Source organism: Tenrec ecaudatus, chromosome X (genome assembly GCF_050624435.1).
Source record: "Tenrec ecaudatus isolate mTenEca1 chromosome X, mTenEca1.hap1, whole genome shotgun sequence".
In the NCBI taxonomy this organism is placed as follows: domain Eukaryota; kingdom Metazoa; phylum Chordata; class Mammalia; order Afrosoricida; family Tenrecidae; genus Tenrec; species Tenrec ecaudatus.
Genome location: NC_134548.1, coordinates 55044487 through 55186074, shown reverse-complemented (window position 1 = coordinate 55186074; position 141588 = coordinate 55044487). Strand labels below are relative to the sequence as shown.

Here is a 141588-nt window from a genome sequence, read left to right as displayed (position 1 = left end):
ACAGGAGTATATACATAGAAGGCAAATGCAAATCCAGAGTAGTGTCTATCCCAGTAAGAAAAAAAAGATACCCTCTCCATAATGGAAGTTCACTAATGTAATCAAATTGCCACCATGCTGCCGGATGATCATCCCTATGAATGGTGCCATATCAGAAATTCTGGGTTGGTCTCTGGAAACTTGGTCACTTGGCAGTGACTGTAGCTAAGTCAACCTTCATGAGTGGAAGTCTACTGTGTTAGTCTGGGTAGACTAGAGAAACAAATTCATAGACACTAATGTGTATAGGAAAGAACTCTATATAAAAGATTATTGTATATTAAGATAACATCCCAGCCCAGTCCAGATCAAATCCATAAGCCCAAGTCCATTAGCCCATATGATCAATACTCGTCCATAAATTCCTCTTTTTTTTAACTTTGCAAGGTTTTGTTTTAGATGGCAGGTATGGGGGAGGGGTCCCCAGTGACCTGGTGTCCGGAGCCGCAGGCCAGTGAAGGGGCACAAAGCCCGTCGGTCGGGAGCCCCCAGACAGGAGCAACGGACACCGGATTCGAGGCTTTGTGCTCACTTCCCCCTCGGGCCCTTCTCGATGGGAGTCCCGATGCCCTTGCCCCGCAACTTGAGGCCAATGGCCCGCTCAATCTTGCCCAGAACCTGGTTGTTGGGGATGGCCCGCCTGCTCTCGTAGTCCGCGATGACTTGGGGCTTCTCGTTGATTTTGGTAGCCAGGTCCTTCTGCGTGAGCCCCTGCTCTGCCGGCCCTGCTGGATGACCTTGCCCACTTCCAGGGTCACACGGTCGTGGTGCAGCTCCTCAGTCTCTCGGTCCAACTTGGCAGTGTTCTTGGTGCTGGAGGGCTCTGGCTCCATCAGTGCATCTCCATGTGGCTTGTCAAAAGGAATGTTTCACAGGGAGTGTATCTCCATGTGGCTTGTCAAAAGGAATGTTTCACAGGGAGTGTATCTGTGCCCCGCCTCCAGTGAGCTATTTATCTCCTTAGTGCCTCCAAATGAGGTCATCAAGCTGCAACCTGATTGACAGGCTAAACTCCACCCACCCCTTCATGCTTAATAGTCTCAAATTGGCACCAGATTATTACCACATCCATATTGCTGAACCCATGCATAACTTCTATCCTTGCCTTGATGGTCACTTTGGTCATGAGTTCATTGGGCAATGACAAGAATGGCTGGGGAAAGAGCTTGATTGGTTTCCACAGAATATGTCGTATTATTCTCTTGATTTTGAAAAAATCCTCCTCTGCCAAGGTAACCCTTTGGTGAGCACTCACATGAGATAAAAATATCTTCATTTCTTTGATCCATTCAGAAAGGTCTATTCATATGCTTCTTGCCCATACCTCTGTATCACTAATTTTGCAATCACGTTTTTTCCAAATCCTTGATCATGCACATAATTGACCACAATCCATAAATCAATAAATCATTGTATACAACGGATCTGACCACCCTTCCTTGCAAGTACAATGGACAACCATATCCTCTACTCAAAGTTCTGTCCATTGGGAGAATTTTCCTTCACCAATATCCTTCAAGAAGGTCCCAGAAAGGGTGCTGCTACTGTCCACTTCAGAGAGATGCCTGTATATTGTGCAGAACCATTTATAAGCCAAGCATGCATTTTATCTTCCTCAGTCAACTAATCATAAAGAACTCCCGATGAACTCATAGGTGCAGGCTGGGAGAGGGGATATGAGAGAGGAATGTAAGAGATGAATGGAGACAAAGAGCACCGGTTTGCAGAAGGCCATGGATGATGGTGAAAGCCCCACATCCATTTGCAGGGTCCCCACGTGAATTAAACCTCTGGTAAATCCTCTCTAACCCTTGACCTTGTTGTTGATAGAGTGTATAGGAAAGTGGACTAAGGCAGATTTAGTTAGGTTAAAATTTAGCATCCTTTGTTCTCCTTTTTGACCCATTTTACATTTGTTCCAGTTTGTATTATTTTCTGCTTTCTTTTAGATTGAGGTTTTTCTGTTTTGTTTGATATTGTGGGGCTTTTTTTTTACTCTGTATATTTTTCTTCATACCAGACAATGACTGGGTTAGTTGCTTGGGGCTGTGGCAAGAGAAGGTTGGGGAATTGGGGAACTAATAATAATGAGTACAAAGAAGGAGAAAATGTCCTAAAATTGATTGTGGTGATGATCACACCACTTGCTTTAATCTGTTTAAACAACTGGATTATATGCTATGTGAATTATATCTGAACCAAACTTTTTTTAATGGAGTCAGGGTATTTGGGTCACTCCATTATGTAACTTACTTATGACTTCAGGTCCTACTAGCACTCAGTTTTGCACATAAAAGTTTTATTTAATGATGGACTTCTGCTGTGCATGGCCAGCTGAGGTTCAGACCACACCCAGCTCATGATGGGCAGCTCAGGCTTCACAGTGACTTGGTGGGCCATGGATAGGCATTCAGCCTCTCCTAAGGCCAAGTCATAGGCAAAAAGCTGTTTCTCCAAAGGAGGGTAGCTATCTGCAAAAGAGGACAGCGCTTTGCTTCAAAACTCTGAGGGTCTGTGTTGTAATGCACCAATAAGGGCCTGCCAAAGACCCCAAATGACCCCTGCCACCGACACGTCAGGCGCCACTGGCTCAGCTAGATCACACATCCCAAGCAGCACAAGCAGCTTGCATAACGAACTGAGCCTGTTGCAGGGCCTTCTCTTCTTCTGACCTCCAACTCAAAATCAGCAGCTTTTCGAGTCACTTGATAGATAGACCAGTGTAGCACACCCAAGTGAGGACTGTGTTGACCCCAAAAGACCCACGAAGCACTGTGCCACCTTTCCAGATGTAGGCGAGTCCATATGTAACAACTTCACCTTCACTTTAGAAGGAATGTTTAGCTATATCCTGTAACACTGGACTCCCAGAAATTTTACTGAGGTGGAAGTTGAATTGTTTTCTGGTTAATGTCCCACCCTCTAGCACACAAATGCCTCACCAATGAATCATTGATACTTCCTCCTTACTAGGTCCAATCAGCGTATTGTCATTGGTGTAACAGACCAGTATGCCATCTTGTGGAAGGAAAAATTATCAAAGTGGACTAAATTATGACGTATGGCTGAAGAATTGAAATATGTTTGAGGTAATACGGTGAAGGTGTGTTGTTGCCCTTAGCAACTGAAGGCAAGTTGCTTCAAAACAGGCATGGGATTGTCTTGTATCTATTAAATCATGATTGTGTAAATATGGTATTAGGGCTCAAATTCTGAGCACTAGGTTTGTGGAAGGCTGGGTCACAGTGGGAGCTCTCAATTCATTTTTTGACTCCACATAGATTCAGTCTCGACTACATTCTTTCTGAATATTAGGCAGGTATGTGAACAACTTTGCCCTCAGGCAGTGTTAGAGAGTGGATTACAACACTTCCCTAGCCAGTCCAGAAAGGGGCACCCTGGTCCCTAGGGACTTGTCCGTATGTACCCTTGATGGAATCTGGGGTACTAGGGTTCACACGGTCATGAGTCATACCCTGTCAACCTTGACTGAAAGGCTGAGCAAGTCTTGTAAGCTTTTCTATCTACAATACTGTGCATACCCCAGTCATGTGCTTGGGCAACTGCTTCTGTAGGCAGCTGCAATTTATTGATCTGCCACCAATTATGCTTTTGTGAAAATTTCCTTGTATTCTCTTGTCTTATTTATGTGGCCATGTTTATATAAATCCTTGGACACCATGAGGGTCTCATGCTGATGGCGTGTCTTTGTCCTATTTAAGACTTAATAAATATGTCTCCATATACTATATTTGAATTTAGGGTCTCTATTTTCTACAACAATATCAACCAATCATAATTTTCTTCTGGCAAGTTACTACATCCTTTGCATTTAAGCTCTGTGAAAATTTCCTTTTGCAGCAGTGTTTTATTGAGTCCTGATAAGGTGGTGCCTGATCCAAAACTTGCTTTGGTCATTCAACACACTGTTTAAAACAAAACAGACAGGGAAAAAAATGCATTGGCCAGATCAATACCTGTATACCAGGTACCAGGATATGTATTAATGTGCTTAAGCAATGAAACACACATGGAACAGCATCTGAAACTTGGTTTACCACCTGGTTAAGCTTATGACAATCCATTGTCATTCTCCAAGATCCATCTTTTCCTGTACAGGCCCAGTAGGCAAGTTCAGAGGGGATGTGGTGGGAATCAGCACCCTTCAAGACCTTGATAGTGGCACCAATCTCGGCAGTCCTTCCAGGAATGAGATATTACTTTTGGATCACAACTTGTTTGGTAGGGGTAGTTCTAATGACTTCCACATGGTTTTCCTTACTGGACTAGTCCTTTTCATGCGGAGTATGTGTTATTTCCGTTACGCGTTCTGGGCCTGAGGAAAGCAGTGCAGGTTGAGTTTGGAGACATACTAGACCTGCTGAGCTAAGATCCCATTAATAACCTGACCCCCATATACCTCTATGCTGACCGGTGGGCTCCAGTGACATTTAGGGTCTTCTGGAATCAGTGTCAGTTCAGAGCCAGTGTCCAATAGTCCCTAAAATGCTTGATTATTTCATTTTTCCCCAATGAAAAGGAACTCTTGTAAAAGGTTATAAATCCCTTTGGGGAAAAGGAAAGCAGTATAAATTTTTGACTGCAGAGTGGGGTCTTTTCTCAAGTGGCCCTGGTCTCCCCTTCATCGAAGAGCTGTGTAAACTGGCTCAAGTCTGGTAATTGCTTGCGGACACTTGACTCTGCATTTTGGTGATTCCCATTCGACTGTTCTGCACTTGACCTAGAATTCTTCAGCTTATACAGACCAAGTAAAATTTTAGTATATCTCTCATCTATTTCACTCTTGGGGAAACCATGATTAAGTCACCTCGGCCTTACTGTCTCGAGCCAGATTATTCTGATTACTACTTTGATTGTGTTGTCAATTACAGTAATCACAGTAACTTTGTCTTTGTCAATTAAGTGCTGCTATTAGCCTTCTATCACCGCAGGGTCCAATCAGCCCCTATTGTAGTTATTTGACTTAATTCAGTGTGGGCAGTTCTGACTGTCAAATCTGTTTTGCATCAAATAGCAATCATGTAATTTCGCAAGGAGGCTGGTACTTCCTTGACAAATGTGTTCCTCAGTGTTGTGCTAAAAGTTGTCTTCTCTGGGCATTCCAAGGCTGAGTCTGTGGGTCCAACCTGATAAATCTACTCTAACCTGCCAATTTCCCTAAGCCTTTGGATGCCCTCTTCTACAACATACCAAGAGATGCCTGGCATTTCAGCTTTATCTAATGTAGACCACAGCTTAAATCCATGCTTCAATGAACCAACTGCAAAAGAGTTCCCTGAGCAGGTGCAAGATGAGCTCAATTTTGTTTAGACCCCTCAAAATAAGAGGCATTCCAATGGAACTCACAGTAATGGGTTAATCAGAGAAGATAAGCAAAAGGAGATACATAACTGCAATTGGACTCTCTCGCCCGTCTTTGCTTCCAAGATGACACACCAAAAAAGGCATAAAAACTGTCATGCCAAAACAAGTCGCAGCCACATGCAGCCTATTTGCAGCACGAACTGCATCTGGTGCGTGCCCCAAAACAAGGCCATTAAGAAGTTCATAATAAGAAACAGCTGTCAGAGACATTTCCAAAGCAAGTGTCTTCAGTGCCCTCCGTGCTTCCCAGGCTGTACATGAAGCCACGTTATCATGTGAGTTGTGTCATTCACAGCAAGATGGCCCAGAACTGGTCACGTGAAGCCCAGAAAGCTCGAACCCCCACCCCCCTCAATTTAGGCCTGCAAGTGCTGCCCCACCACCTGCTTCAAAGCTTATATATATGTAAGAGTAGAAGCTGATGAAAAACGAACTTGAAAGGAAACAAAGGAAAAGTATTCCTTTTTAAAGGGGGAAGGGGGGAGAGAAAGAGAAAGAACTACAATTGCTCTCAGAAAGAATGCTTTTGCAACGGCTGCCCCTATCCTCGAAAGAAAAATCGTTTTTCCAAAATGTTTGTATAGGCTAGCTCGAGCGAAGGCGGTCTATGCTGTTCTGTTGTTAGATGGCATCCAGCCCAACGGAAGGAAACACGGCCAGTCCTGCGCCATCCCCACAACTGTCCCAGTGATGCAGCCACTGGGTCAGTCCATCTCCTCAAGGGTCTTCCTCTTTGGCGCTGCCCCTCCTCTTTACCAAGCATGATGTCCTTCTCCGGGGACTGCTTTCTTCCTTACAAAACGACCAAAGTACATGAAACAAACCCTCGCCGCCCTTACCTCTAAAGAGCATCCGGGCCATCCTTCTTCAGACAGATATGTTGGTTCGGTTGACAGTTCATGGTATGTTCAGCACTCTTCACCAGCACCGCCATTCAAATGCATCTGTTGTTCCATCTTCCTTCCCCAACGTCCAACTTCCACATGCATCGGAGACAATGAAAGATACCATGGTATGGGTAAAGCACACCTTGCTCCTTACGTAACACCCCGCACACCCCACTTTTCAACACTCTAAAGAGGTCTTGTGCAGCAGGTTTACCCAATGCAATGTGTCATTTGATTTCTTGACTGCTGCTTCTGTCAGCCTTGATTGTGGATCCAAGCAAGACAAAATCCTTGACACCTTCAATCTTTTCTCTACGTATTATGTTGTTACCTATTGGTTCAGTTGTGAGGATTTGGGTCTTCTTTACACTGAATTGTAATCCATACTGAAAGATTAGTATGCAATCCTTGATCTTTATCAGTGAGTGCTTCCAGTCCTCCTCATGTTCAGCAGGCAAGATTGTGTCTTCTGAATACTGTAGGTTGTTAATAAGTCTTTCTCCAACCCTGATGCAGCCTTCTTCTTCATATAATACAGCGTCTCTGATGATTTGCTCAGCATATAGATCTAATGTGGATGGTGAGAGGATACAATCCTGACCCACACCTTTCCTGACACTAAACCATGCAGCGTGCCCTTGTTCTGTCCCCACAGCTGCCTCTTGATCCATCTCTAGAGAGGAGCAGATATATGATATCTAGTTACTGTCTCAGGCTGGGTTCTCTAGAAGCAAATGCTGTGAAGCTTAACTGCAGAATCAGAATTTGATAGCAAGGAAATTGCTCCCACAGTTGTAGAAGTGGTTAAGTTCCAAGTCAGAGGGTCAGATGTCAGGCCAAAGGTTTCCCCTGCCTCACATAGCTGTAGGGGCTGATGGATTCAAGACTGGTAGGCCAAAAGACAAGCTTCTAGCCGCAGCGGCAAATTCATCCAGGGTTGGCAGGTAAGATGGCAGCCTACTGTTGACTCCCAGGATCCACAGACAATAGAGCAAATTGCTGATTCAAGCCTCAAGAACCAGAGATCAGTAAGTCAGGGATCCAAGTCCAGCAGAAAGCAAGCAGACATTTCTACAGTGCCCACTTATATTGGAAGCAGACCACACCCTTTAAAAATCATTTTGTTGGGGGGCTCTTATAAATCTTATAACAATCCATCACAGACCGCACCCTTGAGGAGGTCTCCTCAAAAGGATTAGTAGGCCTTACCTCTTGAACCATTGAGAATTCTAGCCCCGTCAAGCCAATACAAAACATTAATTCTCAGTGTTAGTAATATACGACTAATGATTACTGCTTCCTGAACTTCTAGATAAAAGCCCTTCTCATTTCTTATACTTTGGAGCCATTTATAATTTTGTAGTTGCAATATTCCTTCAATCTTGCTGCCATCAAGTCAATGCTGACTCAAAGTGTGCCCTGTGGTTTTCCAAGACTGTAGCTCTTTATGGGAGTAGAAAGGCTTTCTCCCACAGAGCTGCTGGTGGTTTTGAATTGTCCACCATGTGGATCACAGCCCCACATGTAACCACTTCAGCACCAGAGCTCCTCATTCCTTCAGGGAATCTCTTTTTATCGCAAGAGAGATGTTTCCTTGCCTTTTGACATTTATGGTGTCAGATACATGGATTTTGAAGGAACGTTGTCTTCGGTGGCTCCTGGAACATTGAGGATGCAGAAATTTTGGTGCCAGCAATCAGACCCTTGAGCACCTTGTGTCTCCATAGATTCTCAAGAGACATCTCAGGGATAAACAAGCAAGCCCCCTACCATCGACTCAATGCCGACTCACAGCAACCCTATTGGACAGGGTGGACCTGCCCCCGTGAGTTTCTGCTACTGCCATTCTATCATAGAGTGGTTGGTGGACCACAAGGGCTCAATTGTTTGTGGGCCTTGAGTTCCCAGGTATGGCCTCTCAAATTGCACTGCCCTTCCTTGCATTGACCCTTTTCAAGATTTTTTGTTGGATGATTTTCTCTCATTTTTAGTTTTCCTTAAAGTGCAAAATTTACATTTCAGAAACTATTCAGGTTCCAGTGCACATGGAGATTTTAATATTCCACATATTTTTGGTAAAATGGGATACACGACCTCTAAGTACTCAGCAGGGCTGTCTTTAGGTACCCTGGCCTATCTATCTATCTATCTATTTATTTATTCATTTATTTTTACCCTGGCTTCTAATATGAACAAACACTTCTATCCTTGTTCCTGTTGATTTTTGGAACACTGGCATGTCTTTAGTAAAGACTATCTAGAAAATATGTAGCTATTTTAGTGTTCTTTCAAATTCTAAGTTAGTATAAGTTACTTAGTATAAGTAACTTATACTAACTTAGAATTTGAAAGTATAAGATACTTAGTATCTTGAAAGTATAAGTATCTTGAAAGTATTTGAAAGTATAAGTATAAGATAGTATCTTGAAAGTATTTGAAAGTATAAGTATAAGATAGTATCTTGAAAGTATTTGAAAGTATAAGTATAAGATACTTAGTATCTTAACTTTTCTGTACTATAAGTTTGAAAGGGCTTCCAAATTAAACAAGGCCAATATAATGATTATTTTAATTGGTATTTTAAAATTTATAAAAGATATTATGATAATCTGTCAATAAAGTAGATGTGTGAAGTTTCCTCTAGCTCTTAAATGCTTCCTTCCCTGCCCCTGACCCCCCACTATCATGATCCCAATTCTACCTTACAAACCTGGCTGGACCAGAGGATGTACACTGATGCAGATAGGAACTGGAAACACAGAGAATCCAGGACAGATGAAACCCTCAGGACCAGTGGGGAGAGTGGCAATACCGGGAGGGTGGAGAGAAGGTGAGGTAGAAAGGGGAAACCGATTACAAGGATCTACATATAACCTCTTCCCTGGGGGATGGACAGCAGAAAAGTAGGTGAAGGGAGACGTCAGGCAATGTGAGATATGATAAAATAACAATAATTTATAAATTATCAAGGGTTATGAGGGAGGGGGGAAAGGTGAGGGAGAGAAAAAAAATGAGGAGCTGATACCAAGGGCTCAAGTGGAAATCAAATGTTTTGAGAATGATGAGGGCAACAAATGTACAAATATGCTTGACACAATGGATGCATATATGGATTATGATAAGATTTGTATGAGTCCCCAGCAAAATGATTTTAAATTTTTGAAAAGTAGATGTGTGGATAAAAACGCAGGGTGAATATGGTGTGGGAGGGGTGTGGGAGGATACCCATGCATTAGGTTTGACAGAGGATATTTGTAGATCATTATATGTAATTTAACTTTTGTATAGATCAATCTACTTGGCAAGTGTATTGAAAGAGATCAATTGTTTCTCTATCAAAACCTTTAAAAGGGGACAAATTATCCTAAATTGTTTCTCAAAAAAACAAATCCTCTTTAAAAAGACAACTCAAAAAACTCACTGGCATTGAGTTAATTCCAACTCACAAGACCCCTAGGGCAGAATCAATCTGCCCCTCCAGGACCAGTAAAATGAGGTTTTTCAGATGGGAGTAGAAAGCTACATCTTTCTCCTGTGGAGCAGCTGGTGGTCTCAAACTGCTGACCTTGATATTAGCAGCTCAATGAGTGTAACTTGCTACCCCACTAGAGCTCCTTTTAAAAAAGGATTAAAATATAATAATTTTAAAATGATAATCTATAAATTATCAAGAGTTCATGAGGGAGGGCGAGTGGGGGAGGGAGGGGGAAGAAATGCATATCAGGGGCTCAAGTGGGAAGGGAATGCTTTGAAAATGATGATGGGGACATATGTGCAAATGTGCTTGACACACTGGAGGAATGTATGGATTGTGATAAGAGATGTAAGAGCCCCAAATAAAAGTTTTTAATTTAAAAAAGTGAAAAAAATGAAATATGATAATTTATATATGTATATAATTTTACCTCCAGATGATATTATTAGATTATAATATTTCTTTAAGGATCCTGTTCTGGTTGGATTTAATGACAGGTGAGTGTTTAGGAATTAGATAGTCTTGGTATTGTGGAGAACTCATTTTTACAGAAGTTTTTGTGTTTATAACAATCTTCAAAGCAAAATCTTGGCAGGGAACTTAAGTTAAACATTACAGAATGTTTTTCATCTACGGAGAAAGCTAATTTTGAAAAGAAAACTAATCGTTCCACAATGAAAACGTGAGTGACTTTTTAAAGGCAAAGAAAAAAGGAGACAAGATGAGAAAGAAAAGAAGATTTAGATTTATATAGAAAGTCACAGAAGGTTAGAGTAAGGCATAGGAGGCTAAAGGAAAATGAAATAGAATGATAAAAAGAGAAAGTTATTGTTTTAAGAGGGAAAACTAAAGGAGTTTTGTCTTAAGAGGGAATGTCTGGGTATGCCAGAACATGAAAACCAAATTTCAAGGTCATTCACTAGACAAAATAGGGGTAGAGTCTCTGTGGGGGAAAAAAAATCTAATTATAGGTAAAAGTAGTGAAAGCAGTGCGGAACATGTCTGTTAGAAGCCATTAGTATTGACCTGAGCACAAATCATGCTGTATGAGAGCTGGCTTGATGTATTCTTTAGCATCCCTCTCGCCTCATCTGCTCAGGCGCCCTAGTGGCATAGTGGTTATGCCATGGACTTTGATCTGAAAAGATGGGGCTATCTACATCCATAAAGAGTTACAGTCTCAGAAATCCACAGGGCAATGCTATGTTGTCCTTATAGACATGCTATGAATTGGCAGCAACTCGATGGCAGTGGGTATGAGTGTGAGTGAGCCCCTGTCTGAGAGGTCCATCAAGGGCCAGTCTTAGTACAGAGTGTAAACTTAAAGTTCACCGAACCTGGTGACCCGAAGTAGACAACTGTACAAGAAGAAGGCAGTTCACTACATAATCATGGAACATAACCACAAAAAGAGACATAAAAGAATTAGACTTTGTGTGATGTTTTTTTATTATATTACTATTTCGTTTCTTTAAAGTTAGTGGACTTATAATCATCCTTGGGTAGGTGAGAGTTATTACTTTATTATTCATGCTTGGGCATTAGTGTTTCTGACTGGTTTTGAAATGATAAGCCATTTAGGTGATTCGCCTAATCTAGGTTATTCCTTTTTAAGAGCTTTCCTTTCCTTGGCATGGAGATGGTAATTTAGGACACACTATTAAAAATGTATCTGCCATGGGGAATACACTGGAAGGCTTGCAAGAGTTAAAGGTAACAGAGGAAAATACGGTTGCATTTGGGTGTAAGAGGGCGACTGGAAGTATATCCACAAATATATATATAGGTCTGACAGGCAATATTTGCACTGTGTGTTTAGCTTCACTGAAAATATCCCTGAGTGTTGGAGAGCACACAGAGGGCAAAGTTGTGAAAACTTATTACACAGAACCAAACATCTGGAATGAGTAGCTGGGCCTGGTCGATCCGGACCATACTCTCAGGGCACACCAAGGTCAATTGGCAGAACATAGTTCACAAAGACAGTGCTCCACATCCTAATTTGGGGAATAGCGATCAGAGCCATATAAGGTGCAAATATTGACCTCTATTGATCTGGCAGAAAGAAGAGTGATGAATATCAAAGGACACATAAAAACAATTAGGCCAATGGACAAATGGACCATGCAAACATGTCTCCACAACCCTGATAACAGAAGTCCTAGAATCTGGACGTTACCCAGCTACCACTGCCAACTGCTCTGAAAAGAAGCCCATTAGAAGGTCCTGGATGATCCCAGATAGAGTGGCAGAAAGACGTAGAACAGAATCCAAGATCTCATAAGAGACCAAGCCTTTTGGTCTGCTAGGGACTGGTGTGAATTCCAAGATTATAGCCCTTAGTCACCCTTTAGGTTTGGAACTGAACCCACCACAAGTTAGAAAAGGCAGCCATTGAAGTTCAAAAGGGCAGCATCTACCCAAGGACAGAAGGTGAGGAAAGAAGGAGGAATGGAAACAGGAAACACAGGGAGGAAGAGGGATAAGTGATGGGACACTGAGGGGATCAAAATGGATGAGGTGACCTCACATGTGTCTCAATTGTTCAATGAAAGCCTGGTGATTGGTCTCTGCAAGTGGATTTGGGGCATTGACCGTCATCCATGGCCTTCTGCAAACAGGGTGCTCAGAACGTAAGCTTTACAACCATCCAGAGAATATCATTTTACTATACCTAGAGCAAATGACTGCCAAAGCCACGCAGCAGTCACGACTTATCATGATGTTTGCATTTTCCTTAACATCAAATAAAAAGTCTCTCTTTCCCCCACCAAAAAGAAAAATGAAAAACTGATGATCTACTCTGTAAACCCTCACCTAAATCAATCAAAATGTTTGTTGTTGTTGTTGTTGTTAATGGGGTAAGAGAAATAGCAAGCCAAATTAAGTTTGTCTAGGAGCGGAGGAAGCTCAGAAGAGACAAGGACCTTTTCCAGATGTCAACAGCTTTGAACACAGACTTCTCATCTCCTAAAATAAATGTTTGTTTGTGATTAAAAAATGTATCTGCCACAATGGAAAGAATAACTGATGACAATACTTAGCATTATCATCATTATAATTAGAACAATTCACTGTTGTATAAAAATCACTCCCAATGCTTTCATCCAGAATACTACCAAACTACAAATAAAGTGGCTCATAGATATTAACGATGCTTATTCCATCAATGGATTTGAACCCTTGTATTAAAGGCTCCCCAGTTACATAACAGGAGCCCTGGTGGCGCAGTAGGTTGCGGGTTGGGTTGCCAACTGCAGGGTTAGCAGTTTTAAACCACCAGCTGCTCTTCGGTAGAGAACTGCAGCTTTCTACTCCTGCAAGGATTCGCCGTCTAAGAAACCCAGAGGCAGTTCTACTCCGACCTACAAGGTCACTCTAAGTTGCACTCGACATGATGGTCATATGAAACAAGTACCGTATATACTCGTGTATACGTCGAGTTTTTCAGCACAAAAAAAAAAAAATGTGCTGAAAAACTGGGGTTCGGCTTATACACGGGTCAGTGGTACCCCAGCAAGGTGTAACATCTCCAGGGGGATTGCCGTTCCTCCGCTGTTCATTCAAAGCCCCGCTGACACTGCAGGGCTTTGGATGTTTGTTTACTCACATCTAACCAATCAGAGCCATCCTATGACGTGGACGGCTCCGATTCGCAGAACCACCCGTAGTGATTCACAGCTTAACTGGTAAGGTGTCTGTGGCTGAGCTCCGTCTCTCCCCTCTGGTCTCTGTGTTAATTCATATCCTGCATTTCCCACCCTAGGCTTATACTCGAGTCAGTTTTTCTGGTTTCCCAGGTAATAATTAGGGACCTCGGCTTATACTCGGGTCGGCTTATATTTGAGTATTTACGGTAGTTCCCCTAATGTGACCCTACTCCTTATTATTCCTAAAGGGATCACTGAAGATTAGGAATTGCAGGGAGGCATTGTGAAGAAATTAGATAGTTAGCTCCTGGCTATCACAAAGGATAGTGGCTGGATTCTTAAAGGCTTGTCCTAAAATAACCAGCCATCTAAAGGGACTGTCAATCAGGTTATGCAGAAGAAAGCACACCAATCTAAGTGTGATCAGAAGATTTTCAATAAAATCCATAGTCAAGGAGAGAGAAAATCTATCAAAGTCTAAATTCAGAGACACTTGGCAGTGGTGGAGTGAGGGGTGGAGAAGATTTTAAAGTGGCACCTTACCTTCCTTTCAGGGACTTTAGGGACATTGACTTTTCAAGACTGGCTTTTCTAACAATAGTACCCCAGGTTGCCCTCCCCCCTTTCCCTTCCCCTGGAAGACAGCCACAACATTTCATCACTCTAAATAAATTAGTGAAGCAGTTGATGCCATTCAATTAATGAGAGCCTCAGTAGCTATAACAAAGGTGAACGATACTCTGTGTTCTACAGAGGAATGCACACTATTCTTCAAAAGACTTCCCCAATGCTCCTGAGATAAAAGAAGCAACTGTAACTCTTGGAGAAAGAACAAAGAGTCAAGAAGTTTACTGATTCCAGAGATGGGACATTCGCCAGTAATCACTAGAAACTGAGGCACCTGGAGTGGACCCCATAGGGCTGAACCCAAACTTTCTTTGTCTTCCATTCCTTTTCCTCTTCTGCCACCCGAATATGCACACCCCCTTGAGTAAATCGGGCTTATGTAAGCCTAAGGTAAAAATGTTTTGCTCTGATAAAGAATGTCTGTAACTGATGTTTGACAAAGTTAGAGTTTGTGGTTAAATAAATGTGTTCCAAGAAGAGAATAAGAAGGTTCCTTTTAAAAGGGTGTTATAAGAGATATAAGAGCCCCCAGTGAAATAATTTTAAAGCATTTGTGTATGCAGTTTACTTGGGCAGAAAGGCTGTAATGAAAAATAGATTAACTTGTGATTTATATGTAGCCCCTAGCCCTCCTGTATAAATATCTCTCTCCCCTTTTCAGTCTTTTGAACCCCTTGTCATGTTAGAGTGTTACCTCCACGTTGGCAATTACAAATCCAACAATCAAATTGTGCGCTCTGCTCCTCATCTCCATGTGTCTTTATAGTTTGTCACAGCCGACAACAGACCCAGAACCTGACAGGTAACATCCTCCGAGATCTGTTGTGAGGATGAAAATGTGTTCATAAAGATACAATGCCTGATTGGAGAGCAAATGCTTTGAGAATGATTGGGGCAGGGAATGTATGGATGTGCTTTATACAATTGATGTATGTATATGTATGGATTGTGATAAGAGTTGTATGAGTCCCTAATAAAATGTAAAAAAAGAAAAGAGGAGAAAAAATGATTAGGGCAAAGAATGTACAGATGTGCTTTATACAATTGATGTATGTATATGTATGAACTGTGATACGAGTTGTATGAGCCCCTAATAAATTGTTTTTAAAAAAAGATACAATGCCTGAGAAACAACAAAGCACACCAGCCTGTGCATAAGCAAATGTGGTGAAGAAAGGTGATCGTGCCTGGCTATCAAAAGATATAGAGTCTGGGGTCTTAAAGTCTTGAAGATAAACAAGTGGCCATCTAACTGAGAAACAACAAAGCCCACATGGGAGAAACACACCAGCCTCTGTGATCACAAGGCGTCAAAAGGATCAGGTATCAGGCATCAAAGACCAAAAAAATCATATCATTGTGAATGATGGGGAGTGCAGATTGGGGACCCAGGGCCCATCTGTGGGCAATTGGACAGCCTCATGCAGAAGGGTCGCGGGGAGGAGACAAGCCAGTCAGGGTGCAGGGCAGCAACAATGAAACATAAACTTTCCTCTAGTTCTTTCCACTATCATGATCCCAATTCTACCTTACAAATCCAGCTGAACCAGAGGATGTACACTGTTACAGATAGAAACTGGAAACACAGGGAATCCAGGACAGATGAACCCCTCAGGACCAGTGCTGAGAGTGACAATATCAGGAGGGTGGAGGGAAGGTAAGGGAGAAAGGGGGAACAGATTACAAGGATCTACATATAACCTCCTCCCTGGGGGATGGACAGCGGAGAAGTGGGTGAGGGGAGACGTTGGACGGTGTAAGGCATGACAAAATAATAATAATTTATAAATTATCAAGGGTTCGTGGGGGAAGGGAGTAGGGAAAGGGGGAAAATGAGGATCAAATTCCAGGGGCTCAAGCAGAAAGCAAATGTTTGGAGAATGATGAGGGAAACAAGTGTACACAAGTGCTTGACACAATGAATGTATGTGTGGATTGTGATAAAAGTTGTACAAGCCCCCAACAAAATGATTTAATTAAAAAAATTAGCCTGGTCCTAGGTAAAAAAATTAATGCATTTAATTGATCTAATTGAGACAGTCATCAATCAAACACCAATTTCAAGGAAAGTTTTATTCAATTGGAAAATCTTTTTTTTATAGATTCAATAAAAATTATCTATATATTTTTTAAAAAGATAAAACACCAGGAATACATAGCCAATAGTGAATGAATCTTGTTAAAGTTGTTGTTTGTTCTCTGTGGGAGGTGGGGTGAGGTTGTGTTTTCTTTGAGAAGGCCTTCCAATACCCAGAGTCATTTTTAACTTAAAACAAATTCTAAAAAATTATTATTTTACTTTTAGGTCTCTAACCAGTATGAAATAAATTTTTCTGACTTGTGGAATTTAGGGCTGCAATCCCATCAAAAAAGACAATAACTTAGTCTCAAAGCATTTTATTCTCTCTAATAATTTGAAGTGTCATTTTTATCATTTATTAATTTGCATAAAAATCCAAGTCAATTTTTGGAGTTGGTTTTCTGTCGCATTGACATTGTTTTAATTACTAGAGTTTCATAATATTTTTTCATTTGGTAAGATAATGCTGTCTTCTTTCTCATTCTTTTTAAAATGTCCTCCTTAGATATTTAAGATGCTATCGAATTTTAAATTTAATTTTTGATGCAAATATACACAACAAAACATACCCCTGTTCAAAAGCTTTCACACGTGTGGTTCATTTACAATGGTTACAGTCTTCACATTCTGTCACTGTTCCTCCTGTCTATGCCCATATGGGCCCCAACTAACTTAGACTCGAAAGTTCTTGTCCGTGTTTTCCAGTTTTGTTGTCCATTTAATCTCATATGGATAATTCTTTTAAAAGGCACACTGCTCAAGATAAAAATTCTTTGCTAAAAGAACCACCTCATGTATGGATGTGCTTTATACAATTGATGTATGTATATGTATGGATTGTGGTAAGAGTTGTATGAGTCCCTAATAAAATGTAAAAGAAGAAAAGAGAAAAAAATGATTAGGGCAAAGACTGTACAGATGTGCTTTATACAATTGATGTATGTATATGTATGAACTGTGAAAAGAATTGTATGAGCCCCAATAAATTGTTAAAATTAAAAAAAAAAAAAAAACCACCTCAAAACCCCAAATCCAAACTCACAGCCACCGAGTCAAGGCTGACTCATAGTGACCCCCTGTGGTTTTCAGAGATTGAAACTGTTCACTGGTGGTTTTGAACAGCCGACCATGCAGATCACAGACTGAGGTGTTACCACTACACCACCAGGGTCAAATGGTTTTGTATACAGATGACTTCATGTGATAGTTTTGGTTCAAGGCTTAAAAGTTCTTTCCAGACATTAGGTTCGGGGTTCCTCCGGTGTCCATGAACCCACTAAGTCTCATTTCCAACAAGAATTTGAAATTCTGTCTCATATTTTCCCCTTTATTGAATGAATTCTATTATGTCCTTGATCAAAACATCCCAGAAACCACCATGAGAATTTTAGCATCAGATATCTAAGTTCCACTTTGGAATTTATAGGAGCCACACTGGGCGGTTAAATTGGCAGTTCAAAACTGCCAGCCACTCTGTGGGAGAAAAATGTGGCTTCCTACTCTCATAAACTGCAACCAATCTACTCTGTTCTACAGGCTCGCTACGAGTCAGCATCGACTCAATGGCAGTGAGTTTGATTGGGATATTTGATTTTTTAGAAACACTAATTTGTGGGAGAACTATCATTTTTATTACTGGAGACTCACACTTTCCAAGACACTGTTGTGTCTGAGTGTGTGTTGAGTGTTTACCAAGCTGATTGACCAAACTCTAAAACCAAACTCACTGCCATCAAGTTGATGCTGGCTCATAGTGACCCTATAGAACAGGGTAGAACTGCCTCTGTGAGTTTCCCAGACTGTAACTTTTTTAAAAAATCATTTTATTGGGGGCTCATACAGCACTTATCACACTCCATCCATCCATCCATACATTGTGTCAAGCACATTTGTACATATGTTGCCATCATCATTTTCAAAACACTCTCTTTCTGCAGGTCTGTCTAAATGAGATAGGCTAGATGAACAATCTGGAGGAGAAAACAATGGGACCGACAGTTCTGGAGGGACATGGGAGATGGTGAGATGCGGGGGGGGGGGGAGGGGGAAGTGGTGTTAATAAACCCAGGGACAAGGGAACAACAAGTGATCCAAATCGGTGAGGAGGATGTAGGAGGCCTGATAGGCCGTGACCAAGGGTAATGTAACAAAGAGGAATTTCTGTAACCCAAATGAAGTCTGAGCATGATAGTGGGACAAGAGGAAAGTAAAGGGAAATAGAGGAAAGAGCTAGGAGGCAAAGGGCATGCATTTATAGAGGTCTAAATGAATGAAGTCATGTACATAAGCAAATATATTTATACATGAGGATGGGGAAATAAATTTATGTGCATATATTTATAGGCTCAAAATTAAGGTAGCAGATGGACATTGGGCCTCCACTCAAGTACAAAGAATACTTTGTTCTATTAAACTGGCATTCCATGATGCTCAACTTCCGGACACAATCGCTGAAGACAAAGAGGGTGCCTAAGCAAATGTGGTGAAGAAAGCTGATGGAGTCTGGCTATCAAAAAATATAGTGTCTGTGGTCTTAAAGGTTTGAAGTTAAACAAGCGGCCATCTAGGCGAGAAGCAACAAAGCCCGCATGGAAGAAGCACACCAGCCTATGTGATAATGAGGTGTCAAAGGGATCAGGGATCAGGCATTAAAGAACAAAAAATCATATCCTTGTGAATGAGGGGAGCGTGGAGTGGGGACCCAAAGCCCATCTGTAGACAACTGGACATCCCTTATGGAAGGGTCGCGGGGAGGAGATGAGGCAGTCAGGGTGCAGTGTAGCAACGATGAAACATACAACTCTTCTTCTAGTTCCTAAATGCTTCCTCCCCACCCCACTATCATAATCCCAATTCTACCTTACAAATCCGGCTAGACCGGAGGATGTACACTGGTACAGATAGGAACTGGAAACACAGGGAATCCAGGGTGGATGATCCCTTCAGGACCAGTGGTGAGAGTGGTGATACCAGGAAGGTGGAGCGAGGGTGGGGTGGAAAGGATGAACTGATTACAAGGATCTACATATAACCTCCTCCCTGGGGGACAGACAAAAGAAAAGTGGGTGAAGGGAGACATAGGACAGTGTAAGATATGACAAAAAATAAGTTATAAATTATCAAGGCTTCATGAGGGAGGGGGAAAATGAGGACTTGATGCCAAGGGTTTAGGTGGAGAGCAAATGTCTTAAGAACGATGAGGGCAATGAATGTACAAATGTGCTTTACACAATTGATGTATGTATGGATTGTGATAAGCGTTGTATGATCCCCCCAATAAAATGATTTTAAAAAGCCATTTTCTTTCATCTTGAGCCCTTGACTCCTCATTTTTCCCCTCCCTCCACCACCCTCCCTCCCTCCTGAACCCTTGATAATTTATAATTTTTTTTCATGTCTCACACTAACCGATGTCTCCCTTCACCCACTTTTCTGTTATCCGTCCCACTGAGAGGGGGTTATAGGTAGATCATTGTGATCCATTCCCCCTCTCCCACCCCTGCCTTCCCCTTCCCATCCTGGTATCCCTATTCTCATTCTTGGTCCTTAAGGGTTTATCTGTCCTGGATTCCCTGTGTTTCCAGCTCTTATCTGTACCCATGCACCTGCTCTGGCCTAGCCGGATTTATAAGGTAGAATTGGGGTCATGATAGTGTTGGGGGGTGGGGGAGCAAGTATTAAAGAACTAAAGAAAAGTTGTATGTTTCGTGGTGCTAACTTTATGGGAGTAGAAAGCCTCATGTGTCTCCCACAGAGCAGATGGTGGTCTGGAACTGCTGACCTTTAGGATCGCAGCACAACGCAGAACCACTATGCCACCTGGGAAATAAAGTTATTATTACACAATGGTGTAAGGCAAATTGGGGTCAGTCACTCTCTTGGAGGTTCAGCTGATGGATGAGTCCTTGGGAAGTTGCGGGTGATACCTACTATGTGCAAACCGGCTTCCATGTACCTGCCCCACGGAAGTGCTCAACAAGCGTTTGTTTAATCCGTGAAGAAACGAGTGAATTAATGAATTTTGGAAGAGAGTATTGTATCCTGACAACCTTCTAGCACTTTTCATTCGTTATCTCTAATCCTTCTGACAGCCCTGCCAGAGAGGTATTCTGACTCTCATTTTATAAGCTTGGAAAAAAGACCTGGTCAGTGGAGAGGGAACGTCTTCTGCCCATATCCAAACTCCAGTGACTCCAAAGTCTTTCATGGAAAGAGCCAGCTCTAATTCACCTCGGTCCAATCATTCATCCGTCAAGGATTTGCTGAGCTGCTACAAAATGGGTCACTAACCCTAAGGTTAGCAGTTCGAAACAACCAGCCGCTTCACGGGAGAAAAACAGGGCTTTCGACTCTCTTAAAGAGTTCCAGTCTCGGAAACTCACAGGGGCAAGCTCTACCCTGCCTTATAGGGTCACTGAGTCGGCAGTGAGTTGGGTTTTATATTTTATTTTACGAAGTAGCTGTAGATGGCAGAGAATAGGCAGAGTCCATGGAAGACCAGCTGAGTTAATGGGCAGCAAGTATTGATGGGGCGGGGTTCTTTCAAGCCTTGAAGTTGAGACTGGCTGAGGATGGCAAAGCTTGAGTCGGGTGGGAAGTGGTCTTGAGGGCTGAAATTACGAATATTGGCCAAGAGAGGGCGCGGTTCTGCCACTAGAAGCGCGGAGCCCCTGTCCAGACTAGTCTCCAGTGCGCAGGCACGGAGGCGGCTTAATCTAAGCTTGCAGAGAAAAAAAATGATGAGGAGGCGTGGCTCAGAATGTTACGCAAACACGGAGGCGTAACTCGACTAAATTATCCTGAGTGGCTAGGCCTCCGTCTTGGAGGGCGTGGTCCACATGCCCCTTCTTGGAATGAGGGTGGGAAGAATCTGGTTTTCCCTGTGTTCTGGAGGCGTGGTTTAGGGCGGGGCCTCTAGCACCCGACAGCGATTGGCAACATAATACAAGGGTGGGAAGCGACGAGCTGTCACTCCAGTGCGGTCACTTCCTGTGGAGTTTCCACAGCGCAGGGAGGGGGAGAGGACGAGGGGGAGGAAGGCGGTCGTCTGGGGTTAGGTGTTGGGGGGGGTCAGTCAGTCCAGGGCGGGGGATGACTCACAGCCCATCCCATCTCCCCGACGCCGCCGCCCCGCGCAGAGCTCGCTCCATGGCTCAGCTGGGGAGGAGGCGGTAGCGAGCTGGGGGGAGGGGGACTCTTATTTTGTTAGGGGGACCGGGCCGAGGCCCGACCTGCATGGCAGGGCTCGCCAGGTGCCGGGCGTCATGTCTCATGCAGCCGAGCCAACCCGGGACGGTGTAGAGACCAGCGCAGAGGGCCCTCGAGCCGTGTTTGTGCTGTTGGAAGACCGCAGGTCGGCCGACTCCGCTCAACTGCTCAGGTGCGGGGCCGCCTGGGGCCGGGAGTGCTGGTTGGGATTCCTCGGAGCCTGGTGTAAGGGCTACAGAGCTTCGGGTTGTTATTAGTAGCCTTCGGCCTAGACTTGGAGGACGTAGGGCGCCCGTCTTGGGGTGGGGGTGGGGGTCACTTAAAGGGATTCGGCGGTGGCTGCTTGGACTGAGGTTTAAAGGAGTCGCGAGAGTGCATTGGAGGGACCTGGGCCACAGTGGGGGGACCCATGACTGGGTCTGGAGGGGTGTATTCTGGTGACTGGTTGTCCTGAAAGTGGCCTGGGGTAGCCCAACTTGAGGAGATCCTGATGAGAGGCTGAATTTGGGGTCCCTGAAACGCCCCGTTGCTAACCTAAAGGTCTGTGGTTTGAATCCACCAGCAGCCTCTCAAGAAAAATATGACTTGTATGCTTCTATAAAGATGTAATTCCTTGGAAACCCTATGAGGCAGTTCTATTCTGTCCTTACAGGGTCGCTGTGAGTCAGAATGGACTCCAGGGCCATGGGTTTGAGTCAAGGATGCATTTAAGTGGACATTATCAGGTGCGACACTGATTTTAAGGGGGCCCTGGAATCTCTTTGGTATTCTATTACAAAGGAAAGGGATTCCAGGATTCCCAGAAAATTAGTGGTCCTGGAGCTTGGTGACTTCCGATGGCTTGTTGTGGCAGGCAGCGTTTGGGGATAATAGTAGTCTGGACAGATTTGGGGTATCTCCGGTATGCTGCAGAGACCAGCCTTGTGTGTGTTGTGTTTGTGTGCACACGAAAAGCAACAATCACCAGGCTATCCCCTAACCCTCTGCCCACCCCACCCCCACCCCCAAGCTGGGTTAACTCCCAGAGGTAAAGCCCCCTACCAGAACCTCATGAAAGACCGATTTGGAGGCAGGCACACATAGGGGATGGAGATAGTGCTGCCTCTTAACTCAGAGAACAAGGCCTCACACCTTATTTGGGAAGCAGAAGAGGGTCTTTCTGGTTCCTGGCCCCACCAGACCTAGCCTCTGTAGCAGCCCTAGGGCCCTCCCCTCTATCCCTCTCTATCCCTGTTCTTTTTCATTTTGACCTCTCAGTTGACCGCTCTCAGCCGCTGGCTATCATCTCGAATCTTTCCCTAGAGCACAAATGAACACTGACTGTACCATCCTCCCTTGGGTGGGTCCTCTTCTCATCCTCACTTCCATCCACCACCCACCGTCTTGGGAGCCCTAGCCCTCCCTGCCTGCATCCTTACCCACACAACAGCGCCCATCTTTTCCAACTTCTGTGAAAAGAATGTGTGAGCCTGGGAGGGGGCTTTGCCTATTTTCTGCTGGGGTTTGTGCTGAACTCAGCAGCTCCTTGGGCTTCCTCTTCCCAACTTCCTGGGTGGTTTTAGGGCCCCATCTGAGGGTAAGAGGAAGGCAGGCAGATCCTTGGGGAGGGGAGAAAGAATTCTTGTCAGTTTCTCAGGGTTCAAAAATCTTTGCATTTAAAGCTGGGTAATATCCACGTGCGAACGTGTGTGTGTGTGTGTACAACACAGACACTCACAACTAGATTTCTCATGCCCAGCATGAAAGGCTAAGTAGGAGCCTTTCTGTGTATTGATCATCACAGCAATGGGAATAGTTGAAAGGGAGGGATGTATGTGGCTTTTTATTTTGTGTCAGTGGGTCTTGGTGTTGGTGTGTGTTGATCTCCCCCCCCCCCAAAAAAAAAACCCTAGAGGGCTGGGAAGACTCCTCCCACTGAGGAAAGAATGCTCCTGTAAAGTGGATCACCCATTCAAATTCTCCCTCTTGGCAATGCAGGCACTTGGAGCCCCGGGAGCCTTTGCTATTTCCATTTTGGATTGGGGTACGTGTTGGCGTCCCGTACACTCGGGCTGGGGCTGGGGAGGAAATCATTTTTGCAAAGCAGTTGACCCTTATTTAACGTGAATCAGCCCTTAGTCCCCTTTGTGATGAATTCCGTTTTTGTTTTTTGAGGGTTTTTCGGGGGGGTGGGGGGTTGTTTATTGCTACAATAGACTGTTATGCAGGGGGGACATCCCTACATGTTGTGTGTATGTGTGGGGGCACAAACGCAGGCTCCTGTTGAGCTGTCAGGAAAGTGGTAGGATGTGTGGGGGCTGGGAGAGCTCTGAATGCGAAGTCCGGAATCCTGTAAAATGAATCATAGTTCCTAAATTCTGAATTCCTATTGAATTAAAACCTAGGTTCGTATTACATGTGATTGTTAGCATGGGGTGTGTGTGTGAGGGGGTGATCTAGATATTCTTCTTTATTTTGAATATTAAGAGCTGATGGGTGATACAGAGCATGTGGGAGTGAGGAGAGAGGGCATGGGAATTCCTGGTGGTGGGACCAAGTGGGGTGGCCTAATGTAAGGGTACACTCTGTTCCCTTGACTCTTCCCTTATTTATCTGTCTCTCTGGAAGAGGAAGGGAAGGAGACCTCGCCATCCCTGACCATCACTCCTACCTTCCCCATCAGCCTGAACTCTTTGCTTCCGGAATCTGGAATTGTTGCTGACATAGAATTAGAAAACATCCTCGATCCTGACAACTTCTATGAACTCAAAAGCCAGCCCCTACCCCTCCGCTCGAGGTAAGCCACTCACTATCTCCCCTCCCAGTTCATCTGCCCACCAGTCCCCTCTAGGCAATCACAGGCCCTTAACACCGGCCAACCCATTTTCCCACCAGCCTGTCTTTTTTTAGTTGGGAAAATAGAAGCTAGAAAGAGTGTGTTATGCTGGAAAGCAGGTAGCCAACCTAAGATGCCTTGCCGGGTATCTCTACCAGACCCCTACCCCAGTCTCCTACCTGAGCACACATTCATGTGCAAGTGTTTTCTCACCTAAGGTGTTCAGGGACTGGGCGGGACATATTCTAGTACTTGGCCCAGGTGGGCAGAGCCTATACCCACAACATCTGCTCAGTCTCCTCCCAAACTCAACAAACACCCCCACCCCCACTCTTGAGGAAGCCCTGCTGCCTTCTTCATTCCCCTTGCTTTGGAAGTCTAAATGTGCTGAGTCATGGGGCCTGGGCTCTAAGAGAGGGGAGGGGACCTGGAAGAGGGGCAGGAAAAGAGGATTGTGAAATCTCCGATATTCAAGACTGACTAGCAGCCTCTGGGACTAGAGGCCCAGACAGGGGAACCAGAGGACCTTAGGGCAGCGGTTCTCAACCTGTGGGTCGCCACCCCTTTGAGAGTTGAACGACCCTTTCACAGGGGTCGCTCGATTCATAACAGTAGCAAAATTACAGTTATGAAATAGCAACGAAAGTAATTTTATGGTTGGGAGGTCACCACAACATGAGGAACTGTATTAAAGGGTCGTGGCATTAGGAAGGTGGAGAACCACTACCCTAGCACTTCCCCTGATGCCCATTCCAAGAATTCTGGGTATAACAAATGCCCTAGATTGGATTTAAGAACTCTTTGTGCAGGGTGCAGGGTAGCAACGAAGAAACATACAACTTTCCTCTAGTTCTTAAATGCTTCCTCCCCCCACTATCATGGTCCCAATTCTACCTTACAAATCTGGCTAGACCAGAGGATGTGCACTGGTACAGATAGCAACTGGAAACACAGGGAATCCAGGACAGATGTTCCCTTCAGGACTAGTGGTTTGAGTAGTGATACCGGGAGGGTGGGGAGAAGGTGGGGTAGAGAGGGGGAACTGATTACAAGGATCTACATATAACCTCTTCCCTGGGGGACGGACAACAGAAAAGTGGGTGAAGGGAGATGTCGGACAGTGTAAGATATGACAAAACAATAATAATTTATGAATTATGAAGGGTTCATGCAGGAGGGGGAGTGGGAAGGGAGGGGGAAAATGAGGAGCTGATATTAAGGGCTCAAGTAGAAAGCAGATGTTTTGAGAATGATGATGGCAACAAATGTACAGATGTGATTGACACAGATGGATGGATGGATGGATGGATGGATGGATGGATGGATGGATGGATGGATTGGGATAAGAATTGTATGAGCCCCCAATAAAATGATTTAAAAACAAAAAGAACCCTTCGTGCCCAACATTCTACAGCTATAGGCCCAATCTTGCTTCCTTCGACTTGTCTTCAAATAGGATAAACCCACTCGACCACAGCTGAGCAAAGACATCCTCACTCCATATGTGAACAGACCAAAACCCTGGGTCCAGCTCTAAGAACTGAGGGCTGGGACCTGGTCTGGTCCCTTTGTCTCCCACCACTATACCAAGGCCTTCCAAGATAGATAGCAAACAAGCCTGATTCTTATGTCTTTTCCATAACCCTATGACTCCTTAATTTGGGATGAGATTTTTAGCTTACCTGTGGCCCCATATTTCCCATCCGCAGCCTCCCAATATCACTACAGGCCACACCAGCCACTCCAGCGACACTATCTGCATCGTCTTCTGCAGGGGGCTCCAGGACCCCTGCCATGTCATCATCATCGTCTTCAAGGGTCTTGCTGCGTCAACAGCTAATGCGGGCCCAAGCCCAGGAGCAGGAGAGGCGTGAGCGGCGGGAACAGGCTGCTGCCGCTCCCTTCCCCAGCCCTGCACCTGCCTCTCCTGCCATTTCTGTGGTTGGTGTCTCTGCTGGGGGCCACACATTGAGTCGCCCTGCCCCTGCTCAGGTGCCCAGGGAGGTACTCAAGGTAAGGTGAGATCTGGAGACCATGGGCAGGGGTTCTTGGAGACTGAGTGGCTAGGGGTGATCTGGGAATTCTCCTGGCTTTGGGGTAAGGCCCTAGGGTGTCTAAGGGTGAGCCGAGGCCCTGTTACCAATGGATTCCGCTCATGTCCTATTGTGTCCAGAGTCCCTAAGGGCTTCCTGTTGGGTCCGGAGGGGTTCTTGAGGCCGTGAAGATGTCTTGGTGAACCATGAAGGGTTGCGAACCCTCCGAATGGGTCTGGAGGTCCGTGACGTGGGCTGTAGGAAGGGTGGGAAGCGCTGCTTGTACATGGGGCTTCAACAGTTGTGCAAGGATTGAATGAAAAGACTTTGAACTTCACCATGACTTTTGTGGAAGCCCCCTCTTGTGTGATATATTACGAGTTCTTTTGGCACGGTGGGCTAGGCCCTTACTAACAGCACTGTCGACACTTCAAGCCCGCCAGCCACTCCTTGAGAGTACTCCACAGGTGGTTCTTGGGAGTGAGAGATTTCAGAGAAAGGAATCTAGATCTTAGGAGAAACTGGGAACACGTGAAATGTGGGGGAGTTGTCTCTCTGAGCTTTGTTCTACTTTGTCCCTCCCCCTTATCCCTCAGGTGCAGACTCATCTGGAAAACCCAACACGCTACCACCTACAGCAGGCACGCCGGCAACAAGTGAAACAGTACCTGTCTACCACACTTGGACCCAAGCTGGCCTCCCAGGCCCTCAACCCACCACCCGGGCCCACTAGTGCCCAGCCGCACCCTGCCCCTGAGGCTGTGCATGCTACCGGCCCTGCAGGCAGCGCTCCCAACAGTCCCATGGCACTGCTCACCATCGGCTCCAGCTCAGAGAAGGAAGTGAGTAGCCTTAGAAAACCCTCCCTCCCTCCTTCCCTACTCTTCCCTCACTGTCTTCTAATCCCTATTTACATTTCTCCCAGATTGATGATGTCATTGATGAGATCATCAGCCTGGAATCCAGTTACAATGATGAGATGCTCAGTTACCTGCCTGGAGGCACTGCAGGCTTGCAGCTCCCCAGCACGGTAAGCCCCCAAGACATGGGCTTAGTCTGAAAATTAGGGTATCCTTTTATCACCGAGACCTCATTTACTGCTGCTCATGTATATTTAGACCCTTGCTTTGGATTGTACTGAGGGTAAGCCCTTATGAAAAGAATGGGGCCTCCCAGTGCTCTTGGACTTTGCATTGAGCTGTATCAAGAGATAGGCCTCCTTATGGTGATATAGACAAGGTGGAGATTTCATAGAAATATTCAGGTGTCCCAAAGAACTTGGGAAGTACCAAGAAGTGGGCATCCTGTAACAGTTTGAATGTACTTCAACGATCCAGGTCACTTAGACATACTTAGACTGTGTAGATGGGAATGTTACAAGTCTCAAAACATGGTATGGGATATAACGAGTGGTTGAACTACACCACGGAACTTGCCATGGCTTTTACCACAAGATTGGATACTTTTAGAGAGTTGCTAAAACTTTGTAGAACAAGGGATGTATCAAGATATAGTTATTGAGAATAGTGATACCACGAGGGTAGGGGGGAAGGTGGGGGAAGAAAGGGAGCTGATCACAATGATCAACGTACAACACTCCCCTGGCAGGGTGATGAACAACAGAAACGTGGGTGAAGGGAGACAGCAGATGGTATAAAATATGAAAATAAAAATAATTTATAAATTATCAAGGGCTTACAGGGATGAGGCAGGGAGGGGGAAAAAAGAGTTGATACCAGGGACCAAGTAGAAAGAAAATGTTTTGTACAAATGTGCTTGATACAATCGACATATTGATTATTATAAGAGCTGTAAGAGCCCCCACTAAAATGATTTATTAAAAAAATAGTAACATCCTGATTTTAGAACATTCCAAGAATCTCATAACTTGCTTTGGAACATATGTGGTTGTAACTTTGGTTCCCTCCCCTCCACCCCCACTTTATCAAGAGAATAGAAGCAGATATGAAAATGGTGCCGGTTGATCAGAACTGGGAGGGGGGGTTGCATCCAGAAGTGGGATGAAGTATTCTGAGTTCGTATGAGGAATTATCTTGGGAGTATATGCATGAAAGTACAAAGGAGAGGAAATTCTCGAAGCAGACATGACAGCAGTTCTAGTTGAGTAGTTGGAAAAGAAACCCTCAGTTCAAACTGTGCCGGAGGCATTAAAGTCTGATCCAGAGTCAGGACAGCACGAGACCATCTACCTAATGATCACAGCAAAAGACTGGAGGTTGGGTTGGGACACTCCGAAGGTCAGATTTTGGGTGGAATATTGCTTTGACCAAGGTCTTAGACGATTGGGTCAAAGTTTTCTGAAAACTCTGTATTGTAATGTAGGGCTAGGAGTAGCTAATGGCTGGAATGTTGCATCGGAGCAAAGACAGACAGACCTGAGAATATTGGTTTTCCAACCTTTCTCCTCAGAGCCAATCCTGAGGTTTAGGAGAGAACTGTTAGAGGTCACTGAGAGGTTGTGCCGGGGTGGGGGTGATGAGCAGACCAGACAGGTCTATTCCCTGGAAAATCACAGTAGGTCCACTTTTCCCTGTTGGACTGCCTTGTTGGATTTCCCTTGAGTGAGAAAATAGAGTTTCTTTGCCAAGTCAGCCAATCCCTGGGTCAGTAGGTCCCCTCCTTGGGATTGTGGAGGGTGGCAGGAACCTGGATCTGAGGAAGGGAGTGAGTTGGGGTTTGTTCCAACTGCTTGTTTCTCTTTCCTCCTATTCCCAGCTGCCTGTGTCGGGGAATCTTCTCGATGTGTACAGTAATCAGAATGTGGCCACACCAGCCATCACTGTCAGCAACTCCTGCCCAGCTGAGCTGCCCAACATCAAACGGGAGATCTCTGGTGAGTTCCCGGGTCTCAGTACCATACCCCCACCATGTACCCCGAGGTGGGCGCCATGTCCCTCAGGTGTCGGAGTGGGCCTGGTTGCAGTAGAAGTCGTTTAATCAGCCATGTCCCTCGGCCCTGCTTTTAACCCCACTTCCTCTCCCAGCCTCTCATCTTGGTTTTTCACAACAGGCATGTCATCCGGGCTTTGTCAAAACAGTAAAGACTAGCACTTAAAAAAAAAAGGCACTTCCTCTTGCCTTTGCCCACCAAACCCCACCTCAGCAGCTGCCCACGTTCCCCTCTTCCCTATACCCAGAGGCCCTGACCACCCGCACTCTCTTCCAGAAACGGAGGCCAAAGCTCTTTTGAAAGAACGGCAGAAGAAAGACAATCACAATCTAAGTAAGTGAGAGAGCTTGTGCAGCCCTGCCTTCCTTGGAACACCCTCCCCCCCTCTGGAGAGCCCCTTCCCGACAAGAGCCTCCTCGATCCCCCGTTTCTCTCCTCCCACCTGCACTTCTTGATGACTCATTCCCACTCTGTTTCTCCCCCCTTCATCAAAGTCGAGCGTCGCAGGCGATTCAACATTAACGACAGGATCAAGGAACTGGGCACCCTCATCCCCAAGTCCAGTGATCCGTGAGTCTGGGCTACTGGGAACACCAGACCAGTGGGGGGGGGTGCACTAAGGATCTTGTTCCTCCAAATTGGTTCCTAGGTGGGCCTTTCTCACCCAGCTTGTCTCCCTCTCAGCCGAGTTGTAGCCCCTCATTGTCTCCAACTAAAGTGATACGTGCATGATATTGTGGCCCATGTGGTTCATGCGGTCCACATTTGATATGATGCACTTGGTTTCTTGTTTATTTAGAACGTTCTTTATTGATTCAAAGGAGCCTTAGTGGCATCACGGTGAAGCACTTAGCTGCTAATCTAAAGATTGGCAGTTCAAAGCCACCATCCTGCTACATGGGGGAAAGGTGGGACAGTTGGTCCTCTGTCCTGTAAGGCTGCTGTGAATTGGACTTGCCTCAGTGACAGTGTATTTGATTGGGTTGTTTATTTGTTGAAGAAGAATTTATTGAGCTTTTGCTTTGTGTTAAGCCCTGTTCTAGACCCTGCAGATAACAAGGGGAGCAAAACAGACCCAAACCCCTGACCTTGTGAAGGCAAGCCGACAGCAAGACAGATAAATAAGTAAAATTCATGAGCTGTTTAGAGAATTAGTAGAGAGAAGAGTCAAGAAAGGAAGTGATACATAATTAGGGACCTACCAGGGAGGTATATTAGTTTCATAAGGCTGCTGCAACAGAATTCTCCAAGGTAGGTGCCTTAAAGAACCAAAGTGTATTGTCTCATAGTTCTGGGGCGGTCTCTTCTCAGTTTTTGGTAACCCCCAAATGTTCCTTGCTGTGGAGGTGCATTGTTCACCTCACGTCAACCGGTAACAATTTCAAGACCCTATTTTGAAACGCGGTCATGTTCATAGAACCAGAAGTTGAGACATCAGCATATTTTGGGGAGAGGACACTTGATCCCTAACAGTCTATCCTCTGCCACACCCCCACCCAAAAAATGGTCAGGTCCTTGCCACATGCCAAATATATTCATATTCATCCGTAAGTTCAAAATCTTATCATCTGAATCCGTCATGGATGTGCAACTCTGGCTATTAGGGCAACACTCCTCCATCCCTTCGGTGCGTCTGTGAAACCTGGAGCACAAGTTTATGCTTCCAAAATATCAAAGGGCTTCCAAATTTCATGGGAAACTTCCATTGTCTTTTCATTCCATTTTCCACCACTTTTTCAAGTCCCTTATACCATCATGATGGTATAAGGATTGGAGAAATATTCCCTTTCCTTGGTCAAGCAGCTGCAGCGGCCCACGCATTTGGCTGTGGTCCACAAGGTCGGCAGCTTGAAACCACCAGCTGCTCCGAGGGAGAAAGTTGAGGCTTTTTACTTTGGTAAAGAGTTAAAATCTCGGAAACTCACAGGGGGTGGTCTACTCTGCCCCTGAAGGGTTAGAATTGACTCCACGGCAGTATGAGTTGGAGTAGCGTTTTAGGTTTTTCTTTTTTTCTTTTTCTGAGGATCCCAGTAATATAATAGCTCTCCTTAATTTTGTTCCCTTCAGTCTTGGGCAAATGGTTGTCCACCCACACCCTTGGTGCTCTTTCCAGAACACGCTCTCTCTAGTTTTACAGTACAGATACACTGAGAATGTGCTAGATTTTCAGGTTACGTTTTCCAGAAAACACTCAAACAAACACAAAACAAAGCCCAGTTCTTGCCTACTTTATAACAAAGATCCCCTTTCCTCCATTATCTAATAACATGTCCATTCTTTCCTTTAAAGTTTTACCAGAAGCTCATTTAATGTCCATATTTCCAGCAACATTCTGTTCTTGATGATTGAAGCTTTCCACAAAACTCTCTTTATTATATCTGATATCTCATCAGAATCAGCTTTCCCATTCTACCAGCAACCTCAAAGTTATTTAGGCATTTACTGCCAAGTACCTCAAATTCTTCTTGCCTCTAACCATTACCCAGTTTGGAAGCCGCTTCTTTTAGGTATTTGTTATAGCAGCACCTTGCTTCCAGAACCAAAATCTGTCTTCATTTCCTAAGGTTCCTGCAATGAAATACCACACACTGGGCAGTTTATAAGATCTAGACATTTGTCTTCCAGATTTAGAGACTGGTAGTTGAAATTCAGGCTATTAGCATTGTCATGATTTCTTGTCTCCAGGTTTCAGGTAGCCCCAGGCATCAGTGCATCTTCACCTGGCTGTCTTTCCCCTGTCTCTCTGTGCCTTCTCTTTTAGGCATTCCTATTGAATTAGGACCCATGTGGTGACTGATAGCATTGTCAAAGACTCTATGTCCAAACAAGGTCATGTTCACAGGAATGGGGGAAAGGACTTCAACAAATCCATTGTTTTTTTTGGGGGGGTGGGGGGCTGGTAGACAGTTCAATCCAGAACAGGAGCGTTCTAATTTGGGGCAAGGAGCATGGGACAGGGCATTTGAATAAAGGATGTAAGGCAGGGAGCCGTATGCATATCAAAACCAACCATTGAAAACCCTCTGGGACTCAGTTCTCCTCTGACACATGCGGGATCATCATCAGTTGGAACTGACTCAATGGTAACTGATTTGGGTTTGGTTCGGTAAGAGGTGAGCTGTACAAGGTTGAGGTTAGGGCAGAGGGGGTAATCTTGGGTCTGGGATATTGTGGGCACCACTGGGAGGTTCCAGGCAGGATATTCCCATCTGAGCAATTTATGTCCTTGATGTACCCCCACCTCAATTCGAGGCATGTAGTGGTGGGGTCTACCTACCTGATGTGGTTCCCTCTCTGAGCTCCCGAGAAAGTCCATGTGCAACACTGCCTCTCTCGTCCCCTTCGGGCTACACAGGGAGATGCGCTGGAACAAGGGCACCATCCTGAAGGCCTCTGTGGATTATATCCGCAAGTTGCAGAAGGAGCAACAGCGTTCCAAGGACCTGGAGAGCCGGCAGCGATCCCTGGAGCAGGCCAACCGGAGCCTGCAGCTCCGAATTCAGGTCTGGAGGGAGGAGAAGTTGAGCCGGGCAAGGAAGGCAGGCAGAGAAAGAACAGGCCTGAATTTCTCTTCTAGCATACTGGGGGAATCCCCCGGTTCCCTGACTCACATGCTGCTGCTAAGTAATGGCCATAACAGCAACCAGAATAATTAAAAATATTAACTCATTTTATAGCATTTCTCTTGTGCCGTGCACAGTAACGAGAGTTTTACACGCTTTAACTCATTTCGTCCTTACAACCACTTGTGCGAGAAGGGCCATTATCATACCCATTTTACAGATTGGGAAACAGGCTTATGGACATTAAGTGTCTTGCCTACATTTGCACAACGAGTGAGTAGCAAAGGCAGAATTGAACCCAGGCAGCCTACCTTTAACCATCACACTCCTGCCTCTGAGGGATGCCGAATCCCATCTTCTCTGGTCTCGCACCCTTACTCTTTTGCAGGAGCTAGAACTACAGGCTCAGATCCATGGTCTGCCAGTCCCACCCGCTCCAGGGCTTCTCTCCCTGGCCACAACTTCCGCTTCTGATAGCCTCAAACCAGAGCAGCTGGATGTTGAAGAGGAGGGCCCACCAGGCACATTTAACGTGGCGGGGGCACCTGCCCCGAATGCACCCCATCAGCAGCCCCCGGCGCCACCCTCGGATGCCCTTCTGGACCTGCACTTTTCCAGCGACCACCTGGGGGACCTGGGGGGACCCTTCCACCTGGGGCTGGAGGACATTCTGATGGAGGAGGAGGAGGAAAATATAGTGGGGGGCCTGTCGGGAGGCACACTGTCCCCACTCCGGGCTGCATCTGACCCCCTGCTCTCTTCAGTGTCCCCTGCTGTGTCCAAGGCCAGCAGCCGCCGCAGCAGCTTCAGCATGGAGGAGGAGTCCTGATCAGGCCTCTCCCCTCCCCTGGGGTTTTCCTACCCAGGAAAGAAGGACCAGCCAAGCAGGATGAGACCCTGCCTTTGCCCCTGCCCCTTCATGAGACTGCCCTGCCCAGGTTTTCTGGGGGAAGCAAAGAGGAGATCAGGCTCCACCTCTGAGCAGGCCAAGTGGAGGAGTCAGGTGAAGTCCTAGCCCTTCCCCAAAGGAACAGCCCAGCACCAGTATTTCAGACTCGATGGTGATAATAAGATCAGGCCCTGTCCACGTACCCCATTGGACCTGCCCTGGCTGACCCAGATGCGGGAGGGAGACAGAATGAGATCCTGCCCCTATCCCTGAGGAACAGTCCTCCTGGGAGATAGTCTCGGGATGCTACTCCGTCGCTTCTCTTTTAATCACCAGTCCAAGAGTAAGAATAAAAAATGATGGAGGTCTACGCCTGGGACTAGCGCTTTCCCCATGACACCCCCACGCCCCTCTCAGGCAAAGAAAGAAGTAAGGGTGAAGCTCTCTCCCCTTCTCCTGGGAACTCTGTTCCTACCTTCTAGAAATTGAGTCAGACCGACTCTATCCCTTGTAGATTGGAACAGCCCAGCACAGGATTTCAGGCAAGAAGGAATATTTCAGGCAAGAAGGAATCCGTAAGATCAGGCCACCTCAAATGTAGGCCACAGCCCTCCCCTCTTTTCTTGGCAACATCCCATCCAAGCATTCCACGTCAAGAAGCAGTGGTCCTTCGAGCTCCCCTGAGTAACCTGGGACCAACCCAACCTAACCTATTGGAGAAGGGGACAGACCTTGAAATCTCCTGGACTGACCTTGCTAGATTACTGTTAGGTCCTGACCCTGGGGCAGTTGTCTGCCCCCCTTCCTTGAGGGAAGTCTTTTTGGAAAATGATAAGGAGTGGGGGAACGGTTACCACCCTTCTGATCCCCAATTTCTGGCCTCCACCCGATTCCCCATTTGGTGAAATCCACCCCTCAATCAGAGCTATCAAGAAACATACCCCTCCGCCCCACTTCTTCCACCACATACACCCAAGGTTATCAGCTGGGCCTAGGCCCCAAGAGGGTATAATGAGAAGTCTGTAGCTTTGTGATTAAAATAATAAATGGTAGGCGTGTTTGATGCGCTTTTTACTTTGGCAAAAAGTCTCCTGTCCTTGCTTTCAACTATGCAGTGAGCATCTTGCCCCATGCACACTGGGGTAAAGGTGCTTGGTGGAAGCAGACAAGAGGGTTTGAGAAAAGCAACTTGTAAAAAGGAGCAATGGGTACTTTAAAACAAGTCATTAACTACTAACAGTGTTTCACCAAACTCATTTTGCTAATGAATATTAATCAGGAGGTGGCGATTCTTAACGCCCATCGTAAGTGTACAGACGTTGCCTGCGATTTAAGTAATTTCAGAACATGCACAGCTAGTAAACAAGGAAAGTGCTAACCTGTAAAATTAGCTAAGCGGAGGCTCTGATGTGAACAATTGCCACTGCAAAGACAGTTGGAGCAGATGTTCGTAAAAGTTTATTTTTAAAACGGATAGATAACAACTGGCAGAAATTACAGGTGTCCCAGGATGGTGGGAATGGGGGACCTTCTACCTTAAAGGTAGAGGAAGGGGCAAGCCAGTTGCTTGTTGAACTGTCATCCTTGGGGAATTTGTTTTGGAAGTGAACACAGGAAAGAATCTTGAAGGCCGAGAAAAGGAAATATTCCTGGGACTCCTCCATCAGGCTGTGACCCCTGAGAAAGGACCAGACCCAGTCCCTGTGTCTGCCCCACCAGACGCTGCCCCCCTGAGGGCTTGGATCCCGCTGACTGCCCATCGCCACCTTGTCACTACTGCTGCTTCCCTAAAGCCTGGCTGCTCAGGGTCTCCAGCACTGGACCTTTTTCTTTTACTCTCCTCATTTTTGCTATGCTCTCTGATATGTAATGTCTAGTATTATTTATCTTTTTGTTCTCAAGCAATTTTCAATTTACAGAAGAGTTGGACATTTAATAAGAGTTCCCACACCCATTACCCCAAACAAAAACAAACCCACCTCCATTGGGTGGATTCTGACTCATAATGGCCCTACACGGGGCTTCTGAAGTTGTAAATCTCTATGGGATCAGCCAGCTTCAGTTTTCTCCAGAGCAACTGGTGAGTTTGAACCACAGACCGCCAACCCTGTGGTTAGCAGTCCAGTGCTTACCAGGCAGGGTCACCAGGGCTCTGCCCATCAACCAGTTTCCCCTAATGTTAACATCTTACATAAAACAGAAAGCCATAGTACCTTTATCCATGCCAAGAAAATAGCATTTGACAACAAGAGTATCTCAACATCAAACTATTTAGATTTCACTGTTCTCATTCAGTCTTTTTGTTATTGTTCTAGGATCCAGGCACGGATACTGTGTTAGTTACCTGTAACTGATTACCCCAAACTTAGTGGCTCACAACATAAGTTATCACCCAGATTTTGACACTCAGACGTAAGACAGTTTAGCTGAGTCATCTATTTCATTGTCTCTCACCAGGGCGAAATCTATGAAGGGCTGGGCCAAGGTTGAGGACTCATTTGAAAGGGATTGAGAAGGACTGGCTTCCAGGCTCCCAGAACTATCAAAAAGATCACTTCCTTTCTGTAGTCCACCGAGTGGAGAGCCTGAGTTCCTTGCTGGCTAGCAGAGGCATGCACCGTCGGTTCTTTGCTGTGTGTTTTTCTGTGAGGAAACTTTCAATGTGACAGTTTTGCTTCAACAAAGCCAGCAAAAGAGAGTCACTTAGCAATGAAAATTAACAATTTTCTGTAAGTTAATCATGGAAGTGATATGGTGAGGCTTTTTTTTTTAAGTTGGTTAGAATCAAGGTACTTCAAAGCAGGAGAGTACACAAGACTGTGGATATCAGTAAGTGGGGCCATCTTTGCTGCGGACCATGGATGCATTCCTTAATAATTGTCATGGCTTCCTGGGTTTCCTCTGATCGTTCCTAGAAACTGTGATCTCCCGAAGCAATAAGAAGATCTAATGTTCAGATCTTGGTTGCTAAATACCATTCTCCAATAAAAAGAACCAGGCCTCCTAGGAGAAATGGCCAATTTTAAGCCTGTGGCAGAGAAAATATGAGATCAGCCTGGAACATCTTGTAGTCTTTCAGTGGCGTTAAATTTAAAAAGATCGAAAAGAAAGACGAGAGTACGTCATCGGGGGTCAACTGGAATGAGTCCCCATGGCTAAAGCTGAAGCCATTTTAGTAGCTAAGAGGGGAAAAAAGGAAATTGTGTGTGTGTGTGTGTGTGTGTGTATGACAACTGGGTACAAAAATTTTAAAAAAAATACTCAACGACGAAGCACACAACTTTCCTCTAGGTCCTAAATGTTTCCTCCCCTCTCCCCCCAGTATCATTATCCCAATTCTACCTTACAAATCTGGCTAGACCAGAGGATGTGCACTGGTACAGATAGGAAACTGGAAACGCAGGGAATCCAGGACAGATGATCCCCTTCAGGACCAGTGGTGAGAGTAGTGATACCAGGATGGTGGAGGGAGGGTGGGGTGGAAATGGGGAACCAATTACAAGGATCTAGATATAACCTCCTCCCTGGGGGATGGACAACAGAAAAGCTGGTGAAGGGAGACGTCGGACAGTGTGAGATATGACAAAATAATTTATAAATTATCAAGGGTTCATGAGGGAAGGGGAGGGGGGATGGAGGGGAAAAATGAGGAGCTGATACCAAGAGCTCAAGTAGAAAGCAAATGTTTTGAGAATGATGCTGGCACCAAATGTCCAAATGTGCTTGACGCAATGGATGAATGAATGGATTATTTTAAGAGTTGTATGAGCCCTAAATAAAGTGATTCAATCTTTTTTAAAAAGAAAAGAAAATACTTCTGGGTCATACTTGCATAAATAAATTATATGATGAAATAAATAAATGCTAGAGTCCCTGGATGGTGCAAATGATTAAGGGTTGTAGTATTAATAGCAACTAATGTCAACCCAGAAGTGACAAGATAACAAAACTCAAATCAGTTGCCATGTCAACCCCATGTATTTCAGGGTCAAACTGCTCCAGAGAGTGTTTATGGATGTTACCTTTCAGAAGGCTTTTCTTTCATGGCCCAAACTGGATGGATTCAGACAACCTACCTTTTGGCTAGGAGCCCATTGATTACCCACTTGTTCCACCCAGGGACAGCTCGCCCTTAAATAAAACATCTAGAAGGAATGAGGGCAATAGAAAAATGCCATCAGAGAGCCACGATAATCATTGCTGCCAGCAAGAGCCACTGAATGGTAAAAGGCGTGGGCAGAACTTCAAGGCAAAACATATGAAATATATATATTGAAGATTTTATCCTCCTCCCTCCCAGAGGTGGAACTTAATTCCCCTCTTCCTGAATGTGAGTTGAACTTAACAACTTGCATTTTCTCTCCAAGTTTATTGGGGTGGAAATGCACAGAATAAAGCATACCATCTCCATCGCTCCGACATGTAAAATTCAGTGACATTGATTATATCCTCCCAGTTGTGCCAGCCTTCCACTGAGTGTGGAAAGTGAAAGGTGGTAAAGGTACAAGGTACATCCTGGGAACCCTGGCAGGCGCCAACCTGACCAAGAAAGCAGTGTTAGTTAACCTCTCCAGGAAGAAGACGCCGCTGCTACGGACCCTCTATTGTGCGCCAATGAGAAGAGCTCTTCTCCACAACATGTAACCTCATTCGCCTCATGAGAAAATATCAGAGACCACCCAATGGACGGACCTCCTAAAAAACCCGCAAAATCCTTGCCCAAGACTCTTCAAAAGTGTCTAGGGTTAAAATTTTCAACAGCAAAAGGACAGCTCCGTGAAAAATGGGCAAGGGCCAGTGAGAAAAAGGCCTGGGGGCACATCTAACCTCCTTTGAGGTCCAAGGCCAATCGCCGCCAAGCAGAGGCCCCTCCATCCCTTTAAAGCCTACTCTGTGGCTGGATTCAGTCATTCTTTCCAACAGCCATGCAGAACTTGCTGACGAGTCCCACGACTGGGGAAGCTGACCGGTGAGACATGTCCAGGATCCAGTTGTTCGGTCAGGACAATTTCTTCTCTGCTGTGCCCAGCCCTCTGGCCTGGTCTCTTCCCTGTTCAGACAATATTACAAAGCTCTTTCAGGGCTGTCAAAGAAAGCCACTCCTCTGTAAGCCTCAACCCCGAGACCCTCAGCTCTAGCCCTGCGGGTCAGCAAAACCCAACACCCCTAATTAATTGCCCAGAGACACAACTTGACCCAGGTAAACGATGTTACAAAGAACTGCATGAGACTAAGCGAGGTGTTTGGGGGTAAATGCTTTAACATATATAATCGTGAAACAACAGTAACCACCACCAAAAGATAATGTGTGTGGTCATATAGGCAAGTCTGTGCACAGGTATGTGCGCGTGTATGTATAGGTGGAACTATAGGTGTATGTACATGCAAATATGTGTTTTCAAAGAATATAGCAAGAACAGTTCTGGAAACCTCTTCAACATAAGCAAACACGTCACAGGATTGGTTGGCTGGGTTTGCAAGCTCAGGATCATAGACTCATGGGACAGCTCAATAAATTGGCATAATAGAGTTCATAAAGCTTTTTTGCTGTTCTACACCTCAGTTAGAGCACAACAGATGGACTCTGATACAACAGGAGAGAAACTACAAGTCGTTAAAAGTCCAGATTTGCTAGACCAGGTGAGACTAGAGGAACCCCTGAGATTATCTCTTTAGATAAGCTTTAAATTTTGAACTGAAATTACTGCTGCGTGTGATCTTTCAGCTAGATCACACACTTGTGGTTGCTCTTAGGAGCCCTGGTAGTGAAGTGGTTATCCGTAGGCTGCTAACTGCAAGGTCAACAGCTTGAAACCACTAGCTGCTCAGCAGGTATAAAAGGAGGCTTTCTACTCCCGTAAAGAGTTACAGTCTCAGAAACCCACAGGGGCAGGTCCGCCTTGACCTATAGGGTTGCCATGAGTCAGAATTGACTCAATGGCAGTGACTTTGGTTTGGGTTTGGTTGTTGTTAGGTGCTGTTAAATAGGTTCTGACTCATAGCGACCTTACGTGCAATAGAAGGGTCGTGGCTGCTCCTGGCTCATCCTCACAATCATTACGTTTGCATCCGTTATTGCAGCCACTATGTCAAGCTACCTTCTTGAGAGCCTTCCTCTTTTTGGCTTCCCTTCTACTTTACCAAGCATGATGTCCTTTTCCGGGGCCTGATCTCTTCCCATGATAGCATGCCCCAAGTATGTAAAACAAAGTGTCCCCATCCGTGCTTCCCAGGACAAGTCTGGCTATGCTTCTCCCAACACAGATGTGTTTGTTCTTTTCACGGTCCATGGTACTTTCCACAGTCTTTGCCAGTGCCGTCATTCAAATGCATTGATTCTTTCCCAATTTTCCTCATTCATTATCCAATTTTAATGCATATTGTACAATTGACTATGCCATGGCTTGAGTCAGCTTCACCTTAGTCTTCAAAGTGACATCCTTGCTCTTCAACACGTTGAAGAAATCTTGTCCAGCAGATTGTCCCAATGCGGTATGTCATTTGAGCGCTTGACTGCTGCTTTCATGACCATTGATTGAAAAGTTGCGTGGGTATTGGGGGATTGGTGTGTAATATCCACCACCGGGATGTCAACTTGTTATCCCATGGTGGCTCACGTGTTGCTTTGATGTTGGAAACTATGGCTCTGCTATTCCAAATACCAGCAGCGCCATTAATGGTGGACAAGTTTCAGCAGAGCTTCCAGGCGAAGGCAGAGTAGGAAGAAAGGTCTGGCAAACTGCTCCTGAAAATTAGCCAATGGAAAGAAACCCTATAAAGTACAACAGTTCGACAGAGTGTTGGAAGAGTAGCCCCTAGGTTGGGAGGCCATCAAAAGTCGCAATGGCCATACCGAGAGACTCAAACATACCATGAGTATGAAGCTGGCCCAGGCCTGGCAATGCTTAGTTCCATTCTTCATGGAGTCTTAGACTGCAACTAACAACAACAAAAATGTAATATATGGGGATGAGTTCCAAAGTGCTCCAACGACGGTTCCAGTTTACACATGCATGAGTTTAGTCCAAACAAAATGTGTTTATCAAACGTGGCTTTGTGTTCAGTGCATGGCTGTAAACAAGTTCTCCCAGTATTACACATAATCTCATTAGGGTACCGGCAAAAAGAAGGTCCAGTCAAAACGGTGACTTTGAGGAGATCTGCTAGGCCAGTTAAACTCAAGACAGAGAGGTCAGCTTAGCAAGTTATGGCAACTGTGTTTGGGGATAGCAATGGGGTAAACGTGATTTTTTTTTTCTCAAAGGAAACAGGATGAGCATAGGGACTTATGAAGAAAACTGAAAACCGCATTGTTTATAAAAAAAAAAACAACAGGGAAATTGTGCCAAGAATTTTCCCCTCGTCAGAATAATGCACTCTCTCATTCTTTGAATGTAGTAAGGGCTGGGCGATGAGAATTTCCTTAGGAAACCCTAACCGATCCACCCTGCAGCTCTGCTCTGACCCTTTCAGACTTCCTTTTGTTCCTCGAGCTCAAAGGCTATTTAAAACAGTGGGTCTCAACCTTCCGAATGCCACGATCCTTTCATACAGTTCCACATGTTGTGCTGACCCCCAACCATAACATTATTTTCATTGCTACTTCATAACTGTAATTTTGCTACTGGTATGAATCGTCATGTAAATATCTGATATGCAGGATGTATTTTCATTGTCACAAATTGAACACAATGATGAATCACAACAACAATATGTCATTAGATATTGTGAAATATTTATTTCTAATGACAAATGAAATTTTGTCTTGAAGCATGGTGTAGTGTGGGTAACAGACTTCCTGCAGGGTACTCTCATAGGTGGGCATCTCTGCACGTGGGCGCACCCGCCTGGAGATGCATAGAGGAGCGGTGTCTCGGTTCCTAAAACCATGGGAAATATGTGTTTTCCGATGGTCTTAGGCGACCCCTGTGAAAGGGTTGTTTGACTACCACCCTCCCCCAACGGGGTCACAACCCACAGGTTGAGAACGGCGGCTTTAAAAGGCACCCGATTAGAGGATGCCAAAGTGTCATTTTGCTGTGATAGGAATCAAGGAGTGCCGGAAGGCTTAGCGACGAAACCAGTGCCTTCTGAAGTGTATACACCTTGAGGGAGGAGATGGTGAGAAACAAGGGTTTGCATTTGGATGGTTTTTGTTTAATAAAGGTCTTTGTTTTTTTATAGCATTAAAAACACTACAAAGGATAGAATTTGGCAAGTGAAGTTTCCACCGTCACAAAGGTTTCTATCTTATGTTAAATGGCACAATATTGACTTTCCATACTCACAGGCCGTGATAAAACGAGTATACATTCTGTAATCACCAAAGCAACCACTGAAGAGACTCATGAGAAGCTGTATCGCTGAAATCCCAGGCTGGGGTACAATAGTGCATTTCGGTGGCTGATCCCACAGAGGTGGACAGCGGAGCCCTTCTTCGTAGTCTGTTCTTCGTCTGGAAGCTCGGCTGAAACCTGTTCCCTTTGGGTGGCCCTGCTGGCATGTGAAAGACCAGTGATCCAGCATCACAGTCACTCACTGGCCACCACACAACAACAAATGAGCAAACAAGCGGTGGTTTAGATGGACTGACACAGGAGCTGCAGCATAGGGACAGTTGTGGGGGTGGCCCAGGACAGCTGCTGCTTTGTTCCGAACTGACTTGACAGCACCTACCAAGAACAATATTTACAAGGCAATTACTTTCAACGTGAAAAACCAAAAGCAACACCCAATAAGAACCAGAATTAGAATTGGATAAAAAATGTAAGGCATGCCACAGAACTCAATAATGAAGATAAATTATATTTTAATGTGACATCGAAAAAATTAAAAGTAATACAAAGCAGTCCATGATGCGCAACATTTTATATAAAGACAGAATTCAACCTGTGACTTACACAATCCAGAGAATCATGGGGTCGAGGAGTCTCGGTGACATTAAAAAAACAGCAAGCCACTGCTCACTTGTAATTCTCCTGACAGTCATTGTTCTATCCTGAAGGAAGGTGACGAGTTTTTTCCATTGTTTGTAGCTGCAATTTATAGGACTACAAGGTAAAGGGGCAAGTTTCATTTTAATACAAATACTATTGATGTGATGCCAAAACTATTATTAAAATCACTTAGGCAAATAACAACATTTTATTTATTAATATATTTTCACAAATCTTAGCATTGTTTCAAGTGAATACATGCTCTATGGTAGTTTTTCTCCCTGAGGGAAATTGGTTCTTTCAGAAAATGTTTGCTATTTGATGAAATTTCATTTGTGAAAAGCACGTTATTGTTATTATTATTAAAGTACATTGTTTCAAGTCACTGAGGATCCGTGCCCCCATGATTGTCTGGGCTGCCAAGGGAAAGGTTGAATGCTGTCTTTTAAGGAGGCCTCCTGGCACTGGGGGATAAGCATTGGTTGGGGTTCCAATCCAGCGGCCTCCGAGAAGCAAGATAAGGCTGTACTGCTCGTGTAAAGACTGTGAGAGCAACTGTACAATACTGCTTGACATGATTGAACTATGGCATGACATGACGTATGTATCAACTCCCAATTAATAGTAAAATTTTAAAACTAATAAAAATAAAGATTTAGCCTCCTAAGGCCTATATAGGGTCGCTATGAGTTGGAATGACTTGGTGGCAGTGGATTTTTGCTTTTATTTGTTTATTTTGGTAACTCAACAACAGGGGCCCTGATGGCATTGTTGGCTAAGCATTGGTTGTTAGCCAGATGAGCCGTTCCCTAATGTCTGCTCCCAAAAGGGTTTGCAGCCTTGGAAACCCCGTGAAACAGTGCTATGCAATCTGTCCTACAGAGTCGATATGGGTCAGAATCAACTAGAATGTAATGGGTTTGAGGGGTGTGTGTGTGTGCAAAGTTTCAGTTCTTGCCTGCTAACCAAAAGGTCAGCTGCTGGTTTTAAACCAGCAGCTCGCTGCTCCACAGGAGGAAAGAGCTAGTGACGTGCCCCTCGGTCACTATGAGTGGGAATTGCCTCAAGGGCACACACAACATGACACTATTTACTTTTAGAATAAATTATTTTTCACTACTTATTTTTCAGCAAATTTGACGGGAATCATTGTGCATCATTTTTTTCACTGCATAATGATTGGATTTTATATCCTATGATGCTTGATTATTAGATACTATAATTTATGAATCTTCAGTTCATTCATATAAGTGATTACATATAGACTAACATTATATTTGATCACATATTAAAGAAATCTTTTATTAATAAAAATATCTTTATCTGACATGTAGGCTAATATCGGACTTATGGACTTGATCCAGACTGGGCTGGGCTGTTTTCTCAATATTCAATTGCTCTTGAATATAAAGCTCTTTCTTATAAATAAATATCTTTTAAATTTATACTAAAAAAGTTCCAGACAAATATGGCATCTTAATAGATAGGTGGTGCAATGTTCATGGAAAAAGAAAATGCATGCAGAAATAGATCAAAATTACAGGGAGCACTTACCATTTTTGACATTATTGGAGATTTCAGCAATTCATAGCATGACTGTGAACAAGAAATTCAGAAGATGCCATTTGAAAAATCTTTTACTAATACCCAGCTTGACGACAACAAATTTCTGACAAAACAGTGTTATTCATAGACCATGAACCTGACCTAGGACAAGATGATTCTACAGAATATTTCACATAATGGTCTAAGACAGCAGTTCTCAGCCTGTGGGTCACAACCCCGTTGGGGGTTGAATGACCCTTTCACAGGGATCACCTAAGACCATTGGAAAACACATTTCTGATGGTCTTAGGAACTGAGACACCACTCCTCTATCCATCTCCAGGCGACTCAGCTCAGCCCAGAGGCAGATACGCCCACAGAGGCGTATCCAACGTGAAGACTGTTACCCATGCTACACCATGCTTCAAGACAAAATTTCATTTATTTCACAATATATAATTACATATTGTTTTGTGATTGATCACTATGCTTTCATCATGTTCAATTTGTAACAATGAAAATACATCCTGCATATCAGATTTTTACATGACGATTCCTAAACAGTAGAAAAATTACAGTTATGAAGTAGCAACGAAAATAATTTGATGGTTGGGGGTCACCACAACACGAGGAACTGTATGAAAGGGTCACGGCATTAGGAAAGTTGAGAACCACTGGTCTAAGATTTTCAAATGACTGCTTTTAAAAAAAATAAAAGATGTTGTAACAGCAAGCTGAATAGTCATGACTGGTTCGTTAACTCCACAGAATTCTAGTCTTCTTCTTGTCTGGATTTTGTTTGCCATGCATACTTTTTAGCAGTAAGACAGTAGAATCAAACATTTGCAACAAATAAAAAATCTCAACATTTGAAGCATTTGTTACCATGAAACTTCTATTTTTTACTCTGATGCTTTTCTAAAATAAGTGTTTTAAAATATATATCCAAGCATATTTAATAGATGATGGTTTGTAGAAGGCAACAAAATTTGAGAGACAAAAAATGGTCAAGTACTTTGGTAGTAATTTAAATATTGTTAAGTTTTATGCAATTTTTTAACCTTTTAGAGGATCTCATGAAATTACTGACAGTCCAAATGATAATATGTTTCTAAACTTATTTGAACCTATAGGTCATTATAACGTTGGTAATACAGACAATAATGAAAAGGGATCTGGATCTTATTTTATCTAAAAAACTCAAAATGAATTTGTCGTTGTTAGCTGTCCTTGTGTTGGCCCTCAGCTCATGCACAATGGGACCAAATTGTGAATCATAGGGTTTTTCATTGGCTGCTTTTTCAGAAGTAGATCACTCGGCTTTTCTTTCTAGTCTATCTAATTCTGGAAGCTCCACTGAAACTTGTGCAACATCACAGCAACATGCAGACAGGCGATAGCTGCACTTGAGGTGCTTTGGCTAGGAATTAAGCCTGGAGTCTCCTATAGGAAAGGTTAGAGCTATACCTGATGCTTTTGGGAAATCACGTTAAATTTGAAATATTGAGAGTAAAAGAAACAAAATATTTTTCTTTTAATGCATATATATATATATATATATATATCACAACATTTTTACATGGACAATTCAGCGACATTCCATTTATTAACCAAGTCATGCAACTACCACCACTATCTGTTTCCAAATTATTCCAACATCATCCACAGAAACTCAGGGCCCCTTAAATAAAGACTCCTCCATGTGTCCTCCCTGACACTCCTGGTAACCTGGATTTATGTTCATGGTGGATCATTTAGAAGAGGAGATCGAGAAAGGTGGCACAGCTTGGAGAATGTAACCAATGTCATTGAATTGTACAGGAGGAAATGGTTGAACTGGTATATGTTCTGTTGTACATATTTTCACCCCAAAAGTGATACATTATACATCTGATGTATTTTTATCACACACAAAAAAGCCATGACTACATAGAAGGCCTATCTTTTTGTATATAACATGATAAAGTAGCTTTGTAGAAGAATATATGATGAATGGACATCTTTAGCATGTTATGAACATAGTGTTTCCTGAATTTGAAAATAAAAGAAAAATATAAGACGTTGAAACTGTGCTAATCATTGAATCAGAATACCAATTCGTATGGAAAAAGTAGACACCAATAAAAAAGCAGGAAATTTTAGACCTACATTTACATTCGAAATGAAGATATGAAAAATAATCCCCAAAATTTATCAAAGTAGCTTCAGATGTGAAATTTTTAACCAGAAAAAAAGGACTTACTTCTCCAGCGCCTTAGGCCGGTTGGCCACACTACCGCCCATACACTTACTTCTCAATTTGACAAGTATTTCCAATGTCTTTAATATCCTGTGAGACATAAAATATACCAAAGTATGTATACGAGGTGTATATTTTTCCTTTTGCGTCAGGCTCCAATATGGCTTGGCATGTCGCTGAGCCCAACTATATGCTGTCTGTCCACAGAAGAAATATAGAGAATTTGAAAGTTAACACAGAAGAAAAAATGTGTATGTGTGTGTGTGTGTGTGTGTGTGTGTGTGTGTATATATATATATATATAGAGAGAGAGAGAGAGAGAGAGACATATAAGTACTAAGCTAAAGAAAGTTGAACAAAATACGTAAAGGCAATAGATATTACCATTTGACGATAATAAATGTGTGAATTCATCAGGAAGACAAAGCATCACCAGTGCATAAGAAACTTAATAATACATGTCATAAAACACAAAGTACAAAAGGCAACAAAGAGAATTGGGGAAATCTACAATCGTAATTGGAGATCTTAACAGCATTTTCTCAGTAGTGGATAGAGCTATTAAATTAAAAAAGCAATAAGGAAACTTAGCTTTCAACCAAACTGGAGACAGATTCATACAAAATATATGAAGCAACAAATATCAACATTTGGATAAGATCAAGGGTATATTTGTTCTTATCAGTTTAATATCTGATGCATTCTGTATCCAAGAGCAATATATAAAATAGATTTTTGGAGCAGGTAGATGAACTAGGAGCTTGATCCGTCTACCCTCTACATCAACCTGGTATCACAGAAACAACATGTCAGCAAATGAAGAAAATCATCGCAGAGATGCGTTGAGGAGGTAGAGCAATGGGTTTAGGGAAAACAGCAGTAGGATCACCAGAACTGGTGCCAGCGAGGAGAAAGGGGCATCGAGAAATAATTTCAGAAAACTTCTAAGGGAATCCAGATGAGTATTTATCAGAGCATGCATGTGAGAAAATAACGTAAAGCCAGGAAACACAACAGAAACAACAGAAAGCAACCCACCTGAAATGACTAAGGAGTTCACGGAGTTGGAGATAGCTGGTCTCAAAAGCCACAGAGGAAACCGCATAATTTCGTGGGACACTAGGTCTGCGTTTAGGCTTAATGATGCTCTGGTTCTGCTTAATGCTTAACATCAAGACCTGAAGAGACCCATCTGTAGGCCACTGGACACCCCCTTACAGAAGGGTCGCGGGGAGGAGAGGAGCCAGTCAGGGTGCGATGTAGCAACGATGAAACATACAACTTGGCTCTAGTTCCTAAATGCTCCCCCCACACACACACACACACACACTATCATGATCCGAATTCTACCTTACAAATCTGGCTAGCCCAAAGAATGTACACTGGTACAGATAGGAACTGGAAGCACAGAGGATCCAGGACAGATGATCCCTTCGAGAGTGGTGATACCAGGAGGGAGGAGAGAGGGTGGGGTAGAAAGGGAAAACCGATTGCAGGGATCTACATATAACCTGGAGGGACTTTCAACAGAGAAGTGGGTGAAGGGAGACGTTGGACAGTGTGAGATATGACCAAATAATAATAAGTTATAAATTATCAAGGGTTCATGAGGGGAGGGGGAGCGGGGAGGAAAGGGTAAAAATGAGGAGCTGATGCCAGGGGCTTATGTGAAGAGCAAATGTTTTGAGAATGATGAGGGCAATGAATGTACAAATGTGCTGGACACAATGGATGCATATATGGATTGTGATAAGAGTTGTATGAATCCCCAATAAAATTATTAAAAACAAAACAAACAAACAAAAAGTTTCCAGGAGCCACCCCTCATCATCATTTTTTTAATTCCAATTCTGTAGTTAAACATGTGTGAACCAGGAGGAGGTCACTACACCTCAAAAGAACTGCTTTGTTTTTTCTAATAAATACAAATCAAATCCAGAAAACAAAAGAAAAGGATAAAGAGAGAAATATCAAAATATCAAGTACCCTACAAGGTAACATCCACAATGTCTGGCACCCAATGATTTCTTTTCTTTCCTTTTCCATTACCAGGTGCATGAAGAAGCAGGAAAATACAAGTCAGACTGAGGGAAAGGAGACCTGGTGGTGCAGCTCAAGCACTAACGGGACGGTCAGAGGTTGGAACCCGCCGGGCGCTCCATGGGAGCAGATGCTCCTGTAAAGACCCACCTTCGAGACCCTGTGGGGCTGCTCTCTGCTGTCCTACAAAGTTGGTGTTCCAAGTCAGAACTGAGGTGGGCAAGGAAGGACTTGACGGAAATAGGAATGAGAAGCAAACTCAATTGGTGGAAGCAGGCTCAGAAGTTACAGGGGTGGGAGAATAAATAATCAAGGACTTTAACGTTATTTCCGTTGTATGCCATACATTCAAGAAGGTACATGAATGACCGTGTTAAAACATGACATATTTTAACACGGTCCATCTTTAAATATATCTTTAAAGACCTAAATAGAACGTCTAGACATAAAACAACTCTGTCTGAGATAGCAAGTAGAGTTTAATATTTCCTTTCTTTCCTGGTGGTGCTATTGGGTAAGAGCTGACCTGCTGACTAGTAGACTTGTGAGTCAAACCGCCAGCCGCTGTGTAGGAGAATGATGAGGCGATCTGTCCTGGGAAGCGGCAGAATCGATGCAATGGCAGCAACTTTCGGTTTGGTTTTCGTGGTGCAGTAGTTAAGCTCTAAACTGCTAACCAGAGTCAGTGATTGGAACCCACCAGCTGTTCTGTGGGTGAAAGTGAAGGAATCTGCTTCTGAAAGAATCACAGCCTTGGACACCCCCGAGGCAGTTCTATTCTGCCCTGTAGTCTCCATGAGTTAGAATCAACTTGATGGCAGTGAATGAGTGTTTTCTTCATGGATGGTGTCATGGATGTTATCCCCCATCAGAGCTCTAAATTCGGGTCATTATTTGGCTCTCAACTCACAGCGATCCTAGATCCTATAGGACAGGGTAGAGCTACCACTGTGAATTTCGGAGACTGTAACTCGTCACAGGAGTAGAAAGCCCCCATCTTTCTTCTGGTAGTTTCAAACAACTGACCTTGCAGTTAGCAGCCCAACATGTAACCTTTGGCAACAGGGTGAATAAGTGGTTGATTTTACAAAATTCTACCATGGGATCTCTGACATCATTTCTATCACCGAGGCCATATTTTCTAACTACCAATCCTTCTTCATTTCTAACTTCCATATTCCAATCACCAATAATTAGCCACGTCTATAAAAATGGTTTAATTGAAATATAATTCACATATCATATAATTCAATAGTTCAATCCTATTAAGAAGAGTTGTACGACCAACGCATCTTGATGGTATGCTTGATCGATTTCAGAAGTTGGTAAAAATCCTTAATTTCTTCATCTTTGGCATTAGTGATTGATGTGTACATATGAATAATGGCCGTATTAACTGGTAGTATGTATACTACTATAAAAAAAATTTTAATCATTACCACTGAGTCAAATACCATATGACCTAGCAATCCCACTCTTAGTTATATACTCGAAAGAATTGAAAACAGAAACATACACACCAGTGTCACTGTTGCACTGTTCAAAATAGCCAAAAGATAGAAATTAAACACCAAAGAGAATAATAACCTAAATATTCGCCAACAAATGAATGAATAAACAAAATATGTTAAATTACTCTGACATAAGAGAAATGATGAATCTTGAAAATAGCCCTGGTGAAATAAATCAGTCACAAATTGACAAATATTACATGCTCCCACTTATGTGAAATAGGCAAAAGTATAGATGGGAAAGTTTATTAATGCACACCAGGATCGAAAGGAAGGGGACAGAGGGATACTGAATTTCTGTGAATAGCGGGGAACTAATTTGGAAACAGATAGTGATGATGATTGTACAACATGGTGACTGTAACCACTGTCACCAAATTGTACATGTGAAAAATGTTAAATTGGCAAATGTTTTGCATAACTATTTTGACCATAGTAAAGAATTTTAAAAATCAAAGAAGGTATAAAATATCTATTACTCTCTTATTAAAAATACATCTATGACTTTTTGTTGCCTTTGAAATATATCCTAATGTTAAAAAAAACAGAATTTACCTTCATGTAAGAAAGTTAAAAGGAAATGAGCAGGAGGTCAGGGGAGGTTGTGACAGCATGATTCAAATGAATTACAAATATATGATATAACCTTAGTGAAAGAGATGGGGGGGGAGAAGCAGCCCCAGGTAATCTGGGAAAATGGTATTTTGACTGAAACTACAAGACTAAAGACAAAAGAAACTGTCCATAAGCACTATAATCGAGTGGGTGAAGTTGTTTCCCATAGAGGTATGTATTAACAATTCTGAAATGGCTATACACATAGTACATAAGTAAATGGATGACAGATGGAAGGAGCCAGGTTCTTACTGTCAGAAAAGAAGGAAACAGGTAAGCCAGGGGAGGGAGAGGAAGGGAGCTAGAACAAAGTACAGTATATGGTATTGGAACACCAATATCAACCCATATTTCTCTTAAAGTATATACAGATAGATACAGAAACATAGGTGCATGTGTGTACATAGGTAAAGGAGCTTTGGTGGTGCTGCTAGGTAATCACTGAGCTGCTAAGCCTCGGTTGGGGGCTCAATTCAACAAGGGCTCCCTAGGAGAAAGATGAGGCTGTCTGCTCCCATGAAGATGTGCAGCCTCAGGAACCACAGCTAGAGCTGCAGTGAGATAGAATCAACTTGATGGTGATGAGTCTGCTTTGGGGTTAGTGTACATAGGTTAGTACATGTCCATCTGTGTATTTACAACCAGCTCTATCTACTGAGAAGGCCTAGCAGCAATGATCCTCCCCAAACCACAATTATACCCATCACCCAGATCTTGGTTTCGAATACGATTCCCCAATGAAAGGACCCAGGGCTTCTTAGGGAGATGGTTGACTCTAAGGCTGGGGCAAAAATTATATACGAAAGAACTCAAAAAATGGGGTAGATCAGAGACATAAGAGCCAACCCGAGAGAACTCCTATGAGGCAAAGCTGGAGCAATTTAAGCAAAAAATAAAAAAACACCCTTATATTAAATTATGAGCCAAAGTCTAGAATACATATATGAGTCTATCTGTTGTTGGGGGTGGGGGTGGAGAGACAGGTTTTCTACTCCAATAAGGAGTTATAGTCAACGATGAAATATACAATTTTCCTTTAGCTCTTGAATGCTTCCTCCCCCCTCACCCACTATCATGATCCCAATTCTACCTTACAAATCCAGCTGGACCAGAGGATGTACACTGGCACAGATAGGAACTGGGAATGCAGGGAATCTAAGACAGATGAACCCCTCAGGGTCAGTGGTGAGAGTGGTGATATTGGGAGGGTGGAGGAAAGGTGAGGGAGAAAGGGGAAACAGATTACAAGGATCTACATGTAACCTCCTCCCTGGGGGATGGACAGCGGCTAAGTGGGTGAGGGGAGATGTTGGACAGTGTAAGATATGACTAAATAATAATAATTTATAAATTATCCAGGGTTCAGGGGGGAGGGGGGAGCAGGGAGGGAGGGGGAAAATGAGGAGCTGATACCAAGGGCTCAAGTAGAAAGCAGGTGTTTTGAGAATGATGATGGCAACATATGTACGAATGTGCTGGACAGAATGGATGTACATGGATTGTGATAAGAGTTGTATGAGACCCTAATAAAATGATTTTAAAAAAGAGCGACAGTCTCAGAAACTCCCAGGAGCAGTTCTACCCTGCCCTACTGGGTCACTATGAGTCAGTGTCGACTCGATGGCAGTGAGTTTGGTTTGTTTGTTGTTGTTGTTGTTGTTGTTGTTGGTTGCGGTGGTAGTTGCTGTGGCTTCTGACTCATGGGGACCTATACTTACAGAGTAGAAATGCCATGAGTCAAGGCTGTGACCTTCTGGACTAAGATTGCCAAGCCTGTCTTCTGAGGCACCTCCAATTGAAGGACACTCTCTAAGATACCTGCCCAGTACCCCTCAAAACTGTCAAGGTCATCAAGATCAAGGAAAGTCTGTGAAATCCACAAGTAAGAGAAGCTTAAAGGGACATGACAATGAAGTAGAATGCATTCACCTGGATGAGAACCTGGAACCGGAAAATGCATGAGGGACAAACCTTTCTGCTATTAGCCAAGCGCGTTAGCTATGTGCACTCAGGGACTCCTAGATGAAGCACAGACTTTAATAAGAAGGTATCACTATTGGGTCCTTAATTACAACAAAGGTACCACCGTAATGTAAGATTTTCATAATAGGAGAAATGGGTTGGGGTAGGTGGGAACTCTGCACTACCTTTGAATTTCTGCTGTATATAAAAAATATTCTAAAATAAAACACAAACAAAATCTCCTGGAAGACACAAATGTAGGTTGGAACAAATAGAAAGCCATGCCTTCCTCTTGGAAAGAGACTTCCACATTACAAGGGTCAGCCCTTCTTGTTCATTTATACGTTTGCCACCGTCTCAACAAAAATATGGACTAGTTAAGTTGACCACAGGGTTCAAAGGGGAAAACATCACATAAGCATAGCCAGAAAAACGTCAACAAAGATGAGGGTTTGTTGGTTTTGAGTTGTGGGGAGGAAGAGATAGGACTAGCCCTAGCCTAGCAAACATGGGAATATACTGTGACGCCTCTGTAGCCAAGAGAGTGTGCTACGGGCGCAAGAATAGACCGAGCGAGCAGTGGAATAAGATGGCAATTTCAGAAACTAGCATAACTATTTCTTTTACTAGAAATGCCAGGACAACAGGGTCAAGCCCAAACAAAAACTCACACTGACCCTATAGGACAGAGTAGAACTGCTGCCCCTTTGGGTTTCTGAGGCTGTAAATCCTTACAGGAGCAGACAGCCTCATCTTTATCCCATAGAGCAGCTGATGGATTGGAATTGCTGGCCTTAAAGTTAGTAGCTCAACTGTGCCACTGAGGCTCCTTGTACAATCGATACAGGGGGTGGGGGGGGGGTCACAGAACCTGCTGTTCGTCATAAATGCTGGAAATGTGACTTGGTTTGAGATCTAGTCTATTTTCCCAAAATATAACAGCCGCCCCTACTCTCCCCACTCCTCACCCCCACAGTAAAAATTCCTTTTTAAACTTGAGAATGTTCTGATTCAGCAAGTTTGGACAACCAGAACCATCTGACAAAGCAATGCCTTCTAGATAAGCAACGGGGAGCCTGCGACCTTGAGGAAGTGACAAGGACGCCGCCGGTCTCTGTACGCTGTGCCTGGTTTGACCCATCGCCAAAGCCCCTCTGCTCACTGGAACAAACCTGGTAAGCATTCCGTCAACTTGCCACAGAGTTTAGGGTCTCCAGCTTGCTGGTTTCTCATTGAATCTCTGAAATAATTGTGGGAGGGTTCAACTTCGATGCTTCGTTTTGTCAAGTGCTTGCAGAAAAAACTTGAATGAACCTGGTCTCTGTATTTGGCTAAAACGGTGGTGGGCATCCTCAACCTTATCAGCTAGCATCCCAACCTGGTAGTCATATAGAAAAAAAAGTTTTAACAATATCTATTCCATATATCATATGGAAGATCAAATTCCAAATGATCTAAACTGGTGGTAAAAGAGCATAGGTGAATTCCTCTTTGACCTCAGTGTAGGGAAACTTTTTCTAAATATGATTCAAAATCCAGATACAGTAAAATAAAATTTTGATAAATTTGACTATATATCTATTTTTTTCATATATTTTTGATTGCATGGAAAAAAGAACATCATAGACGTGGTAATAAGACGAGTGACAAAATGGGGGGAAATATGCAACACTTATAACATTAAAGTGTTTGTATCTGTAATATACAAAGGACTCTGGAAAGTTGAGGGGGAAAACATTTTTTTTAAGCCAATAGAAAACATGGCGGGGGGGGGGGGGGGCGGAGGGAACAGAGCAGTCTGAGCGGCCGTTTCTCGCTCCTGTCTTCGTCCTGTTGCCCGCCGCCGCCACCAAGAGAGAAATTGTGCACCTGCAGGCCCGGCAGTGCGGAAACCAGATCGGCACCAAGTTCTGGGAGGTGATCAGCGACCGGCACGGCATCGACCCCACCGGGACCTATCAAGGCGACAGCGACCTGCAGTTGGAGCAGATCAGTGTCTATTATAATGAGGCCACCGGGGGTAAGTACGTGCCACGGGCCGTGCTGGTGGACTTGGAGCCCGGCACCATGGACTCCGTGCGCTCGGGGCCTTTCGGACAGATCTTCCGTCCGGACAACTTCATCTTCGGTCAGAGTGGTGCTGGCACCCACTGGGCCAAGGGGCACTACACAGAAGGCGCAGAGCTGGTCGACTGTGCCGGATGTGATCTGGAAGGAGGCCGAGAGCTGTGACTGCCAGCAGGGCTTCCAGCTGACCCGCTTGCTGGGCGGTGGCACCGGCTCCGGCATGGGCACGCTGCTCATCAGCAAGACCCGAGAGGAGTACCCCGACCGCATCACGAACACCTTCCGCCTGGTGCCCTCGCCCAAGGTCTCCGACACGGTGGTGGAGCCCTAAACGCTATGCTGTCCGTGCACCAGCTGGTGGAGAGGACGGACGAGACCTACTGCATCCTGCGTACCCCCAAGCTGACCAAGCCCACCTATGGGAACCTCAACCACCAGGTGTCAGCCACCACGAGCGGCGCCACCACCTGCCTGCGCTTCCCCCGCAGCTCAGTGCCGGCCTGTGCAAGCTGGCCGTCAACGTGGTGCCCTTCCCATGCCCGCACTTCTTCATGCCAGGCTTTGCGTCGCTGACCAGCCAGGGCAGCCAGCAGTCCCGCGCCCTCACCGTGCCCGAGCTCACCCAGCAGATGTTCGACGGCAAGAACCTGATGGTCGCCTGCGACCCGCGCCACGGCCGCTACCTGACGGTGGTCGCCGGCTTCCAGGGCCACACGTCCACGAAGGAGGTGGACGAGCAGGTGCTCAGCGTGCAGAACAAGAGCAGCAGCTACTTGCTGGAGTGGATCCCCAACCACGTCAAGACGGCCGTGTGCGACATCCCGCCCCGAGGCCTGAAGGTGTCTGCCACCTTCATCGGCAACAGCACGGCCATCCAGGAGCTGTTCAAGCGCATCTCCGAGCAGTTCACCGCTGTGTTCCGGCGAGAGGCCTTCCTGCGCTGGTACACGGGCGAGGGCATGGACGAGATGGCGTCCACCGAGGCCGAAAGCAACACGAACGGCCTGGTGTCTGCGTACCAGCAGTACCAGGACGCCACCGCCGAGGAGGGCAAGTTCGAGGGGGAGGCCGAGGAGGACAAGTTCGAGGGGGAGGGCGAGGAGGGCAAGTTCGAGGGGGAGGCCGAGGAGGAAGCGGCTAGGGCGGCCAGCAGGGAAGCAGAAGCATCAGCGGTGTGAACACTTTATTCACTCACAGCCTATTGTCAGTATACACGTCTCACTGTCCTGCACTTGCTGTCCTTCTGTCTCACATCACACTCTGTGTAGACATCTCCATTAAACCATTTTCATAGTGAGAAAGAAAGAAAGAGGAAAGTTGTGAAAACAATTCTCACTGTTTTAAGGTACAAAAAAGACCCCATCAATATAGTTCAAAGAGAACATTGGGTCTTACAAGAGTCAAAACTAGCACAAAGATACAGACCCATCATCTGAATGAGGGCGGCCACTAACCTGAGGTTAAACTGGCATCCAAGGGTTGGATGAGAGAAACCACACTTTAAAAAAGGGCACGGGAGGGCAAAGGAAACTGTCACCGATGCATGATTGGTGGCAGATCAATACATCACAGTTCCAGGTAGGTCTATAGAAGCAGGAACAAGACCACAATTGAGACATGCACATTGTTAGACACAAGAGTTTAAAAGATTGGTCCAGGACCTTCCATGGCAGTCCGGGTGAGCCCAGTACTTTAACCTCCATCAAAGACACACCTAAGACAGCCCCTCACAGAGAGAGACTGCTCCTCCCTGGGCCGGTGGCAGAGCTGTGAAGGCAATCTATTCTCCAAGGCATTCTGCCCGAGGGCAAGGTTATCCCATTTAATGGAGATTAGAAAGCATTCAGTGAGGATTCTGCAAATGGATTTCGGATTGTCATTGCCATCCAAACATAGCCTTTTGCAAAAACCTAGGTGTCAGAATTTAAGGTTTAATAAAACACAAACATTAAGAAATTAAATTACAATGGCTGAGTAAGAGCACCCCAAATTAACTAAGGTCTGTCAACAGGCAATAGTGAATATGCTAAGGTCTGAAGTTAAAATTCCATTTTTAATCAAATGTAACCTCTGGAAGCCTGGTGCTGCAGTGGAGTCTGTGTTGGGCTGTTAAGCACTAGGTCAGCAATTTCAACCCACCATGTGTCCACTTTGTGAGAAAAAAATTAGGCTTTCTTTTCCTTTAAAGATTCACAGCAAAAAAAAAAAAGATTCACAGCCTTGGAAACCACAAAGTTCTACTCTGTCCTATAAGGTCACTCACTATGAGTCAGAATGGACTCACTGGTAGTGAGTTTGTTTTTTTGGACTGGGAACCACTGCATCAGGACCATATAACCTGTCATTCCTGGATTCTCCACAGTGCCCTGAGAGAATTACTTGGTAAACAATTTCAGAGAACAAGGTAAATTTTGCTTGCTTAGATGATCCACAACAATTCACTGAACAGATGCTTACTCAAGATAAACTTAAGAATGATACATGGTCTTCCTACAATCAGGTGAGGAGGATCTCAAACAAAAGGCCAGGCGTATTCAATTTAATAACTATTTTGTAACTAAAAAAAATTAGAAACATGTAATCTTTCCCAATCTGATTTATCCCCAGGCAGTTTTGTAATGATTACCTAAATGTCAACCCATTTTACTGAAATTCCTTATATTTTCCTATAAAAATTCTGTGAATTATCTCTTTGAATCATTTGCTTCAGAATCCTCTGGACCTTGTAAGTTCCACTTTGCAAGTCATCTTGCCTTCCAACGAGAGCTCTTTGCTTTTCATTCTTACCAGAGTCTGCCGTTCTCACTGGGAATTACAGAGACACAAATGAAAACTAAGAGAACAGACAGTATGGCATATCCATATTGTGGAATTCTATTCATCAATAAAAAGGGGGAAATGCTGACAAACACAGCAACTCAGGCTCTTCAGACTCTGAAGAGAATGATGCTGAATGAAAGACACCAGACACAAAAGCATGCGGACTAATCCCATTATGTGAAACTCTACAAAAGACAAATTTAATGTGCCTGGGGCAGAAGGGGCCTAGGGGAATGGGGCACAATGGGACTTTCTAGAGTGATGGACAGTTTCTATTCCTTGCTTATAGTGATGATTGCAGGAGGCCATACATCTGTCAATACTGACTGAATTGTGCCCTTAAAATGAATGCATTATATGACAAAGTCTACCTCAGTGCCTGGCCTGGGCGGTGCAAATGGTTAAACAATGCCAGTAACCAACCACCACCAATAGATCTGCATAACCGTGCTTAGATTACTGAAGCGAAGGAAGAGCCCCAGGAGAACACTGCCCCCCCCTCCCCCGCAGCAGCTAATCACTTCCTCCTAGGAGAACGAAGGGGAGGCGACCTGGAGAGGCACAGTGCGATGCTGTGTTTTTCTAAACCTCTCAGCTGGGTGAAAATGTATGACACGGGACAGCATCTTCTGTGGGGGAAATGAGAATTCACAGAAATTGCTGGTGGGGATGAAATGTGCACTGCCCTCTGGGTGGGACCTTGGAGAAATGGAACAAAGCTACGGAGACAGAACTTTATGAAGGAGCCACTCGCATTCTTTGAAGTTACGAGGACACCCCCCCCCCCCCCCCCCGCTCAGGTCACAGCAAAAAGGAATGTGTAAGCACAAAGTGATGCTTTTCAGTACTGTGAGTAATAGAAAAACAGTGGAAACAGCCCTGCAAACAGGAGAGGAGTTAAAGAAACCGCCACAACAGGGAGCAGTAAGCGAGCGAGTGAGAAACTGAGAATGGGACCAAGATCTTTACGAATTGAAGTGGAGCATTTTGTCGTATCAAATGCAAAATGAAAAACACTCTAGTGTGATTGAAGTGGGGGAAATAAGAAAATATACATATATTGGCTCATTTCCAAAATAGATTACTTTAACGAGGATGGGGAGAGGAAATAAAACAGAACGCAAGTAGAAACCATGAACTTATATTTCAAATTAACCAGGCAGCCTCCATGAAAGGAGTGAAAAAAGAACCTAAGTAATTCTTATACACAGATTTTGATGACCATCAGATTAAAAACAAAAGGCACTGCATCCGATACTGGAGTTGTAATAGGTGCATTAGACACGGTGCATATTATGAGGCTAAGGACAAAGAGAGCAGTAATAGAGCAATGATTTATAGTTGGTAGACTTGGTTTCCACAGTCTTATGGGTGACCACTTCTGAAGGAACTTCATGTGTGTTCAAAGAGTATACAAATAAATAACAATGTTGTGGATAATGAGATCTAGGTTTATTTCTTTTAGAAAAGTGATTAACAAATATGAAAAGAGAAAACTAAAATGGACCTTGTGTTGTTGGGTTGGAATGGGAGTTATTGATTAATATGGTCACAAGCTTAAATATGTAGAGAAATATATATATATAGATAATCCCACCCACCCACTGCTAAGACTGCATTCTGACTCACCGAGACTCTGTGGGACAAGGGAGAATGACTCCCTAGGGTTTTTAAGACTATAAATCTTCAGAGGAGCAGGAAGCCTCATCTTCCAGGAGTGGCTGGTGAGTTTGAACCAACGACCTTGTGGTTAGCAGTCCAAAGTTCAATTCACTATACCACCAAAGCTCTTCAAAAATCATGTATATGTGTATATACACAGCAAGCACACGTATAGTTCCTAGTTCAGTCTGCCAAGAGAACCAATGATACCCTAGTAAGGAGAAGCGAGGAAGCCCTGGTTACGTGTGCTGTGCCGTGGTTAAGCATTAGGCTGCTAACTGCAGGGTCCGTTAGAAACCACCGGCCACTCCTCTCAAGAAAGACTGGGCTTTCTGCGCCTCTGAAGACTTACAGTATCAGAAACTCATAGGGCCAGTTGTATCCTATCCTATAGGGTCGCTATGGGTCAGCATCGACTAGATGGCAGTGGGTTTTGGTTTTAAGTAGCAGTGAACAGATCTTGATTATAAATAAATTTTTTCCACTAAAAGGAGAAATAGAGAAATGAGCAGATTATAGAACTGAGGCTACGAAAGATTAAGATGAGCCCCGAGCATATGATAGGGTCAGAAAGTAAATAAGCGGTAAGACAAAACACAACAGCATGACGGGAGCATGTCAGAGGGACACAGAAAGCTAACTTGAAGGCCCCCCTACTGACAAAATCTAGATCAATTTAAGTACCAAAGGACATAAGGATAGTAACGGATTATGACTAAATCAAATAAGAACACTAGTCTATGTTGTTGTAAATAAATAAACAAACGAGAGAAAATAGAAAGCTCAGTACAATAGAATAAACCAAAAGCCAAACCTACTGCCATGAAGTTGACTCCAAGCAAGGACATGAATCTTTATGGAATTCTTTAAAGGTTATCAGGGTTTGAAAGGGGAAGGGGGAAAATCACTAACTAGATTGGAGACGGCCAGAGGTGCCCGCAGAGGGAAGAATGATGAGACTTTGCCTTACTTCCTTCAGACATGTTGTCAGGAGAGACCAGTCCCTGGAGAAAGACAGCGCTTGGAAAGTGGACAAAGGTCCTCCAGAAGCTAGATTGGCACAGTGGCTGTAACAATGGGATAAACATAGTAACAATTGTGAGGCTGCTGCAGGCCTGGGCAGTGTTCTGTTCTGTTGTACGTAGGGTCGTTATGGGTTGGAATTGACTCGATGGTACCTAACAACAAAATATGGGTTAGACATGTATTAACTTGGGTGAAGGGGAAGGCAATGCACAATAAAGGAGAAGTCATCACAACCTAACCATGGCAAAGGACGACACACATTGGGAGGTGCACAGGGTAAAAGGCAATAATGGGCAGATCCTATTACATGCACAGTCCTGCAATTACAGTAATGACAATGGATATATAGGTAGATATGTAAGCTGAACAGGTGTGGGAGCATATGGGAACACACCCACAAGTATATATAGATTTGACTAGGGATATTTTTACAAATGTATTTTAAATCATTTTATTAGGGGCTCATACAACTCTTATCACAATCCATACATACAGCAATTTATAAAGTGCATTTGTACATTCATTGCCCTCATCATTCTCAAAACATTTGCTCTCCACGTATGCCCCTGGCATCAGCTCCTCATTTTTATCCCACTCCCTCCCTGCTCCCTCATGAACCCTTGATAATTTATAAATTATTATTTTGTCATATCTTAGACTGGCCGATGTCTCCCTTCACCTACTTTTCTGTTGAAAGTCCCCCAGGGATGAGGTTATATGTAGATCCTTGTAATCGGTTCCCCCTCTCTACCCCACCCTCTCTCCACCCTCCCTCACCAACCCTGGTCTTAAGGGATCATCTGCCCTAGATTCCCTGTGTTTCCAGTTCCTATCTGTACCAGTGTACATCCTCTGGTCTAGCCAGATTTGTAAGGTCGAATTGGGATCAATGAGAGTGGGGGGAGGGGGAGGAAGTATATAGGAACTAGAGGAAAGTCGTATGTTTCATCGTTGCTACACTGCACCCTGACTGGCTCGTCTCCTCCATTCCACCCTTCTGTAAGGGGATGTCAAGTTGCTTACAGATGGGCTTTGGGTTGCCACTCCACTCTCCCCCTCATTCACAATGATATGAATTTTTGTTCTTTGATGCCTGATAACTGATCCCTTCGACACCTCGTGATCACACAGGCTGTTGTGCTTCTTCAATGTGGGCTTTGTTGCTTCTGAGCTAGATGGCCACTTGTTTACCTTCAAGTCTTTAAGACCCTAGACGCCTTATCTTTTGGGAGCCGGGCTCCAACAGCTTTCTTCACCACATTTCCTGATGTACCTGCTTTGTCTTCAGTGACTGTATCAGGAAGGTGAGCATCATGGAATGCCAGTTTTATCGAACAAAGTATTCTTGCATTGAGGAAGTACTTGAGTGGAGGCCCAATATCCATATGCTACCTTAATATTGAACCTACAAATATATGCACATAAATCTATTTCTCCACCCTCATATATAAATATATTTACATATGTACATGCCTTTATTTAGACCTCTATAAATGCCCTTTACCTCCTAACTCTTTCCTCTCTTTCCTTTGACTTTCCTCTTATCCTACTTTCATGCTCAGCCTTCATTTGGTTACAGTAATTCCTCTCGGTTACATTACCTTTGATCACGCCCTACCAGGCCTCCCACACCCTCTTCACCACTGATTTGGATCACTTGTTGTTCCCTTGTCCCTGGGTTTGTTAACACCACCTCCTTTCCCCCCACGTCTCCCTCTCCCATGTCCCCCACCCCCGAACTGTCAGTCCCATTGTTTTCTCCTCCAGATTGTTCCTCCAGCCTATCTTATTTAGACAGACCTGTGGAGATAATAACATGCACAAAAACAAGACAGAGCAAAACCAAGCAACAAAAAGAACAAAACAACAACATCAACAACCAAAAGCCAATGACAAAACAAAACAAAAAAACACACAACACAACAACAAAAAAGAAAAGCTTGTAGTTAGTTCAAGGACTGTCTGCTGGCCTTTAGCAGTGTTTTCCAGTCGAGTCTGATGGGGTGCCAAGCCCTGGCCCCAAAGTCTATTTCTGTTATTCCCTGGGACTTTGTTGCTCTGTTCCCCTTGCTGTTCTGTTGCACGTCCTTAGTGTTTTGCTTCGGTGTGGTGGGATCTACAAATGCATTTTTATGTATTGCAAATATATCCATATATATGATTATATATATATATATATAATAGGGCATATCAAGGTCAAAATTACACAAACTTCTTAGCCATAGCCAGACACTGTGAGGGACTGCGTTCCTGGGCTTGAGGGCCTAGGGTCATTGTCTGGAGTGGGGGGTGTGTACATAGGTCCATGGCCACAAGACAATGTTTTATATCCTACTTTGGTGAGGAGTAACTGGGGTCTTAAAAGTTGGTTAGCGGTCATCTAAGGTGCAACTATTGGTCTCTCTTTGTCCAGAAGAAAGAAGAGTAAAGAAAATTGAAGGGGCTTACAGCTGTGTCAAATTCCGTGCCTGCCCCACCCATGGCTGCCACTGGCCCAAAAGGCTGCCCCAGAAACACTGTAACTCATGGGCCCCCTTCCTCCGCTGAGGCTCAGGGATCAATTTTGTTACAGACATTGAAAAAAAAAAGGAAATTAAAGGGGCATGTAAATAATTAGCCCCCAAAACTAATGGATCACACGAGCCACAGCCTCCACTAGGCTGAAACCAAAAGAACTAGACCAGAGGATGTACACTGGTGCAGATAGAACCGGAAACACAGGGAATCCAGGGCGGATGATCCCTTCAGGACCAGTGGGTGTGAGTGGCAATACTGGGAGGGTGGGTTGTATAGGGGGAACCCATTACAAGGATCTACATGTGACCTCCTCCCTGGGGGACGGGGAACAGAAGAGTGGGTGAAGGGAGATATCGTCTAAGATATGACAAACTAATAATAATTTACAAATTATCAAGGGTTCATAAGGGAACAGGGAGGGAGTGGGATAAAAATGAGGAGCTGATGCCAGGAACTTAAGTGGAGAGCAAATGTTTTGAGAATGATGAGGGCAATGAATGTACAAATGTGCTTTACACAATTGATGTATGTATGGATTGTGATAAGAGTTGTATGAGCCCCTAATAAAACTATTTTTTTAAAAAAGAACTAGGTCAGCGGTTCTCAACCTTCCTAATGCGGAGACCCTTTCATGCAGTTCCTCATGTGGTGGTGACCCACCAACCATAACATTATTTTCGTTGCTATTTCATCACTGTAATTTTGCTACTGTTATGAATCATCATATAAATATCTGATATGCAGAATGTATTTTCATTGTTACAAATTGAACATAATTCAAGCATAGTGATGAATCACAAACACAATATGTAATTCTATATTGTGAAATACTTATTTCTAATGACAAATAAATGAAATTTTGTCTGGAAGCATGGTGTAGCATGCGGGGTACTCTCATATGTGGGCATATCTGCATGCGGGTAGGCCTGCCTGGAGACGGATAGAGGAACAACAGTGTGTCCATTCCGTTACTAAGTCCATCAGATATGTGTGTTTTCCGATGGTCTTGGGCGACCCTGTGAAAGGGTCGTTTGACCCTCAATGGGGTCGCGACCCACAGATTGAGAACCTCTAAACTCCACAGGTTGAGAACCTCTAAAATCGAGATGGTGTTTGACTACCCCAAGCAACAGCTCTGATTAGGCTCGCACACAAAAAACATTGTTTCCCAAAGTGGGTGATAGGGTAATACTGCCCTCTGGGGGACACTGGAAAGATTAAAAAAAAAAAACCAAACGAAAACCCAAACTCTGCTGCTGAATGGATGCTGACTCATCCAAGGGGGCTGCAATAGCAGAAACCTACTCTTTCTCCTGGATTTCAGGCAACATTACAAAAGTTTTTAATTGCCCGGGGGGGCGCTGAGTAATTTTCTTGTTTCTGTTTTCTGAAAACAGACTAGTAAGCCAAATAAGTTTGGGAACCTATAGAATAGTGCTGGACAGAGTGGAAGAAAATATAGATTCAAAATCCACTGGGACAATAAAAACAGACTTACTGGTCTGATGGAGACTGGTAGAGCCTCCGAGAAGATGGCCCTTAGACACCCTGCAAACCTGGAACTGAACGCACTCACCTTTCACACAAACAGTAGACAGATCTATAAAGTGAACATTAACACTTGTCAGGAACGTGTTCTGCAGAGCAATCAATCCAAAGGGCAGCATCTGCCACAAAACAAAGTTCAGAAGATAGGAAGGGGGAGGAAAGATGGCCAAATGGAAAGGGAGAACGCTGGGAGAAAGCAGGACTGGTTACATTGAGAGGAGAGGGATTGCAAGTAACGCCAAGAAACGAAATGTGTATAAATTGCTGCCTGGGAAACATTTGCTCGGTAACTTTCACCCGAATCACGGTAACAATGTTTCAAAAATGTGTACGGAAGCAGGCTGCCTCCTGCAGGGCGGTTGGTGGGTTCGACTGACCAGACTTTTGGGGTTAGCAGCTGAGCCTCTTTATCGTGGCTCCACCAGTCCTCCTTAAGAGTCGCAACAAATAAATAGCGAAAGAACACTGACGTTAGAAAAGCATGGAAGGATAAGGAAGCCTTTTATAGGCAGCGTGAAAAAGCAAATGGGCAAACTAGAAACAACGGATTCATCTGGACAAAGGACCATTAGAAGTTCCTGGCACCCATCTGGCAACCTTTCTGTCCGTTTGAAATGTCAACAGTAAACCACCACACAAACGCACCCGTAAAGATAAAGGAAACGGGATTACCCTGTGACAGAAATGTTGTCCCTAGTTCGGTTTTCTCCCCTAAATGAAAGTCTACTGCTTCAGTAGTGGCGGTCACCGAGAGGGCAGGAAAGCTATGAGAGGGTTATCATACATTTCAACACTTATTTGAAGTTCCTGGAGTTTTACCATTTTGATTCTTAAAATGAAGCTTTTTCGTTTGTTTCACGGGCACTCTTTTCTCTCTGGGATTTTAGATTTAGTGGTGGCTAGGTCCTTTACCTGATGGAAACAAGATGTTAACAAAGTCAGCGTTAATTTGGGGGGGAGGGGAGGAAAGCCAAGCGTTTCAGAAGCCCCGGGATCTTCTTTGGGGTCACTCGGAGGAGGGCCGAATGAAAGAACACAAAGCTTCCGCTTTCTGTTCTTTGGCTATTCTGTCACCTATTCTCATTAAAGGAGTAGCTCGGCGGGGCGATTTTCTGTCGGCGCATACTTCCCTGTTGGCGAGTCCACTCATCAGACAGGGATGCCATAATGTCGCACCACAACGAACAGACTAAGTGAGTTCAAAAGCTGGACAAGGTGACCTAGATTCTTGCCAAACATTCCATTACAATGCACCTGACTCGTTAATTTTGTTCTCTTCTCCTCTTCTCCAAACTGCTGAGCTTCCGGATTGGGCCCGACCTCCTCCATTGTTGGCCAGTGGTTTGGTCCGATCCTCAGCCTGACAGGAGACCGGATTTGCGTCTGCGCAGAAAGCTGTTGGGGGGGGGTGGGGGGGGGAGGAACATGGCGCAAGCTCTGTCCGAGGAGGAGTTTCAGCGAATGCAGGTGCCGCTTGCAGGGGAGAGACCACCGGACTAGGGGGCGGAGTAGAGAAAGGTCGTGCCACTAGCTCTGCGAAGGGGCTTGGTTGGAACGAACCTTCTCCATGGGATTGATGTGGAGAAGGAAAGCGGAGGCTCGGAGCCGTGAGACTTTTGCATTCGGAGATTCCATTGGGTTCTAAAGGATTGAATTTAGTTAGCCCTGGACGGAGGGACCGCTCTTGAGTGGGAGAGACCTTCCTCGGGCCTAGAAGGGACAAAACCTCTGGGCTCGAGTGAGGGGCACCATGATCGGGCTATGTTGGGCTTTGAAGGAAGGACATCCCTGGAGGGCGAAACCATTTTAATTTAGAGAGGAAGGAAGCGGGCATTGCATCGTTTGCGTCACGATGGGGGAGCCCTTCAAAGGGCAGTACCATTAGCCGATGGGAGGTGGACAGTTTTCTGGGAGATACCACTATGTCACGGGCGCGGGGACAGGCCCCAGGGGCTGTAATTGTTCTTGGTAGGTGGAGACCCTGTGTGAGTGCTGGTAGTGGATCGATCTGGGGTTATCTCATTAGGCCTGCGATGAAGGTTCTGAATGGATAATACCATTAGTCTTATTTGGGGGGAGGACCAGAGGGGATGCAAAAGTTTCGCCTTTGGATCTCATTTAGGGGAAATTACAGAACTCTTTGGGAAGCACCTTGAGGTGCTACCCTGACCACATGACTCTTCCCCTCCCCCCCCCACAGGCGGGGGTAGGGGACGAATGCCCCCAGAGGGGATGAAGGGTAGCATAGTACTTACCGGGAGGAGGCCCTTGTTGAGGGAGGAGGCCCTTGTTGAGGAAGTTTTTCATTGGATGTGGTTATTGAATTGACTATATGGGGAGACTAAGAGAAGAGAGGAAAGCACTTGGACCGCAAGCAGGAAAACCCTGAGTTTCTCCTCCTGTCGGGAGAAGGAGGAACTCATAGTAAAGAAGGGTAATTCCATGGATCTTTATTTCTCAACACCCCCACCCCCATGGATCTTTATAGGAGACCTTCCAGTTGTCTTTCTTGTGAGGGACTCTAAGGGTAAAACCATTGGGTCATGTAATCTATGAGGGGGAGAGTCTTAAGTGGGTAAAAGTAATCCAGCTGGCCCACACAAGGCCTTGTGAAGGAGAGACTCCCAAAGGGAGCAATTCTGTCCCATTGGAACTGGGAAGAGTTTGAGGGGCATGGAGGACCCTTGAGTGAAGAAGATCAATCCTGGGGCCATGAGTGAGGGAAAACTATTGGAGTCTGATGGAGGGGGGCACTCTAAGGTTGTGCAGAGGGTCTGGGCATTCCAACTGGACCCAAACTGCAGGAGCTAGATCACTGGACCCCGGAGAGCACAGGGGAAGGGAAGATTTTCTAGAAACCAGGCTCTCAAGCCTTGAACCACCGCCAAGGGTACTGGTGCTATGAGAGGGCCGAGGAGAGGAAGGTCCTGCTAGAGTAAGGGACAGTGGGTCTGGAAAGAACTGACCCCAGAGCCTTCAAGTCTAGTAGGGAGAGATGTACTGATTTGAGTAGCCTGTATTTCTCTCTCCTTTGATTTGTGGAGGAGGCCTGGATTTGTTTTTCGTGGGTTGAGGGGAGGGCAGCTCTCTGATTTGGTGATGGTTGAGCAGGGAAATGCCAAGCCATCTTGCTTTGGGAAAGACGACAATAGTCCCTTGCCCCCACTCACCCTCAGGGCCTCGAGATCTGATCAGGAGGATGCATAACACTCACTCCTGACAAAGAACAGCACTTATTGTGCAAAGAGGAAGAAAAGGAAGAGGAATTTTATGATATGGACATGGAGAGCTACAGAATGAACATGAGCAAGACCTTGACTGGGCGAACATGGACCATTAGCAAACACTCTGGGATAGCCCTGAGTATAGAGTGAATTGGAGCAGAGTTGGAGGCAGCAGGAAGCTGGAGGAATGAACCTGGCCAGGGTTATTATACATTGGAGTTGAAGAAGATAGAACATGAGCTGAAGGCGGAGGACCTCATTTAGGATACAGTGTGCATAGGTCTGGATGGAGTGGCTAGAGAGACACATGGAGAGTAGCAGGGTTCGTGGGATCCCCAGGCTTAATTTCCTCATGGCCCAAGTAGAAGGACATTCCTGACTCAAATCTTTTTCCTTCCCTGCTTCTCCCAAAGGCTCAGCTCCTGGAACTCCGGACAAACAACTATCAGCTTTCAGATGAACTCCGAAAGAATGGTGTTGGTGAGCCAAGGGCGTCTCATTCGATGAGGGTAGCTCTGGGGGGACATCGGCCAAGGGTTTTATGCTCATAGGCCCAGTAGAGGGACCTTTCAGTTCCTTGCCACTGACTGGGGCTGGTACTCTCTGCTTTCCCGTCACTAGAGCTCACCAGCCTTCGACAGAAGGTCGCCTACCTGGATAAGGAGTTCGCCAAAGCTCAGAAGGTACTTCCCTCCATCATCCCCTCTCCCCATCTGACTCATTTCTTTCTGCATTGAGCACCCACACTGAGCCAGGCCTACGGTTGCATGCTGTTTCATGCCGTCATTTAACAAAATCACATGGAAAGTTGCCCTAACTCTGCTTAATCTCTTGATGAATTTTAATTCATTCAAAATTTCATTTAGCCATTCTCATGCACGGACTTCTAGTTAAATGAGCAAGAACCAAAACCCCAAACTCACTACCATCGAGTTAATGCCAACTCATAGTCACCCTATAAAATAGGGTAGACCTGGCCCCTGTGAGTTTCCAAGACTGAAATGACCTTGTGATTAACAGCCTAACTCATAACCACTGTGCCACCAGGGCTACTACTTAAATGGTCAAATCTACCAGTAAATCATCCTTGAATCTGCCCCACCGTCCACTCGTCTTCCTGCCTTGTGTTCCGACCTTCCAGCCCTGGCCAGGTAGAGGCACACCTCGTTTTGTGTTGCTCCGTGGTATTGTCCTCGGGAAGGAGTGCGTTTGCACGAAATGAATGGTTTGTATAAACCCTGTGTCAACCAACTATATTGGTGCCATTTTTCCTAACAGCATGGGCTCACTTCATGTCACAGTTTGGTACTTCTCACGGTCTTATCAACCTTTTTATAATGCTGTTGCGCACTTAGTAGACTCCCCAACTCACAGCCATCGAGTCGATTCCGACTCACAGCAACCCTGTGAGTCGGACTGCCCCTGTGGGTTTCTGAGCCTGGAGCTCCTTAGAGGAATAGAAAGCCCCGTTTTCCTCCCTAGTAGGCTATAGCATCGTGTAAATGTAACTTCATATGCACCGGGAAATCAAAACATTTATGTGACTCCCTTTGCTGTGATACTCACCTTATTGCAGCGGTCTGGAACTGAACTGGCAATATTTTTAGGTATGCCTGCTCAATTGTTCAAGACTAGGTTCCTTACCTCTCAGATCCTGTAGATGACCGTGAACATAACCTATAATGACCTTTCAAGGCTGCTCTTTGTCTCCTTTCATCACTGCTCTGCCCCCATGTGTGGTACAATGTAGTATGTGCTCAATAAATATTTGTTGAATCAAACAATACAGAAAATCTCACTATCAGGAAAGCTGGGCTTCTCTCTGGGAAAATAACTGATTCCTTAAGTCTAGCCATGCTGTTGGCTGGACAGCAGGGGAGCAACAGTTTCCAGATTGCATAGGAGGGAAGGGATCCAGATAGATTATTTGGACAGATGTAGCAATGAAGTCACCATTTCTGAGTCCAGATCTAATCCATTAAGGACCTTAAGAAATTAGAGCAAAATATGATTTCTGTGTGCTGGGTTTCCAGAGGAGGAACCCTGGTGTCATAGTGGTTACCCATTGGGCTGCTAACTAACTGCAAGGTCAGCAGTTCGAAACTACAAGCTGCTCCATAGGAAAAGGTGAGGCTTTCTACTCCTGTACAGAGTTGCAGTCTCAGAAACCCACATGGGCAGTTCTACCCTGTCCTATAGGGTGGCTGAGTCAAAATTGACTTGATGGCAGTAAGGGGGGTTTGGGGGTTGGTTGGGGGCACCAAGGCAGAATTCCCTTTCCATCACTTGTTCATGTATTCATTTCTCCCATCATTCCTTTGGGCCCCAAATCATCACACAAGTTCTGTGATTGAAGACTTTCATCTTTCAACACCTATCAACATTCCCCCGCCCCCCGTTGTCATAATTATCTCTATACCCTGTTTCTTGTGTCTCTTTTTCAATCCCCTGCCCTTTAGGCACTGAGCAAGAGCAAGAAAGCTCAGGTAAGAATCCACATGGTGGCTGAGTGTGTCTGGGAGACTGTCTGTTTGCTAAGCTCTCTTTATGCTGAGTTTGCTTTCTCTCTCTCTCTCTCTCTCTCTCTCTCTCTCTCTCTCTCTCCCTCCCTCTCTCTCTCTCTGTGTGTGTGTGTGTATGTGTGTGTGTGTCTGTCTCTCTGTCTGTCTCACCACCTCGCTGCCAATCCCTCTAATTACTGTTACTGGCTCACTATCACTCTCTCGCTCTCTGCGTCGCTCTTTGTAATTTTCATTCTCTCTTCTTCTCAGAACCCCTCTCTATGTGTCTCTTGTTTCTCTTTCCAACCTTCTTTTTGTTTCTCCTCCATCTTCGTTTCTATTTCTGTCATCGTTTCTCTTATCTCTTTCTTTCTCCCCCTCCCCTCCCCTCTTCGATCTCTTCCTAACTCATTTATGTTTGTAATCCTTCTCTTCTCTCTTTAGTCTGTTCTCTCTTGGCTAATATCTCTCTGCCCTTTATTCCCCTCTCCCTCCACATCCCTTCTCTCCATCTCTCTATACTTTTTCGATTCCATTTCTATCCCTCTCCTCCCCATCACTCCCTCTTCTTATCTCCACCCTTATTGCTCTCTGCTCTTCTTCCTCTCTCTCTCCCCCCTTTCCCCTGATCCCCTCTCCCTCTCTTCTTTCTTTCCACCTTCCTCTGTCTCATTGCATTCCATGGTGACCTCTCCTCTTTGTCACTCCTGCATTCTTTCCTCTGTCACTCTTTTTCCCCTCGCCTCTTCATTTCCGCATCTGCACCCTTTGCCCCCCCCACTTCATTCCCCTCTGAACCCTTTGTCCTTCCCTTACCCCATGTCTTTTTCTACCTTGTCGCCATTCCTTTTCCCACTTCCCCACACTTTCTACCCTAGTTGGAACCCTGGCTCATGTGTACTTGCCACTACAGGAAGTCGAAGGACTGCTGAGTGAAAATGAGATGCTGCAGGCCAAGCTGCACAGCCAGGAGGAGGACTTCCGTTTGCAGAATAGCACGCTTATGGCTGAGTTCAGCAAGGTGATGGTGCCATGGGTAGCCAAGGGCTAGGGGTCACCTGAGCTGAAACCAAAGGGCAGCCGAAAATGGGCTGGGCAGAGGCTGGGATGGGACCACTGTCCGTGGTGCTGAAACCTTTCCTGGGTTGCTCCTAGGGGGCAGGGATTTGACAGGTGGGACCACTCTCTCTGCTGGAATTAGAAGGCTTCAAGCCATGAGGTCAGGTGGCTCCTGGCCAAGTGACTCATTTTCTTTGAGCTTCAAGTCTCATTTTTGTATGATTTGGGGCCAATGCTATAGATTCCTAGGAGGGGGTCTTAGGTCAAGTTCTTGCACTTAATGTGGGATAGAAAGATGCTTGAGCTACTTCTCTTTTCCTCCACATTTATCTGACATGATCCTGGGATTCTGCTTCGTTTTAGACGATTCTTCCTGAGCCAGATAATACTGACTTCTGTGTCCAGGTAGTTTCTCAACCTCCTGGACAATTGGAGACTTTGGGTCCCTTATCTACCTTCTGAATCTTTCGTTCGTCATCTTCCCAAGGTCTTAGTAGGGTCTCAGGGGGATGGGGAAATACTCCTGGCAATAAAAATAGTGAATTCACAGCGACACCTTAGAATATAGAACAGCAGATCTTGAAAAAAAGACACACACAAAGCATAAATAAACAAATAGGTACAAGAGAAGCAGTGTAGCAAGGAGTCGCTGAGAGGACTCTGGAGCCAGAAAACCTAGATAAAAAAAATCTTAGCTATGCCTTTCATAAACTGTAACCTTAAGCAATTGACTTCGCCTACCTGTTTCGTGGTTTCTAAATGTTTAAAATGGAAATGATGCTAATAACAGAACATGCTTTAAAAGACTTGTGTGAGGATTACGTTGTAAATGTGTACCAATCACTTAGAGCAGGACCGCACAGTATCAGCTACTAATACCCCTTTATTAAGTTGTTTCCCCTCTAAAGCATGTCTTGACTTTTAGGAAGTTTTATATTTATCCAGGCAGGGGTCCTGTCCTGCCTCTGCCTTTACCACCTCCTACACGCTCCATTCTTCTCTGGTCTTCTCACTCACAGCTTCTACTAACAGTCCATGCCACAAGGGTTCTTCTAACCCACAAGTCTCACCACATCATTCCTTAAGCTGTACCTTTCTGTGTGTTTCCCTGTCCATTAGAGTTGAGAGCTCCTGGTGCTCATGTCACAGCTGCCCTTACCATCTTACTTACTCCCCGCTGCCGCCAGATTCGATGGTGTCATGCTTCTTGTGGGGTGGGGCAGGACAGGGGCACACATTAATCCCTAAATTTAGCTTATTTTTCCTGGCACACACCCTCGGTGCCACGACCCCCTGGATAGTCCAAACAGTTAATGAATGCATTTCATCTGCTATCAAATGGTTGGTGGCTAGAGCCCACCAAGAGGTACCTCAGAAGAAAGGCCTGGCAACTTATTTCTGAAACAACAGCTGTTGGAAAACTCTATGGAGCACAATTCTACTCTGACACACATGAGATCACCATGAATGGTAGAATGGATTTGGCAGTAACCAGTTGGTTCCCTTTTGCCAGGCACTGAATCAGGTATAGAGACCTTCATATTCTCTCTTCTCCTGCTTTCAGGCACCGGAAGTGCTTCTTGGGAGACCTGAGTTCAAGTCCTGGCCCAAGCACTTGTTTGCCAAGACATTTCAGCTCAGTTATGCCGTCATTAAATAGTCAATAAGCACACACTGTGTTCTCGGTTTTGGAAATGCAGTTGTAAATTGCACAGAATGGTCCTCACTCTCAGGTAGCTTTCATTCTATGGGACAATACCATAGTGACAAACAAACAAACATAAACCAACTAGCAATCGTAGTGATAAATGAAAATCCAGATCTGCTGCCGCCAAGTTGATTCCAGCTCATGATGATAGCTAAAATTTATGTAGCAGTTACTGTGTGCCAGGGCTTGTTTGAAGTACTTTGCATATGTAATTTGTTTCATCCTGTAAGATAGTTCATTTTTATTTGTATCACTGTTTAACAGATGAGTGGGCATTGATGATTCGGTGGAAGAATTTGTGCCTTCCATGCAGGAGTCTAGGGTTCCCTTCTCAACCGTCACCTCTCTTTAAGTGAAGGCTTGCACATTGCTATGATGCTTAACAAGTTTCAGCTAGCTTCTAGACTAAATCTAACTAGGAAGAAAGGCCTGGCGATCTACTTTTGAAAAATTACCCAGTGAAAACCCTATGGAACACAATAGTTCCGTTTCCAACCAATCACGGGGAGGGCCCAGATCCGTTGGAGTGTTTTGGAGTTGCCATGCATCCGCTGCTGACTTGATGGCAGTTGACAACACTTAACATGTGGAAAAATGGAGCCTCCGTGAAATTAAGTCATCTGTTCCAAGGTCACATAGCTAGTAAGCGGCAGAGTCGAAGTCCACGTCCAAGCAGCCTGAGTTTAGAATCTGTGCTTGTAATCTTATGTTGGAAAATACAATTCCATCGTGCTAACCAAACCTGAACCAACTACCATCGAGTCAACTCTGACTCAGAGCAACCCTTTGGAGCAGAGCGGAGTCGCTCCTTGGGTTTTCTGGGGCTGTAGTTCTTTACAGGAGGAGATGGTCTCATCCCTCTCCTGCTGACCAGCTGGTGGGACCAAACTGCTGGCACAGTGGTTAGCAGTGCAATGTGTAACCCAGCATGCATCTTCCTTGTGTTCAACACTAGGTAAAATGGAAACAAGCTGAGTGAGGTAATCGGGAAGACAGTTGAGCAGGGTCTTGAGTCTTTGCAGTCTTGAAGTCCGCAAAGAAGCTAGTCACAAAAGAGCTGGAAGAAAGGAATAGTGTTCTTGGTAGAGAACTATCCCAGGCAATAAAGTAAACATTCTCTGTCGGCCTTAGTGTTCTCGGGTGCACATGGAGATTCGGGAACTTCTCAGGGCTGTCGTGAGTCAGGAGCTCAGCGGGGCCGCTTTTAGGTGTCTTTGTATTATCCACCTTTCCCAGGCCAAAGGCTGTCAGCAATACTGATCCTAGAAACCCCCTGAGAGCTGTTGATGGTACCTGGGCTAAGAGGGCTCTGTCCCTGAGCCGAGAGTGCGGGACATAAGCCTCTCCACAGTGCTGGGCTAGTGATGGGCCTATCTGTGATGTCTTGTCGAGGGAACTCACAGAGCAGCCTGAGGTCTTTGAAGTTGGGAGAGGGTGAAGGGGATGTTGTTCTCCGTATCCTTCTCCTCTTTCACCCTGTCACTGACCAGGTGTGTGAATTTGGAGTTGCTTACCACCTCTGCCCTTCAGTGCCCTTACTCATAAAGGGAGGCTAGCGCCAGCACCCGTCTGCCAGGCTTACGGTGGAAAGGAAGTGTGCCGAGTGGTGTGTAGGCTTGTGAGACGGTTGTGCTGACTCCCTCCTCTTCTCTGCTCAGCTCTGCAGCCAGATGGAACAGCTTGAGTGGGAGAACCAGCAACTGAAGGATGGGGCTGCCAGGGAAGGGGCTGCCCAAGCCGGGAGCCTCGTGGACGGGGAGCTGCTGAGACTGCAAGCAGAGAACACAGCCTTGCAGAAGAATGTGGCAGGTGCTCCAAGGCCCTCTGGGGAGGCGGGGACCTCAGGACTTGAATAGCTCAAGGGGGCATGCCCGCTGCCCCCCACCCTGACCTCCACCCCCAGAGGAAGGGAGGAGCTTCAGAATCAGGCTTGGCCCAAGCATGAACCAGTGTGTGACTTTGGAGAAGCCATTTCAACTCTCTGGGCCAAAGTTCAGTAGGGCAACAGAGCAAATTGTAGTAGAGATGAGAGATAGTGTCATTCTGCGTTTAATTCTGTGCCTGGCACATAGTAAATATTAAGAGATTGGCCAGTGGAACATCGAAAAGGACATATTTACGAAGTGGAGAAGGTGAATGGAGGAACCTCGGGAAGTAGGGTCTAGGGTGAAAGCTGAAAGCAAGCTTGGGAGTGTGTCACAGGGTTCTGGTGTGAGGACTTGTGGGGAAAGAGGTGGTGTTTCAGTGGTCAGGAGGGAGGCATGGTAGAGTATGGGTAGGGAATTAGGTGATTTTCAGAGCCATTCTGTTAAACAAGCGGCCATCTAACTAAGAAGCAACCAGCCCACAACGGAAGAAACACACCAGCCTGTGTGATCATGAGGTGTTGATGGGATCAGGTATCAGGCATCAGAAGACCCAAAACAAGCAAATGACGGGGGTTGGAGAGGAGACCCAAATCCCATCTGTAGACAATTGGACATTCCCTCACAGAAGGGTCACAAGGAAGGAATGAGTCAGCCAGGGTGCAGCATAGCACCGACAAAACACACATTCCTCTAGTTCCTTAATGCTTCCTCCCCCCACTATCATGACCCCAGTTCTACTTTACAAATCCAGCTAGACCGGTGCATATACACTGGTACAGATAAGCGCTCTCAACACATGGAATCCAGGACAGATAACCGCCTCAGGAACAGTAATGGAAGTAGCGAAACCATGAGGGTAGGGGGAAGGTGGGGGAGAAGGGGGAGAAAGAGGGAACCGACTACAGTGATTGACATATAGCCCCCTAGGGGAATGACAGAAATGTGGATGAAGGGAGACAGCGGACAGTGTCAGATATGAAAATAATGATTTATAATTTATCAGGAGTCCATGAGGGTGAGAATGTGGGGGAGGGAGAGGAAAAAGAGAGGAGCTGATACCAAGGGCTCAAGCAGAAAGAAAATATCTTGCAAATGATGATGGCAACATACATACAAATGTGTTTGATACAACTGATGGGTGGCTAAGAGTTTTAAGAGCCCCCATAAAATGATTTATTAATTTTTTACAAAGCAATTCTGAAAGGTCACGCCACTGAAAATCCTACGGAACTGTTATGCTGTGCGCACATGGGGTCACAGTGAGTTGGAAAGAACTGGAGGGCTTAGAACAGCAGGGAGAGATTCCGCTTATGCAGGGGGTGGAGCACAGTGGGCCTGACCTGGGAACATGGGGAGTGAGCCTTGGAAAACCAGCGTGGGATAATTTGATGAGATGCAGAATCTTAGTGGCTGTGGGCTTAAAAAGTTTTGTGAGAAGCATCCATGGGGTTGAACCTTTGATTTGTAGCTGAACAGGGGGAAGAGTTTCGGTTACATGAAGGGTCAAAGGTCAGCTCATCCTCTATTTGAAGTATGGCAAGGATCTTGACAAACTAGCTCATCCTCCACATTTTGTTGTCCTACCCACCAGCCCTGCATGAGCGCTATGGGAAAGAGACCGAGAGGTCTCTAGATGTCACCGAGGGTCAAGGTGAGCTCCCAGGGGGCCCAGCTCCTACTGTCCCAGCCCCCATGCCATTGTCAGAAGTAGAGCTGAAATGGGAGATGGAGAAAGAAGAGAAGAGATTACTCTGGGAACAACTGCAAGGCTTGGAGGTGAATCTGGGTTTGTTGGGGCTGAGGTATTGGGAGACAGGGCAATCTATGCCCCAGCCCTCTCTGGTCCCATGGAGCTGCCTATGCTATCACCTTCCCATGGGGTCACTGGGTTGAGGGAGGTCGGAGGTCAGAGACTTTCTCCTCTTCTTGCTGACAACAACCCGGTTCTTCCCTGTAGAACTTGAAGCAGGCCGAAACATCCAGGCTACAAGAAGAACTTGCTAAGGTGGGTCTGCCAGGATTTTTCTTGAGCTTTTTCCCATGACTCCACACCCTACTCCCCACCTACCACACTTCTCCTGACAGGGCAGAAAGGGCATTCATAGTGCCCCTTCAAAGCCGCAATTTCTTCATCTGTGAAATGAAGGGACTCAGTTGTATCTCAAAGTGGCTTTCGATCCCACCCTGTCCTTATTTCCTGCCCACTCTACTTGCTCAGTCAGTCAGTCATCAAAGCATCCGTAGAACACCGGAGGCCCCAGGGTGAGGTGGCCAGTCATGGCTGTACTTTGCAGGCCTCCCAACCTAGCCATTCTATGATGTAACCTTTGGTTGACATTCTGGGGGGCATGAATGCCAGGCTTTGAGCTGGCGATCACGTTGCTATTAACCAGATGTGCAGGCAAATGATGTAACCCTTCGGAGAACCATTAGTACTCACTTTTCAGCATTCTTTTGAGGCATTCATGAGCTAGCTTCTAGAAGGAAATTAGTAAGAAATATTGGTAATCATTAAGTTTATTTTGGCTTTATTAGTATTATCGTCATCACTTGTCTGTCCCTTCTCCCCCTCCTCCCCCCCACCTCCAGCTCTCTGAGAAACTGAAAAGGAAACAAGAAAGGTAATTTTCTTTTTGTTTTAAGTGGGAGAACTAGTTTTAGAGGCGTGAAAGGTAAGGGAAAAGGCCATCGTGCTTGCTAAAGGAGAGGGGCAATGACCAAGAGGAAGGCCCTCCACAGTGGGTCACTATGAGTCAGAACCACTCGACGGCACCTAGCAACAACAACCGGAGGGAAGGAACTCATAGGACTGATCCCTATCTGTCTATTTTTCTGTGTCCAGTTTTTGCCGCCTGCAGACAGAGAAAGAGACACTATTCAATGACAGCAGGTAACTTCAGCCTCGGGAATGTTGAGGGACGGTACCCACCAGAATTAACTGAAGGTCACTGGGGCAGAACTGGGAGATAGACCCTCAAACTCTGCTCACTATGCCCAACTGCCCTCGTCCTGCTCTTCCCGCCAGGAACAAGATTGAGGAGTTACAACAGAGGAAGGAAGCTGATCTCAAAGCTCAGCTGGCTCGAACCCAGAAGCTGCAGCAGGACCTTGAGGCTGCCAATCAGGTGGGGGTGAGGGGGCAGTTTCTGAGATCCATGGGGTGGGGTCCAGGGCTAAGAGTTTGGGGAGGCTTGAGGTTTACAGAGGCTAATGGGGGAGTTTTTAATCTCCTGTGTTAGAAATATTAAGGATCTAAGCTTCTTAGATCCCCAAGCAGCTAGGAAAATGGAAGCTAGATACCTCAAGTTGGGATAGGAGTCTGCTGTATGAATCTAAGATCCCTAGAGTCAACAGACTTGAGGACTGTATGCCAGGAATATAGATAAATCTGTTGTCAGTGTGCGTTGCAAACAGGATTTGAATTGTCTGAAATCCTTGGAGGCTGGATGACTTCCAGACCCTACCGAACCAAGCACAAGCCTTCAAGTCAGTGCTGACTCATAACGATCCTACAGGACAGGGTCGAACTGCCTCTGTGAGTTCTTGAGACTGTAACTCTTTATGGAGTAGAAAGCCCCATCTTTCTCTTGCAGAGCAACTGGTGGTTTTGAACTGCTTGACCTTGCAGTTAGCAGCCCAACACATAAACACTATGTCACCAGGGCTCCTGTAAGTTTGAGATTCCCAGAGGCTGAGGACATAGTTGAGTACTTATAAGGTTCCCAAAGGTGAGACCTTGAAGCAGGAGGCTGGGTACATTTGAGACTCAGGGTGTGGGGGCTGGATTGGATATCAGACACCTAGCGACTGGGACCACATGAACTGGGTTGTCCTGAGACCTTGGGGGTGGAAACAAAAACCTGGAGAGCCTGAGACTACACCAGAAATCCGGATGTATCTACGGCTCCTGAAGGTTGAGGATTGGATGAGTTTAAATCTCTAGGTGTTTCCATTAGGGGGGGAAGTTATAGGTCTCCTGAAATGGAGGCTGTGGTGAGTTGTGGATCTAAGGCCCCTAGGAGCTGGAAACATGTGGGCTAGGTGCCTCTGAGGATTCGGGGCAGAATATAGGTAAAAATGAAACCCAAAGGATCTGGGAGTTATATGAAGATCCCCAGAGTCAATGTAAAACCAAGAGCTGAAAGCTAGGAGGTTGTAGGACTTTGAGACCTCCAAAGTCTGGGACTGTGAATTTGATTAGCCCAAGGCTCTTGGGAGCTGGAGACCCGGAAATTGAATGGGTTTGAGAACCTTGGGGGTTGGAATCAGGAGTCTGGGTAACTCTAGGGTCCTGAGGGCTGATTGAGTCTAAACCTATAGGACAGTGGCTCTCTACTTTCTTAATGCCGTCGCCCTTTCATACAGTTCTTCATGTTGTGGTGACCCCCCAACCAGAAAATCATTTTCGTTGCTACTTCTTAACTGTCATTTTGCTACTGTGATAAATCAGGCGACCCCTGTGAAAGGGTCACTCAACCCCCAAAGGGTTTGCGACCCACAGGTTGAGAACTGTTGCTATAGGGCCTGAGTATCTGAGAATCCCAAAGAACAGTAATCTGGAATCTGGATGAGCCTGAGACCTCTTATAGATGGAGGTTAGATGAATTTAAAGTGTCCAGGGACTAGGGCCTGGAGCGGATGTATGTTGGGATAGACTAAAGGCTGGAGCAAAGGGACTGAGTGTGTCTGAGGCCCCAAGAGGTAATGACCTGGAGTCTGGGTGAGGCTGAAATCTTTGGTGGCTGCTTAGTCTGAGTCCTCGGGTGTTAGGGGCATGCTGTTGGGTGGTCACAGAGGAAGCCTGTGTGAGTCTACATATCCAAGGGAGGCTAAGGTCTGAAATAGGCTCCCCTTGCCTTCTGTTTCCCCCACAGAGCTTGGCAGAACTGAGAGATCAGCAGCAAGGGGAGCGCCTGGAGCATGCGGCAGCTCTGCGAGCCCTACAAGATCAGGTGCGTTGTAGGGGTGAGTCCAGGGAGGTGGGGGTGAGCATGAAGAGGGCCCGAGGGGGTGAATGGGTAGTATACAGGCAGGCAGGGCCCCAGGGATCCTGCCCCCCCCCAGTCTTGTATGTAGGTGCCTGTCCCTTTGCTTGCTTTATTAGCTACTGGTGGGCCTGGTCTCTCTCTCTCTCTCTCTCTCTCTCTCTCTCTCTCTCTCTCTCTCTCTCTCTCTCTCTCACCTGCTCTCACCTGCTATGGGTGGGGCCAGGTGTCCATCCAGAGTGCAGATGCACAGGAACAAATGGAAGGGCTTTTGGCTGAGAACAGCGCCTTGAGGACTAGCCTGGCTGCCCTGGAGCAGGTACAGGACCCCGGGCCCCCTCGCTGAGTCCTCCTCCAGCTCTACCCCTCCCTCCTGCTATTTCTGGTCCACCTCATGGCGGGTAGGGGAGGGAGGGGGGATCCTGGACCTCATGCTCTTCTGCTTTTGTTTTTATTTCATTTCCAATTTTTCTCTAATCATCCAACTCTGCTTCTCTTGCATTCCAATTTTTTTTCAGTAAAATGTGTGAAATATGCTAACCCTAAGTGTATAGCTCAGTAGATTATACATGTGTGTATGCCTGTACATCTACCTATACAGATAAGGAGGCAATAAAGGTTCATGGAAAAAATGGGATTTTCCCATGAACTTTTAGAAGTTTCCTCATAGTGACATATATACCCATAAGTGCATATACATAGATATGTATCTATATGAGTATGTGCATGTGTATACATGTTCCCATGTGACCACCACCCTAGAAAATTCCACGATACATTTTCCCAGTCACTCCTGCCCACTGCGGGAGTGTCCACCTTTCTGATCGCTCTCACCCTCGAGCAAGTTTGCTTGTCCTTTAACACCCTCTAGAGTCAGACACCCTGGTTTGTCTGAGAAACTACCCCATTGTATGAATACACCACAATGTATCCATTCCCACAGTCTCTTTTGCTGACTGTTTTTTTTTTTATCCTCTCCGTCTACTCTTGGATTCCCTGGAACTAGGGGGCCCATGTCCTGTGCCTAGCCTCTGGGGCCTCTTGCACTTCACTCTCGATCAACACCACTTTTTCCAGATCCAAACAGCGAAGACCCAAGAACTGAATGGGCTCCGGGAACAGACTACCGGGCTAGCAGCTGAGTTGCAGCAGCGGCAGGCTGAGTACGAAGACCTCATGGGACAGAAAGATGACCTCAACTCCCAGCTCCAGGTGACATCTTTGACCCTTGTCTGTCTTCTCCTAGTTCCCTGCTGCTGAGTCATGGAGTTGCCCATGAGGTGCCATGACAAGATTGTGGTGTCAGGAGAGCCTAGGAATCACTCAGCAAACGGGTATCTTAGGACAAGTCATTTTACTTCTATGAGCCTGAACTTCTTCAACTTCACTGAGTTAGGGCACCCATTTCCATAATAGAAACCAAAATAACAGTGGGTCGGATAAGACAGAAATGTATTGAGGGTGCCCATGGATGGTGGCCCAGGACTGCCAACTGTCTATGATTTTAACGCCCTCCTTGTTTTGTTCTGACACATATTCATCTGGTAGGCGTGGTTGTGCCTTTGTCAATGAATGTGATGGAAAGTTTGACCCTTTCAACAAACCCCATTGTTTGTGTAAAAATGTCCAGTCACTTGAGAGTTTAATAATCTATACAAGTCGACAACAGAAAAGAAATGGAGCTATTTCCCATGTAACAGGGAACAGGATATTGCTGACCTCTGACTTCCCTATTGCCACTGAGGCAGAAAGAAGTAAGACATGCCTTCTTCACCCTCTACCTTTCCTACTTTTTTAAAATTAAAAGATCATTTTATTGTGGGCTCTTATAGCTCTTATAACAATCCATAATCAATTGTATCAAGCATATTTGTACATGTGTTGTCATCATTGTTTTCTAAACATCTACTTTGTATTTTTTAATCATTTTATTGAGGGCTCGTACAACTCTTATCACAATCCATATCCACAATCCACATGTGCTTGTGTCAAGCACATCTGTACATATGTTGCCATGATCATTCTCAAAAATTTTTTATGTATATCGTCTTATTAGGGACATCTACTTTGTATTTGAGCCCTTGGTATCAGCTCTTTCTTCCCTCCCTCCTCACCTCCCCCCATGACCCCTTGATAAATTATTTTCATATCTTACACCGACCACTGTCTCCCTTCCCCCACAGTTTCTGTTGTTCGTCCCCCTGGGGTGAGGTTATTATGTGTCTTTATTACAGTCGGTTCCCCCTTCTGCCCCTCCTCTCCACACCTTGCCCGTCTCTCTCCCCCTTTCTTTCCCTATTCTGACACCAAGCCGTCCTTCCTGGAGCTGCACTCTGTTGGGTTTGAGACACTGTTGCAATTGTCCCAGAGAACTCCCACGTCAGGCAGGATCAGTAAACAGTGAGGATACAGTCATCAGTGCACAGCAGAGTCTCTCCTCCGCCAGCAGCCAAGTCTATCTGAGTTCCCAGTCTCTCAGCCAGGTAGTCCTTCACGGGCCACTCCCATAGCCTCTGCACTACTCCTCTGTTCTGTCTCCTGGTTTTCTTGCCTTTGCTCAGTCCCATAGTCCCTGTGCCCCAACCTCTGGCGCCCCTGATCTCAGTTTCCACCACTTCAGACAGAGATCTCGAACGTGCTCCTGGGTGGCTGTGCTGGGATGTTTCTGTATCCCTGCTTCGATGGCTCTTACAAAGGCGTGGCTTTGATAGAGGCGTGGTTTTGTCTTTCAGCCCACTATCCTCCCAAGGAAACAAAGGTCCACCCTTCTACTAAGGTGGAGTCTTAATCCCATCTGACTCCTGTCTATTAGTGCCGCAGAGGCTATCCACAGCCAGAGAGGCCAGCATTTATGTCACACCTGTAATCTGTCACAATGGGGATTGTGAGGATTGTGGCTAAAAGGACCACATTAATTGACTACACCTCCGTTGTCCAGGGAGAGGATGATGGCTTTATGATCACCAATGACCTAGGCCCCTTCTACAGGGCCATTCTGCCTCCTTCAACAAAAGACGTCTCTTTCTTGATCTAAGTGGATTGCTCAAATTCCCCGGCCACCTGGGAGGAAAGGGGACAGGAACAGCTTCCCCCCTTTTCTTTAAGAGCACAACCTAAGTGATGCTCCCCACTTCTGCATACAGAAATTAATGACATGCCAAACCTAACTGTGAGGGAGCAAGAGCAACATCAGCTAGACAACCACACACCCAACTAAAAGTCCTAGTGCTAGGGGGCAACTGGAGTCTCTGCCGTACTGCACAACCTGCGAAAACCAGCAGCAGCCTGGAAGTGGTTAGTGGGCATGCCACCGCGGTATACCACTGGGTCTTAAGGGGACAAGGTTAATGGAGATGGTCTATCAGAAAAAGTGGGTTGGAAGTTCTTTCTCATCTCTATTCCTTTATCAGGAGTCATTACGGGCCAATAGTCGGCTGCTGGAACAACTTCAAGAACTAGGACAGGAGAAGGAGCAGTTGATTCAGGACCTTCAGGAGGCTCGAAAGGTGGGGCACTCGAGTGGGGCTGGGGAGGGGAGGGATTGACCCATTCTATAGGGACAGGGGACACGATGTGGCCAAATCCTGGGAGATGGGACAGGAAAAAAGTTGCCCTATTCTAGGGTGGACCACTTCCTTTGCCAAATCCCTGGGAATATGAAGGAAAAGAAAGCCGGTAAGGTTGGGTGAGAAGCTTAGTTATGTGAGGGAGGGGAAAGGATACAGTCTGACAAGCTCTTTGGGCCCAGGGAGAGGCTGGTGGGTGCTCAGGTGGGGTTGGGACAGGCTGTTGACTGCCATCTTCCGATCCCAACCCCCTGGCTCCCAGAGTGCTGAGAAGCGGAAGGCCATGCTGGATGAGCTTGCCATGGAAACATTGCAGGAGAAGTCACAGCACAAGGAGGAGCTGGGAGCAGCCCTCCTCCGGCATGAGAAGGAGGTGCTAGGGGTGCGGGCCCGCTATGAGCGTGAGCTCCGAGAGCTACATGAAGACAAGAAGCGGCAGGAGGAGGAGCTCCGTGGACAGATCCGTGAGGAGAAGGTGGGTGGGTAGCCCATGATGATGCCCTTTCTCCTATGCAACCTGGGGCCCGTAGCTGTTCCGATGGGCCACTGATTAGAGCAAACGAGGTACCCATTCCTGTGCCTGCCAGCCCGTGACCGTCTTGTCCCTCCTAGGCCCGCACACGGGACATGGAGAACCTCCAGCAGACAGTAGAAGAACTGCAAGCTCAGGTACATTCCATGGATGGAGCTAAGGGCTGGTTTGAACGACGCTTGAAGGAAGCTGAGGTGAGTTGGTGGTGCGTGGTAAAGGGCAGAGGCTGGGGTGGAGGGGTTCCCATTCCAAGCCAGTATCAGGAGCGGTCAGGGCCTGGAACTCACTGAGAAGCCTTCCGGAGGGAGTGGGTGATCAGGGGATGACCAATGGATAAGACCAAAGTCTAAAGCCAGGCAAGCAAGTCCTGTTTTGAGTAGGGGAGAAAATTGAGTGGCTCAATGAGAGGCTTCTTTTCTAGCTATGATTCCCTAAGACTTCAGTAAACAGGGCTATTTAAAAATTATTACCATCACCAAGCACTTATTTTAGGAGATTCCCCACCCCACATCATATAAAGCAAATTGAAATGTGTCCACATTCCCGATTAAAGAAAATTTCTTTAGCGAACAATAAATTCATAAAAAAATTTTTTTAAAGACCAAAGTCAGTCATGCAGGACTGCATTGCTTCCTCCCAAGATGGCACTTCCATCTGTCAAAAAAATTGCGTAATAATACCAATTTTGAGATCATGAGCATTTACTGCCACTTTTGGGGAAATGCATAGTACATCAAAGGTAGTGTTGCATAGCAATTAAGGGCACAGGCTCTGGAGCCAGTTGTCTGCCTGATTAGGAATCCTGCTTGGGCCGCTTACTACTTGCATGACCTTAGGGGATTCACCTTACTTCTCTGTGGCCCTTTTGCATATCCATAAAAGGGAGGTAACAATAGTAGCTACTGTCTACCTATCAGGAGCTTATGCATTGAGCTGGTAACCACTTGGTCAGTAGTTGAAAGCCACCAGCTACTCCTTGGGGGAAAGATGAGGCTTTCTATTCCCCAGGGCCATTCTGCTGTGCTCTGTCCATAGGGGCTGTATGGATCAGAATGGACTTGACAACCATGAGTTTGGTTTCATCTTGTTGAGTAGGTAAAAGGAACCCTGGTGGCACAATGCTTAAAGTGCTTGGCTGTCAACCAAAAGGCCGGTGGTTTGAAGCCACCAGCCACTTCCACTTTTTCACTTCTAGGAAGAAAGATGTGGCAGTCTGCTTCCATGAAGACTGCAGCCCTTCCAAGCACATTTATAGAGGTCTAAGCACAGACATATGCATATGTAAAGACATTCATATTTAATGAGAGGGAAATAGATCTATGTACTTACGTTAAGAATTAAGGTAGCAGATGGATATTGGGCCTCAAGTACTCCCTCAACACAAGAACACTTTGTTCTAATGATCCGACATTCTGTGATGCTCACCTCCCTGACACGATCGCTGAAGACAAAATGGGTGCATAAGCAAACGTAGTGAAGAAAGCTGATGGTGCCCGGCTATCAAAAGATATAGCGTCTGAGGTCTTAAAGGCTTGAAGGTAAACAAGCGGCCATCTAGCTCAGAAGCAACAAAGCCCACAAGGAAGAAGCACACCAGCCTGTGTGATTATGAGGTGTCAATGGGATCAGGTATCAGATATCTAAGACCCCGAACAAAATCATGCCAATGCGAATTGGGGGAGAGGGGGGGACAGGAATAGAAACCCAAACCCCATCTGTAGACAGTTGGACATCCCCTCACAAAAGGGTCACAAGGAAGAGATGACTCAGTCGGGGTGCAGTGTAGCAATGATGAAACACACAACTTTCCTTTGGTTCTTTAATGCTTCCTTCTCCCCACTATCATGACCTCAATTCTACCTTACAGATAGGATTAGACCAGAACCTGCACACTGCTACAGATAAAAGCCTGCAACACAGGGAATCCAGGATAGATAAACCCCTCAGAGCCAACAATGAAAGTAGAGATGCCAGGAGGATTAGGGGAGGGTGGGGCGAGAAAGGGGGAATTGATCACAAGGATCAATCTATAACCCTCTCCCAGGGGGATGAACAACGGAAAAGTGGGTGATGGGTAATGGAGGATGATGTAAGATATGAAAATAATAATCTATAACTTCTTAAGGGTTCATGGGGGAAGGAGGGCGGGAGAGGGAGGAGAAAGAAATGGAGAGTTAATATCAGGGGCTCAAATGGGAAGAGAATGCTTTGAAATGATGCTGGCAGCATATGTGCAACTGTGCTGACACAGTGTATGAATGTGTGGATTATGATAAGAGATGTGAGAGTCCCCAATAAAAGTATTTAATAATTAAAAAAAGATCCCCCAACACAGGGAATCCAGGATAGATAAACCCCTCGGGGCCAACAATGAGAATAGAGATACCAGGAGGATAAGGGGAAGGTGGGGGGAGAAAGGGGGAATCGACCACAAAGATCAACATATAACTCCCTCCCAGGGGGACAAACAGCAAAGTGGGTGAAGTGTGACAGAGGATGATGTAAGATATGAAAATAGCAATCTATAACTTCTCAAGGGTTCTTCAGCGAGGGAGACTGGGAGGGGGGGTGGATGAGGAGCTGACACCAAGGGCTCAAGTAGAAAGAAAAATGCTTTGAAAACAATGACGGCAGCATATGTACAAATGTGCTTGACACATGGATGGATGGATGGATTGTGCTAAGATATGTAAGCGTCCCCTATAAGAGTATTGAATAATAATAACAGTAATAAAAGATTGCAGACCTGGAAACCCTCTGGGCACTTCTGCTTTCTTATAGGGTTGCTGTGAGTGGGATCAGCTTGACGGCCGTGGTTTTAAGGTCTAGAAATAAAATGAGTTCCTATTAGTTAAACCCTTAGAGCCGTCCTTGAATGGAGGAAGTACTGTTGTTAAGAAAAGCAAAAGAAAATCTCAGTGCAAATATAGGTCAGTGGCACTTTTGTGAGCAGACTGTCTAAGAGAGTGCAGCGCTCCCTGCTGTGTTTTTCTCCTGCCTTTGGAGTCCTGCTGCAGGGCTCCCGCCCCACCCCCACCCCCAAATGTACATAAGGTCTCGTGTGGCCAGACCTGGGAATTGTCTTACAGGAATCTCTGCAGAAGCAGCAGCAAGAACAAGAGGAAGCCCTCAAGCAATGTCAGGAGCAGCATGCTGCCGCGCTGAAGGTACGTGTGGCACGATGCTGCTCTTCTCTTTGGGGAGTGACGGGTCCTAGTCCTGAGGTCACTGCTTCGCAGGGCAAGGAGGACGAGCTGCAGGGGGTGAGAGACCAGCTTCAGCAGGCCCAGGAGGAGCGAGACAGCCACCTGAAAACCATCAACAACCTGAAACAGGTCAGTGCCCCCTCCCCCCAAGGCCCGCTCAGCGTACAGTAAGGGGGCAGCAAGAGAACAGACAGCACATGACCATCCGGCACCCACCGGCCGTGCTTGCTTTCCCCAGGAGGTGAAGGACACTGTGGATGGACAGCGAATCCTGGAGAAGAAGGGCACTGCTGCAGTAAGATGGGGAGGGGCCCAGGCAACGCGCCCTCCCAGCCCCATGGGCCCCACCTCGGAGCCCACTCGGCCGCATTCCCCACCTGGCTCTTTGGTACTCCACAGCTCAAGGACCTCAAGCGACAGCTGCACCTAGAGCGGAAACGGGCAGACAAGCTGCAGGAGCGGCTGCAGGACATCCTCACCAACAGCAAGAGCCGCTCAGGTGAGCGAGGGTAGTTGACCGTGGGGAGCAGAGGCACCCAGGAGGCTGGGCTGGGCCCAAAGGGCAAAATTCCTTCCTGCACTTCTCTTCTGGTCCCCTTGAATTCTGTCTGGCTTCGACCTTGTCTCTGTGACTCTCCCTTTTTCCCATTTCCCTCTCTGTATGTATGCACTCTCGGGTTCTGGCCTTTGTGCTGTCTCTTCCCTGTTTCTGTCTTTCTCTTCCTCTCTCTGGTTCACCCTGTGTCCCCTGTTCCTCCGTCTCAGTCTCTTTCTTCTGTATCTACTTCTGTCTTTCTCTAGTTCTTTCTTTTCTCCTCCCTCTCATTCTTCTCCCTCCCTCTCTCCCTTACTCAGTCACATCTCTTTTTTTCTTCTGCCTCCCTTTGTCTCCCCACTGCTCCTTCATACACATTTCCACTCGGTGTTTCCAAATCAATAGCATCAATTATCTCTCACTCTCTAAATATGGACTCAGCCCACTCCGCCCCCAGTAGGCAACCCCTAGGCTCCCTGTCCTCTGTGACCTCCCACTTTCACTAAGGAGACAAACTTAGAAGCAGACAGTTTAATCATGCAGCTAGTCCGATCTGTATCTCTTCTACTATTTAAGGCAGACAATGCACACGAAACCTTGGTTGCTTTGGCATTTTTAAAGACGGGGACAGCCTATAAATAACTTTTAAATGAATAAATAAAATATAGTGATAGCTTGGGCATATCTCCTTGCCACAGACTCAGAGACAACTTCCCCTTGGGGACCCCCACTCAGGGCACAGTCTGACCCCTGACCCTTGCTAGGGATCGCCCTGGTCGTCAGCTCCTTCCCAGACACCAAGAAGCAGCCACAAGAGCAGCCGCACAAGCTTTTAAGTGATGTGGCAAAACGGAATAGCACCAAATCAATTTCTCCCCGAGGCACTCAGTCTCCTGACATAACCTCTCCTTTTAAAGGAGTCTTTTGCTGTTTTGGTTTTGTTACAAAGGCATAAAAGAATCACCAAACCATACGCTCTCCTTGTCTTTTGCAGTAAATTCAGAGTTAACTCTGAGCACGTTAGAACACGTGTCCATCTTATTTCTTTGTATCTCTGCCCTGACCCGTGTGGTTAAAGCCCCAGGGTCTCTGTTGGCCTCCGCCGTCTGCTGTCACTTTCTTGGTTTTGCACTGCCTGTGGGTGGGTGGCTCTGCCCTGTCCAGCTGTCTGGGTGCTAATGTCTCTTTCTCCCATTCTCTTAGCTTTGGTCTCTTTTCTGGTGTGTGTGTGTGTGTGTGTGTGTGTGTGTGTGTGTGTGTGTGTTTTTACCGAGGGTTTTCTGTCTCTCTCCCTCTTGTCCGCTTGTCTACCTCTGCCTCTTCCCAGTGCCTGAGTATCTCTGCCTCTTTCCATCTCTGTCAAATCTATTTCTGCCTCTTCCTGCCTACCTGGAGCCCGGCGGGGGAGGGGGCTCATGACTCTGTCCTCTCACTGCCCAGGCCTGGAGGAGCTGGTTCTTTCCGAGATGAACTCACCAAGCCGGACCCAGACAGGGGACAGCAGTAGCGTTTCCTCCTTCAGCTACCGTGAGATTGTGCGGGAGAAGGAGAGTTCAGCGGTTCCGGCGAGGGTAAGGGCAAAGAAAGAAGCTACAGCCCCTGCCCGTATTCTGCTACCTTCCCTTCGCCCCCACCTGCAACGTCTCCTACTCTGGACCCAGAACGCGCGCTATTTCATCAGGTTCTTTCCAAGCTCGACAACACGGATTCAGATTGCTTAATGGGAGATGGGCAAGCCTCTTTCTCTCTCTCTCTCTCTCTCTCTCTCTCTCTCTCTCTCTCTCTCTCTCGCTCGCTCGCTCGCTCTCGCTCTCGCTCTCTCCTTTCACCCTCTGTGAGCTAGTCTCACCTTTCCTGATAGCCTAAGGATGTGGCTCACAGTAGGTGCACCATATATGAGATCCCTCTTTCCAACTTAGGAGTATGTGTGTGACATACACACACATATATATGAGGGGGTACCCCCCCCCCAAAAAAAGTTTTTTTTCCAAAGCTATGTATTTAAATTTTTCTACAAAACAACGTATCACCTTCAAAATACTCTCTATTACACTTAATACATTTGTCAAATCTACTATTCCATTCTCGGAAACATTTGTCAAACTCATCTGTATGGATGGCTGACAGCACCTCCCTTGTTATTTTCTTCACCTCTTTTACATCATCAAATCAGTGTCCTTCATGTCCCTCTTCATTCACGGAAACAAAAAGAAGTCGCACAGAGCAAGGTCAGGTGAGTAAGGTGTGTGGGGCAAGAGAGGCATGGGGTTTTGTTTTTGTCAAAACTGGCCCACTGAGATGGCTGCATGAGCAGCATTGTCCTGGTAGCAAAACCAGTCCCCCATCTGCCACAAATCAGGTCCTTTTTTTGCGCACATTGTTACACAATCTTTTCAGAACCTCTAAATAGAAAGCTTGATTAACAGTCTGACCGGGTGGAGCAAACTCCAAATGCATTATCCCCCTCACATAAAAAAACAAACAAATGGTCATCATCTTGATCTTTGATTCCACTTGACAAGATTTTGGGGGGTGAAGCGACGATGGCATCTTTCACTGGTTTGATTGGTGTTTGCTTTCAAGGTCCTAAGAATAGCACCATGTCTTATCACCAGCAATGACCCTGTAAAAAAAAGTCTGGGTCACTTCAGAGTTGCTCTTTCAAAGCACGGCATATTTCTAGTTCAATGCTTTTTTTTTCCTGGTTAGTCAGAACCTGAGGCACAAATTTCACAGCAACCCTTCTTATTCCCAACTCTTCCATTAAAATTCATTGAACCAAGCTCCAAGATTGTCCAGGTAACTTCCCATCCCTTCAGTGGTCCGTAGTCAGTCTTCAAACACAAGTACATGAATTTTATTGATATTTTTGTCCATTAGGGAAGTTGATGGGCGTCCAGAATGAGGTTTGTCATCAATGGACATTTCGCCTTTCTTGAAATGGGAAAACCACTAGTATACTAGTACACTTGTTTCCCATCCCTGTACGTTGTGTTCAACATCACAACAGTTTCTGCGGCATTTTTCCCGAGCAAGAGACAAAATTTCGTAGCTGCACGCTATTCTTTTAAATCGGCCATCACAAAAAATGAGGTTCAAGCAAAACTGCTTTTACAAAAAAACGCACTGTGACCAGAGAGAACCTTCTTAGGCGATGCCACTGAGTGCACTAACTTAGAGTGAATTGCTCAGTGTTTGCCTAGTGGGAAAATATGTATGTACTATGAAACCTCTGCCCAGTAGAGCTTTTTTTATGGGGGTACCCCCTCATATGTGTATGTGTGTGTCCATATCCATCCATGGGATTGCTAATCTCAAGACTGGCATTTCAAACCCACCAGCCACACTTTGGGAAAAGGATGAAGCTCTCTGTTCCCCAAAATATTTACAGCTTCAGAAACCCTCTCTAAGAACTGACTGGATGGCAGTGGCCCTGGGAATATATATGTTTTATTATTGAACATAACTGAGAACATAATGTAACCTGCTTTTGTTCCACTGATTACTACGTTCCCAATTTGGTAAATTTTCATCTAGTACTTTTTAAAAAATCATTTTACTGAGGCTCATACATCTCTTATCATAATCCATATATACATTCATTGTGTCAAGCACATTTGTATATTTGTTACCATCATCATTTTCAAAACATTTTCTTTCCACTTGAGCCCTTAGTATCAGCTCCTCACTTTTTCCCTTCCTCCCCCACCCTCCCTCTCTCATGAACCCTTGATAATTTATAAATTGTTATTTTTTCATGTCATCTAGTACTTTTTGACCTTCATCAAGTTTCTCTACTTGGTCCCCAAGTGTCCTTTATAGCTGGCTTGATAAAAACCAGCATTCAATTTCAGAGCATGTGCTACATCTGGTTGTCTTATGTCCCATAAGTCTCTCTTTAATCTAATGTGGTCCTTTTTTTTTAATTCATGACACCAACTTGTTAAAAATACAGCTTGCTTCCTTTTGTGTCATTTAGCTTGTTCCTTTCTCCCCTTGCTTGTTAGGTAGAAGCTGGATCTTATTTGCTCCAGAATTTCTGTCATCTCAGCAATGCTGTATGTTTGTTATAACCTTTTTTCCCTTTAGCACCCTGATGGCATAGTGGTTATGTGTTGGACTGCCAACTGCAAGATCAGTGGTTCAATGCCACCAGCTGCCCTGAGGGATAAAGATGGAGCAATCTAGTCCTGTAAATAGTTAACAGTCTCACAACCCACAGGGTCAGTTCTACACTGTCTTACAGAGTTGCTACGAATCAGAATTGACTGGATAGCAGTGAGATTCCCCTATCCCCTCCTTCAGCCAAAGGGGGATAGAAAGTTCCTTAAGGTGCCAAGACCTGCCTAGAGCCCTACCCTTTCCTCAGTTGACCCCTAGTCTGGTTCTTCTCAGCCCATCAGTCCTAGGCCTGGGACTGACCTCTTTTCTCTTCTTTCCTACAGTCTTTGTCTAGCAGCCCTCAGTCCCAGCCTCGGCCAGCAGAGCTTTCTGACGAGGAAGTGGCTGAGCTCTTTCAACGGCTGGCAGAGACACAACAGGAGAAATGGATGCTGGAGGAGAAGGTGCTGTCTCCCTCTGGCTTGTCTCTCGTGAAATGCCCCTGAGGGGTGGGGCGGGATCTGCCAGCCCCCTCCCCAGGTGTGAGCGGGTGTGGTTGAGGGGTATGAGGTGGACTGGGCGGTCTTGCAGGTGAAGCACCTGGAGGTGAGCAGTGCCTCCATGGCAGAGGACCTCTGCCGGAAGAGCGCCATCATTGAAACCTATGTCATGGACAGCCGGATTGGTCAGTGCCCCCTCTCAGGCCGCCCCTCTCGCCCATCCCTCTTACTTTGCCCCGCCCCCTTTGGTATTGTTCTGTGCATCTTCTCTCTTTCTCACCTCTTGGAACTCAGCAAAATTACTGACACTGGTGCAGGGAACAGCCTGTATCTGTGTGTCTTTCTCTCTGCTCACTCTGTCTTGTCACCCCCCTCCCCTCTGTGGCTCCCTCGCCCTCCTCTCCCTCTCCCTCTCCTTCTATCTCTCTTTCCCCCTGCCCCTCCCTTTCCCTCTCCCTCTCCCTTCTCTACTTGTGCCCTTGCCCTTCTTTCTCCTTCCTTCTCTGTGTACCTTGTCTTCTCTCTCCTCCCTGTGCCTTTCTGCTGCTTCATCTTAGCTCTCTGTTCCTATTTGTTCTCTATATTGTCCTGTCTCCGTGAATTGTCATTTTCGGTATGTGTATCCCCCTTTTGTGCCCTTATCTCTTCTTCCTATCGTCCTTCCTCTCTTCTCCCTCCCTCCCCTGCTTTCTCTCCTCTTTCCATCTTCCCTGCATTTTTGTTTCTTTCACTTCTTTCAAGCATTCCCCTTCTCTTCCTATTGTCCCCGCTTTTCGATCAGGATACTGACTGGCTGGCACACGCTGAGTGTGTACCTTGTGCTTCCCGTGCTGTCACCCGTTGCTCCAGGTCCATGAGTTAGGTGGCCCCATTTGGCAGAGCTCGGGGTCACGCAACTAATAATCCACAGAGTCAGGTTTCACACACCAAAGCTTCCACCTCCTACATAATGTGACTTCTTCCCCCCTTCTCCCCTGCTCCGTGTTTCCCTCTTTCCTCTGGTCTCTGCCCTCTTTTCTGCTCTGGTTTTGCCGAGGGGTGGGTTCTCAGCCTGGGTCCTTGCAGATGTGTCTGTGGCAGCAGGCCACACTGACCGCAGCGGACTGGGAAGCGTCCTAAGAGACCTAGTGAAGCCGGGTGATGAGAACCTTCGGGAGATGAACAAGAAGCTGCAAAACATGCTGGAGGAGCAGCTCACCAAGAACATGCACTTGCACAAGGCAAGTGTGGCCTAGCAGCCAACTCATCCGCCCATCCACAACCACTGGATCATCTACCAGTCTCTTCCGCATTCACCCACCCAGCCTCTGCTCCGTCCCCTCCCAATTCACTGACCTCTTTTCCTCCTCTCATTCTCCTATCCTCCTATGGGCTGACTCATTAGTTTTTCGCTCTTCCTTCTGTCCTTCCATCTACTTATTCATACACACATTCGCACACTCATATGTCTGCCCACCCTCTTGACCAATCTTCCCATCTACCCCATGTCTTCGCCCACATTTCCTAACGGATCTCTCTCTCTCTTCCTTATCTAGTCATCAGTCACCCCTGGCCTGCCTTTTTTCTCAACCATCTAGGGACTGGCCTGCCTACCTGTTGTCTTCCATTTTCCTCCTCCTGTGCCTACCACATGTCCCTCCTGTGCACCCTCCTGCATGCCCCTACTTGTCCATCCTGCCACCGATTGCTTCTTCCTTCTCTGGGGGAGTCTGAAAGAAGTCAGACCCAATCCCTGCCTTTCAGAAGCAAGGTGTCATGTAGTAGAAGCGAAAGTGGTGAGGATGGGCGTTATGTCTTCCAACCAAACTGTTCCACAACACACAGGCCACTTCAATAGCCATGGTCCCAGTGGCTCTCCACATCTAGGCGCACCTCCTCTTTCTATTTTACTTCACTTTATTGTGGTGAAAAACATATACAACAAAACGTCTGCTCTCTCAACACATACAATTTCTACACATACAGTCCAATGATATTGATCACATTCTCCAAGTTCTGCAACCTTATTGCCATCCTTTCCTAGATCCTTTTACCACCAAATTTATATAAATTCAGTGCCTCCTGAGCAAAAACCTACCAGACATACCTTTTCTGAGCCTTCTGCTGGGGGGCTTCTTAAAGTATCTTTCCATCCCAGGTCAGCTAGAGTTGGGCATTGATTAATGAGGTAGGAAGTGAATCACAGATGACACTCTAGGTTTGGTGAGGGACCCCTACCCTACCCCTTTTCTCACCCCCTCCCTGACGGTTCATTTGTTTCGTAGGACATGGAAGTTCTGTCCCAGGAAATTGTGCGGCTCAGCAAGGAGTGTGTGGGGTCCCCCGATCCAGACCTAGAGCCTGGAGAGGCCATCTAAAGACCTAAAGATCCAAAGGCTGCACTCGTTCCTTCCCTGCCCCACTTCCTAAGACTCCATTCCTTTGGGCTGTGGTGGGGAATGGAGGTCCCAGCCAAAAAGGAATAGGTAGGACAACTGAACAGTAAAAAGGTTGGAGGCCTCGTGGCTGGTGTTATTGACCCTGTCTTCAGGCAGAAGTCCCTGGGGAGTGGGGATCCTGAGGGGAGGGGCAGGGATTTCTTCTTGGCCCTGGCTTCCAGGGGCCTCTACCTTCCTCTCTGCATGAGCTCTTCCGCCCACAGACCAATTTTCTTCCTTTTTTAATTTATGTCTGGAAGCCTGGCTACTCTGCATTTGGGATTGGGGATGTGGGGTGGAGGTGTGGTCCGTGTTCAGCATCTGCACAATGTGTGTGTTTGTAAAGGCTGTGCAGCCAAAATACCATCTGGCCAGACAGGCCCACCTACTGATTCTCTGGTCTCCTTCTTTCAAACAAGGCGAGATGTACTGAGGGTGGGGCTGGTGGAGGGGGGTCAATGGATTGGAATGGGGAGGGTGGTCTCTGGCTACAACTTTACTCTCCACTCCTCTGCCCCGACTGGAACAGAAATATTTGTAGATGTGTGGGCAGCTGACAATGGCAGTGTGGGTGTGGGAGAATGGACACTTGGAGGATGGATAAGTGGTTGGATGGACTGATAAGTGGAAGGTTTTGGGGACTGATGATGGATTGAGGACTAAGTGGGAAAATGGCTAGATGGTTGGATGAATAAATGAGTAAGTAGGTGGGTTGGTATGTGAATAAGTAAAGGTTGGACAGGTTGGGGGTCATAAATGGACAGCGGAATGTATGGATGGATATGCTAATGGATGGGAATGGCCAAAAAGGTAGATAAACAATGGGCAGAGATATGGCTAAAAAGATGGATGGAGAGTATACGCATATGTTGGTGAAGGGTAAGGTGGATAGGGTGAATATACAAACGGAGAGTGAGAAAGTGGGTGGATTTATGGCTAAATGGACAAATGTTTGGGTGGCGGGATGTGTAGAGAGAGCAATTGGGTGTATGGGTGGGTAGAGGGGTGGGAGAAAGAACATCTGCCATGGTAAGTGAGTAAATGAAGGGTCCCACGGGTGGGTAGGTCCATTCAATGGCTATGATCAGCCTTGCTACACACATGTAATTACTAATGATTCGCCACCCTCTCGGAGCCATCCCCCTGTCCTATTTCACTCAATGCTCTCCACAACATGATCAAGTTGGTATAAAACTCTCCAACTGACCGCTGAAGAAACAGTGCGAGTCAGTGGCAGAGCTGGGGTCTGAACCCATCGGCACCTGCCTGAGACACTCCCTACCCAGGGGTCCTGCCACCCAGTTGGAAAGTGAGTTCTGAGGAAGGAAGTGTGATTTGAGGCTGCCTGGGACAACTTGGTACGGGGAGGGGAGGACCTGGATTTCCCCATCTGCACGCCTCCCCTCCCCTTCGCATCCCAAGACTGAAGAAGCCGCCTGTTCCAGTCTCCTACAGTTTAAGTCTCATTAGAGAGCTGGGGCTCTAACCTACCCCTCTAGAGCAGCAGCGGTGGACTCCTGACCACCTAGAGAAACCCCCCTTCACAGCCTCCCCCCACCCCTCAACACCCCGACTATTCCAGTCCTCCTCCTGCCTTGGGGGCAGGGAGGGGACACAGCGCTGCATCATGCCCCATGGCACTCCGCTCTGGGGCCATTAACAGACGCCTCCCCATCGATTGGATCTGCTAAGTGCTGCTGATTCAGGCGGGTGGAGGTGGGGGCCCCTTGGGGGAGAGGGGGTAGGAGTTGAGCAGGAAGGGGGAGTAGTCCAGGAAGGAGGTGGGGAGAACTGGCAAAACTCCCTGCCACCCCCATTTTCCAGATGACGCGACTGAGGCCCAACCAGCTTTGTAGGAGGCGGAGTCTCCCCAGGGTCCCTCTCGGGCTGTCCTAGGGGAGGGGGCTCTGAAAGCCACAAAGCCCCTCCCCTGCCTCTCCACCTCCCGGCAAGCTCAGAAGGGCCAGGAGAGAGCCAGAGGAGGAGGAGAACTCAGGCAGCTCTGCAGAGGGGGCCCCCGAGCTCCCGTGCCTGGTACCCCAGCCCCAGGCTGTTGTCGCTGCTGCAGCGGGGACACAGGTGAGGACGGCCCAGTGGAGAGGGGGAGGGGCCACCAACAGCGATGTCCTTGTCCTTCCCTGGTCCAGCCCCCACGCCCTAGCCCATCCTGGGACAGTCCCCAGAGGTCCCGTATGCCTTGTCCTTCCAGGGACCCAGCCCCCTACCCCTGTCTGTGCCGCCTGCCTTCTCCTCTCTTAGGCCTGGCTGTGGGTGCTTTTCCTGCAGCCGCCGCTGCTGCCGCCGCCGCCGCTGCTATTGCTGCCGCTATTGCTGCTGCCGGGCGCACACCGCCAGCCCCTCGGGGTGTGGTTTCCCCAGACCTGCCCCCAACCGGTGGGACGCAGCCTCCCCCGAGCCCACTGCTGGCCTCCTACCCAGCAGTCCCCCCGACCCCAGCCCTGGATACACCCCAAACTCCCTTCAACATCCCACCTCTCCTCTCCAACCCTCTTTGCAGGGGACCCTCCTTTCTGTAGTCTGTGTAGATCTCCTTGGTGCTCCGGGGCTGTGCCCAACTTCCTTCCAACTGAGTCCCAGCCTCTCTGGGCTCCCCAGTCCCCTCTTTCCTTCTCCCAGAACTCTTGAGAGTGTGGAGGGGCTTTCTCAGCCCCCCTTCCAGAGTCCCCCCCCCATTCTGATACCTCTCAGACTCCTTCAAAAAGAACCCAGCCTTTAGACCCCCCACTCTTCTCAAGCCCCACAAGGGGTTTCCCCAGCCTCTCCTCCTGCAGAACTCCTGTGGAGCGTAGACACCTCCCCCAGCCCCCCACCAAGCTATTCTTGGCAGCTCTGGGCATTCCCAAAGCACCTCTCAGCCTCTTTACAACGCCTGGCTCCTTAACTACATCTCCAGATATACCAACAGGGGTTCCTACCCCTTATCTTCCTCCAGAAGCTTCGAGGGTATGTATAGCCCACCTCGCCTTCCTCAATTCCTCTAGAACACTTATCTGCACCCAAACAATCTTAGCCCCTTTCTAGAGCTTTTGGTCCACGTCAACCCATCTGGATGTCCCAAGACCCTCTCCAAGCCCTCTAAGGCTCTCTCTCCCGCCCCATTTTCCGTCTTTCGGAACTACTGAATGCTGCGTTACCCCAGGTCTTATCTGGGCATAGGCTGACCCCTCTGCCGTCCTTCCAGTCTCGCTAGATATACCCTCCTGCCTTTCTCGGCCCTTTCAAACATCTCTCTTCTTCTCCTCTCTGAGCCCTCTCCTCTTCTCAGTCCCTGAAGACGTCCCCCAGCTTCCTCATAAATGCTCCCCAAGCCCCTGCCTAGCGCAGTAGTTCTTCCTCCTGGTTCCTCGTGGCCTCTCTAGACAGCCCCAGTTCTCTTGTCCTGGTGACCCAGGGCCTCTCCAAGTTCTTCCCCCGCCACCATCCTGGGGACGGGTACACTCACCTAAACACCACCGGTTCCCACCCCCCCACCCCCAAGTCTCGGTGGGCCTGGGGAGCGGCAAGATGGCAGCAGGCGTGGCCACGTGGCTCCCTTTTGCCCGGGCGGCAGCTGTGGGCTGGCTGCCCCTGGCCCAGCAGCCCCTGCCTCCAGCGCCGGGGGTGAAGGCCTCTCGAGGTGATGAGGTTCTGGTGGTGAACGTCAGCGGGCGGCGCTTCGAGACCTGGAAGAACACGCTGGACCGCTACCCGGACACTCTGCTAGGCAGCTCGGAGAAGGAGTTCTTCTACGATGCGGACTCGGGCGAGTACTTCTTCGACCGAGACCCGGACATGTTCCGGCACGTGCTGAACTTCTACCGCACCGGGCGGCTGCACTGCCCGCGCCAGGAGTGCATCCAGGCCTTTGACGAAGAGCTGGCCTTCTACGGCCTCGTCCCGGAGCTCGTGGGCGACTGCTGCCTGGAAGAGTACCGCGATCGGAAGAAGGAGAACGCTGAGCGCCTGGCCGAGGACGAGGAGGCCGAGCAGGCCGGGGATGGGCCCGCGCTGCCGGCCGGCAGCTCCCTGCGGCAGCGGCTCTGGAGGGCCTTCGAGAACCCGCATACTAGCACCGCCGCCCTGGTGTTCTACTACGTGACGGGCTTTTTCATCGCTGTGTCGGTCATTGCCAACGTGGTGGAGACCATCCCGTGCCGGAGCACGGCGCGGCGGCCCCCAAGGGAGCTGCCGTGCGGCGACCGCTTCCCCATGGCCTTCTTCTGCATGGACACGGCCTGCGTGCTCATCTTCACGGGCGAATACCTCCTGCGGCTCTTTGCCGCGCCCAGCCGTTGTCGCTTCCTGCGCAGTGTCATGAGCCTCATCGATGTGGTGGCTATCCTGCCCTACTACATTGGCCTGTTCATGCCCAAGAACGAAGACGTCTCCGGCGCCTTCGTCACCCTGCGCGTCTTCCGAGTCTTCCGCATCTTCAAGTTCTCCCGGCATTCGCAGGGCCTCCGGATTCTGGGCTACACCCTCAAGAGCTGTGCCTCTGAACTGGGCTTTCTCCTCTTCTCCCTGACCATGGCCATCATCATCTTCGCCACGGTCATGTTCTATGCCGAGAAGGGCACAAGCAAGACCAACTTTACCAGCATTCCTGCAGCCTTCTGGTATACCATTGTTACCATGACCACGCTGGGGTGAGTGCAGGCCCTGTGTCCGGGCTGCCCATTGGTCAGTTACACTCACCTTTTCTGTCAAAGTAAGGGTAGATGAATGGTCTCCTTTGTTTTTTTCGACCTTCCGTTTGCTCACCTTTAAAAAGTGGGGGAACTGACTTAATTTCAAAATCCCTCCCAGCTCGGATAATACCTGAATTTCCCAGGTCAGAAGACTTGTGTTCAAGGAATGTCATTTCTTTAATTTTTTTACCCACTTCTCCTCTGGACCTCAGTTTGCCCTGTGTAAGCTGAGTGGCTCATTGGTGACACGATGGTTGTGAAATTTTGCTTTTTCTACCTTGAGTACTCATGTCTTCCAGCTCTCTGGCGTTGTCTAGTGTGTGGGCATGATCTCTATGGCTTTGGCATTCTTTGATGACCCCTTTTTTTAGCATTATGTTTTTCACCCACTCTATGGAGAGTAAGCCCTGGAATAAAAGTATTGAAAGGAATCAACAAACGCATAGAGCTCTTAAAAACATCGTCTAGGGCCATTATTGTACCTGATCCTTCTCTGACTTTTCATCACCAGGTTAGGGATACAGTCGGTGCTCCGTATTTGTTGAAGGACTTCCCTGACTCAGTGCCTTTAGAGAGATCAAGAAAAATTATTTGGGGTTTCTAAGGAGTAGAAGTGAATTCTGGGTGGAGTTCAAGCTGGACTCCCTTACATGGGATTGGAAGAGGGTCTTTGTATTCCTGTTGCCCTTTTCCTCTCTGTGAGTTAGAAGAATGGACTCAGTGTCAGTGGGCTGTTTTGCTTTGGGCCCTTCTCATTCAACCCAGTCAGGATGGACAGCTGCCCATGTCTTACGGTTAGGGACACATTCTGGGATGACACATCACAGAGCCAAGTTGGAGAGAGTTTTAATTAGAGTCCTAAAGGCTCAATAGGAGTCAATATAAAGACATAAGGATGGGTCGTCCCAAAGGAAGGACACAACCGGAGCAATGGCCTGGAGACCATGAGCCTGCGTTTCTGCAGCGGAGTTCTGGTTGGTGCTGTGGTCAGAACAAAAGTACGCTGTGTAGTCCTGGGCAAATCTACTCTGAACCTCCCTGGGTCTCAGCTTGCCCCTCTATGAAACAAGTTGGTGACACTGGATGTGCTACATCTACATGGGGACATGTAGAGAGGAGTTTCAAGACCCCCCCTCTCCGTCTGTGTTTTCCATATGAGACCATTTCCAAGTCTTCCCCTGGGGAAATAAGAAGAGGTCATGGCTAGAGAAGGCAAGACAGAAACGGGCAAAAACAAACTGAATGCTCTTGCCAGGTCTTGGAGCCCCCTCAGCTGCCTTGTGTTGGTGAGGCGCTCTCCCTGGGAGGCTATATTTACTGCCTGTGACTTCCCCTGTGCCTGGTATTAATAGAGCTCCAGCTGACTCAGATCCCCAGTGCTCAGCTTGGATGGGGCAGCAGATGGTAGGGGCTGAGGGCCAGGCCCATTTCTCATTTGACCTCCACTAGCAAAGATGGGGGTCACTCCCCCCGCCCATTTTGCAGAGCAACAAACAAAGCAAGTTTGAATGACTGGCCAGGGTGAGGTGGTGTGGGGGGACTGAGAAGTGGGTGGGCCCTTTTCTTGACTGTGGACTACTTCCTCCTGCCCTAGTTACGGAGACATGGTGCCCAGCACCATTGCTGGCAAGATTTTCGGCTCCATCTGCTCACTCAGTGGTGTGTTGGTCATTGCCCTGCCTGTGCCAGTGATTGTGTCCAACTTCAGCCGCATCTACCACCAGAACCAGCGTGCGGACAAGCGCCGAGCGCAGCAGGTAATTGCACCTCCCACCCGAATACCTCCTTGTCCCCTAACCCCAAGCCAGTTTGTTCATGCTTGTGTTTACTCCTCTGACTATCTCCTCCTCTCGCTGTAGAAAGTGCGCCTGGCAAGGATCCGGTTGGCAAAGAGTGGCACCACCAATGCTTTCCTGCAGTACAAGCAGAACGGGGGACTCGAGGTGGGCCGGGGCCCAGATTGGGGCTGGGGTGAGCAATGGCAGGTGGAAGCAGGTGCTGACCCTCTCTCTGTGCTCTGGCCACTCCAGGAGAGTGGCCGTGGGGAAGAACAGGCACTGTGCGGCAGGAACCGCTCTGCTTTCGAACAGCAACACCACCACTTGCTGCATTGTCTGGAGAAGACAACGGTGAGGCTTACTGGATGGTGAGGGAGCCATGACCCAATCCAGGGGCTCCCTTTGTGGCCCCAAGCCAGCTTCCTTCCTGGGGAGGGAGGCACACTGCTACCTGTGGAAATCACAGAGGGATTCCTGGAAGAAGCCGCAATAGAGCTGAGCCTTGATGGAGCGATGTCAAGGGAAGGGAAAAGCGAGACGTCCAGAGAGCCAAGGCCTAGGGGTGAGATCAGCTCCGTGGCATGCCCTATGACTATCTCCCTTTTGCCTACACAGTGCCATGAGTTCACAGATGAGATGACTTTCAGCGAGGCCCTGGGAGCTGTCTCTCTAGGTGGCCGCACCAGCCGCAGCACTTCCATGTCTTCGCAGCCAGTGGGGACCAGCAGTCTGCTTTCCTCTTGCTGCCCCCGCAGGGCCAAGCGTCGTGCCATCCGCCTTGCCAACTCCACTGCCTCGGTCAGTCGCGGCAGTATGCAGGAGCTGGACACATTGGCTGGACTGCAGAGGAGCTCCGCCCCTCAGAGGTCAGTACCTTTCCCACCCACTGGCCTCACCTGGGAAAACTTGGAGCTTGGATCAGTGGGTCTGTGACATCAAAGTGGAACCCCTCCAGATGGGAAGCATGGGCTTCCCTTGTCTTAAACTCCTTGCCCTTCATTTGTCCTTTCAACAAACACTTATTGGGCACCTATTGTATGCCAGGCATCGTTTTTAGGCACTTGGTATATAGCATTAAGCAGAAAAGAATAAAGCACTGATACCAAGGTCTCAAGTAGAAAGCAAATGGTTGGAGAATGATGAGGGCAACAAATGTGCTTGACACATGGATGGATGGATGAATCGTGATAAGAGCTGTACCCCCAAAAAAGGAGCTCTACGAGCCCCCAATAAAATGATTTTTTTAAAAAAAAGAATAGACTAGAACACAAACGAAACACAGATTCATGTAGTATGTTGAACATTTGTAAGTACCAAGGAGACGAGTAAATCAGACATGCAGGTTCGAGCGTGTACAACAGGGGGTGGTTCCGTTTGAGTAGTGGGGTCAAAGGCTTTATGGAGAGGACATCTGAGCTGAGACCAGAAGGGAGGGAGGGAACCATGATCTAGAGCAGGGGTTGGCCAACTGTGGCTCTCGGGTCTATATGTGACTCTTTCAGTCCATACATGTGGCTCTGAAGTAAAATTGAAAAAAAAAAAAACAAAGCTAATGTACGTATGGCTCTTGAATGATTTTTGTTGTTGTTGTTTTAATCATTTTATTGGGGGCTGATACAACTCATCACAGTCCATACATACATCAATTGGGTCAAGCACATTTGTACATTCATTGCCCTCATCATTCTCAAAACATTTGCTCTCCACTTAAGCCCCTGGCATCAGCTCCTCATTTTCCCCCTCCCTCCCTGCTCTCCCCTCCCTCATGAGCCCGTGATAATTTATAAATGATTGTTGTGTCATATCTTGCCCTGTCTGACATCTCCCTTCCCCCCCTTTTCTGTTGTCGGTCCCCCAGGGAGGAGGTCGCATGTGTAGATCCCTCTTGAATGATTTTTAAATTCTTGTAAGGGACCAGATTGGCTCTTCTGTGTCAACAGTTTGCCGACCCCTGGTCTAGGGGACAGCCTGTGCAAACGTTCAAAGACAGGGGTGTGTCTACCCTCATGGGGTTATTGTGCAGTAATAATAAATGATACAAAGGGCTCAAAGGGTGCCTGGGACATCAGGCCTACAGAGACCTCGCTACCCTACCATAGTCAAGGATGCGGGGCAAGCACTTTACATGGTGCTGGGCCCCAGGGGAAACCCAAGAGCTCCCATGGTTGCTGGGGCATGTATTCAGAGAAGATACCATTTTATGAGCCTCCCATCTTCTCCACAGCCGTTCAAGCCTCAATGCCAAGCCCCATGACAGCCTTGACCTGAACTGCGACAGCCGGGACTTCGTGGCGGCCATTATCAGTATCCCCACCCCTCCGGCCAACACCCCAGATGAGACTCAACCTTCCTCCCCTGATGGCAGCAGTGGCGGCGGCGGCAGGGCCAGTAGCACCCTCAGGAACTCCAGCCTGGGCACCCCTTGCCTGCTCCCTGAGACTGTCAAGATCTCTTCCCTGTGAGGGGAGGCCCTGCCCTTCCAGAGGGCCCTCTCAATTCTTGGGGACTCCTTTCCAAAGCCATAATTTGGGGAAGCAGAGAGGAGCAGGCCTGGGGACCCCTTTTGCCCCCTGCCAAGAACTATGCAGTGGAGTTTCGTGGAATGGCCCACCTGGCGGGGAAGTAGCCAGGGAATGGAAAACTGTGCCCAGCCCCAGATGACTTTCCTAGCTGGCCTCCTGCATGCTGCTTCTCTTGAGCCTTCAGAGATAGGGAAAGCTCCCGGCTGCTACTCGAGCTCTGGCCTGAGAAGGGGAACAAAAACGTCTTCTTTTCTCTGGCTGGGCTGTGGAGGTTTGGGGACTTCAGAGAAGAGAGCCCTTACCTCTGATCTCAGGTCCAACAACTCCCAGACTCTGAAGTTTGGAATGTAACTCCAGGTTTCCATGGGTTGTGGCCTCAGCACTGACCTGCCACCCCCAGGCCTTGGCTGAGGGGTCAAGCTGCCATGCCTGACATAGACAGATAGCACAAACACCACCAGCCCCTTCCCTAGCTGCTGGAAATGGGTCCCTACAACCCTGTCCTCTGCTGGGCCTCCAGCAAATTCTAGCAATAGCAGCTGCTGCCGTGACATTATGCAAAGCCTCTGCCCAGTTTGCTGCAGCATCTACATCCACCCTAATCAGAGGGACTACCTCTAACCAATCATCTTTCTCTCCTCTCCTCTTGTTTGCTTCTCTCTTGGGTTGGGCTGGAGTCTGGACTGGCTGAGATAAGCGCCTGCCAGCCATCATGGGCTAGGCTGTGCTTGGAGGTCATGGAATGATTCCATACTCTTGGGCAGGAGTCCAGAACTACTAGGGGCTGAGGCCTGGGTTGTTCCTGAACTCTGGGAGTTTTAGGAGGTGGGAGAAACGTCTTCAATGCCTCCTCCTCTCCCCCCACAACTCCTTCTCACATATTCCTTTCTCTTCTTCTGGGGTCACCTTCTAGAACTCTGTGTCTGCTCTCAGGCTGAAATCTGGCATCCTCTCAGGTTCCGTCTTCCGCATTGTCCCCTTAGAGCTGGTGGCTGACAAAGATGTAGTTTCCATCAGTCAATAAAACCTGAGAGAAGAGATGAGGACTGAGCACCACCTGGATTTGGGGGTTTGGGGACTGGATTGGGCTGGGCTGGGGTAGGAGTTGAAAACATTCTGATTTCAATTCCTTTCCAGAAGGGCTATTGTGGGCAAAGGTCTGGGGTGGGAGAGTAGATGGTGGGTGATGTGTTCTGAACGATTGGAATCCAGGAGAAATGAAAGAGGGTGGTTTGAAAAATCTAATCTGCAGCCAATGAGGCAGGCTGGGAGGTCCTGAGACATGCCCTTTGGCCATCATCTGATCCAGCTCCCTCCTTCGCAGATGCGGAAACCAAGACCCAGAGCAGCCTATAATTGGTTAGAGGAGTTAAGCTCAGGTTTCCTGACAGCAAACAGCTTTGAATGTAACCCTACTGAAAAGCATCTCTCAGTTTGGTGAAATCTCACTTTTGGAAAGCCCCCTTCATTCTCTCTCAAGGTACTTGCTACACTAGGTTAGCGTGTGACTAAATTTTGTGGACCAAGAAGGCAGACTTTAGATTCAAGCTGATCTGGGCTCCCATTCTTGTGTGAGAGAAGCTTTGCTGATGTTGAAAACAGAGATAATCGATCATTTATTCACCAAATATTTAAGTGTGTACCATATGCTAGTCCCAGAGGCACAGACTTACAGGGTCGAACATGGAAGGAAGACAGTTAACGAATAAAATATAGTGCTTGGCACAGACCCACGCAGTGTTTCCTTCTACTGTACACAGGATCGCTCTGAGTCTGAATGGATGTGCAGGTGCCTAACAGCAAGAGCAACAGAATAGGGTTGTAGCACTAAGACCAATGGGTTGGAGGAGCAGGTAGATGGCAAGAGACCCTAAGTGACACATAAAGAGTGTGTTGGAGTTAACCAGGCAAAAGACAAAGCGGTGAAAATGTTTGGGGTGGAGGGAACAGCACGGCAATGACGTGCATGTGAGGGGGCGTGCTGAGGCATTTGGGGAACTGAAAGTAGTTCCGTCTGGCTGGGGGGAGAAAGGCTGAGGTGAGGGTAAAGGGTATGGAGGTAGGTCAGATCACAAAACTTTGAAACGATATGATTTGTGGTTTGCTCCTAAGGATAGGGGGGACCTCTGGAAGCTTATAGATGGGGAAAGATCATGATGCGGCTTGCCTCAGAAGGATCATTCTGGCTGTGGAGAATGTGGAGAAATAGTCCTTCATGTGGGAAGCATAGTGAGCAGGCTTTTCTGATAGGCAGTAGTGACTTGGACGTGGGTAGTGTAGTGAAGTCGGGGGATTTGGGCAGCAGAATGGGCAGGACTTGGGAGGCATGTGGTAATTGAAGAAGAGGGGATAATCAAAGTTGACTCTCGGCTTTCTGGTTTGGGCACTAGCTGGGTGGGCCATGGACTGTCAAAGGGAACATAAAAGTGGTTAGCACACATTGCCTGTCACATAGTAAGTTAGCCACGACCATTGAGTTGTTTTAGATGGGTAGCGTTGGACAAATGGTGAGAAGATCCAATGCTATAAAGTACGTAGACATTTGGCACAGTTTCCTGGACACAATAGGTCTACTGAATCCGCTTATCTCATTAACTCTCATGAGCAGAATACACCACTCAAACCAAACCAAACTCACTGCTATTGAGTCCATTCTGACCCAGTGACACTACATGACAGGGTAGAACTGCCCCTAGGGGTTTCAAGGCTGTAACTGTTTGCCAGAGTCGAAAATCTATTCGAGTCTATTTATTACTGCCATTTTTCAGGGAAAATCTAATAGGAGATGGATGGGTGGCAACCAGAGAACTTTCTAAAGCGTCTCTCTGCCAACCCTGTTGTGTGGCTTGGTTATTAGACTGACAGTGACCCCTCGCCTCTCACAACACCTATTTGGCTCATGAGCACATTTGAGAGCCCCATAATTACCCCTCGAAGGAGTCTAGGTAGGCATTATTCCCATTTTACACATGGGCAAAAGACCTAATTGACTTGTCTTAGCTGGTTGCATAGCCGGTATAATGGCCCATCCAGTCCCGGAAGAGGTCTTCCTGACTCCAAAGCGGGGGATTTTCCCACTGCACCACCTATGTGCCAGGCTTGTCATGATGTTCTTAATAAGCACTGATCTCTAATAGTCACTTTGAGAAATTTGGGATGTTATTGCCATTTTACAGAGACACGGGAATTAGAAGGAGGGGGAGGGGTGTTGTTAAATGACAAAGATCATCCGGAAGGAAGGGCAGAGGTTGGATTAGCTTGCAGCTCTCCAGCCACTCAAAGGCAAGAATTTTGTAAACTCCATCGCCAGACGCTGGCTGGGGACAGAGCTGTTTTGTGAAAATTTCACCTGTTGTGTGCGCTTGAGTGAATCCAGATTCATAGCAATCCTATAGGGGAGAATAGAACTGCCCTCATCGCTCCCGTGGCTGTAAATGTTTGACCTAACACGTTTCTGTTCTGCAGAGCGGCCCGTGGGTTCCCACAGTCAACCTTTCTTCTAGTGCTAGACCCAGGAAACGGAGGAAAAAAGCTTGCGCACTAGCTATTGGAACAGGGAGGTCAACGTGAGGGCGAGTGCGTGGTGGTGCCAAAGAAGGCGTGTTTGCTTCCCAAACACCCACAGACTGTATCTGTCCCACGGTTGGCCCGTCCAGCGTTAGTGATGGCCTCTTAACCAATACCAATCAGCGCAAAAGCCGGTGTGTTGCCAGGATGAAGCTGCGCCCGCCTCTCTGCTCCAGGGGATTGGCAGGTGGGCGGGACCGGAACTGACGCTACTAGGGAATGCTCTGCTCTCGAAGTGTTGCTATTTTCCAGTCAGTCCAGCTGACTGCGGCCAAATTGGAAGCGCGGAGGGGAGGAGCTCTGTGCGAGGAGTAGGCCGCGCAAGCTTCTCGCAGTTACCCACGCTGCAAGTCCGAGCCTCAGGGAAGGAGCGAAGACCGGGATCGGCCGACGAAAAGAAAGGCAGGAAACGAGGGTATCGACTTTTACTGGTATCTAAGGCGGAGGGCACAAGAGGGTAAGCGCTCGCTCCTGATTGGTCCGTGGGCACCAGGGAGGCTCCGCGCAGCTGCTCGGATTGGTTGGTGCTTTCAATTGTTGTGGCGGCGGCGGCGGCGAATTTACCCACGTACTTCCGAACGGGAGGGCGGGGCCGTGCTGGCGTGCGTGCGCTGCGGCGCCGGGCCCCACCCGGTAGTTTCAGAACCCGCCAGGAGGCGGGGCGAAGAGGTGCTTGTTTTGGTTCGAAGCCGAAGGCCGGAAGGGACATATCGAATCTTGCTGGACTTCGAGAGAAGGCTGCCAGAAACTCGCTACGGTACCTTCGTCTTGGGCTTCGCATCCAGATTCTCCCCCCACCCCGCGTGATCTGTGCGCCGCCGAGGATTCTCAAACCTTTTATCCGGGTTCTGCCGTTCCCGACGTGCTTAGCGCACCACAGTAGCCTTCCCCCGCCACCTCCCGCCGCATCCGGGTTCTCTCCCAGCGTGCCTCGCGCCGGGTTTGCTGGGGGCTGCTCGGCGCTACCGCCATGACTATTCTCCCCAAAAAGAAGCCGCCGCCTCCCGACGCCGACACCACCAACGAGTCGCCGCCGCCCGGCCCACTGCCCCCAGCGCCACGCCGCGGCGGGGGTGTGGGCGTGGGCGGCGGCGGCGGCCCGGGCGTGGGCGGCGGCGACCGTGACCGTGACTCGGGCGTCGTAGGGGCTCGTTCCCGGGCCTCACCACCGCCCCAGGGTCCGCTACCAGGACCACCCGGAGCACTTCACCGCTGGGCGCTCACCGTACCCCCGGGCGCAGTGGCAGGTCCTCGACCGCAACAGGCCTCTCCACCTCCATGCGGAGGCCCTGGAGGTCCCGGAGGTGGTCCGGGTGACGCGCTGGGAGCCGCGGCGGCGGGTGTGGGTGCAACGGGTGTGGTGGTGGGCGTGGGTGGTACTGTAGGTGTGGGCAGCTGCTGCTCTGGGCCAGGGCACAGCAAGCGGCGCCGCCAAGCCCCCGGGGTTGGCGCAGTTGGCGGCGGTAGTCCTGAGCGGGAGGAGGTCGGTGCGGGCTACAACAGCGAGGATGAGTACGAAACGGCTGCTGCGCGCATCGAGGCCATGGACCCTGCCACTGTTGAGCAGGTAAGGTGCCAAGAGGAAAGAAGGGTGGTGTGGTAGGTGGGCTCCTCACATTGGCCAGGGACCCAAGGAATATGCTGTTTGAAAAAATGCCAAGGGACTTAGGCCTTTGGGGGCCTGACAATCCTTTCTTTGGAAGAAATGTGTTACACCTTTTACGCTGGAACTGGAATTAGTGCCTCCAGAGGTGGTGGGGGACTTAAAGATGGGATCCGAGGCCCTTTATGAGACCCAGAGTAGTAATTCCACATCCAGGGACCTCGTGGTGTCCCTCCAAAGGAGAGACAGTCACGTGGGGGTGGGGAACCTAGGTGTGTGTTCAAGGGCTTGAGCTCCTTTTTCCTCTCGAATTGGAGTCTGGGACACTCCCTCAACTCACTGCCTGGAAATGGTTGATGGTGATTCTGAACTCTTAATGACTGAGCAAAAGTGCCAGGAGGGTTTTCCAGGACTGAAATCATGATGGTCGCAGACTGTCCCGGGGAGTGGCTGGTGGGTTCAAATCGTAGCAGCCACTGCTCCATCGGTGCACCAACTTCTCCAGGGAACCCACAGAAGGTTCTGAGCATTTTCAGAGGCTCTAAACAGGTTCGGGGGCTGAGACACACTGCATGGAGTAAGTTACTTTCTGCAGGGAATGAGGCTCGGGCTCACCAAGCAATGGGCTTCTCAACCTGACATAACGTGCCCGCTGGAGGTAAGCATCTGAGCTGGGATTTAGGACTTGTCCTTGAAGAGAGATAAGATTCCCCTCTGTGAGGTCGTGGGCCAAAACTGACCCCCACGAGTTAAGACTACTCAGGTCCAGGTCCGTGAGACTCATCCCCTGACAAGGATCTGTGCTTACCCTCAGTGGCTTGAGACCTCCTTGCTTGCGTACAAAGGTCTGAGTCTCTCCAGCAGGAGCTTAAGCTTCTTTTAAGGGCTAGGCCCCTCGTCCCCTGTCCCTACACTGTTTTGGCTCCTGGGGCTTAAGGCTTTCCTGCTTATGAACTGGTTTTGTTTTGTTTTTTAAGGCCGGGTCTCTTCAGGGGAACTTTGTCCTCAAGGATTGGTATCTACATGAGTCTCTTTGCCCTGACTATAAGGGACTGAAATACACTATAGGGATATTATCCCTGCCTCCATCCCCAATTAACAGGAGCCTGAGGTTCTCTGCCCCAAGGGCCTGAGGTTATTGGTAGGGATAGAAGACCCCTGCCGAGGTCACTTTTCAAGGAATGTGTACAGCATGAAGTCTCAGGGATGGTGCTTAAGTCTTTCCCGCGCTTCTCTCAAGAGCCTAAGTTCCTCTTCATTTAGGGCCAGAGACCTGAAACAACCTCACCACCAAGCACTTCACACAGACTTGAGCTTTCTCCCCAGGGTGAGAAGGGTCATACATATCCCTGTGGTGGGTGTGTCTGCAGGCAAGGCATGTACCTACCTCTCAAGGGACTTGAAGTTCCCCTCAGGAACAGGAGACGCCCTCTCCCCTAGAGGCATGGAGTCTCCTCCCATGGGTGTGAACTTCCCTTTGAGATACCTCTCCCACCTTGGGATCCTTGGAGACATGATTTTCTGCTTTGAGGACTTGGGCCTAAGCCATCCCCAGGCTGAAATGAGTCCTGAGGAAGCACCACACCACCCCCCCTTGGTGACATGGACAGGGTAGGATGTTGAGGCAAAGATTTGAGCCTCTTCCCAGAGACCCCAGCTTTTCGTCTGGGGCAAGGGACTGTCTTAGGGGTTGAGGCCTCAGCTTTTGTTGGGTATGAATCTCCCTGCTAGGTGAGCCTTTCTCACCAGGGAGATGAGGTCCTCCTCAAGGTGACCTGAGGCCTCCCCTATTGCACAGAAGGACCACAGTGCCACTTCAGGGTCATAAGAATTCTATACCTTGAGTCCCCTCAAGCCTGAGACCCCTTGTCTCAGGAATGAAAAGTCCTTGCTCCAACTATGCTTGCCTCCCACTTACTCCCAGGGTCGGTGAAATAGTGTAACCCTTTTTGGCAAGTTTTTGTCCTTCCCACAGACAGACGTGTTTGGGACATCTCCACTCTAGGGAAATTCTCTGCCCACTTTGCTTTCCCCTTTGGCGCAGGTAAACAAATGTTAATGTGTTGGATATGTGCCTGGTCTTGAGCCCTGTGTCTTTGTTCTCGTCCTGCCTCTCATTGTTACTTCTGGTAAGGGAATTCATCTGGACCCGCAGGATGAAGACCAGGAATGCTTTCTTCTCTGGCTGGGGTAAATTCAGCCTGTTCCCCCTAAAAGAAATTGGGCAAGATACACCTCAGGTCACAGGGGCAGAGAGGAAGAAGGTCCTGTGCTGTATGGTGACTTGGTAAACCCTTTATACCTCCCAGGCATCTATCTCCCAAGCTGGAGTGCCTCCCTTCCACCTCTCTGTACGAATGGTGGCCTTGTGAACCCCCAACAGTGAAGGAGAAACTACCTGTTCTCTCACTTCTTAGAGCAAGAGAGGAAGAAAATGCTTCTCTTTCTACCTCCTGCCTCAGCTGTTTTAACTTGGGACCATCTGAGGATGAGAAGAGAGGAGATTCTTTGCCCCAGTCTTGGTCCTGAACTGTTATTGCGGGTGGGAGGGTGAATTCATAGTCGAGTCCATCCAATTGGGCCTTTTGGGAAAGGAGAATTTTGTTGAGGGGAAGCCAGGATGGTGAGTATGGTGCCTCTTCTGATTCCTGTTTGTCCCGATGCTGTGAATGTATCCCTACTCCCTTTAGGAGCCCTGCTGGTAAATCTGGGGTTGCGGTGCTGGGGAGGTGGTAATTTTAGGGATTTCCTTTCCCAGATATGACTGCCTTGCTGAAAGCCTACCCAGTGGAAAGGATGGCTTGGAAGCATCCTGAGCTTGGGTATCTCAGAGAGTTCTTTAAGAGGAGCCACGTTTGCTGAGGTGGGCCATCCGTTGAAGATGCTGGGGGTATCTCTGTAGCCAGGATACCTGGTTTTCAACTCTGGCTCTGTTGGGGCTCTGGGCCTCAGTTTCCACAGCAGTCACATAGGTACTTGCCTTTAACATTTTAGGAACTCTCAAACTCCCAGGACCTGAAAGTGATGAAGGATGGTGTCTTGAGAAAGAGCTGGGTTCTTCCCCACTGTTCCCTTCCCTGGCAACCAGGCTTGGTGGACAGTGATTTGGGGTGGGGTGGGGTGGGGAGTGGTAACTGATTTAGTGAACAGTCCACTGGGATTGGATGGTGTGGAGGGAGGGTTATTTGTGAGGTTTTTTGGGGCTTTGGAGTTGGTCATGCTTGAGTTCAGACCTTAGTGTGCCTCTTGCTTTTAGCTGCTTTATAGCTGTAGAAAATTTATTTCCCCTCTTGTGCAGAAGTTCACCCATGCCCGGGGTTACTGGGTGTTAATACTTGACTTTGTCCATCTTGAGCCTTGGCTGTTTTTTCCTTTTTCCTAGGATGGACTTTTCCGCAAGACCATCTTGGTTCAGCCTATATAGGAGCCTTTGCCTACCCTTTGTGACCTATCTCTGGTAGTAAAGACCCATCATTTGTCATTTAGAAAATCTGCAGACTCCTTGGACTTTTCTGGAATTGGGTAGCTAGTTAGTTAGTGGGAAGCCAGCAGGCAGGGATCTCTGCCCAGGCAAGCTGGGGTTTGAGTCTTGTGTCTGCACTTAACTTTAGTATGACTTAGACCCTGTTCTGGGCCTCAGTTTCTCTGTCCATACAGTGGGTAGCCTTGAGGAGGGAGATTGGACACATGGATCTAGTGATTCATCCAACTCTGAAGCAAGGCCTAATCTCTTCAATTTCCTGTGCTCCACCCACACCCCCTGCAAAAGTTGTAAGTGGAATCTTGACTTGGGGGGATGTGTATTTTGGGGGTCTGTGCTTTGAAGTTCCAAGCCCTGTTTTCATTCCTCCTTCCTAACTGGTCTATAGGCCCTTGGGTTTGTTTTATTAAGTACATTATTTTGTTGAACGTGCAGAGCCAACTATACACCAGTGCATTCTTCAAATGCACAACAATTCTCACCCTCTTCTGAATTACTCCTCCATAAACATGAGCTCACTGCCGCCCCTCCCCCCCAGTTTTTTCTCTTAACCTCTCTAGTTCCTGTTGTCAATTTGTTCTCTTTAAAAAGAGCACAGTACTGAAGGCAGACCTTCTTTAATTAAGGTAAGCATTGTAGGGGAAATTTTGGGTCTAAGGTTCAACGATCTCAGGGCAGCTGTGTCAGGTTCGTCTAGCCTCTGTGGTTCTAGAGCAGTGATTCTCCACCTTCCTCATGCCGCGACCCTTTAATGCAGTTCCTCATGTGGTGGGGACTCCCAACCATAACATTGTCATTGCTACTTCAGAACTCATTTTGCTACTGTTAGGAATCGGGTGACCCCTGTGAAAGGATCCTTCACCCCCACGGGGGTCTCGACCTACAGGTTGAGAACCGTTGTTCTAGAAAGTCTGGATTCAATAAGAATATTAAATTCTGTTCTGCATTTCCATCCTTTGGATCAAAGATTCTTCAATAGACTCTTTGATCAAAATGTTCGGTCCTTAGGCTTGGGGATTTTTTTAACAGCTTAATTATAATTAGTGTACTATCTAATTCACCTATATGAAGTGTACAATTCAGTGGCTTCATATCTTCATAGAGCTGCGCATCCATCACTACCACCAATTTTAGGACATTGCCTCGCTCTGAAAGAGCCCTCATACTCGTTAGCCATCGTCTTCCAATCCCTTTACCTTCTCCCAGCCCTTGGAAATGGCGAGTGGACTTTCTTGACATTTTGCATACGTGGAGGCAGACCATATGTGTCCCTTAATGACATGGCTCCTATCATTAGCTGGTTTTCAAGGTTCATGTATGTTTCATGCATCAGTTCTTCGTTTCTTTTTCTTGCTGGATGATAGGACCACAGGATTTTAATCTTTCTTCAGTAGTCCATATGTGGGGCCTTACCTTCCACTTCTTATTCTTCTGCCCAGGTAGGCTTGGATTGGTCTGCCTAGAGCAGCATGTCTATTTCCTATTGAATGGATTGTCCGTGTTTGACCTGTGGAACCCAACCAGTGTTCGGGAGGAGAGGGATGGTCTTGGCACCAGGGTTGCTGAAGCAGAGCTGTGATGCCCAGAATACTAAGCACCTCTTGGCTATGGACTATGGGAAGGCATCTGTAGCTTTGCCCTGCCCCCTCTCCCATTCAGTGATAGCTCATTCATCCAAGCAGGATCCAAAGGCTTCCCAGACTAGTGGCCCGGGAGCGGGGATAGGTGGGTGGGGATCCAAACCCTGCTGTCTAAATTCGACCCCTTTCCCTGGGAGGAATGCTAGGGAGATGGCTCCTGCAGAATGGGAGACATCCCAAGTTGCTTACAGCCTGAGAGATCAGACGAACACCAGGGAGGCACTACAAGGAGAGCGTATTCGTTTTCCATGACCACTGTGACAAATGACCACACACAGGGTGCCTTAAAGCAATCGTCGGAGGGGGCTGAAGTCAAGGTGCTCTCCAGAGGCTTTAGAATCTATCTGCTACATGCATGCTCTTGTTCTCTTCCAGGGAAAGGAAGGGAACTCATTCAGTGTTCTGCACAGAGCCTTGTAATATTGGAGTCTGCTGCTCTCCCTAGGATTGGGAGGCTTGCTGTCCCCATTTCACTGATTGGGGAAGTGGCTCAGAGCAGTTCATCACATGGCCAATAACTGGCAGAGGTGGGATTGGAACTGGTCTGTCAGGCCCCACAGCCTGCTCTGACTGCACCTGGACTTCTGTACTATTAGGTGGCAGGTTGTCATCTCAGGGCCTGGGACCCCCTGGGGTTAGGGAGCTCTCCCTTGCCCTTTTATGGAGGCACAAAGATGTGCTTGCAATATTCAGGGCTTGAACTAGACTTTCTTAGGCCAGGCATTGATTTAGCTTAAATATTTTTAAAGCCAGGCTACCTCTCAATCCTTCCCTGCTGAATAACTCCTAAGCTTGCCCTTTCTTTCAGATTCCTCTTAAAAGTCTCCTGCCCAGCTTGGGGACAGGGAAGAGTAGGCAAGGAACTCCTGGTGATTCCCTGAACCTTTTCTGGAGCCCTAGGGCTGGCTAGTTTTCCCTAACCCCGGCAGCGGGAGAGAGGAGGGATTTCCACCAGAGTCCAAGCTCTCTAGGCTGCTGGTACCAGAGGTGGTCAGGAGTCTGGTATCCAGTCCCAAGCCCAAAATCTCAATCTGGCTGTCCAGGACTCAAGCTCTATTTGTGTAAGGGCCTCCTTCCTTGTTAAGGGCATAGCAAGTTTTTACCCAGGATGAGCTGCCAGGTCTTCAGTCAGCAGCTCAGGAGAGTCTCCCCACCCTCTCTGCTGACTCTAGACCAGGCTTTGGTGGTGCCCAAGACCAAGCTGTCTGCCTTTGTAAAATGGGAACTATTCTTTTTTCCACATGGAGTCATGGTAAGGATCATTAAATGAGGTCACCTTTTACCTTGTCACCTGGCATGGGACAGACTAATAGCACATCTTCCTGGCAGTGCTCAGCTTATCTGCCTAGTTCTACCCAGGAATTTAACCCAGCTGACCTCCTTAGGGGGGTCCAGGGCATTCCTGGCGCTTTGTGGCAGAAGTGGCTTCCTTTTGCATCCAGTTAATAAGCATTTCTTGGGCTCTTGCTGTTAAAATCTTTTGCTCAGGTGGTACCAGTGCCAGTCCTCAGGGATGGGTCAGGCTCCTTCCCTGTATGTTTCATAGCACCCCTTCATTTACCTCTTCTGGGGCCCAGCTCCACTTTGTGTCATCGTTGCTGTTTCCCTGTCCCTCCTTTACCAGTTGGTGAACTTACTGAGGGAAAAGACCTTATCTGATTCCTGTCTCCAGCCTCATTGCCTACCCCAGGGCCTGACTCACTCAGTAACCACTCTCTTGGATGTCCTGTTCCCCTCTCTAGCTCTTTTCCTGGTACACCTGAAGCCAGGAATTTGCTAGGGCCTTCTTTGTGGTTTTTGCTTTTAGAACTTCTGTCTAGTCTACGGGTGTAGTCATAGGTGCAAACTTCTGACCGGAGACTCCTGCAACCTGGAGCAGGTCATCTCAAATCAAGTAGGCATGGAAAATTGACGGGGGCATACCCCATGGTGCCAGGGGGTGGTTGAACCTGCAGGCAGTTGGGGTGGACTTGGTGGCAACTGACTGGAGTGTGCTAGTCTATTTCACAGACTCCAGAGCTGGAGGGGCCCCCATGTCACTGGAATGTTGAACTCAAATAGGAGTGTCTGTACTGCCCACGGAAGCCCATTAAAGGGCTGCCAAATGCCTTTGTCATCTGTGGAAATCCAGCCACACCTTCCTGGAGTATGGGGCTGATTGGGTTTCCCTTGTGTCATGCCTTCTTCATCTTCTCTTGTCCAGCCACTCAGCCCTTCCTGAGGGCTGTGCACTTAGACATCATCATCTCGCCATTTCCCCAGCAGATGGTGCACTCTTCACCAAGCCGCCTTATGCACCACCCTGAGCTGCTGGACATCTCTGTCAAGTAGCTCATAGGGCCCTGTGTGGGAGGAAACTGCGGCTTGGAGCATGTAGACAGCTTACTTGAACTCATGCGGCAAGTGGGTGGTTTCAATCCAGACTTGTTGGCCTTCGAAACATGTTTTCCAAATTTTCCCAGGAATAAGAGGTCTGGCCTTGTGAGGTGATTCCTTCTGTTTGCTCTGCATTAGCCTGGATGCTGTAAATCCCTGAGTTGGGGTGGTGGTCCCAGCAAGCAGGTTTGAGATCCTTGTTGGCCGTCACCTATCCTGATGCAGCATCAGGCTGGTGGCTGCTTCTGTTGGCCAGCAGAGGGCATGAGGGGCCTGAGAGAGAGCTACTCCTTACTGTTTTGTTTTGAATTGGAAAATGGGTTTTAAGTGATACATGGTCAGGTCTGGTTTGTTGTTTGGTTTTTGTGATTTTTTTGAGAGATCTGAAATCATCTGAAAACACGTGTATAGGTTCATTTAATTCAAACCTTTTGGTTGAGATTGGCTTTGGAATCTGGGAAAAATTAAGAATTTAGAAAGGTCGACTGGTGTGTTTACTGTGTATTTTTTCCAGCAGTTTTATTTGCAAGTGATTTATATATCATAATTCAGTAGATCAATCATATCACAGAGAATAGTACAATCACCCCTCGCATCAATTTTAGAACATTCCCATTCCCCCATGGTCAAATCGCCTTTAAAATGATTCGTGCCCTCACAGTCTGACCCTCGTGCCTCCCATATACTGTGTACTATGTAAGGCCACAGTTGGGGTCTGTGGCAGCACCTCATAATCCCACACGGAAATGTTTGACTACCTTCACATGGAATATGTAGATTAGTGTCAGTTTCAATCAGGCTTATGATGCAAATGCGCTAAAGACTTGCTTTCTGAGCTTTCTCGGGTTTGGAATTTGGGGTGACAGGTTGTATATCTTTATCAAGAAGGCGGTGGAGTCAAACTTTACTAGCAGCACCCATAATGTCCACAGGTAAGGATAACATTTTGTTGACTAGCTTTCCCATGTCGTGTGGATACCTACATGCATGCACCACCACCCACTGCTCTTGAGTCCATGCCGACTTTGGACAGTTCTGTAGTGTTTCTGAGGCTCTCTGTCTTTCCCGAGGCAGATTGCTTCATCTTCCATGGAGTGGCTGGTGGGTTCCAACCGCTTATCTTTTTGTCAGCAGTTCACTGCTTAACCCACTGCGTGCACGCACACACAGACACACACGTTAAATGTATTTAATCACAAACAGGAGCGCTCATTGTCTACTTTTTTTGCCTTGTTCAACATATCTTGGGATTTCTTAACTATAGATATATGTGAGACTCCAGATGTGGCATCTTAACAATCACTCCTATCTTCTCTAATCCGGCCCCAAGGGGATTGGAGTGAAGCTCCTTAAAGTAGAACCAGATTCTCCACTCAGCTGCTTGCCAGATGTGGGCCTCCAATAATCCGAGGAGCCATGGCTTCAGATAGGGCCTCTGGTCTCAGAGTAGTGGGGTCCCTCTGGGATTGAGTTTGAAGTTTCTGTACAGACTGGTTCCTTAAAATAAGGGGTCTCCAGCGCTCCATAGGCATGGACTGAGAGTGTTAGTTTTGTCAATCATCGGGTCCCCTCGTTGCTGACTTCCCCATCACTTCTTTCAGCAGGAACACTGGTTTGAAAAGGCACTGCGAGACAAGAAGGGTTTCATCATCAAACAGATGAAGGAGGACGGTGCCTGTCTCTTCCGGGCTGTAGGTAAGTCTCTGCCTCAGCCCCCAAGGACCAAGGGCTGCTGTGTTCAGTTGACAGGACTAGCCCCTGGGTTAGGGTTGGCAGAGTATGCTGGTCCTACAACTGGTTCCCAGTGAGTTGATTGCAGTTCATGGGGACTCCATGTGTGTCAGAGTAGAGCTGTGCTCCAAAGGGATTTTGATGGCTGTTTTTCTGGAAATAGACCACCGGGCCTTTTTTCCAAATTATATCTGTATATACCGGTAATTGCCAAGCTCTGGAGAATCTTGACCTAATAAGCTGATACACAATTTTAGGGGGACACAATTTGGCCTCCAAATTTTATGTCCTCGTCACATGCAAAACAGACTCACCCCATCATATCCCATACGTCTAAAGTCAACTCCCAAGTCTAAAACTTCCAGTAGAATAATTCTTCATATGTGAACCTGTGATACCAAACGCATAATACAAAATAGGACAATTCCAAAATGTGGAGCAAGGTAGACATTTCCACTACCAGTGGGGAAAGTGGAGGGAAAGAAGGGATCATGGAAATACGCAAGTCAAAAACCTAGGAGAACAGTAGTCATTAGTTTCTCAAGGCCTGAAAATAATCCTCTCTTAGATCAACTCTCTTCCACAGAGTCTGGGTGTTGGTCATGCTCTCTGGATTCTGGGCAGAGACTTCTCATACCTGGCCTTCAGCTGCACCTTCCAGGTTCGCTGGGATTGCAGTGCTGCTCCCTTGGCTTTGGGCAGTCCCATTCTCCTAGTCTAGCTGAATAATGGCCCACCGCCTAGTTCTGCCAGGGCGTGGTCTTCTATCCCTTAAGCGTGGCAGCTCTGTCCTTTCAGCAGCTCTGGCCCCATCCCTGTCTCCTTGGCACTGGTGATTGGCAGCCCCACACTCCAGAACTCAATTGATGAGCACCTGACTCTTTGAAACTTAGGAAGCTGTGGCTGTAGCCCTTTGAGATCCCGAAGTGTAGTCTTACCCGTTGAGACCATGGCAGCTTTGCTTCCCATGCACCTTATTTCTTCAGCTTTTACTTCTGGGTTCCTTGACCTCTTGGCCCCTTGGGCCTTTGCCCTGCTCTGGCAAATGCTACAAAGCTCGTTATCCAGAAGCACCCCACTCGGCCTGCCAGTGTTGGTTGGCCTGAAGGTGCTCACCTCTCAGTGGGTCTGCAAGCCTTGCCCCAATGACTATTGCTCACAGGCACCCTACTCTGCCAGAAAGTTTCATTTGCTCCTGGATTGGTTCCCACACTAGCCTCCTGGGGTTCTGCTACTGCCATTTCTCTGCTGGTGCCTGCTCTCTGGTGTTACATCTCTCCTCACTTCCTTCTAGTCCTCGCTTGAATTGCATTTGGCGTCCATATTTCCACCAGTAGTTTCCCCCAAAGCAGTGTAGCCTCTTACTATTAAGCACCTTAAAACTTCCCAGCCTCTACTCATTACCCAGTTCCAAAACTTCTTCCACGTGTCGGGTATCTGTTCAGGCAGCACCCGCTCTTCTGATTTTAAAGTCTGTCTTAGGTACCTGATGCTGCTGTAACAGGAATGCCACAAGTGGATAGCTTTGACACTGTCTAATAGCCAGTCTAAGCTAGATCTTTGAGGCCCCTGGCACTTTGAATCTGTGACCTTACCAGTTATGCAGTAGAGTGTTACGTGTCCGGGGAAAGGTGGAAGTATTTGGGTGTCCAATATCTACCAAGGAAATGTGCCTCCAATAAGAGCTTTGAGCAGGGAGTTGGAAGATGTGTCTTCTAGTTCTGTCCCTGACTTCATTCCTGTGTGACGTTCTATGAGATACTCATTTAGAAGGCTTCTTGGAGCCCCTTCCGGATCTGCTGTTCTTGGTCTGTAGGTACCTGCTCATGTCTGCTGGCAGGCTGGACCAACTTAGGCTCCACTCCTGACTGTGTTACTAATTTTTAGTATGACCTTTGGGCAAGTAGCTTTTCCTTATAGAGCCTGATTACTCATCTGTAGCCGAGATGAAAGACCCTAGGATTGCATGAAGGTAAACCTGGTAGTGCCTAACACATGGAAGATCCTCACAGAATAATGCCAATTGCTGGTCAGTCAATGCTGACTCATAGTGACCCTGCAGTACAGAGTAGAACTGCCTCATATGGTTGCCAACATAGTAATTTATGGAAGCAGTCTGCCACATCTGTCTCCCGTGGAGTGGCTGGGGAGTTCAAACTGCCAGCCTCTGGCTAGCAGCTGAGTAATGCACTGCCAGGGCTCGTTTCATGGAATAATGGCATGGTACGGTCACCCAAACTCTGCTTTCAGGGGCACCTCAGAGTCAGAAATGTTTGTTGAATGGGCAGAAGGCTTTGAAGTAGACTCTGCTGTGCTGGAAGTGGCCCCAGTATTCTTCCCTATAGTTCAAGTTTGTATTCTTTCTGGGATGTTTCCTTGGGAGGTAGGTAAGTTGCAGGAGCATTTTGGACATAACGAAAAGGACCTTTTATATGCCTTGCCTTGTACTGAAGAAAGACATCAGGCTTTATGTAGGATAATAGGGATATTAGTGGACTTGGGGTCTGTCGGGTAGGCCCCACCCCTTTTCCTCAGTAAAGGGCATCTAGGTCTCTTGGGCCATCTTTGAGGCAGACTTAGAGATTGTAAAGACCTGGCTTGTCCAGTGACTTACATTAAAAGTAGTGTGTGTCTTTCTTTTTAGCTATTCACCTCAAACCGACCCTGGCTCTTCTCTCTGCCCCCATTGAGGCCTTCCAGTAAGGGGCCTGGGCTTACAGGAAGAGCTGATTGGGGCCAATTGAACGCCTTTCCCTATCAGCACTATGGCTACCACATTTCCCCTGCCTGGGCTGCCCTTGGCTTTTCTCTGTAAAACCTCACAAGCCCCTTAGCCTCACCCCAGAAATATGTGGCTCCTCGGTCTGTCGGCTTCCTTGGGTTCAGAGTGCACAGTCCAAGTGCCTGATGAGGAGACTTTGTCTACCAGCTTTCCGCCTGGCCTGGGCAAGGACAGGTGGCAGACATCCTAGTGTTTGGTAAGAAGTCCAGCGAGCTCTTAACTGCTGCTGTGCATTGAATAGGAGGAGAAAGAGCCTGTAACTTAGGGGAGTTCAGACATAGAGGGCACTCCTGCTCCTTGTCCTGTACTATGTGCTGAGCATTGAGCTGGATGCTCAGGCTCACTTGCAAAATCAGTCATCCTATGAGACAGGTGAGATGATGGAGATGATTTCCCTCCAAAAAGGGAAGTGAAGGATCACACAACTTTTGAGTATATTTAAACCATATTGAATTGTGTGGTATATGAATTCTTTTTTTTTAAACAATTTCTTAGGGGCTCATACAACTCTTATCACAATCCATACATATACATACATCAATTGTATAAAGCACATCTACATTCTTTGCCTTAATCATTTTCCTTTTTTTTTCTCCTCTTTTCCTTTTTTTACATTTTATTAAGGACTCATACAACTCTTATCACAATCCATACATATACGTACATCAATTGTATAGAGTACATCCATACATTCCCTGCCCCAATCATTCTCAAAGCATTTGCTCTCCACTTAAGCCCTTTGCATCAGGTCCTCTTTTTTTTTCTCCCCTCCCTCCCCGCTCCCCCCTCCCTCATGTGCCCTTGGTAATTTATACATAGTTATTTTGTCATATCTTGCCCTATCCAGAGTCTTCCCTTCCCCCACTTCTCTGCCGTCCCTCTCCCAGAGAGGAGGTCACATGTGGATCCTTGTAATCAGTTCCCCCTTTCCAACCTACTCACCCTCCACTCTCCCAGCATCGCCCCTCACACCTTTGGTCCTGAAAGTATCATCCACCCTGGATTCCCTGTGCCTCCAGCCCTCATATGTACCAATGTACAACCTCTGCCCTATCCAGCCCTGCAAGGTAGAATTCGGATCATGGTAGTTGGGGGGAGGAAGCATCCAGATCTGGGGAAAAGCTGTGTTCTTCATCGGCACTACCTCGCACCCTAATTAACCCATCTCCTCTCCTAAACTCCTCTATGAGGGGATCTCCATTGGCCCGACACTTGGGCCTTGGGTCTCCACTCTGCACTTCCCCCTTCATTCAATATCGTGTGTGTGTGTGTATATATGTATATATATACACACACATATATATACATGCACACACACATATATACATACATACACACATATGTATACATATACACGGTATGTGAATTCTATGTCAATAAAACTTTTTTTTAAGAAAAGGGAAATTACATGCCTCTGCATCATCAGTGGCAGAGCCGATATGGGAACTCAGGATTTGAGGACATATTCTTTTGCTGACCCCATCCCATAAACCCTAGATAGCTTCTTGGTCTTCAGTGGTCTGGGTGACCTTGGCTGTGGTCCATGTCCTCTCTGGACCTAACTTACTTCCTCCATCTAGGATAGTGTTTCCCAAAGTGGGTGATCCTGCCCCCTGAGGGGTATTGGAATGAGCCAGGGGTCTGCAAAAGCAGGCTACTTTTATCGTGGGTTGTGGGGTGTGGTATATTAAGTTAATTGCCCCCTCGGGGTGCTGAGTAATCTTTTATTTATACATACATACATATATATATATATCAAAATGAGGCAGTAGGCCAAATAAATTTGGGAACCTATGATCTAGGAACATGTGGTCCTGTACTCATGGGAATCCTGAAGCAGCTGACTTTCCATTTTGCCGCTGGAGGTATTTGGGTGTCCCAAATATGAACCAACATCTCTATTGCTTGTGCCCGATTTTACCCCAACCGCTGCCTCAGTGAAGGCTCGGGTGGAGTAGAGGTGGGAACTGAGTCCCAGAGGTGTCCTGTGGCCCGTCCTGCCCCCAGCCAGCCTCCCTCTGCTATTCACAGATAACTGCCTCTTGGAAACGTGAGTCTGCATTTCTCCCTCCCTCTTCCCATGTGGTGTTGACTCAGCAGAAACCTCCGGCCCTGGCCATGGTCTCTGGGCAAGGTGGAGGCCATAGTGTTCATGGATCGTAAGAGAGTGTAGTTTATAGTGATGGCGTCTAGAGACATGAAGTATACCCACTCTTAAAGGACCATCGGCACTAGGAGGGATGAATCTTGGATCAGTTTTGACTCTTTTATAAACAGAAAATGTGGCTGCCCAAGAAAGCAAGAACCCTGTCTAATTCACATAGCAGTGTCAGAATCTAGATGTTTGTGGTTGAACCAGGGCATAGAAGAAGAGCATTCCCATGGACCATTTCTTGTACACTAGCTTTTTGGCCACTCTCTGCTCTGTCTCTCTCAGTTTTTCCATCCAAGCAGTGGGGATCCTTGAGCAAAAAAAGCTAGATATCTCCATAGACCAGGCCGTCAAGGAGACTGAGTTCTGCTTTCCCTGAACCAACTCCCTATGAAGGGTGTGGTAGTTGGGGCCATGGGCCAGGTCACAACCACAGTTACTTGACAAGCAGGGGAGGTCTTTTTCTTGACTCGTCTACTCAGCAGGGCCATTGTTCCCACTGGAGCAGGAGGGGAGTGGGGAGAAAGACCAGGTTACTGCCTCTCCCTGAAACAGATGTAGTTCCTTTTTAGGTTCCCTGCAGGCACGAAGCTTCCTTTCCTCTCCTCTCCTTAGCTGAATTTGCTATAGTTGTTTTAGGTGACAGACTAAACAACTGGGCGGGGGGGGGGGGGGAGATGGTGCATAGAGGCAGTTTCCAGATACTTGTAAAGTAAGTGGTAGAGCCCTGTACTTAAATTCCTTTATAACGGTAGTTCAGGGTCCCCTGTTTTGTTTCTCCATGTAGCTACTAGGTAAATGCTGATGATATGTTAGGAGGCAGCATTACAGAGGTGTGGAGCACCTTGCTCCGGGCAGCAGAAGATGTTGAGGCAAGTCTATTGGAGCTATTGGCTATGACACGCAGAAGGACACATCATGGGCATTGGGTAGGAATGGGTACAGGAGTTCCTCAGTTTATATAGCCTCACATCTTGCCCACTCAAGCAAGGATATTAACACATCAAATCAGATCGTTCTCTTTTGTGTGTTTTTTTGTGGGATGTTTGGTCCCAGAGAACATCTTGGGCCAGGTGTGCTGACTCTAGCCTTAGACATCCCTATGCTTTTGTCTTTATGCTTGGAGACAGGAAAAAAGTATGGTGTGGGTTAAGGTTCCTGCTGACCTCTAAGGCCCAAGGAAGGGGGAATACAGTTCCTGCTGTCTGTTGTCGCCACCTGTTCCCAGGCCTTCCCAGGGCTCCAGCTCATTTCTGTTTATACTTATGGAGAAACTGAGGCAGACAGGATCTGACACGGCCCCTAAGGAGTCATGCAGCTTAAATGATGGCTGGATAGAAGGGTGGTTGATAATGGCCTCTGGGACCAGTAGCGCTTAAAGTCACCAGTTAACCCTTTAAAAACCATGTCTTCACCTTTACTCCCTATCCTAGCTAGGAAAGGCTTGAGAAAGGATTTTTTTTACTCAGAACCAATCCTGCCCCATGGCAGATGCTCTGGTTGTGGGATTAGGCTTTTCATGGGCTAAAGTTGCCAGTGGCTGCATTCACCCTGTCCCAAATGGGTCACTTTGGGCCAGCTGTGGCACATTCCTGTAGCTCAGTATCCCTCTTGGGAAAAGTGGGATGGTTTGTTTTTGGGGTGGGGGGGGAGCAAAGTGGCATGGTTTTGTGAGAATCAACTTGAGTTGGAGCATGGCAAGTCCTTGGTAAAACTTGGGGTAGTTTGTACTGAGGATTGCTCATCCCTATTTGGGTTGGGAACAGAGGTGGGGACCCCTTTCCAGCTGGGGTCTGGGAGGAGAGAGCAGGTGCAGATTACTCACAAGTGCAGAGTCAGCAAGAGGAGAAGTTTCGGTTTCTATCAAAACAAGTTCTCTGAATTCCCCTACCTCTAGATCCACCGGCCCTCCTTTCCCCCTATCTTGGGTCCACACACAGGGAAGTCCAACCTTCAAAGAGGAGGAGGGCTTTCTGGACGAAAGCAAATCCTTACTAAGTGCTTGCTTTGTTCTTAGCCCGAGGCTGGGTGCTTTCCCTACCTTACATACAGCATTGAATAAAACGGCACCTCATCCCCTTTATTGGGGAGGTACTGTTAACACCATTCATGATCCCCAAATTAGAGTATATCCTATTAGCTTGGTGCCCCCCGCTGAAAAAATGCTGTAATTAAATACATATGCACTGTACTACTAATCAGTGGCATCTGAGAATTGAGAGGTGATATTTTACAGAGGGGTAGGGAAGTGTCATAGCTTTCCCACAGTTGGGGCCCCCTGTGTGAGAAAGCCTGTGTTAGTAATCTTAATATCAGATTGCTAACGTTTCAAGCTAAGGACGCATAGGGCTTGTAGGCCTTTGGATTCAGTAAGGGTTTGCCCTGAGGATGGGCAGCAAGAGGAGGGATGGCCTGAGCCCAGCCTTTGGGCCTTTCTTTGGCCTGTAGAAAACCCCAAACCAAACTCAATGCCGTTGACTCGAGTCTGACTCCTAGCAACCCTCTGTAAGGATTCCAAGACTGCAGCTTGATCAGACAGTCTCCTCTGGCCCGCATGGCATTGCTGGTGAGTTTACGCAGCTGTCTTTGTGGTTAGCAGCCCGACACCTAACCTAGAGCGCCTCTAGGGCTCCTTTATGGGCAGTGGAAATGCAGCAAATATGAGGAAGGACTCACTAAGTGCTCCTGGCCACATAGAGGCTGGCCTGTGGGTGGCTGGGACTCTGGAGGGGTCCTCATCCTTATGACTAACATAGCTCCAGTTTCTTGAGCGCATACTAGGCCTCTCCTGTGTTGGACCCCTTCCCCTTGTAGTCTTCCTGTTGGAAGAGGAGGAGTTTGCTCTCCCTGCTGTATTGAGAGCCAGAGGGGTTAAGGGTTTTGTTCAGTGTCTGACAGCTAGGAGGCAGCAGAGCCTTGCTGTCAGGTTTGATGCTCAGTCCAAGAGGAGAGGCACAGGTGTCAGTGAGCAGGATGTGGGATTTTCCCCCTGACTCCCTCCCTTATCTCATTGTCTCTTCTCTGTTGTTCTGCATTTGGGATCTAACTTGGGCAGATACATCTCCCAGGTCTGGAAATGACGGTTGACCCTTCTTTAGGATAGAGATTTTCACCAACACTTCAGTGTTTCTCCCCGGGCCTGGCAGGCTGACGCCTGTTTAACCCCTTCACTCCCATTTTTAGTTCCTGTTTACTGCAGTTGCTGACAGCACTGCTTCCCCGGAGCCCCAAGCTCAGCTTGCAGAAATAGCTCCTCAGGCAACTTGGGCAGCCACAGTGGGCTCTGTGGTCCTGGCTTCTAAGAAAGGCGGCAGTAAGGGGGCCCCAGCCTGTGCACTGGACACGTGACATGCTGGAAGTGCCGCTGGGGGTGGGGCTAAGTGTAGCCACAGAACCCACATCCTTGTTTACATCAGTGAAGGGGCTCTCCCTTCCCGCCTTCACAATCTCCACTCCCCTCTCCCCCTTCAGTTCTGTACCTCCAAGAGGCTGGGGGAGACCGGCTTCCTTTTCTGTCTCTGAACAGCCTTTGCTCACCCCCCAGAACCCTCCAGGGAGGGAAGGAGAGGACATTCCTCAGACTTCCTTTAGCTAGGTAGACCGCTGATCGTGGGAGCAAGCTGGAGTCTGGTTGCCTGCGCTGACCTGTGTTTCTCCCCTCCGCAGGGCCCTAGGGAGAACTCATCTTTCCCCTCCGGGGAAACAAAGGGAAATCCCCTCCATGTCATCACTGGTCAAAACCAGTCTTGCTTGATAGCCAACCAAGCCTACCATAATTTCCCAGGGAGGAGACTGCCCTGGCTTCCCCAGCCTTTCCATTCATTCAGCAGAAGGCCTGAACTGGGGGTGGACTTACATAAATGGGAGCTACCCTCAGCCCAGTGATTGAGCAAATGAAGGTGGGACCCTTTGCTACATCGGGCAGTAGAAGTACCCTTGGTCGGTGAGAAAGGGAAACTATATTAAAGAATGTATGGGTACTTGACAAGTAGGCTTCCCAGGAGGGAGGAAAGGGCATCTCAGAAAGAGGAAATGTCATGAGTGAGGATCCTTAAGCGAGTCTGGTCCTTCTCTCGCCTTAGCAGAACCTCCCAACTCCTGAACCCTTTGGGCTGCAGACTGCCTTTCTGGGTAATACAAGTTTGTGGGGAAATTCCATTATCCTTTATTTCTACTTTTCCATGACATTTTTTTTAATTTTAACAATTTATCAGGGGCTCATACAATTCTTATCACAGTTCATACATATACATACATCAATTGTATAAAGCACATCTGTACAGTCTTTGCCCCAATCATTTTTTTCTCCTCTTTTCTTTTTTTACATTTTATTAGGGACTCATACAACTCTTATAACCATCCATACATATACATACATCAGTCGTATAAAGCACATCCATACATTCCCTGCCCCAATCATTCTCAAGGAATTTGCTCTCCACTTAAGCCCCTTGCATTTCCATGACATTTTTAAGGTCACACCCCGTCCCTGCCGCCCCCCTCCAAAAAAAAGTCCTATGTGTTTCTTGCAAACAATAATAATGGTTTTCCTCATCTCTTTGTCCTTTGCAGTACTCTTCTTCATTCAGGCTTCCCGTGGGGAAAGAGACTCTAATCTGAGTGACGACGACCCCATTCCAAGTCCAGTGCTGCTTGCTTTATGCCCAGTACTGTCTTAAATCACACAGGAGATCTGCCACATAGTTATCCACCTGCTCCCCACTTTACAAATAAGGCAAAAGAAAAAAGACTGAAAATATTTGCTTCTGCTCACTCAGCTCATTAGTGACTGACAGAATGAGGCTTAGAGCTGAGGTTTTATTTCGTTTATAACGTACAAAGACCACACTGTCTGCTGGGAGTCAGGTAAAGGGAATTCCAGCATTGACTGTCAGATAGACTTTCTGTGTGACCTTGGGCAAGCTCAAAACTCCCTGAGTCTGTTTCCTCCTGTGGAGAATGAAAGGGGGTTGGAAACGAGGTTGCTTGAGGCCATTTTTGAGCCGTAAGAGTGTTTGTTGGCTGGTCTGGGTGACTGGGAAGGCCCTAAATGGTATTTAGTCCAAGAGGCCTCTGGTTGTGTCTCTCACCTGAACTCTCTTCAAGACTGTTCCCTGCCTATCTCTCTTTTGCATGACTTCAGTCCATCCCACTAGAGAAAGAACTGCTTGGGCCTTGGGGTGGGAAAGGGAATTTCCATGGCTTCCCCAGCACTCGAGTGTTCTGTGACTCCGGACACTACACCGGTGGCCGCTCCAAAGCGTAGCCTCCCCTTTTCTTTTTGTTTTTTGTTCCACAGCTGACCAAGTATATGGTGACCAGGACATGCACGAGGTTGTGCGAAAGCACTGCATGGACTATCTGGTGAGCCCTTGCGGAGGCCTTGGTGCAGGGGCAGGGCGGGAGGATCTCCTCTCCACACAGATCTTGATGTGCCCGTGTTTTCTGCAGATGAAGAATGCAGACTACTTCTCCAACTATGTCACAGAGGACTTCACCACCTATATAAACCGGAAGCGAAAAAACAACTGCCATGGCAACCACATTGAGATGCAGGCCATGGCAGAGATGTACAATCGCCCTGTAGAGGTGTATCAATACAGCACAGGTACTTTTCTGGTGGGTCGGTGAGAGACTGATGGTGCCTATATGAGCCTACCCGGCGGGCCTACTGTAAAGACTCCCTCATTCTCTCTCCCTGCAGAACCCATCAACACATTCCATGGGATCCATCAAAACGAGGATGAACCCATCCGGGTCAGCTACCATCGGAATATCCACTACAACTCGGTGGTGAATCCCAATAAGGCCACCATTGGCGTGGGGTTGGGCCTACCATCATTCAAACCGGGGGTAAGTTGGGTCTCCAGGCCCAGGGTAGCAACTCCTCTGTTGGAGTCTCAGTTCCCTACTTCAAAAAAATATATAAATATATTTATATATAATGATAGGGAAATAGAGCTATGTACATATATTTATATGTTAAGTATCAAGGTAGCAGATGGACATTGGACCTCTACTCAAGTACTCCCTCATTGTAAGAACACTTTGTTCTAATAACGTGCCATTCCGTGATGCTCACCTTCCCGACACAATCATTGAAGACAAAGTGGGTGCATAGCAAATGTGGTGAAGAAAGCAGATGGTGCCGGCCTATCAAAAGATAATAGCGTCTGGGGTCTTAAAGGTCTGAAGATCAATAAGCGGCCATCTAGCTGAGAAGCAACAAAGTCCACATGGAAGAATCACACCAGCCTGTGTGATCATGAGGTGTCGATGGCATCGGGCATCAAAGACCAGAACAAAAAAATCATATCAATGTGAATGAGGGGAGAGTGGAGACCCAAAGCCCATCAGTGGACAATTGGACATCACAGAAGAGTCACAAGAAAGAGACGAGCCAGTCATGGTGTAGTACAGCACCAATGAAACAAAACTTTCCTCTAGTTCTTTAGTGCTTCCTGCCCCCACTATCATTACTACAGTTCTACCTTGCAAATCTGACTAGACCAGAGCTATACATATACATGGGTAGAGATAGGAGCTGGAAACACACGGAATCCAGGACAGATACACCCCTCAGGACCTATAATGAGAGTAGTGATAGCAGGAGTGGAAGGGGAAAGCGGGGATGGGGGAGAGAAAGGAGGAACCGATCACAATGGTCTACTACATATAACCCCCTCCCTGAAGGATGAACAACAGAAAAGTGGGTGAAGGGAAACATTGGTCAGTGTAAGACATGAAAAAAATAATAACTAGATTATCAAGGGTTCCTAAGGGAGGGAAAAATAGGAGCTGATGCCAAGGGCTCAGGTATAAAGCAAATGTTTTGAAAATGATGATGATGACAACAAATGTACAAATGTGCTTGGCACAATGGATGGATGTATATGTATTGTGATGAGAGCTGTGTAAGCCCCCAATAAAATGATTTAAAACAAAAATGTCTTTTCCCCTCTCTGGGTCTCCCTTGAGTACCCTGTACAAAATTAGGAAGGTAGTTTAGGTAAACTTTAAAGGCTCATTCTGTGGTCTCAGTTTGCTTGTCTGAGCTGTACCTGTTTTGAGAGTTAACATGTAGACAGAATTGCAATTTGGGAACAGTAAGGCAGGGTTGGTCTGTGTATCTTGGCATCCTCTTGGATTCCTCTCCCAACTTACAGAGAGACCTGGAATGCTGGGGACCTAGGGCAGATGATGCGACTCCTTTGCTCTAGGAACATGGCTGGTACTGGAAGGGTCGAACATTGAACCTGATGTGTAGTAGGTGCTCCGGGAATGAAATGCATTTTCCCATCACACAGATGAGTTCTTTCTCATAAAGTCTGCTTGGAATTTTGATGTCTTCTATTCCAGTCTCCCTTCCTACCAACAGAAAGGTTTCCCATGTTTAGGGAAAACATACCCTGATATCAGTACATTCTCTACAGAAACTTTTAAAAATTAAACTTTTAATTTTAGAAAAGTCTTAGATTTTGGGGAATTCCTGAGGCTACAGAGAGTTCTATATACACCACGTCCAGTTTTCTCTCTTAATTGCCATCACATGGCCTTTTTATCATGGCAGGGGAGCCCTGATGGCGTAGTGGTTACAAGTTGGGCTGCGATCCACAAGGTCCGCAGTTTGAAACTCACCAACTGTATATATCACAAATGAGCCAGTATTGATAAATTACTCAGTTTTTTTCAAATGACCTTTCTCTGTGTTTTGTCCTGGCTAATACCACATTACTTTTAGTCCTTTTGTCTCTTCAGGCACCTTGGCTGTGACTATGTTTTAGCCTTGCCTTGTTCTGGTTTTCGTTTCTGATTTGTTTACTCCTGCTCTAGTTTTGCCTTTTGCAGATGTTACCATTGGAACACTTAACGTATATAGCTTTCTCAGACTGGTCCGGTTCAGTTAACATTATTCATTTAAAAGCCTCCATGACTTTTTGTGGTTTCTTAGCTTATATCATTTTGGTTTTTGAAATTTTGATTCATTTGTTTTCTTAGTAATAAACGTTTTTTGAAGAACGGTTTTACATTTACAGACGAATGGAGATGACAGGACAGAGAATTCCAACCCCCAACCTCCCCCCAGTCTCCCTCCAGTTCACTATTAATATCTTAGTTGGCTGATATTTTATCAGTTTGGAGGCACGTGGGTTTATTGTAGGATGCCCCCCTGTATTGTATTTCCCCCAAAACTTTTGTGTTCAACAACTTAACAAACTTCCCTGTATTGAAATGTATCTGGTTCTCGCCCCATTAGACTGGAACTAGGAGTTTTAGGGAGGAAGATCCCAGTGGTAAAGTGCCATGTTCAGTAAAGGATACTGTGTCAACATAATTTATGATTCTTGATGCTGACCTTGAAAATTAGGCTGAGGGAATCACCCTTAAGGGGTGGGGAGTTATGTGCTATTTCCTCAAGGGCAAAGGATCTGCATAAATGACTTGAATTCTGTGCAGAAATGAGACAGTCTCTTCTCCATTTATTACTTGCTTTTATCATTTAGTATCTCTGCCTCAGAGTCCATTCTGATTTACAGTGATGTTATAAGGCAGGGTCGAGCTGCCTCCTGTGGGTTTCCGAGACTGTAATTATTTAGGGGACGAGAAAGCCTGTCTTCTGCAGTGTTTCAGTAGGGACTTGGGGGTATATATTTTCTGCATTGAGTTATAATCCAAATACAGGCACACCTCAGATTGCACCTTTGATTTCAGACCACTGCAATAAAGGAAGTAGCACAACAAAACAAGAATTTTCTTTTATTTCCCAGTATATATCAAAAGGTATGCTTCCGCTATACTGTACGCTTAATAGCTATGAAAAAGTGTAAACTAATTCAAGAAATGCCAAAATATGACAGAGACATAGTGAGCATGTGCTGTTTATTGGAAAAATGGCATGAATTTGTTTAATGCAGGCTTATCACAAACCTTTGTTTTAAAGCAAACACAAAACCTGACGGTTAGGTTCCTAAGCCCAAACCATTAGGTGGAAATCAGCGCTATATGGATTAACTGCCAAATCAATGGGACCCACGACCCAGCCCGTGGTACTCCCACTAGCACCTTAGCATTCCCTGTTGCCAGATGTCCGTCATCAGTGCTCACAATGATTTATTATTTAGATTTCTTTATTATAAATAGTTTATATTATAAATGTATTATTAAGATTTATTGTAGGTGCAAAATGTCAGTGAGCTGGTTTAAAAGTGAGGTGTACGTGTAGCCACACCACCCTAAAATCACCCTTTTTTCTACCCATGCTGCCCTCCTCTTTCCCCATGACCCCTGGGAACCACTGCTCTTTTCTATCTCTGTCAAAAAAAGAAAACCCCAACATCTTGCTGTGCAGTTGGTTCTGATTCATCGTGACCTCATAGGACAGTACGGAACTTCCCCTTGAGGTTTCCGGACTTACTGAAGCAGACCGCCCCACCCCTTTCTCCTGCGCAGCAGTGGTGGGGTCCACCACCAACCTTTTATTCACGTTGCCTTTTCCAGGTGTCCTATAGTTGCAGTCACAAAGTACGTGTGCCCTTCTCCGGCTGACTTTCACTTAGGAATACGCACTTCAAGGATTTTAATTAATACCTCATTTTATCGGGGGCTCTTACAACCCTTTTTTTAATTAATAAATATTTTTATTGGGGCTCATACAACTCTTATCACAATCCATACATATATCAATTGAGCAAAGCATCCTTATACATCTGTTGCCCTCGTCATTCTTTTTTTTTCTTCTTTTTTTACATTTTATTAGGGACTCACACAACTCTTATCACAATCTATACATACACATACATCAATTGTATAAAGTACATCCATACATTCCCCACCCCAATCATTCTCAAAGCATTCGCTCTCCACTTAAGCCCTTTGCATCAGGTTCTCTTTTTTCCCCCTCCCTCCCCACTCCCCCCTGCTCTTACAACTCTTATAACAATCCATACGTCCATTGTACCAAACACATTTGAACATATGTTGCCATCATTTTCAAAACATTTTCTTCCTGCTTGAGCCCTTGGTATCAGCTTCTTCAAAAACTTTCTGTTAAGCGTTCAGTAACTTTAATGGTACATTTCTGTTCCCCAATTTTGGGATGGGTCTTTCATTACTGAATAGTGTTCTGTTGTGCGGACATCCCATGGCTTGTTGTTTGCCCATTCACCTATGGAAAGACATCTTGGTTGTTTCCGGTGTCTGAGGCTGATGAATAAAGCTGCAATGGAGTCGTATGCAGGTTTGGTATGGGTACAAGTTTTCAGATCACTGGATTGATTATCTGAGGAGCTGCCCAACCATTCCCAGCGTGGCTGTAGCGGTCGGTCCGCGTCGCTGCCAGTAGTGGAGGGGGTTTCCGGTCTGTTGCCTGCATCTTGTGCAGCTGGACTGGTCAACATCGAGGAGCTTCGTCGCCCTCGTTGCTGCTTTAATTTAGAAGTGCCTGAATGACCAGTGAAGGGGGATTCTGGTGATGCTGTGGGTTAAGTGTTGGGCACCTAGCCATAAAGTCAGCAGTTAGAACTCACCAGCTGCTGTATGGGAGAAAGATGAGGGATGCTGTCTGTACCCACAGACTGAGTCTTTATGAACCCTTTAGAGGGTTGGTAAGAGAATCAACTCGGTGGTGGGTTTGTTGGACTTGTTTTTTCTCTCTTTTGAGCAACAAGTGAAAGGCATCCTGTTGGTACATTTGTTTAAGCACTTGGTGTCCAACCAGGTCAGTGGTTGGTTCGAGCCTACCGGCGGGTCCAAGAGCAAAAGATGTGAGAGTCCTTGGAAACCCTAGAGGGCAGTAGTTCTACTCTGTTCTTTTTATACTTTCCCCCCAACAGTTTTCTTGGCACATAATTTACATATCTCGCAATTCAATAGTTCAATCATTGAATTATATTAAGAACTGTACAATCGTCACCGCATTAATTTCTGCTGTTTTTTGAGGTCACTCACTAGGAGTCAGAATGGACTTGATGGCTATGGGTTTGGGTTTTTCTTTTTGTTTTGTTTTTCGGTTAAGAACATGATAATACCTTATGCCTGTTTGCCATCTTTGTCTTATCTTTGGTAAGGTATATGTTTAGACCTTTTGCCTGTGTTTTTTGTTTGCCTTGTTACAACATAAAGTATGAATGTTTTCATGACTACTACTTACATATAAAACTTATATTTTGACATCATTACTTAGCCCATATGTATTTGTGAGTTTAGTGGTCTGTAGGGGTATTAAAAATAGTCTAAATAGAAGTTGCCCGAAACAGTACTTACACTCATTCCTTGGGTTGTATACTGATCTTTTCTATTTTATTTTTTTAAATGCTATTATAACTCAGCCCCAAAATAGTACTCTATACAAGTACTACAGTGATACTGCCCCCTTCTGCCCTCCCACACCAGTACTGCTTCCCTTGCGCACTTACTTGTTCTTTCTGCTCCATACACACAGCTGCCTTCTCAGGGTGCGTTTTGTCTCCTTCCCCTGAGAGCATTGTGAAACTCAGCCATTTGTGGGGCTTTTGTCCCACATTTAGTTTCTTGGGGGAATCCTCTTGGGAGTGGGAACAGTGCTTCTGAGTGTAGGAATTGGGAATGACTAGGCTGTCTGGGAGGAGTGCTTATCCAGAGCACCTGCCTGCCTGGCTCCCTGTTGTCGTAGGCCTAGTGAGCCCACCTTTTCAAGACTGTCCTGGCTTTGGGCTATGGTTTGAGAGTGCCAGCCACCTCACATCTTTGTTGTTCTCCCCTTTGCAGTTTGCAGAACAATCCCTCATGAAAAACGCCATAAAAACATCCGAGGAGTCATGGATCGAGCAGCAGATGTTGGAAGACAAGAAGCGGGTCACAGACTGGGAGGCCACCAATGAGGCCATTGAAGAGCAGGTGGCTCGGGAATCCTACTTGCAGTGGCTCCGGGATCAGGAGAAACAGGCCCGCCAGGTCCGTGGCCCCACCCAGGTAGGTGGTGTGACTTGTTGCTTGCCTGAACTTCATTTTGACTTTAGTCTTGGTCAAGCCTTGGCACTTGTGCAGAACCAGTTAGTGATACGCGTGAAGGAGGGATGGGGCAAGGTATAGGGCGGCAGCTGGTGGTTACACCAAAGAGGGATGGAGAGCTTCAGGGAGACAGGCTTTCATTGAAGGCCCCGGTTTGCCCTCATTGGGGATCCCCTGCCTATTGAGAAAAAGAGAAAGAGACATAGCTGGGGCCCTACATCCTGGCTTGGAGGCCAGTGGAGATAAGGGGCTCTGGGCAGTCTTCCTAGAAGAAGTTTGAGTTTTTAGGCAGGAGAGGGAGCAGAACAGATGTGATTTGGAGTGCTATGCATTGACACGAGTTAACTAAGTTCAGTAACTATTGATTGAAGGTCTGTGTATGGAGTAAATCCGTGATCGGGACAGATCCAGTTTGTTGTCCTTGTGCCGCTTGCATTCTTCCAGAAGGGAACAACGTGAACCACAAGCATAGCGAATCAGTTAGTTGAGGTGGGCCGGAGGTAAAGCTTGGAGAGCAGGGTAAAAGGAATGGGTAGGGCTGCGTGTCGGGGCTGGAGTTCCCAATATTAAGTACATGGCCAGGGTAGGCCTCTGAGCAGGTGAGATTTGAGCAAAATTTTGCAGAAAGTGAGAGGGTTAGCTGTGAGCCCATCCAGTGGGGAAGACTTTCACTGAGTGAGAACAAAGCCTTTGGGAGGATTCTTTGCAGAGCAGGGCCAGGATCTGAGTTTGGACTTAACAAGCTTCTTCCTGCTGCGGAGTGTAGAACGGAATCTGGAGGGCGAGGGTGGAAGCCAGGGGACAGCAAGGCTGCTGCACAGTCCAAGTGAGTGGTGTGGGTGGTGAGAAGATTTGGATCCTGGAAGTAGCTCGCAGGTGGAGGTAACAGGACTGTCAGATTAGCTATGGGGGGTGAGAGAGAAAGGTTAAATAGAAAGTTTATATTTTGCCCTGTGGGAACTCCTGTCCTTTCTGTCATTGGAGTGATGGGGACTACCTTGTTTCTTAGAGCTTCTCTGATAGAAATACCACAAGTGTATGGCTTTAACAAGCAAATTTTATTTTCTCACAGTTTGGGAGGCTCAAAGTCCAAATACAGGGTACCTGATCTTACTGGAAGGCTTTCTCTCTGGAGAAAGATCCTTGTTTGGGATTCCGTGGTCCGGCCTTCCCCTGGTCCTTGGCCAGCTCTGAGTAGCCTCTTTCTTTCCCCCATCTGTGCGAGCATGCTCCTGTGTCGAATCTGCTCTTTATATCGCAAACGTGATGGCTCTGAGTAACAACAAAGAAAACTCTGTCCTCAAACAGGATTGCGCTCCCAGGTACAGGGGTAGGATTGCAACACATGTTGAAGAGACAAAAAAGGTCGAGGTTTGAGGGAGAGAGGGAGCACTCTGGGATGGGGCAGAGGAGGGTCAGGGCTGGTGTTGGCCCTTACCTCCTTTTCCTTTGTTCCATTCCAGCCCCGGAAAGCCAGCGCCACGTGCAGTTCGGCCACAGCTGCAGCCTCCAGTGGCCTGGAGGAGTGGACCAACCGGTCCCCGCGGCAGCGGAGTTCAGCCTCATCTCCTGAGAACCCTGAGCTGCATGCTGAGCTGGGCATTAAACCCCCTTCGCCGGGCACTGTCTTAGCTCTTGCCAAACCTCCTTCACCCTGTGCACCAGGTTAGTGACTTGCTCACAGATAGAGCATTGGGCTAAGGGGGTGCTCCCTGGGTCCTGCCTCTGCCTCTTAACTGCCCATCTGTTCCAGGTACAAGCAGCCAGTTGTCAGCAGGGGCCGACCCGGCCAACTCTCCTCTTGTGTCCCTCTACCCTGCTCTGGAGTGCCGGGCTCTCATTCAGCAGATGTCCCCCTCCGCCTTTGGTAAAGCCTCTTCTGTCTCAGGGACTGGGAGCTGGGGCCAGAGGGGAGGAAGAAGCAGATCCTGAGGGACTTTTGGTGATTGGCCATCTTTCTAAGAAAAGGAATGAGAGGGAATTTTTCAGCCTCAGATATCTACCCCAAAAGGCAATGGAGTAAAGCTATTTTAGGCCTGGGAGAGCCTTCTCACTAGAGTGAGGAGTGAGAGGGGCCTTGCAAGCAGAGGGGTGGGGGGAAAGCTCCTGCTCTGTGTGAGCCTGGAGCGGGTTCCTCCAGAGCCAGGATGGGGAGAGAGCACCTGCTTCACCCCGCCTTCTCCCCTTCCTCTTGATCAGCAGGTCTGAATGACTGGGACGATGATGAGATCCTAGCGTCGGTGCTGGCAGTGTCCCAGCAGGAATACCTAGACAGTATGAAGAAAAACAAAGTGCTCAGAGACCCGCCCCCAGACAAGAGTTGATGTGGACACCCAGGGACTGGAGGCCGGCTCCCAACCCCACCACTCCTGCCCTTTGGTGCCACCCCCACGTTCTTTGGCTTTCTTCCCTGTTGCCATCTTCCCGTTGCCCTCTTGAGAGCCCCTCCTTTGCCTCGCTCTCACTTCCCCCTGGCTGGCCCACCCCTGTGCCCCCTCTCATCGCTGCCGCCACCACCGTCTCTGCCAGCTGATGTGCCCTGTTGCCCCCCGCACAGCATCCTCCCTGCATTCCACAGGGGACTTGGGCAAGGGTGCCGAACGAAGGTGAGAGGCACACAGAGAAACCACCTGGCAGCCAGGCAGCCCCAGAGGAGAGACACTCAGAGCAAAGATTTCACTGTTCATTCCTTTCAAGATCAGAGAAAAACTGTTCCTCTGCCCCAAATGATACCAGGGAGGTGGGAGAGAAAAGCAAGGAATCCCCTTCCCAGTATCCCCAGATTGTCTGAGCCTTCAATGTTGAATTTTTCTTTATTAAAATTTACTTTTATCTTACAAAACGAACTAATCCAAAATGATGTAGACAACAGCATTGGCTCTACGAAGGTGGCATCTCTCTGGTTTGGGGACAGGAAGGCTATGTGTGTGGAGGGGACACAGGTGTGGGCGCTGCGGGAACTGGGCTGGGGGTGAGAAGCACGTAGCAGACTGGCCGTGGACGATGAGACGCTGGCCTCACTGCATTCCTTTAGCTTCTCCCACTACCACCAGTCTCTTTGGAATCTCGGGGTGGGGGGAGGCATCTTCGGGGATCATAGCCGCCACCCAGGATTTGAGCGTGGGGAGTGGGAGCAGTTTCAGCAGATGGGGCACCTGTGTCCTGCAGGTGTTGACAAGATCTGCCATCTGTATCGTCCTTGGCACAATAAAACCAAATGTCAGTTTCCCATGAGCGACTCTGTTCTATGTGGGGCAGTTGGTGGGTGGGCCTATGGAGAAAAGCAGAGATGGGTACCCGCCTTAACTTGACCTCAGAGGCCCCAAATGTGACCTGGTAGGGCCCACCTTGGGCCCTGAAGTTAGGATGAGTTCACTTAGTAAAATCTGGACAGACCTCTTGGCACCAAGAAAACTCCACCTTGTCTGCTGCCCCTCCTGCCATAGCATTGGTGCAGATGCTCACCGCCCACTTGGTTTCCTCGGGGGCGCCAGGGGCAAAGGACTAGGAGCACCCTGAGGGTAGGAACTGCAGTTTCTGTCCGAACTAGAACTTCTCCACCTGCCTCTTGTACCATACACATTAGCTCTTGTGTGTTGGAAAAGCATAAATGACAACCTCATAGTGAAGTAGTGGGTGGGCCGCAACAACTGGGTTTTAGCAGCTGAGGAACAAGTCAAGATCTGTTTTTCCATGTCCTGCCCGGTTCTCTGCCACCTATTTGATCATCACTGCCTCGGTGATTAAATGATGAAAGTGGCCAGCTGCGAGTCTGGGGTCAAACTTGGCTATGTGGGAGAGTTGCTTCAAAACCTGGGGCTTTTTACTAGCTGCCTGACTATGGTCCGATCAGTTTGCCCGAGTTAGACATTGCCCATCAGTATTGCCCACTGCTTCATGCTCTGGTGGTGGGCATTGGGAGACAATGTAATAGGTGGCCAGGCACAGTGCCTGGCACATTATGAAAGCGCAAATGGTAATACCTAGCCTGTTTCCCCGAAAGTTGGAGATCCCCTAAAATAAGACCTACTTACAGTTTTGCCTCACTGAGATATAAGGCATCCCCCCAAAAATAAGGCCCCCTGAAGCTACCGTGACTCGACCGTAGCGGTGGGCACTGCCACACAGCTCGCCGTTGGCTGCAGCACAGCCAGAGCAGACAGGAAGTGTAAGGTCTCTAAAAGTGTGTACTGTATTCTTCAGGGAAAAAATAAGATCTCCCCTGAAAATAAGACCTAGCCCATCTTTGGGAGCAAAAATTAATAAAAGACACTTTTAAGACTGGTAAAGGGTCGCCTGAGAAGCCTTTGTGACCTCGTTCATACATTCACAAATACATTACTTCTCCAATACTATGTACATATCTGGGCAACCTATCTCCGATATCTCCTCTCGTCCCACCCCCCGAGGGCCTGGTGGCCTTATAAAAAAACTAAAGCCAAGCCTGTTGGTATCAAGTCCATTCTGATTCATGGTGGCCCTGTGGAACAGAGTAGAACTGCCCCAGAGGGTTTCCAGGGCTGTGAATCTTTCAGGGAGCAGCCTGTTGGATTTTTCTCCTGTGGAGCAGCTGGCAGATTTAAACTGTACACCTGATGGGCAGCTGAGTGCTTAACCAATGCACCACCAAGGCTCTGCCAGTCTTACGATAGACACCCCCCCCAAAAAAAATGTTAGGTGAGTAAGAGGAGTTAATACACATAAGTTATTTACTCTTTTTTGGGGGGGGATATTGTCTGAGCATGTGGCTGGTGAGCCCCAAGTCTTCAAATGTTGGCGTGCATCCACTTAGGGGTATCTCCAGTGTGTGTATATGTGTGTGTGTGTGTGTGTGTGTGTGTGTGTGTGTGTGTGTGTCCACACGACTGGGGGACTCTTGACAGTTTGTGTCTGCCCAAGACAGTGTGCATCTATGACAGTGCTGCTGTGGCTTCTATCTGATGGGGTATATATGTCTCTGTTTATTCCTGTGGCAGATTCCGGGGTGCTATTTCTGGGCAGTTTCAGTGACAAGGCTGTCTGTCCGATGGCACATGCATGTCTGTGGCTGGTTCCAGTGTCTCCCCTAGTCTTTGGGATGCCTGTCTCTGGAGCATCTTGTATTTCCCAGAGTCAGACTCTGGGTCTCCTATTTCTGGACAGCCCAAGTCTCTGTGTGCATGTCTGCTGATGCCCAGGCCTTAGTAGTGACAGATAGGGTCAGTGTGCCTGACAGGACATTTCCACATCATTGTTACATGGTAATGCCCCCTGTACACGAGCCTGAAGTACCTGTCATCGGCACCAGCCCAAGGGTGTCTGACTCTGCTACAAGCAGCAGCATTTCTAGGTGTCATTCTGGGACATTACTTTATCCGATAGCGTGCCTACCTGGCAGAATATGTTAGTCTGTGATGCACATGTCTGTCACGTTTACATGAATAGGGCATGCATGTCTGTCTGTGAGAGGGTTTCCAAACGCTCATGGGAAAATGGGGTTTTTCTCACAAACCCTTTGAAGACCCTGGTAGTGCTGTCCAGTAAGTGTTGGACTGCTAATCACAAGGTCGGTGGTTCAAACCCACCAGCTGCTCCTTGAGAGAAAGATGAGCCTCTTTGCTCCTGTCGAGATTTATAGCCTTGGAAACACTATATAGAGAGTCGCTATTGAGCCCAGTGGACTGTGAGGCAGTGGGCGCCTCCCGTATCCTACCCCATACATCTGATAAGGGTCAGTCAAGTATGGCGAGGGCTCCAGCTCATCCATGCACAGACATCCTCAACAAAGTGTGTGTCAACACGTCAGTGCTCAGTGGATAGCTACAGACAAGTTCTGTCAGCAATACACTTGTCTTCGTCTCCTTAGAGTGCCTTAAGAAAACAGACCAAACCACTTCCGAGGGGATCCGCTGGGCCAGTTAAAGGCAAAAAAGAGCTCCAACGGGGTACTCCTGACATTTGCTTGAAGGACACAGAATGATTGCAAGAGCTTATTACGAAGATGTTTGAAGAAAATGGAAAATTGTTGGTAAGGTAAAGGTCAGGAAAGTTTTACCGGTGATTTTTTGCCTCCGTCACCACATTTCTTGGAGGGGGTAGTAAGTCAGTCCTAGCAGAATTTCATCCCATCCACCTTCTCTTTCTCATTCAGACTTCCTTTTCCCCCAAACTCTTTTTTTTTCTTTTATTTTTCTTTTTTTCCTCCCAAACTTGAGGAACACGATTTGAGTCCTCAGGGATGCCCGAACCGCCATTTCAATAGAAGTGGGCAGGATATTTCCAGGAGGTTTGGGGAGATGGAAACATCACCAGAAGTGTATAGACAGGTGGGGGGGGTATAGTGGGGAAAGTTTCGCGTTTTGGTCTTTTTAACAAAGGTTTCTACAATTTTCTAGTAACACTGACATGCCCTGGGATCCAGTGCCTTTGGTGTGGATACCTGTCTCAATGGGGTGGAGAACCTCTCCGGTGGGCTAGTTTTCACATCTTTGTAACAGGGAAAGGAGCCCTGGTGGTGTAGGAGTTACACCTTGGGCTGCTAGTTGCAAGATCAGCAGTTCTATACCACCATCAGCGGAAGAACAATGAGGCTTTCCACTCCAGTAAAGAGTTATGAGTCTCTGAAACCTACAGGGGCAGTTCTACCCCGTGTCCTATAGGGTCGCTATGAGTTGGAATCAACTTGATGGCAGTGTTTTTGAGAGTCGTGATTAGGGGAGGGACCTTTCTTGGACCCTGCACTCATCCAGAAACACACTTCTGCCCTGGCTTGCCACCCGCCATCATGGTTCCTTTTGGTTGGGCCCACAGCTGGGTCTAGCCGGGTCTAGCGAAAGTTAAGGGATCCCCAAACACCCCAGCCCGCCCACTGGGGCATGGGAATGCTGCTACCTTTGGACAGTGCTGCTCAGGGGTATTGGTTACCCCTCCTTAGCACCTGAACTGGATATTCCAGAGCCCCCTACTTCAGTGTTCCAGGTGGTAGCTGCCAGTCTCTTAGAACGCTCAGCTTGGGTGAGCAGCACCCATTGTGACGGGCCTGGATTTTA

General features: G+C 47.0%; 4 protein-coding genes, 1 long non-coding RNA gene, 1 other non-coding gene and 3 pseudogenes across 10 annotated transcripts; 7 read left to right on the top strand and 2 right to left on the bottom strand.

The window, feature by feature from the left end:
* Positions 1–443: 443 nt before the first annotated feature.
* Positions 444–872, bottom strand: LOC142433391 (endothelial differentiation-related factor 1 pseudogene; annotated as a pseudogene).
* Positions 873–21309: 20437 nt separating this feature from the next.
* TFE3 (transcription factor binding to IGHM enhancer 3) lies at positions 21310–34648 on the top strand. 2 transcript variants are annotated; one of them, XM_075538106.1, is made up of 11 exons: positions 21310–21523; positions 23329–23374; positions 23961–24127; positions 25876–26179; positions 26796–27041; positions 27125–27229; positions 28936–29053; positions 29387–29443; positions 29605–29680; positions 32466–32613; positions 33062–34648. In XM_075538106.1, exons 1-11 carry the CDS (start codon positions 21408–21410, stop codon positions 33500–33502), a joined length of 1824 nt encoding a protein of 607 aa, XP_075394221.1. In that variant the 5' UTR covers positions 21310–21407; the 3' UTR covers positions 33503–34648. The 2 variants fall into 2 exon arrangements, with proteins under 2 accessions (XP_075394221.1, XP_075394222.1); XM_075538107.1 differs by lacking the exon at positions 23329–23374 and having other exon boundaries at positions 21311–21523; positions 24014–24127.
* A 6682-nt stretch (positions 34649–41330) lies between these two features.
* LOC142434356 (uncharacterized) lies at positions 41331–64307 on the bottom strand. Its single transcript, XR_012781144.1, has 4 exons — positions 64079–64307; positions 44053–44094; positions 42463–42612; positions 41331–42234 (listed from the first exon to the last, which is right to left on the bottom strand). It is a non-coding gene; the product is annotated as an uncharacterized LOC142434356 (long non-coding RNA).
* LOC142435149 (U2 spliceosomal RNA) lies at positions 46923–47100 on the top strand (annotated as a pseudogene).
* On the top strand, positions 54313–55655 carry LOC142434675 (tubulin beta-4A chain pseudogene; annotated as a pseudogene).
* On the top strand, positions 62431–62563 carry LOC142435356 (small nucleolar RNA SNORA5). Its single transcript, XR_012781426.1, has one exon. It is a non-coding gene; the product is annotated as a small nucleolar RNA SNORA5 (small nucleolar RNA).
* A 1150-nt stretch (positions 64308–65457) lies between the features above and the next one.
* Positions 65458–94640, top strand: GRIPAP1 (GRIP1 associated protein 1). 2 transcript variants are annotated; one of them, XM_075538705.1, is made up of 26 exons: positions 65458–65517; positions 67688–67754; positions 67896–67957; positions 69734–69760; positions 70689–70796; positions 74201–74351; positions 76002–76186; positions 76368–76415; positions 77000–77031; positions 77253–77300; positions 77436–77535; positions 79285–79362; positions 79622–79714; positions 80473–80607; positions 82806–82901; positions 83224–83436; positions 83574–83687; positions 86583–86660; positions 86733–86828; positions 86938–86994; positions 87099–87198; positions 88675–88805; positions 91680–91799; positions 91927–92020; positions 92901–93055; positions 94100–94640. In XM_075538705.1, exons 1-26 carry the CDS (start codon positions 65476–65478, stop codon positions 94190–94192), a joined length of 2523 nt encoding a protein of 840 aa, XP_075394820.1. In that variant the 5' UTR covers positions 65458–65475; the 3' UTR covers positions 94193–94640. The 2 variants fall into 2 exon arrangements, with proteins under 2 accessions (XP_075394820.1, XP_075394821.1); XM_075538706.1 differs by lacking the exon at positions 79622–79714.
* Positions 94641–96137: 1497 nt separating this feature from the next.
* On the top strand, positions 96138–104385 carry KCND1 (potassium voltage-gated channel subfamily D member 1). The gene is made up of 6 exons (XM_075539207.1): positions 96138–98898; positions 100535–100697; positions 100800–100883; positions 100971–101069; positions 101334–101584; positions 102943–104385. The coding sequence occupies exons 1-6, from the start codon at positions 97778–97780 to the stop codon at positions 103178–103180; spliced, it is 1956 nt and encodes a 651-aa protein (XP_075395322.1). The 5' UTR covers positions 96138–97777; the 3' UTR covers positions 103181–104385.
* Positions 104386–107030: 2645 nt separating this feature from the next.
* OTUD5 (OTU deubiquitinase 5) lies at positions 107031–137791 on the top strand. 3 transcript variants are annotated; one of them, XM_075539449.1, is made up of 9 exons: positions 107031–108374; positions 117509–117602; positions 127872–127936; positions 128024–128180; positions 128277–128425; positions 134318–134503; positions 136024–136225; positions 136314–136427; positions 136760–137791. In XM_075539449.1, exons 1-9 carry the CDS (start codon positions 107778–107780, stop codon positions 136882–136884), a joined length of 1689 nt encoding a protein of 562 aa, XP_075395564.1. In that variant the 5' UTR covers positions 107031–107777; the 3' UTR covers positions 136885–137791. The 3 variants fall into 3 exon arrangements, with proteins under 3 accessions (XP_075395564.1, XP_075395563.1, XP_075395562.1); XM_075539448.1 differs by having other exon boundaries at positions 107032–108374; positions 134318–134521; positions 136763–137791; XM_075539447.1 differs by having other exon boundaries at positions 107032–108374; positions 134318–134521.
* Positions 137792–141588: the final 3797 nt, after the last annotated feature.

Bases quoted from the DNA above. Each gene is read 5' to 3' on its own strand.
- TFE3 (XM_075538106.1), top strand. From the start codon at position 21,408: ATGTCTCATGCAGCCGAGCCAACCCGGGACGGTGTAGAGACCAGCGCA. The intron at 21,524-23,328 runs GTGCGGGGCCGC...TTGGCAATGCAG, and splicing joins GACTCCGCTCAACTGCTCAG to GCACTTGGAGCCCCGGGAGC. The intron at 24,128-25,875 runs GTAAGCCACTCA...TCCCATCCGCAG, and splicing joins CCCCTACCCCTCCGCTCGAG to CCTCCCAATATCACTACAGG.
- GRIPAP1 (XM_075538705.1), top strand. From the start codon at position 65,476: ATGGCGCAAGCTCTGTCCGAGGAGGAGTTTCAGCGAATGCAG. The intron at 77,301-77,435 runs GTAACTTCAGCC...TCTTCCCGCCAG, and splicing joins ACACTATTCAATGACAGCAG to GAACAAGATTGAGGAGTTAC. The intron at 79,715-80,472 runs GTACAGGACCCC...CACTTTTTCCAG, and splicing joins GCCTGGCTGCCCTGGAGCAG to ATCCAAACAGCGAAGACCCA.
- KCND1 (XM_075539207.1), top strand. From the start codon at position 97,778: ATGGCAGCAGGCGTGGCCACGTGGCTCCCTTTTGCCCGGGCGGCAGCT. The intron at 101,070-101,333 runs GTGAGGCTTACT...TTGCCTACACAG, and splicing joins ATTGTCTGGAGAAGACAACG to TGCCATGAGTTCACAGATGA. The intron at 101,585-102,942 runs GTCAGTACCTTT...TCTTCTCCACAG, and splicing joins AGGAGCTCCGCCCCTCAGAG to CCGTTCAAGCCTCAATGCCA.
- OTUD5 (XM_075539447.1), top strand. From the start codon at position 107,778: ATGACTATTCTCCCCAAAAAGAAGCCGCCGCCTCCCGACGCCGACACC. The intron at 117,603-127,871 runs GTAAGTCTCTGC...TTTGTTCCACAG, and splicing joins CTGTCTCTTCCGGGCTGTAG to CTGACCAAGTATATGGTGAC. The intron at 136,226-136,313 runs GTTAGTGACTTG...CATCTGTTCCAG, and splicing joins TCCTTCACCCTGTGCACCAG to GTACAAGCAGCCAGTTGTCA.